Source organism: Ovis aries, chromosome 11 (genome assembly GCF_016772045.2).
Source record: "Ovis aries strain OAR_USU_Benz2616 breed Rambouillet chromosome 11, ARS-UI_Ramb_v3.0, whole genome shotgun sequence".
Classification (NCBI taxonomy): domain Eukaryota; kingdom Metazoa; phylum Chordata; class Mammalia; order Artiodactyla; family Bovidae; genus Ovis; species Ovis aries.
In genome coordinates, this window is record NC_056064.1 from 10,738,460 (window position 1) to 10,882,638 (window position 144,179).

Sequence of the window (144,179 nt, forward strand, 5' to 3'; positions counted from 1 at the left end):
ACAATAACCACACGAGGTAATGATGACAGCAGTAATAGACAACTCTAAGCAGTGTTTATCTGTGCTGGGCACTGGGCTTACCTACGTGTTTTCTTTGTATTAACTCATTTACCACAACAACCCGTGAGGGAGACATGTCTTCCTCATTTCACAGATGAGTAAACTGGAACGCAGGTAAGTGATCTGCTCAAAGTTCGAACTCAGGCAGTGTCACTCTAACTCCCGGGCTGTGAACCACAAGGCTATACTGTTTCATTTATGTTTCCTTCATAATATTCCAACTTTCGAGCGGCCGAGTCCGGTCTCAGAGGATCTGACGCCCAAGCCCAGGGGTTTGTGCCGCACCCCAACGGCCTTGAGGAATAAGTGAGATTGGCTTGGAATTTTTGCAGTACTTTTCTCTTCCACAGAATCCAAACTGATTTCAACGTAATTCTCAGATTTGTGATTTGAACCCTCTGGTACTGTCAGTTGCCCGGTAAGGAGAGAGAGAGAGGGCCAGGGCCCGGGTCATCGCACACTGGCCGGGGCACCCAGCAGATGGCGCTGTCTCGGTGGCCAACAGCCGGCTGCCCCGTCCCCCGGGGCTCAGCGCCTCCGCTTGAAAGCTTCCCGGCCCTCTCTCACTCCCTTCTCGCTCCCCCTCCCCACGGAGCCTGGGCCCACGTGACCTCGAGGCGGCCAATGGGCGAGCAGAGAGGGCGAGCTGGTCCCTGTGGCCGCCATTAAAGCGAAGGGAAAACCCGTGAATTCGGATTAAAGGGGGAAAAACACCGCCCGCTGGGCCCACAAAATGGGGGAGACTACGGCGTCCCGGCGGTGAGGCCGCAGGAGAGCGGACGTTAGGCCGGTCTGGCTCAGGGACGACACGAAGACACAGCCAGAGAATGGTCTGAGCCCGCAGACGCCGCCACCAACCTCCGCCACTGAGGAGACTCTGGGCTTAAGGACATCGCCGCCGCCGGGCCGGGGGCCTGGGCTTCTCTCCCGGCTCTCGCCCTTCCCGCCCCTCTGCGGGCGCCTCTCCGCCCCGGGAGCAGCCTCCGGGGCTCGGGCTCTGCCCTCTCGGACTCGTTTTTAATTATTTATTCTGTAATTTATTATTTTTTTCTGGTGGCAGGGGCACACATCCCCTCCGTCCCCCGAAGAGGGACGAGCGTCCGCGGGCTCCGCGGCGGCCGCAGCCCGGCCGGCGGGGCGAGCGCGGCGCGGCCCTCCCGCCTCCGGCCCTCGGCCCCGGGCGGCTGGGTGCCGGCCGGGCGGCGGGGGCTGCTCGCGGCGGCGGGGGGGTGGGTGGGGAGGGCGGGCGGCCCGGCGGCCTCCTCTTCCACCGCCCCCCCAACCACCACCCCCCCGCCCTCCCCGGTGTCTGTTTCTCTCTCTGGTCGGAGGCGGCGGTAATGGCGGATGGTGGGTTGTGGCGCCGGCGGCGGCTGCTGTGAGGGACGATGAGTTCCTCCTTCGTGCCGAACGGGGCCAGCCTGGAAGATTGTCACTGTAACCTCTTCTGCCTGGTGAGTGCCGGGCGGGGGCCGCGGCGGGCGGGCGGTGGGGGAGGGGCCGCGAGGTGCGCCCTTGGGCCGTGGGGGAGGGGGTCCGGGTCGGATCCAGATGCCCGAGTCCCCGGGCGAGGCCCGGCCCGAGCCGGCGCCGCGGGAGCCCCGCGCCGGCCCGGAGCCGCCGGCCCGGGCTGCCCTAGGAGCGTCGGCCTTTTCTCCCGTTTCCGACACTTTTCTCGCCCGCGGTCCTGTCTCCCAACTTGGGCTCCTTTCCTGGCAGGACAGCGGCATTTCCCTCCTGTGTTGCTGGCTTAACTGTTGCTTGTCTCCTTATTGACCGTGTATCCCTTTTCTGCCACTTTCTATTATTGCCCATTCTCTCCCACTGCCTGGCTCTGCTCCTCTTATTTTCCCCCGATAAACGAGACCCCGGAACTTAGCACTCTTTTAATTTTACGTGCTTGTTCTTTATAAAGATGAGCCAAACTGTAGGGGGTTCGTTTGTTCCTTGGGTGACTTCAGACTCTTAAAAAAACAGTGAATGCCATTCCGTAGTTTTTCTTTTAAACTTTGAAAGCAGTTGGAGATTTTGACAGTCTCTAGCCGACTTGCTTTTATTAGAACATTAGGTTTGTGAGAGTGGAGCGAACTTATGGAAGAGATGCTATGGTTCTGGACTAAATATTTTTATACAGAAGGCTGCTCCTCTTATTGAAAAGTCAAGGGGAAGCTGGCTCTACGGATGGCAGTTGTGTTGGTTGGCCCCGGTCTGGGAACATCTGAATAAAGACTTTAAAAAGTACCAACTGTTGCAAATACTCAGTCTGCAGTTGGATAGGAGCTTAGCTTCATCAATGATTTGAAGTTTCGGTAACTTTCTTTTTTTCATTTTCCCTGTCCTATGAGGAATATTAAGAGTGTGTGATAGGTAAGTGAATTGAGTGGGCGGAGCACAACTAGTTGGCAAGTGTAAACTGCCAGTCATGTATCAGCAGTTTCATTTTTGGCACCTTAAGCTTGCACTTTTAAGTTAGATTAAAAAATTACTGAATTCATGCTGATAATTTCTTTTACGATACTAAATTGAGATCTTGAATGCCTTTCCCCCTTATAAAATGTTTCTTGTACAATATCCATTAATCAGCATCTCTTCAGATATAGTAGACAAACAGCAGGTTTTACATTTCTGTCTTCTCCAACTCAGTCTATTTTTGGTACTTTTAGGATCGGGTTCTTTGAAGATAAGACTAGCACAAATCTGACAGTTCTTTGTGAGCAGCTATTTGACTTTTCCTTAAAGAGATATATATGTAAAGATTTAACAAGAATGTTTTCATTTGTAGTTGAGATTTCTTTTCCTTAAAGCTGTGACGTCTGTAAACATGGAATGATGAATCTTTAAAAGTTAATTTTGTAGTAAGTTTGATACCAAGAAACAAATGTAACCAGTAAGAACAGAATTTAGGACTGAGAGCAAATGTTTACTCAGTGTGCAGTATTAAAGTCTGTGTTTATATTTAACATTATTAAAGCTTTTTAATTTATCCTTGGGACACATTTATTGACTTGTATTCAGTGACATGTCAGTATTAATTTTTTCAGTGTCTGTTCTTTTCCTTTAATTTTTGGTTGTTGAATTATCAGAATAAACTCCCCCCCCCCTTTCTTTTTTGGTCAGTTTGTTTTCAGTATCTCAAGGATATGTTGAAAAATTGTAATGTCTTAATGAAATAGGGGACTTTAATAGTGAGGACTTTCGATTTTGAGTGAATATGCAATAATAAAAAAATCATACTTTGTTTTCCTCAGGCTGACTTGACGGGAATTAAATGGAAGAGATACGTGTGGCAAGGCCCAACTTCTGCCCCTATTCTGTTTCCGGTGACAGAGGAAGACCCCATTTTGAGCAGTTTTAGTCGCTGCCTTAAGGCAGATGTACTTGGTGTTTGGCGGCGTGATCAGAGACCTGGAAGAAGAGAATTGTGGATATTTTGGTGGGGTGAAGACCCCAATTTTGCTGACCTAATTCACCATGACTTATCAGGTGAAAGCAGCTTATCATTTCTAACTTAAAGATATAGCAATGTTGTATACTTTTCCTAAAAACATTTGTATTACAAATGGAGATTTTTTTGGTGGAACATTTGTTTACTGTGAAACCAGACAAAAATTCAGCTTCATGTTTTATTTCACTGCGGTTATTTTATTTTACTGAAAATTATGCATTTTATGGCAGGTTTTTTGAGCCTCGAATAACTATTCTTTCTTCCACCTCCCAGCTTTCTCATGAATTTCTGGCAGACAGCCCAAGGAAGGCATGTTAGTAAATAAAATTAAGAAAAATGGAATTGGGGAGCATTTCCTAACAAAGTCAAAAAATACTTTTGAAACCATGTGTAACTCATCTTTGAGTCAATTCTGCTACTACTCTCTTCTGTGTAAATAAGCACACAGTTGTAGAAATATCTGGAAATATTGTAACTTTCTCATGTGCTTTTTTTCCCCCCTAGGCATATAGTTTTTTCAGTATTTTTATTTGTGGTTGTTACATTATTAACAAATCAAGGCTTATGTTAATTTTCTTATTCTTGGAATGTGATTCTTTTATTTTAGGTACTGTTCCATCAAAGACTGTCTTTGATATGAAACAGTGCCAACTTGTTTAGCTTTTACAGTGGGACATGTGTCATAATCTGAAAAGTTAGGGAAGTAATTTTATTATGAGCAAATTGATAAGATTACTTCTGTCTTATTTTCTTGATATTTAGGACCAAATGTTACTTTCAAAAGAGAAACTATAATTCTTCATGTAATACTGAAGCTTGTGTTTACTTTAGAGTCCATGTTAACCGAATCTTTGATGATAAGAATGTAAATGATTAGTTGTTTGCTGCAATGTACCAAAGATTTCAGTATGATGTAACATAATGAATCTTGACGAGAAAATTGAGGATTTTTAGATAACTGAAAAAGTTTTCTTATTGGAAATCAAGTACTCTGGAGTTTCTATTATTGTCTATTTGATCTATAGAACTTATTTTACTTTTGGACGTATGTAATCGAGGTGACTATCTCAAACAAGCACTTAAGGCCAGTGTTTGTGCAGGAATGTGTATGTCACATTTTTTATCTTCAAATTAACAAACCCTTCAGTCTTAATATTCATTTTTGAGAGTGGTTGCAATTCTCTTATCATCAGTGCTTTCTAGCTTTTCTAATAAGATCCTGCTGGAGAGTCTAGCCCTTATTTTTAAGTATGTAGTGTGGTTCTAAATATATTAAATGATGAGTTTATATATATGTATGTGTATATGATGTATGCATATACATCAGACTATAATATTCCTTTACAGCATCAGCAAGGTGATGCTTTGTAATTGTCATGCCAAAAACTAAGCCTGCCAGCTTCCTTTTTCTTTCATTGACTTTAGGTATGCTTGAGTTATTTTAATCTTGAAGTGATTGTAAATACCACCTTACTAAAATATTTGAAGACTGTTTTAATATTATTGATAATATAGATAAACTGTTATGCTGACTTGGAAGTTTCGGTCTTCTTAATAAAGTTAGAACATCTGAACAGACCATTTCCCTCTCCCCACCCCCTCTCTCCCAGATTCCATGAAATACATTTCGTGGAATCAAACATAATCTTAACAGTTATGTAGTATTAGTATTACATTAGTAGGACTAACATTTTGAAAATTAAAAGCCTATTAAAGTTAACTGTGAACTGGCGTGATGTGTATTAAAATACTATGTGGGGAGTTTTATTTTCTGTTTTAAATAGGTTTTCTCCTGAAAATTCACAGCTATTAAATTTTTTTCTCTATAGTTTGCCGGTAAGCGTAATTATTTAAAATAGTGCTGCCTGTACTTTAAAATATTTATTTGAACATAATGAAAGTAATTTTGGAAGTTTAGGCTTTACTTGTCAGATTTTGCTGAATGCCAATTAACTTAAGAATTTATCAGTGAAAGCAATTAAAATAGTAAACCTAAATATAGTAATGGTTATATGTAATCATATTTTCTGTTCCGAAGTCTGTCTGGTACTATCTTAAACAGTTTGTGTAGCCAGTGGTATTTTTATAATGTTTTAGCTTTTTTTTTTAACCTGTCATTTACTTTAGAATGTTTTTACTTAAATCAGACATATCTTAAAGAATAATAAGGTCTTTTCAGATGGAGTATATTTGTCTCGCCCTTTTCTTTGCTCCAGGGACACCGTCTGCCTCCCTTTTGGGGTAATTAGTCTGCCGCTGTCTCTCGAGCTAACCCCTTTTTCATTTCTTCCCATCTGTGGCACTCCATCCCCTTCTTTTAAGCTCCCCTGAGAAGAGAGCAGCTGGACAGTAGGGGTGGCATCAGCTGCTGGAGGCAGTCCTGAGTTCCAAGTGGAGGTGTGGTAGCAAGGAGAGGGGAACCGGAAGGACCCAGGTGGTAACTAAAGAGCTGGTTAATTTAGCTTGAGTGTGCTCTTTGCAGGCAGTGTCTTTCTGTTTGGTTCAGCAGCTACCACATCTTGTTACTGAAATATTTGTGATTGTGGCAGTAACACTGCCGTTCTTGGTGAGAGAAGGCAGAAGCCATTCCTTTTTGCAGATGAGAATTCTCAGTGTTTCATATTAAGTCAGTAATAAAAGTACAAAATTGCCTTTGCTTCCCCCTATGAATTTCATTTGTGTCATTCATAGTGTATTTTTTTTAAGTAACTTTTTGTTTGAAAATAGGTGTAGATTTCCATAAATTTAACAGAGACACTATGTAGAGTTCTCTGAGTTACATCTTCCATCAAAATGGTGCATTTTCCACAGCTAATGAAACAATACTGATATATTGATATTGGTATTACCTAAATCGATAGTTTCTTTGGTTACCCTTTATTTTTACTTATTGCCCTTTTTTATCCTATGATCTCATCAAGGATACTATATTACATTTAGTTGTCATGTTTCCTTTGACTGTTCTAGACTCTGACAGTTTCTCAGACTTGCTTTATTTTTAATGATCCTGATAGTTCTGAAGAGTCTAGTCAGGTTCCATTGCTAAGGTTCCATAGTACATTTTTAATTTCTGCCTGCCTCTTACATGTAGCACATGTCTGGGTCACCTTCCTCTCAAGTTTTGCTAATGTGTAGAAATAGAATGTAAACTAGTTTTACTGCTAATTGATAAAAGTCTTTTACAGCAAGCCAAATCTGATTTGATACTTTAACCCTCAGTTCGAAGTTTATTGTTGTCACTGTTGGCTTTTAGTTTTTCCCTTGAAACAAAAATAAAAACAGCTACCCGCTCTCTGAGGTTTGCATCTTAAAAAAATTTATAGTAGCTAGAATGTGATGAGACTCTGAGAAAACTGATACCCTGAGAATTGAAAAAACAGAGTCAGTCAGGGCTAAAAATATTTCTTTTTCCTGGCTCCTGTGGTAATAATGCAGGATTTTAGCGACATATACAAATACTTTTATTATAACAATTTCATCGTAGATACTGTCAAATAGGTCATTGTTTAGTCTTAGAATTTAATTTTGGATGCTTTTACTGAAGGATATTAATTACAGTGGAATTTAACCTTAAGTGACAGCTTTAACAAGATTGACAAATAGATAAATAGCAGCCGAGTATAGCAGTCCAGTGTTACTCAACTAAAAACTCATTCTGTGCCCCCGGTAGCCTGAAGAGTTAATTCATTTCTGTCTTCTGTTACACAATTTACTTGTGATCCAACTTTTTCTGTTTGCTGGTCTTCTAGGCACAACATTGCCATGCTTTTCTGTGTACTGTCAAGCAAGAAAACTGTATTTTTTAGATCTTCAAATCAAAGATAAACATAAGAGGCTGCTTTTAAACCAATGTTTTTCAGGTTTTGCTGATCAATAGTGCTGCCAATTTAAGGCTCTCAGCAATTTGTTGAAAGAACAGCTTATGAATGGGCAATTATTATTCAAGACAGGTGCTAAACTAGACACTTAAACATTTCTCTTTATTCCTTCAAGAAATACATAGTATTTTCAACAGTGATCGATTTTGACCCATTTATTATTTTTTAGTATATGCTGCATTTTAATAGCTTGGCAGACTTAGGTAGATTCCTTTTTTACTGGCTTACCACCATGAGGATATTTAACGATGTCCGTTTTGAGAAAACTGAGTACAAATGCTTAGGTATATCAAAAATTCTTTTTGTTTTTATTTTTTCCCCCTACTCATAGAGAATTATTTTGATGACCTATCACATCCTTTTGTATCACTATAATCTGTATCCTCAAAAAATTATGGAAATCAAATTTAGCATTTGAACTTATTGTTCAAATATCTTGTAAAAATTTTTCAAGTAACAATTAACAGTTAAGAGTTCTAATCCTAAGGGTAACAGAAAAGTACTAAAAAACACAGAATTGAAACTGTTTTCTCTGGGGATACAGATAGAAGAGGAGGGAAACATTTATTTAAATACATTAAGCAGACTTTTTCCATTAGGCTGGGGTTAATTAAGTTCAAAAAAGTTAGGTAAAGATTTGCCTATGTGTTCCCTCTCCCTTTTCTGTTAAGCTGGTGTTGAGATACAAGGGCTTATTTTAATTAATGTAAGGGGTGTATGCCACTATGTCTTTGGTGGCTTGGTTGTACCATTTCGTTTTTTATATCCATGAATACAAGATGTGGAGAAGTACGTCTGTTATGGTTACTATAATATCAAGATAGAAGCTTGGCTTAGTAGTCTGCTTTCTGAGTGACACTCCCCCCGGACCTCCAAAAAAAAAAACCATCTGACTTTTCATTGAATGTTATTAAGAATTATTCTTATTTCCTCAGCAATGAAAAATCAAATTGTTATTTAGTGTGATGGTTGCTTAGTTATCTACCGTATAGGTGAAGATGTGCTTAAGAGATTTGTTGGCCTTAGAAAATCCTAACAGGTGATCAGATCTTTGTTTTATGCATAACTCCCATTTAGTGTTAATAAGCTTTGTGGGCATTTGAGGGTTTAATGTAAAATGAGGATTAAGTTCACCTGAGTTTTTCTAGACACAGAATTAGAGCAATGAGAGAGAAATGCTTGAATACTGATTAATTTTCTAAACTATATTTAGTTTTCTTAAACTATTTAACTACATACAGGTTTAACTGAAATAGATTTTTAAAAATAAAATCTTAATATGTAAAATTAATAAAAATTATTGTATTACAGTTTTTACTGTTTTAAAGATTTTTAACTTTTGGGTAGGAAGGTGAATTCAGTCTCAAGTTTTAAGTGAATAATTTTCTGATATTTGAAGTTTATAGTGACTGTAGATGTTTGAAATGTAATGATATCTGTGTTTTGGTTCTTTGTTGCTTTAAAACTTAGAAGTAGTTTGAGAAAAGATTTTGGTAGGGGCTTCTTGTGTATGACATGTGACTCCATTGCATTTCCTTAGAAGGTAAGGATTTTTGAGGTAAAAGGCTATAAAAAGTACACTAGATAGTTTATAAAGAACTGAAGAATTCCAGCATAATTCTTTTGGAATTAAGAATATGTGTACTTTTAGTAATCATAAATCACATAATTTTAGATAAAACTTTTACTGTAACTTTGATTTGAAATGATAGAAGCTGATTAAACTAAAAACAGATTGAGAAAGCTTTGATTTTTTTTTTTTCTCTCAACAACTCAGATATGCTTGTGATCTAGACTTTTTAAATAAAGTGAAGCCACTATGTGCCACTTCCCTTTTCTTCTAGCCTCCTGTTTCCTTTAATAAAGTGAAACTTGTGAAATTTTGGCTTTAATTGGGAGTAGATAAGGATGTCGATAATACAGCAGAATGTGAAGAACTTTTTCTGTTTATTATTAATGATTTAAAAATTATTAAACTTTTCTCGTTTTTAAAAAGCTTATCTTTTGGAAAAAAGTTGATTTGAAAGATTTTGACTCTAATTTAGGAGACATTTTAGTGAACAACATAAAATCAACATTAACTTGTAGCACAAATTTCTAGTGAAGTTAAAGTCCATTGTCATTGTGCTATTGTGCTTTTGAGTTAATGTTTATTCTGCTCATTTGTTGTACAAGTTATGAATGTTTGCCATCTGTCACTCTTAATACATGTCTTTGCTTTTATTCTAAAGCATCATGGTTTATTATTTTTCTCTTGAGATAGTTATGCATTTTTAGTGTTGAATTAAGAAAGATTTTTTTTTTTACTTAAATTGAAAGAAGGTCCATACTTTAAAAATGTTTTATAAAGTTAAATAGACTATAGGAGTATGCCACACTATTTTATATTTGAAATAGCAAATTAAAATATTCCAAAAGTTAAAATGTTGATGGCAGTAGCTCCTATTTATAGTAGGATTCCTTGGATGCTTTCTTATAGGTATAGATGGATAGAGAGTAAAAAGCTTTTTTTCTGAACCACATCCATACTTATCTCAAAATGACTATGTTATTATTATTATTATTGTTTTTGTAACTTCGCTTGGAGTGGTTAATAGATTTGCTGGCAAAATTGAGGCTGTATAGTTAGCAAAGGTTGCAAAAACCAAGATCATGGCATCCAGTCCCATCACTTAATGGGAAATAGAACGGGAAAAAGTAGAAGCAGTGACAGGTCTTATTTTCTTGGGCTCCAGAATCACTGGATGGTGACTGCAGCCATGAAATTAAAAGACGCTTGCTCCTTGGAAGAAAAGATACGGCAAACCTAGACAGCGTATTAAAAAGCAAAGACATCATTTTGCCAACAAAGGTCCGTATAGTCGAAGCTACGGTTTTCCAGTAGTCATGTACAAATGTGCAAGTCGGACCATAAGGAAGACTGAGCACCGAAGAAATAGTGTATTTGAATTGTGGTGTTGGAGAAGACTCTTGAGAGTCCCTTGGACATCAAGATCAAACCAGTCCATCCTAAAGAAAATCAACCCTGAATATTCATTGGAGGGATTGATGCTGAAGCTAAAGCTCCAATACTTAGGTCACCTGATGTGAAGAGCTGACTCATTGGAGAAGACCCTGATGCTGGGGAAGATGGAAGGCAAAAGGAGAAGGGGGCGGCAGAGGATAAGATGGGTTGGTTGGCTTCACCGACTCAATGTACATGAATTTGAGCAAACTCCAGGAGATGGTGAGAAGGACAGGAAAGCCTGGCGTGCTGCAGTCCATGGGGTCACCAAGAGTTGGACATGACTTGGAGACTAAACTACCAACATAACTTTATATCAGAAGTGCCATTTAAAATTTGTCTTTAAAGTTTCAATCACCCCATGTAGAGAATCTTATTCTAAATAGTAAGCATGGGAATCATTTGGTTGAAATGAGACCTGAGGTGACTGATAATGCACTACTTGTTAGGCTCTGTGCCAGAAGCTTCCTTTTTATCCATCACTTATTTTTATAGTTGAGTTGTGGATTAGAATGCTGATGGACATAAGATGTTTTGAGTTTAATTATTAACTGTCCAGTTTTTTTTTTTTTTTGGCAGGGTGAATGACTGGAAGAGTTAGGACAAAGTAACAAGTGAGTCAACTTAGAAATTGGCACTTTAGGTATAGAGTGTGTGGTATTTGCCTTGGTTATACAGATGTCCTATTCATTTATACAGAAACCAAATCAGTATGTTTGTGATATATCATTGCCTTTTTATGTGGTGGGAAAATAATTTTCAGGTAATTTGATAGAGTACATGGCACTTTGGCCTTTTATTCTCTATGGATTAGCTTTGAAACTTGATGTTTTAGTGTCTAGAGAGATAGCAAAGTGGTCGTAGCTCAATATTCTGAGGTGAAGTAGGGTTTATGAATTTAGGGATTAAACTATAATACTTTCAGTTTAGCTCTGAGTAGATATAGTGCCTCTATGTTACTTTTTGTTTCTTTCATTTGTTTTATAGAAGAGGAAGATGGAGTGTGGGAGAATGGACTTTCCTATGAATGCCGAACTTTGCTCTTCAAAGCAGTTCACAATCTGTTGGAACGGTGTTTAATGAACCGGAACTTTGTACGTATTGGCAAGTGGTTTGTAAAGCCTTATGAAAAAGACGAAAAACCTATAAATAAAAGGTAAGCTATCTTTAAACTCTTACTTGATATTTCTTTAGGCTTGTTAATACTAATGACTTTATAGAATGTGTGATAAAACTAATATCTCACAGACATTTAGAAGGTTAACTTTGGCAAAGTATATAAGTATTCAGTTTTCTTTGACTCCTTCATTCTTTCTTTTACACATTTTAAGAATTTTCTTGTAGTACGGATGGGCTGTGTGTCAGTACAGTGGCTTCAGTTTTGATTTAGGATAATAGAAAAAATGTGAGATGAAAGCAGAGACTTACACATTGAAGTATATATATTTTTTAGTACTAGTGGAAATACATTCATGGTACTCTGTTAAAATTAAGTAGTAGTAATTTTTTTTTTAGATGGTTATCTGTAGTCATGTTTGGGTTGAGGTAATCCTCATTCTCAGATCTTTTTGCTTTAATTAAAGTTATTTAAATTTGTATGTTTCTGTGTAGGACATGTTTACTTTGGGGGTGCTTATGATTTTCTTCAGCTTTGAATTAAGCAAATTCATGATGCTAATGTGTAGGATAGTTGCAGATGGAGGCACAGAAGACTTTTAAGATGTATTCAGGTAAAAGCTTTAGGTTACTACAGTTCTCTGGTTTAAATAATATAAGGCATAATCTGTTAGAAGATTTAGTCTCAAGCAGTTGTTGAATTAGTGAGACTTGTAGAGAAATGAAACAGTGGTGTGTAAGATGGGATATGGGAAAAGAAAAAAATGAAGGAAATTTATTGGTTTTCCCTAAAAGATGTGATGGTTGTAATCATTGTTGATATGTCATTTTATGTCAGGTGCACATCTTTTTCCATGCACACACGAAATTTTTTGTAAACTCCCCTTTCTAGTTTCATTATAATCGATAGAAGGCAAGACATATCAAGGCTTTCATTTTTCCTCTCTGAAAATTAAAACAAACCTTTATTGTCAAAAGAATAATTGTACAAGGTAGTGCATTCAGTTGCAAATGACAAAAAAGTCCTAACTAGCTTATGTAGAGGAGAAGGCAGTGGCACCCGACTCCAGTGCTGTTGCCTGGAAAATCCCATGGACAGAGGAGCCTGGTGAGCTGCAGTCCATGGGGTCGCTAAGAGTCGGACACGACTGAGTGACTTCACTTTCACTTTTCACTTTTCACTTTCATGCATTGGAGAAGGAAATGGCAACCCACTCCAGTGTTCTTGCCTGGAGAATCCCAGGGATTGGGGAGCTTGGTGGGCTGCCATCTATGGGGTTGCACAGAGTCAGAAACGACTGGAGTGAATTAGCAGCAGCTTATGTAGAAATTGATTTTTCTTAATAACAGTCTGGAGGAAGATACGTTCAGTGATGTCATCAAAACTTGGGTTCCCTGGAGTTTTCTGCTCTTTTATCTCTGTCCTTTGGCTTTTATCTTCACGGTTCCAGTAAGTGTTGCATCTCCAGACTTCGGCAGGAAGAGGAAGGGAGGGAGGAGATGAGAAGGGGTGACTGTTGGATCAGAAATTAGATTATTTTCTGGAAATTTTAGCTGACATATCATTGGCTATCTTGAGGTAAATACTCTGTATATGGGAACATTGCCACTCTGAGCAAAATAAACCTTGGTTAGTAAGAGGAAATGGAGAATAGATAGTAGGTAGGCAGTTTGAAGAATTCAAGCTGATTACCAAGAATTAAAAAGAGAACCTGCAATCCTGAGCCCCAGCTACTAGATGTGCTCCTCAGAGGCAATCCCTTTAAATTCTTCTAACTTAACTTTAATTTACCCTTTTAAAAACTTACAAGCAAATGCTAATTATTGAGCTTTCTGTTATTTCAGTTATTCAGGATGTAATCTTCTATTAATTCAGCTATCTTACCATCCCCTCCACCCCAGCCATCTCCCAACTCCCATCCCTACCACTTGGACATTGGCATACTGAGATACTCTGTTCTCCTGTCCCTTCTTTTTTCCCCCTATCTTACCAATATAGTTATGAGATTTGGTTAAAAAAAAAAAAAAAAGTACCTATTGTTTCTATTATAATTTTATAAATATTTAGTGAGTCATATAGCATGTAGGATTACATTCTGTTTCCTGTATATAATTTTGTTTTTCCCAGTGTTAATGTGATTACCTCTTTTTTCCCTTAATTACCTATGTCAAGGGTTGGTAAACTACTTCCTCACAGGGCAAATATAGCCTGCCCCCTGTTTTTGTAAATTTCATTGTAACACAGCCTTGTTCCTTCATTTTTGGATTACTTTATGCCTGCTTTCACACTCTGGCAGAGTTGAATAGTTGTGATAAGAGACTGATGATCCCACAATGCCTAAAGTATTTCTCTGGCTTTTTACAGATAGTGTGCTGATCCCCAGCCTGTATACTTACTGGTAATTCACCCCAGGCTATCTGCAGGAAGTATAAGTCTCCCCTCTACCTTTAAGGAGTTTGTGTAATCTTTTAGTTTCTTCTTACTCTCTCTCAGTATCCCTATTTGAACCCGTCATTGTTTGGTTCTGTTTTGGACTTGTTGTTCTATTAGGCCTGTTTCACAGTAGTCATCTTGGGAATTTGCTTTGCTTTTTGTCTGTTGGGTCACTTATTTCCTGGATCTCATGTTTTGGTTTTTTGTCTTACTGTTTTGGTAATACCCATCACCTGTAGTTTCTTGAGAAGAGAGTACATAAGAAGTAATATTTTTGAGATCCTGGATGTCTGAATTTTCTCCTTTTCTACTCTTAAGACTTCTGGGCACTAAAATGCTGTTTGGAAGTTTTGTATATGTAAATAGCTATGAAGCAAGCTGCAGGCTTTAGTAAGGTGACTGGACCGAGATTTGGCCATTTTTGTTTAGAACTGTGCTGCTACAGTAGCCACCAATCAATTGTAGCTATTTAATTTGCAGTTAATTGAAAAAATAAAAATTCAGTTCCTCAGTTGTCTAAACCACATTTCGAATACTCTCATGAGTACTGGTTATTGTATTGCATAAGTTCTTTTGGATGATATTGCTTACACCAGAGCCTTTACACTTAAAATAATGCCTTAGCATCACTAAAGAAGTCAGTTAAGCTTTTTTTGTTTTTGTTTTTTTTGGAGGGGTTGGGCAGTAACTGAAAGAGTTACTTTAAACTTCACTCGTAAAGCTTTGTCATCTTTCATACACCTGTGGCTTTTACACAGTCCCTTCAACTCCATCTTATTTAAATATAAGCACCACAAGATTTAAGGTGGTATATTAATAGCCATTTTATATAGTTTTGGGATATCCTTTGGTTGGGTTCCTCAATACCTTTGAAAACTTAACTTCTAGGGAAGCTATTATGTTTTCTAAGGACTCAATTCTTTTCTTCTTGTCTTCTAAGATGGCACTGCCTAATAGAAATACGATATGAGTCAACATATGTATTTGAAAATCTTGCAGTAGGCACATTAAAGAAAGTTTTTTAAAAAGTGAAATTGATTTTCATATATTTAACCCAATATATCTAAAATATTTCAGTGTGTAATTGCATATGCAAATGATATTAATGAGGTAGTTTACTTTTTTAAAACTAGGTCTTTGAAGTCTAATATGCACTCTACTTTAGAGTCCATCTCAGTGTGATCTGTCCACGTTTACAGGTGCCTGATAGTCATGTGTATGTTGGTTTGCATCAGTGATGATGAACCCTCTTGGAATTGTATGCTAAATTGGGAGTGTACTTGAGACTCAAAAATAGGGGAAACTTCCAACTTCTGTCAAGATGTCCATTATTTGCTAAGTTGGACCTGGTTGCTGTCTTATTTTTCCTCCTTTTAGCTTAGTCTATCATTAATGTCCATCATCAAGATTATTCTGAAGTCCTCAGTGATGATATATAATAGTACTTATGACCTAATGAAATGTCTTTGTGATGTTTTAGTCATTAGGATTTGCATGGTCAGTTTTCCCCATTCTCATGCTTTCTAGAAACATTTTTGAGAAAAATTCAGGGCTAGGAAAGACTTTTTCCTCTCTTTTTTCCTTCCCATTAAGCTTTTCTTACTGTCATTTCTTACTGTGATTCTTAGAGATTCATACAAATCTGTCTTTTTGAACTGTTGGTTTTAGATATGAACAATAATAGAGAATCATTCTGAGGGCTACAGAAATATAGGTTAATGCAGTGGTTCCCAAACTTGTCGGGATATGGAATCACCTTGAGAGAATAAAAAAATAATCTGTGTATTAACCTGGGAATGTGGTATAGGCTTTGGAATTTATAAAAGATCTCTGTGTGATTCTAATGAAAGATAGACAGGTTTGAAAACTATTTAATCAATGGAATAAAAATCTTGAATTAGGATGACTAGGATTCTTTTTTGTGTGTGTTGTATAATATAAACAACACAACTTACCATTTTAGCCATTTTTTAAGTGTATGGTACAGTAACATTGATTACATTCATACTGTTGTGCAGCCATCACACTGTCTCCAGAAATTTTTCATCATTCCAGGCTGAAAATTTGCCCATTGATTAATGACTTCCTATTTTCTCCCCCTCACAGCCCCAGGTAACCACCATTCTACCTTTTGTCTCTATGAATTTGACTGTTCTAGATACCTTACATAAGTGAAATCAAAAGGTATTTGTCCTTTGCTGCTGCTAAGTCGCTTCAGTCGTGTCCGACTCTGTGCAGCCCCATAGACGGCAGCCCACCAGGCTCCCCCGTCCCTGGGATTCTCCAGGCAAGAACACTGGAATGGGTTGCCATCTCCTTCTCCAGTGCATGAAAGTGAAAAGTGAAAGTGAAGTTGCTCAGTTGTGTCCGACTCTTCGGGACCCCATGGACTGCAGCCCACCAGGCTCTTCTGTCCGTGGGATTTTCCAGGCAAGAGGACTGGAGTGGGGTGCCACTGCCTTCTCCACTTGTCTTATAGTGTCTGGCTTATTTCACTTAGCACCATGTTCTCAAGGTTCTTATCCAAGTTGTAGCACGTACTTTCATTTGTCTTTAGAAAGATATTTACATATTTCTTTATTTGACTGTTCTGGGTCTTAGTTACAGCATGCGAACTCTTAGTTGTGGTTTGTTGGATCTAGTTCCCAAACCAGGGATCGAACCTAGGCCCTGAATTGGGAGTGTGGAGTCAGCCACTGGACCATCAGGGAGGTCCCCATTTCTTTTTAAGACTGAATAATTTTCCATTGTATTTTTATACCACATCTTGTTTATCCACTCATCTGTCAGTTGACATTTGGGTTGTTTCTACTTTTTGTCTATTGTGAATAATGCTGCTATAAATATTAGTATACAAATATCTATGCAAGTCCCTGCTTTCAGTTCTTTTGGAAACATACAAGAAGTAGATTTGCTAGGGCATACAGTAATTCTATTTTAATTTATTTTTTGAGGAATTGCTGAAATCTTTTCCACTGTGGCTGGCCCATTTTATATTCCTGTGAGCAGTGTAGGAGGATTGCAGTTTCTACACATCCTCACCAACACTTCATTTTTTAAAAAATAACAGCCATCCTTATGGATGTGAAGTAGTTATCTCATTGTCATTTTAATTTGCATTTTCTAAATGACTAGTGATGTTGAGCATCTTTACACCTGTTGGGTGGCTGTGTATCTTCTTCAAATGTCTGTTCAAGTCCTTTGCCCATTTTTAATTGATTGTTAGGATGACTAGAACTCTAAGTCAACACTCCCTTTAAATAGGTTTATGATTTTAAGACAAGTCAGTTAACTTTTTTGTGTCTTGAATTCCCTACCAGCAAAATGGGATATCATTTTTCTGTACCTGCCTAACAGAAGTGCTAAAAATACAGCACTTCCTAAAGCAGTATACTTACCTGTTATAATATTAGAATAGCTGACTTTAATCTGTAAGCATATTTTCAATTTATGTCTTAGAAATAAAAAATCTTTTGTTTAATTTTAGTACCTAAGGAACATTTTTCTACAACAGAAGATTATCTGTCCAGGTTTCATCTGTAAAATTATGCTTTATTCTTACCTTTTTGCTTTGGTTATTATAGTAAAAGCTCCTGGAGAGCAGTTTTATTCTCCATAATACTTTATGGTAGCTTAACAGTACCTTGGATTCTTATTGTAGTTGCACATATTTGTTTTAAGTCCACTTTTCTAAGTGCTGAGTACTGAAAATGAAGTGGTGTTGTAAAATGATCTCTCCCCTCGAAAGACAAGCCATTGTGAATTTAGTATGGTGGTATTACCTAACATTCACTTTGGCCTATAATATTTTCTGACTGGACTTCCCTGGTGGCTCAGATGGTAAAGCATCTGCCTACAGTGTGTGAGACCCGGGTTCAATCCCTGGGTTGGGAAGATCTCCTGGAGAAGGAAATGGCAACCCACTCCAGTATTCTTGCCTGGAAAATCCCATTTTCTGACTAGATTACCTTTAATATAGGTATACTGTGGAGATAATTGCTTCCCTGGTAGCTCAGCTGGTAAAGAACCCGCCTGCAAAGCAGGAGACCCTGGTTCCATTCCTGGATTGGGAAGATGAAGATCTGTGGAGAAGGGATAGGCTACCCACTCCACTATTGTTGGGCTTCCCTGGTGGCTCAGATGGCAAAGAATCCTGGGTTGATCCATGGGTTGGGAAGATCCCCTGGAGGAGGGCATGGCAACCCATGCCAGTATTCTTGCCTGGAGAATCCCCATGGACAGAGGAGCCTGGTGGGCTACAGTCCATGGGGTCGCCAAGAGTCAGACACGACTAAGCTCAGCATAGCACATAAACCTTAGAGTCATTTTGTCAGTATCTGCAAAATAACTGCTCAATTTTTATTGTGATTGTGTTGAATCATCTTATTCTGTAGCACCACAGTAAAGCATGCATCATAATAAATTGGGTCACAGGAAATTATTTGGTTTCCAGTGCGTATAAAAGTTCGTTTACACTAACTGAAATCTATTAAGTGCACAGTAGCAGTATTTGTCGAAAACAGTGTATATAACTTACTTTATTACTAAAAAATGCTAACCATTCTCTGAATCTTCAGCAAGTCATAACCTTTTTGCAATAGTAACATCAAAGATCACTTACCATAGATCACCATACCAAGTATAATAATTATGAAAAAGTTTGAAATGTGAAAATTACCAAAATGTGACACACAGACACGAAGTGAACATACGCTGTTGAGAAAGTGGTGCCAGCAGACTTGCTCAGTGCCAGCTTGTCACACACCTTTGATTTGTAAAGCCCTCAGTTGTCTGTGAAGGACAGTAAAGCCAAGGTGTACTTGTGTAAGAATTTCAGAAAATTTATCCCATATTTAGAATGTTTAGTTTTTTTCTTCCTGTACATGCACAAACTTGGTTTATTTTAAACCATTTTCTATTACAACTAGATCAGTCTGTATAGGAAACATGCTAGTAGTATATGGTGTGATGTTTTTCCTTAAATAGGCAACTGGAATTGAGAGCTTGCTGTTAAGTAGGGTAGTACGGAGATTAGGAATGGAGAGTTTATTTTCTTTTAATATTTTATGTATGAAATGAAACAGTTGAAAGCTGTAGTTTTAACTACAGTTCACTAATTAAATATGAAGATATAAAATACAGGTCTCCAAGCCTCTTTATCTTTTAAAGATAAAGACTATGAACTTCCTTGGTGGTCCACTGATTAAGAATCTACCTTGCAGTGCAAGGGACACAGGTTTGAACTCTGGTCTGAAAGATTCCACATGCCACGGAACAACTGAGCCTGTGCCCCACAACTACTGAGCCCCATGTGCTATAACTAAGGATCCCAAATGATGTCAACGAAGATCCTGCGTGCTGTGACTGAGACCCCAGGCAGCCAAATAAAAATTAAAAATAAAGAACAATAGACTCTTCTAGGTTGTTGCTTAAACTTGCAGATGTTCTTGAAAGTTTTTGCCATTTAGATTTTGGAATCTGCTATTGAATTACTGATTAAGCACACAGCATTTGTGATGATTTGTATAGCATACTTACCTTAAACTTAATCAAATTGCAGTTTACCTATGTGTAGATTATTATTACTTCAGTTACTTCCTTAGTAAATGTTTCCCTTGACATAGAAAATTTTTAGTTATTCCCCTTTCTTTGTCAGCAAAATTTATCTTTTAATGTTTTCTGAAAAAACTGTAAAGAGTTATAATGTTAAAATATATATATATTCATTCTAACTAGTTTAATATGAAATATTCTTAATTTTTTTTAACCATGTCTTTTCTCTTACACACTCTGGAGAGAGATGCTTTGAAAACTGATTTCTGCTTGTTTTATGTCAGTACATATAATTGGGGTCCCAGATGGCTGAGTGGTAAAGAATCCACCTGCCATTCAGGAGAGGCGAGTTTGATCCCTGGGTTGGAAAGATCCCTTGGTGAAGGAAATGCAACCCAATCCAGTATTCTTGCCTGGGAAATCCCACAGACAGAGGAGCCTGGAGGGCTAAGGTCCACAGCTTTGCAAAAGAGTCAGACACGACTTAGTACTTAAACAACAAGCAATGTACAATGGGCATAACCCTCTCAGAACACTATTGGCTTGCTAAGATAAAAATACTATTTAGAAATGATGTTATGTATATATACTTTCTGTACCTTAGCCTTAACAGTTATAGAATAATTTTGTCAGAAAAGAGGTCACTCGAAAGAAAAGTGTAAATATGGGTTCGTAAGCATTCCCACATCTAGTAATGAGATTGGTTGCGTATATTTGTTTACTTTAGATACATTCTTTGAGGAAAATGTATGGCAGCTTGTGAGTAATTTTTTAAAAATCCTAATGTTCCTTGGAGAAGGACATGGCTACCCACTCCAGTATTGTTGCCTGGAGAATCCCATGGACAGGAATCTGGTGGGCTACAATCCCTGGGGTCACAGAGGATTGGACATGACTAAAGCAAATGAGCACGCACACATGCGCAAGCGCATTCCGCAGCTGTAAAGAAAGGGCCTAATTCTACCGAAACGCTTTTTGCTTTCACAACACCCTTTCTTCTCAATGTCTTCTTCTGACACTCAGGCTGTTCTTTCTTGGTCCCATCTGTGAGTGTCTTCTGTTATACTAAAGCTGCAGTTTTTAGAGCTCCCTAGGGACAGTTCCCTCTGTTTCTCAACATTCCCTCTCTAGGTGATCACATTCATTCACAAAGATGTAAATACTATCCACACCCTGATAATCCCCAGATTTATACTATAAACCCAAACCTCCACCACATCAGAAAAGCGTCCAAAAACTGATTCCTTGATCTTCACCCCAAACCTGCTCCTTCTCTAGACTTCTGTATGCTCTACCCTGAGGCTCATGTCATCAGATACTGCTTTAATTCTAGGGACCTCCTGGTTCCCGTATATAATCCATCACCAAATTCCCAAGCACATTCTAGATGCTCCCACTTACTGTCACTACCCTAGTCCAAGTCACCACTGTCTCTCACCTGGGCTATTATTGCTCTAGGTCCTGGTGGCTCAATGGTCAAGAATCTGCCTGCCAATGCAGGAGACACAAGAGAGACAGGTTTAACCCCTGGGTTGGGAAGATCCCTTAGAGGGGGAAATGGCAACACACTCCATTATTCTTGCCAGGAAAATTCTGTGGACAGAGGAGCCTCAAGGGTTACAGTTCATGGTGTTGTAAGGGGTCGGACTTAATGACTGAGCATGTACACATGCGCACACATCCTGTGGAGTCTCTTCTCTAGTAACTGGTGACATTTCCCAAGTAAAAATAAAAAAATATCAGGTACTATCATTCCTCTGATTAAAAATCCTTCAATAATTTCCCCTTGCACTTTAGAACAAAATTTGAACTGCCTTGTTGTATATTTTCTGACCTGCTTGTTCCTCTCCATCTTAATCCCAGTTTTTTGCTCCTGTCTGTACTCCAGTTGATACTGATCTTCCTTCAGTTCTTCCAGTAAGCCAAAATCCTTCCTGCCCCAGGGCTTTTGGACCTGCTGGTTGCTCTACCTGGAATGTTTTCCTCACATCTCGCCCTGTAAACTGATTCATCTTTCAAATTTCAGCACAAATATCACTCTCCCTAAACCGCCTTCCATCCAAATTAAATTAGTTCCATCTAATGAATTATCTCTTAACATCCTTTTCTTTTGTATCATTTATTACAGTCTTTTAAGTAAATAAATATGTATGTGTATGAGTGCGTGTATATGTATGTGTGTTTATGTGTGTGCACATAAAATGCCTGCCTCTTCCATTAGGTTGTGAAATTCATGAAGACAAAGACTCTGTCTATCTTGGTCACCTCTGCATCGCCTACACTTTGCATGGGGTCTAACACATAATGTGTGCTTTATAAATATTTGCTGAATTAGTTAATTAGTGAAAGTCTCCATTTCCACCAATACTCTGTTCCTGAAAGCAACCCTTCTAAGAGTTCTTTTATCTTTCCAGATATGGAAACATGATTAAAGAGAAAAGAGTACCAACATGATTGCATTTTAGTATGTTTTCCTAGTACAAATTTTTACATTTGAATTAAATCTAATAAAAATAGCTTTAGAAAGATAATTAAAGAGAAGTAGGGCCTAAATAATAATTAAAAGATAGTAAGAAAAAAAAGTTGAGATTTGACTACAACACACTACGTGTTACATAGAAAGAAGCCATTACCATGTAGACCTTCAACACAGTAAATTTTGCTGAGCATTTATTATTATACACCAGGTCATGTGGCTCATGTCCATAATGATTTGTCAGAACCTCTTTTATCACTTTTTAAAATTCTAAATTTATTTTTTAATTGAAGGATAATTGCTTTACAGATATCAATAAGTTTTAAAAGGAAGGTGGTAAAGATTTCTTCAGTAAAACTGTTAAAGTGGTTAATTGTGTTACAAAGAAATATTTTATTTAGGAGTAGGAAAAATAATTTTGTTATTTCACAAAGGTGTTGAATTTTTAACAAGTTGATTTTAGTAGTCCCGCTTTCAGAAGAAGAGATGCACATTTTGCTCAGTCCTTATTTATAGCAATGATAGTTAATCAAAAAAATCCAGAATTATTTTTTAGCAAGCCAGTAGTTTCATATTTATTCAAGTTAGCCTTGTCTCCATAGACATTCTAATGTATTTTTTTAAATTGAAGTATATTCTAATTGTGTTTCAATTAATTGCATTAAAAAAAATCTGTTTTAAAAAATGCCAGTGTTTCAGCTGGTATTAAGAGTAATGTTTGGTATTAATTAACAAGAGGGTCTGAGATTTTACACACTTTTTTTTTTTTTTTTTTAACTATGCTGGGTCTTTTTTGTGGCACAAGGGCTTCTCATGTGGCATAGGGACTCTCAAGTTGCAGTGCGCAGGATTAGTTGCCCTGTGGTATGGTATGTGGGATTTATTTCCCCGACCAGGGATTGAACCCTCATTCCCTGTGTTGGAAAACAGATTCTTAACCACTGGACTATCAGGGAAGTTCCTGAGATTCACACTCTTGATTTGGTATTTTTCTTGAACTGTGTTATAACACAGTCCACACTATTGCTTTGTTGGGAAACTTATTTTCCAGCCCTGGAGTAAGTTCACTTAGGCATGTTTTCTGCATTCCAGATTATTTCAGGCAACAGTAATGTGAAGTATTTGTATATTGTATTAACATAGGTTACCATTTTTCCTGACTGTGTTTCAGTGTTTGTATTCTTTGCTACCAATTCTCTGATCCCAAAACTGAATGCCACATGTTTAGGTTTTTCTTACAGTAGTGCCTCACCTTTGGTGCCAGTTCTTACATCAGCTATGGCTGTGTAATAAACCACCCCAAAACATAAGGATTTAAAACAGTTATGTAGTCTCACTTGTGTACCTACAGGTTAGCTAGGGATTAGTCAGTCTAGTCACTGTAAACTGTAGTGTGAGTAGAGGTATATTTTGTATGATTCTCATCCCTCTTTAGACCAGAGAACCAGTCAGGGCATATTCTTGTGATGACAGAAGCACCAAAGGGCAAGCTAAATTATATGTGAAATATAAGTATTCTTCAACCTTCTGCTTGGCCAAAGCAAGTCACAAAGCAAGCCTGATTCAAGGGTTGGAGAAGTATATTTCATCTCTAATAGGAAGAACTACAAAGTCTGGATAAAGGGAGGAATGAGCAAAACATTACAGAGCTACAGTAATCAAAACAGTATGGTACTGGCATAAAGACAAACATGTAAACCAATGGGAGAGAATGGAAAGTTCAGAGATAAATTCTTGTGTATATGTTCAAATGACCTTTGACAAGTGTGCCAGGACCACTCAGTGGGAAAATGACATTCTCTTCAAAAAATGGTGTTGGGAAAACAAGTATCCACACGTAAAAGAATGAACGTGGACCCTTATCTTATACTGTATACAAAAAGTAACTTAAAATTGAATAAAAACCTAAATGTAAGACCTAAAACTATAAAGCTCCTAGAAAAAAAATGTAGTGGAAAAGCTTCATGTCACTGGATTTGGCAGTGATTTTATGGTAATGGCACAAAAACATAAGCAACAAAAGCAAAAATAGACAAATGGGACTATATCCAACCTAAATTTCTTTGTGCATTATGGATTGGAGAGAATATTTGCAATCATGTATCTGCTAAGGTGTTAATACCCAGCATTATAAAGATTGGAAGGACTGATGCTGAAGCTGAAACTCCAATACTTTGGCCACCTCATGCAAAGAGTTGACTCATTGGAAAAGACCCTGATGCTGGGAGGGATTGGGGGCAGGAGGAGAAGGGGATGGCAGAGGATGAGATGGCTGGATGGCATCACCGACTCAATGGACATGAGTTTGGGTGAACTCCGGGAGTTGGTGATGAACAGGGAGGCCTGGCTTGCTGCGATTCATGGGGTCTCAAAGAGTCGGACACGACTGAGTAACTGAACTGAACTACAACTCTACAAAATATCAAATAACCCCATTAAAACATGGGGAAAATACTTCAATAGATATTTCTTCAAAGAATGCATACAAATTGTCAATAAGCATAAGACAAGATGTTCAGGACTTCCCTGGTGATCCAGAGTCCGCCTGCCAATGCAGAGGGCACGGTTCTATCCCTGCTCTGAGAGGAACCCACATGCTGTGAGGCAGCTAAGCCCGTGAGCTGCAACTACTGGAGTCTGCTCCGCAACAAGAGAAGCCCCTGCAATAAAAAGCATGTGCACCACAAGTAGAGAGTAGCCTCCTTTTGTGAAACTAGAAAAAACCCATGTGCAGCAACAAAGACCGAGCACAGCCAAAAATATAATAAATCTTAAAGTTACTTTGTATCACTAATCGGATAAATATAAATAAAAACGTGAAAGTAAAAGTCATTCAGTTGTGTCCGACTCTTTGTGACCCCATGGACTGCAGTCCATGGAATTCTCCAGGCTAGAATATTGGATTGGGTAGCCTTTCTCTTCTCCAGGGTATCTTCCCAACCTAGGGATTGAACCCAGGTCTCCCACATTGCAGGTGGATTCTTTATAAGCTGAGCCACAAGGAAAGCCCCCAAACATATTAGGGTGGCTACTATTGAAATAAAGAATAGTAGCTGTTGCTAAGGATAGAGAAATGGGAACCTTTATGTATGGTTAGTTAGACTGTAAAATAGTACAGTAACTGTGGAAAATGTTACGGGATTGCTCCAAAAATTGAAAACAAAATACCGTATGATCCATCAGACCTTCTTCGGAGTGTGTATCCAGAATAATTGAAAGCAGGATTTTGAAGACATTTTGCACATCCATGTTCATAGCAGCAGCATTCTTAATAGCCGAGAGGTAGAACCAACCCGAATATCCATTGATGGATGATGGCTAAGCAAAATGTGTTATAAACATACAATGAATTACTGTTCATCCTTTGAAAGGGAAGAAATCCTGTCATGTGCTACACTATGGATGAACCTTGAGGACATTAAGCTAAGTGAAAGAAGCCAGTCACCAAAAGGCACATATTGTGTGATTCTCTTTATGTGAGGTATCTAAACAAAGGGGTAATTCTTGGTGGATTAAGTGATCTCTGTCTGAAGAGTTTAGTGCAAGGGTCAGATTGTGGAAGATCTAAAGTGCTGTGATAAGGTTTTAGGGGTTTTTTGACTTAGTCCTGAAGGGATTGGGAAACTATTGATTTTGAGCCTCCCAGTTGCATGATTAGAATTAATTTTTAGATCGCTGGCATTGTTGTAAAGAAAGGTAAATTAGAGATTTTAACAACTACTCAGACCTTAAAAAGACAACAAAAAAATTAAGAACTGGAATCAGTAGGAATTAGTGATGGATTAGTTGAAGGTAGGAGGTTTGGGGAAAATGAAAAATTTGAGATGATTTATATATCTAGCTTTCACAGCTCTGCAGAGTTGAGAAGAAAAGAGTATGGTTAGGGGGAAAAAAGGTCAAATGTGGATTTTATTCTACAGTATTTAGTACTGTGTGCCAAGGACCTAATCTGTCAATATAGGGATACAACATTGTATGAAGGAAACAGATTCCTTCTCCAGCAGAGCTTACATTCTTGGTGACTATAAGAAATAAACTGTGTAATAAGTTAGATTTTGATTATTTCTTAAGCCAAAACAAATCCCAGAAGAACAATGTAAAGGAGGGTGATCAGTGAAGACCTCACTTAGAAGGTGTTTAAAAACCTGAGAAAGGTTGATGAAGGTGAGTATAGCTATCTAGAGTGTTCCAGATGGAAGAGCAGTAGGTACAAAGGCCTGATGTGTTTAAGGAACAGCAGAGGGGTCAATTGAGGGAAAAGGGGGAAGTATTAGAGAACGATAAATAAGAAATGAAATTGGAGCAGTAAGAGGTATGGGGGGGATAGGCTGATGAAAGGTATCATAGGACGTAATAACTTTTATGGCGTTACCCAAGTGTGATCCTTTTTCCCTTAGGAATTATATATCTATAATGTATGTATATAAGTTTATTTTCATTATTTAGGTCTTGTTAAGACAGTCTCTCAGTATCCTGTACATAATTTTTGTTATAGCACTTAGCATAGCTGTAATTAAATAATTGAGATTAATATAGTGTCATGTGCTTTGCTACAAAACACTTTTTTAATAAAAGGAGTAACACTTGTCTTCACTTGGTTGTTTAATATATAGTGCATTTATGTCTGAATATAAGCAGATGTCTATAGTCTTTGTAATTACTCAACCATAGTTATTCCAAAGGGCTTAGGTTTTTAATCAGAAGAAATGAGCTTAATTTATTTTTAAATAATATAAATAATTTTATTTCCTGTAGTTATCACTTAAATCTCAATACAGCTGAAGCAAAAAAATAATTGAGTAAATGCATTGTGATATCTTGGATTTGATTCTGAAACAGAAAAAGGATATTAGTGGAAAATTCTGGTGAACAAATAAAAAACTGGAGTTTGTTGTAGTAATGTGCCAGTGTTAATTACTTGTTTGACCAACAAAGCATGGTTATGTAAGAAGTTAGGGAAAACTGAGTGAAGGGTATATGGGGACTTGCTATGTTTGTAACTTTTCTGTAAATTCAAAATTATCCTGAAAATAATTTAACAACAAAAGCTACTGGGATGGGGAAAATACAGTAATTACTTTTACTGTAACTTAATTTATTACTCCCTTGTCTTGTCCAGAAAAAATTCAAGGGGTTTATAGATGTATACAATAGATTTCAAGCTTATTAATGGTTATAGCTTAAAGAATTGGTTCTTTAGGATGATTCTTAGGATAAGTGTTTGGAGGAGGAATAAGGTGAGTAAATTCTTCTTAGTGTATAATCTCATTCTCTTCTGGGCCACTCGACTTTTCTAAATTTTTCCTTAAGGATATATCTACTTTCCTCTTGGGAACTTTCATTTTCCAGTCTGTATACCCAGTCATATCTAAATTTCCTAAGATGGTGTGTTTTGCTTGTAACTTTGATTCTAGAATACCTTCAATTATAACACTCATCATTGCTTTAAAATAACTATTCATTGGGGATGGGGGAGGGCAGCACATTAGCTGCTTGATTAATTGCATTCAGCCCAGTTTCAGAAATAATATGAGAAAATATATTTGTATTTATTTTTTAATAGAGGGGAAGTAAAAAATTAGATCATTTTTAATTCTATTGTACACATAGATTTTTTTCATCAAAGTAACCTTTTTTTTTCTTTAAAAAAATTGAAACTATACTAAACTATACTATTATCTTTCCTATCAAACCCACTCCCCCTCCTTTATTTATTTTAGTGGCTGTATCATCATTATGTGTGGGTGTACCTAACTTGTTTAACTGGTTCCTTTCTTTGCAGCTTTTCCTATTATAAACAGTGCTGTGAAGAACATTTCTTATAGCTAAATCTTTGCTTATGTCTGTGGTTTCTTTTTTTTCCTTTAGATGGTAAGGTAGAATTTCTGGGTTAAAGAGAATGTGCATTTTTGTGGTGTAACTTCTTAAAAAAGAAAAGCAAATTGACTTTGTTTTTGGCTATAAATCATTATTAAAATACTATTTTTTCTTCTTTATTAGTGAACACTTGTCCTGCTCTTTCACCTTTTTCTTGCATGGAGACAGCAATGTTTGTACCAGTGTGGAAATTAATCAACATCAACCTGTATACCTTCTTAGTGAAGAACATATCACCCTTGCTCAACAGTCTAATAGCCCATTTCAAGGTAGATTATTTTATGGGTATAGTTACTTGATTTTTTTATTGTTGTTTCAAGAAAAAAATCTTAGTGGTAGAGATTAATGAGATTTCCCCCAATCTTTAGCCTAATGGTGATTCTGATGTAGTTTACTTCTTTCCCATTAGAGTATTAAGTCAATTAAATAAATTTTTAATGCAAATATTATTTTTTAAAGTCCTTGTACATGAATGTTAGCATATTTTAAAGTGTTCTTTTAAATAAGCTATAGATGGTATACATGTTATATATATTCAAGGTTATCTTTTGTATCAGTTCACATAAGCTATGTTTAACGTAGGTACATAGGACTTTTGATATAATTCATATCATGAAAGTAGTTGAACTTTAGAAGAAATAATTTTGTAAGATCGATGATTTTAAAGAAAAAAATATGTGTTTGCAAGGACTGTGAGTTCTTACAAGTGTGTTCTTTGTAAGGCAGTGTGTTCTTATTTTAGTTCTAAGCTTACTATTTGCTCTTTTAAAATTTATATGACAATATATAATAAGGACTTATATGTTTTTCCTTCAATTGCTTTTTCTTAGTGGAAAGTCAAGAGAAATCGAAGGATATACAAATATTCACAGTTTATGTTGAAACTATCCATCTGAGATTTTTGGGTAGACAGAATCTTAAGTTTTTGTAGTAAACTCAGTGTCTATACTTTATCTTCAATTAATGAAATACAGTAAATTCATTTTCTTTGGAATTGATCACTATGGGTTTCCTTTTCTTTGTTTGAATTGCGTAATTATTTCCCATACTATTCAGTGTCATCTTATTTGGTATAATTGTCTTTAGTTACTTACTTAATGTCTGTTTTGGGTTTCTAGTTATCTTAAGCCCATTTGGACTAAATGGCACTCTCACAGGACAGGCATTCAAGATGTCCGATTCAGCTACAAAAAAATTGATTGGTGAATGGAAACAGTTCTATCCTATCTCATCTTGTTTGAAGGAGATGTCTGAAGAAAAACAGGAAGATATGGATTGGGAAGATGATTCTTTAGCTGCAGTAGAAGTTCTTGTTGGTACGGATTCTGAGTGTTAATCCTAAGTGGGAAATGTGTGACTATATGTATTAGTTAGATTTTGCTGAATGATATAACTCTTTTAATATCTTAGTGGCTTTTAAAACATCAAACATTCGGTTTGGCTTTCTTGTATCTCTTCATTCTGCAACCTAGGTTCAAGGAATATCTAGTATCTGGGACATAATATTCTTGAAAGAACAGAGGAATAATAGGAACTGAGCCTAACCATATTAAGTATATTTAATCTTATGCTAGGATATGACATATGTGGCATGTGCTTACATTCCATTAGGTAAAAGCTAGTCATATGGCCAAGTCAGTCATTGGGGAAGGGAACTATAACCCCCCTAGAGGGAAGCATGCTAAAGGCGAGAAGAAAATAATTGCGAATGAGTAATATTTGGAGGTGAGAAAGTTGACAGCCTGTGTGATGCAGTGTCTTAATGTTTGGTAAAACTGTTGCCTCTGATGACTTGAAAGGCAGAAAATGTATACTTAAAGACCTTGTGGCTGATTAGCTCGGTCCAGGTCAGCTCTGCTAAGGTACGCTGTATTACATGCATCTTCCTCCTCAGGGACCTAAGTTAACAAGGTAAACGATATTTGAGACATGCTAATGTGAAGGCAGAGGACATGGAGTAGGAGAGGCTGCAGTGACCCTGCAGAGGCGTCTGAAGCTCTTGTTGCCTGGTGGCGCTTGTCACACGCATGTAGATTCCAGAGCACAGTGCACGTCCGGCCTAACAGAGCGCAGGTGTACACTCCCCCTCGAGAGCTGTGGGAAGTGTGGGGAATATGTGGCGGAGCAGATAATTGGGATTAAAGTTTGCAGCACTGTACTTAATGAATTCATACGGTAATGTTATATGAAGATTACCTTCTTTGTTTTTTTGAATCAAAGGAGTATCAGTATTCAGTTCCAGTAAATACATCACCAGAGTAGTTGCATCAGAATTAGGAACAAAACACAGTAACATATATTAGACTTTTCAGATAGAGATATATAAAGAAGAAAATAAAAAGGTCCATAATTCTAGTGCCAGTTACCTTTGTTAAAGTTTTAAAATAAATTTGATCAGATTTGCAAATACAGTGTTTTTTAAGTGATATACATTCATGGTTAGAAAATCCAAAAGTGAAACAAGAAAGCTGCTTTCTTCTAAGTCTCTCTCAAGAAAGGTAACCACTACCACCAGCTTCTTGTTTCTTTCAGAAAAACATTTTACCAGAAAGTGTATATTTATAAAAATACACTAAATGTATTTTTTATTTAATGTATTTTTAACAAATGTGATCATTTTGTATCTGCTTTTCCGTTATTGCACTTTTGAGTGAAACAAATCCCACTACAAACCCAAAGGTAATTGGTTTTTCCTCTTTTCCCCCCTTTTAGCTGGTGTCCGAATGATCTACCCAGCATGCTTTGTTCTAGTCCCTCAGTCAGACATTCCTACTCCTAGCTCTGTGGGATCCTCTCACTGTTCAGCTTCTTGCTTGGGTGTCCACCAAGTGCCTGCTTCCACAAGAGATCCTGCGATGTCTTCGGTTACTCTTACACCACCTACATCTCCTGAGGAAGTCCAAACAGGTGTTGTACTAATCTGTTTCATTAGCTCTAGTGGTAAATCTGTTCTCTTGAATATAATAAACACTTAAAAATAATTATTTTGAAATAATTTCACACTTACTGAAGTGTTTGTCAAGTACCATACAAAAAGCTCTACTCAAAGCTCCACTCATTCAGATTCCCAAATTGTTAGTATTTGCTCCATCACCCTCTCTCTATGCATATATTCCTTATCATGGGTCTTTTTCTGAACCATTTGAGAACAAGCTGCAGACATGATGCCTCAATACGCCTAAGCACTAAGTCTGTTTCCCAAAATTAAGGACTCTCTTCTGTATGACCACCATTTAATCTTCCAAGTCAGGAAATTAACATTAATATAATACTACCATCAGTTCCCATCTCCTGTTCAAATTTTTTTGCTTTCTCTATTTTAAGTGAAGTGACCTGCTTTTTTTCCTCAAAATATAAGTAGGCTTACCAGATAGCTGGAGCAAGTTGTATGAGAAATCAAAGAAACAGAAAACAAAGTAATACTCTTTTAAACCTGCCTTTATTCTCCTACAGTAAATTTTTTTTTTTTTGTTTTCAGTTGATCCTCAGTCTGCCCAGAAGTGGATCAAATTTTCTTCAGTATCTGATGGCTTCAGCTCAGATAGTACTAGCCATCATGGTGGGAAGATACCCAGAAAATTAGCAAATCATGTGGTGGATAGAGTTTGGCAAGAATGTAATATGAACAGAGCACAGAACAAGTATGTATTTTCATCTTCAAGTTTAAAAATTGCATGTTGGTAGTTACTTGCAGATAAGAGATTTGAAAGTATAAGTGGTCATTCATATGATTTTAATTCAAAAAAATTGATTAAAAAATAACTTAATGCTTAATTCAAGTTTACAAAAATTTTTATGAATTCTAAAGATTATATAATTTCAAATTTTAGGAGGAAGTATTCGGCTTCATCGGGTGGTCTATGTGAAGAAGAGACAGCTGATAAAGTAGCATCCTGGGATTTTGTTGAAGCCACACAAAGAACAAATTGCAGCTGTTTGAGGTAAGTACTTTTTTTCCCCCAGTTGAATGATGTTAGTTAGTACATATATGTGTGTGGTAGTTTTTTATGCCATTGCATACTTATGCCCCACTTTGAGGTAAAAATATATAAACACAGTGTCAGAATTTTTCCCAAAAGAAAACAATTTGAGGGAAATAAAAATTCATTAATATGGAGCTAATTATAGAAGTACATAAAAATGTATGTCATAGATTCTTACGCAGTTACCAGAGCTTGAATTCACAGCCTAAAAGAATTTTATACTGAATTATGGAATATATAGTATCTGTAAGGTAAGAGGAACACAAGTCTCTTGAGAAAATTGTTCGTAAATAGCACTGTGCTTGAGAAATTTCTCCCAAGGGTCCTCATAAAAAAGATGATGCATGATATACTAGATAAAATTTTTCTCAATTTTTTTTAATAGTAAATACAGTATTGGGTTTTGTGCAGCAGTTTCTTATAGCATCCCTTTGGTCAAGCTGTAGGTGAAATGCTGAACTAAAATTCAGAAAATAAGATTCGACAAGGGACCAAAGGTGTAAAAATACAGGCTTTCTAATAGAGTGTATTGATTGAAAGCTCAGTAGAAGAATGAATGTACATGGAATTCTTTAGGGACTTGGAAGAGGTTTGGTTATCAAGGGATGCAGATTGTATTGCCAAGAGTTTATTATTTTAGTCTACAAATTAAAGGTAGATCATATGCTTTTGCAGATGAGTAAACAGATAATGGCACTGACACCCCTAACCAAAGACTTGGGAATGAATAGTTGACCAGCCACCTCTTGTCATGGTTGTGAGCCAGAGGGAAGGAGGCATGCAGGTTAGGGGCAGGGTTTTTCTTATATTAGCTTTGAGTACAGTGACACCCCTTCAAGTGTTCTGATATGTTTTTACATAGATTAAATTTACATTTATATAGATTTCTTTGGGTTAAAGACTACACTTTTAAATATTTGTCAGCCTTGTTAAAAACTTGCCTCTGACCAGAATGGGGGGAGCTCTCACACTGTGTGTGACAATCATAGAGCACCACAGAAAGAAGAAACACTCCTCTCCTTTTCTAGCAGGATGAGGCCAATGAACAAGCATGGACTCTGTTTACTATAACCCTCCCATCTTCCTTTATTCCTCTGTCAAAGTGTTGGCCTGCCTTTGCCATACAGGGAACTCACTCTTTGCTCACCATGTTTGTAGACCCCATATTGCCATTCTTTGCTTATCCTGAATAAATCCATCTATGCTGGGGGTGGGATGGAGGTGGGCCATGTGCTCAGTCAAGTCTGACTCTTTTGTGACCCCGTGGACTATAAGTCTGCCAGGTTCCTCTATGAAATTTTCCAGGCAAGAATACTAGCCTGGGTTGCCATTTCCTCCTCCAGGGGATCTTTCTGACCCAGGGATGGTTGGAACCTGTGTCTCCTGCACTGCAGGTAGTAGATTCTTTACCCCCTGAGCCATCAGGGAAGCGCCAGGTTGGGAGTGCAGGTGGGGGTGGGGGTGAAAAACAAAAAAAATGCACCTGTGTTGTTGATAGGTTGGATTAAAAATATAGATAGATTAGTTCCTGTTTAACAGTTTAAAATAGTTAAAAGCTGTACTCACCTTAGAGGGAAAAATCAAACTTAGTTTTGAAATGTTTAGTGCATTATTTTGTCTGAGACCAGGAGTTGGCAAACTGATCTGTTGGCCAAATCTGGCTCACGTGTTTGGTATGGCCTGTGAGCTGAAATGATTTCAGTTTTAAATATTTGAAAAAAAAAATATTGTGTGAAAGTTATGTGAAATTCAAATTTTTGTGTCCATAAATAAGAATTTATTGGGACAGAGCCACATCTGTTCATCCATGTACTAACTGTGGCTGCTTTTACAGAGTTGATTAGTTACAGGAGAGACTATATAACTCCTAGAGCCTAAAATATTTACTGTCTGGTCCTTTACAGAAAAAGTTATCTAATCCCTGGTCTAAGACCAATAGAATGCATAAGTGAAATTAGGCTTTTCTTTCCCTGTATTGGTATGTTTTGATAGTAGCTCTTCTGTTTTAGTTTCTAACCTAGGCTTTGCTTTATTCTTTTTGAAAGATTTAGGTTTTAAGGCTATTTGCCTAGAATAGTTTTAGAGGAAGACACTCAAAGTTCACGTTCGTAAACATAAGTGTTAATTCTTGGTCTCTAAGCTAAACTTTTATTTTTAAAGACATACTTTGTTTCAGATTTCCAGAAATTCCTCTGGAATACAGAGATTTCATATGGTGAAATTTCATATAATCTATGTATGGTGACTAACTTTGGTAATTTTACCCCTCTAGTAAATAGTGTTTCTAATCATTTACTTTTTTACTGTTGCATTCTGTACTTTAGATTCCTGCTCTACCCCTGCCCCTCACGCCAAATCTGATTCTTTTTTACTTAAGTAAGGCTTGAAGCAGACTTTGAGCCACCATATGTGTGAGTCCTCTCCTGCCATAGAATACCGGAAGTAGGGCACACACTGATAACGGAATGTGCCAGCCAACCAGCTTATTATCAGATCTGTCCGTGTCTTTGCCCTGCCCTATTCTGTATTGCAGGGAATTACATTTCATAGGCTTCCTTGCTTTCAGTATGTTTTGTTGGTTTCCCCTCCTATTTTATTATGATATAATTGACAGTGATGCTGTATGACTTTGAGATGTACAGCATGATGATTGATTGGGCTCACTTGTTTTTCGGAGTTGACTAATTGGAGGCACTAACAGAAGATTAGTTATAATTTTAAGATTGGAAGAAACCAAGGTATTTCCCCACCCCTTTTTTGAACCAGCTCCAGCAACAGCTGTGTCCCTTTATCAGCTGGTTCTTCCCTGGTCCCAGTTACCGTTAGGTAGTTCCTGCTGTGGTTCTAGCATCGTCTCAGGCTTTTGTGATCTGATGGGACTACATCATCTTACTGTCCTTTCAGTCATAGAAGTGATTGAAGCTCCCTGCTGTTACTACTTTCTCTGTTACTTCATTTTCCTAAGTGGTTTTTTTTTTGTAAATGATTCTGTGTAGTAAGTTAACTCTTTGTGAAAGATAGGACTGGACCTTTCTCTTGGAAATTGATTTTTTTTTTTTTTAAAGTTGCATAGTTATATAAGCAGTTTGCATGAGTATATGTAATTTTAAAAAATTTAAATTATACAAATAAAGCTGAAGTACCCCTTGACTGCTCTCTTTTTCCAAATCCTACTCTCTTCTCACTAGAAGTAATTACTTGCCAGTTAGATATTATTCTTTTGTGTGTATGTGTAATTTTGTGTGTATATATGTTTTTCCTGCCAACATGGAAGCATAATACAGATGTATTTAGCAACTTATTTTTTCACTTAATGTGCCTTCAATCTCTTCATTCTAGTTACTTGTGACTCTGCTTTGTTTTAAAAAACTTCTTTATATTCTACTGAATACAGGTATCATAGTGTTTTTAATCATTCTGGGATTGATGGGCAAATAGGTTGTTTCCAAAAGTTTTTAGCTTGTGTTTAACTTTTTAAAAATAAAATAACAATTTTATGACTATCAATTACTTGCTAGGTTTTTTTTTTTTTGAAACACTCATTTAATGATAGATGATGTCCAAGGTTCAGGATACATTAGTGAACAGGGCTTCTCCTCTTATGACGCCTGCATGCTAAGGAGAGTGGGGCAGATAATTAATTTGTTTTCAAAAAGAATTCTTAATCTTTTAAAATTAATGAGTGATGAGTGCTAAGAAGGAAATAAAATTAGGTGGGTGATGTGATAGACAATTGTGGGTGAGGGGACCTTTTAAATCTTTTATTTTGACTTCAGAAGGACTACCAGTTTTACTTCCACTTTTTACATACAAAGGTATTGGTTTTTCTTGTGCTTTCACTGATCTGAGAACTGTCCTTAAAATTATTTTTTTCCTAATATAATAAAACATAAAACATGAAAAACATAAGATTATTTTAATTGGCATTTTTTTCGGTTATTAGTGAGATTAAAAATTGCACATTTATGGTTATTAGGCTTTAGTCTGGTGAAATGTTCATAAGAAAATTAGACTTTAGCAAGCTATATAAGTAGCCAGTTATTTTAGATATTAACACTGAAATACTAGGAACTTCAGTCAGCAGGAAACATAATCTAAAGGAGTAGTTTTGTTGGATTGTACTTTCAAGACAGCTTCTTTTTTAGAAAGATTTCCTCTTTGTTGACTTCTAGTGTGAAATTCACTTGTCTCTAAACATTAGACTTTTTAGGCAAAAGTCTATACTGAAGAAAGAGACTATGATTTGATGTTACCAAATTTTTGGAGAGCCACTGCTGTTCTTATATAGCTCAGATTAATAATTCTTAGCCTTACAGAAGGATACTTTTCATATACCTTGTATACTTGGAACACCTTAGATTATTAGAGATGGTTTCTCTCCTTAGTGCCTTGCATAACTTGATGAATTCTTTAATTTTTGGTTTCAGAACTCATTTATTCTCTTAAAAGTTACAGAGGCTCTGAATGTGCTTTTATTTATATGGGTTATGTCTGTTTATGGGGCTTCCCTGGTGGTTTAGTGGTAAAGAATCCACCTCCCAATACAGGAGATGAGAGTTCAGTCCCTGAATTGGGAAGATCCCCTGGAGAAGGAAGTGGCAACCCATTCCAGGACTCTTGCCTGGGAAATTCCATGAACAGAGGAACCTAGTTGGTTATTCAGTTTATGGGTCGCAAAAGAATGAACATGTCTGTTTATATAATTTTAGAGAAATTTTAAACCACTGCTTAGTTTATTAAAAAAAAAAATAAGCCCAGTACAAATTAACATGAGTAAAATACTTTTATAGAAATCAGCTGTATTTTGGAAAGCAAAAAAAAAAGTTGACATTCTTTCATAACTGTCTTTAATAATTAAAGTATGTTTTACATTATAAGCCACGTGTGACTTTGGATACCATTCTTGGGCAGGACAGCTTTAGAGATAGAGTTCAATATAAGACTAATACCTGGGTATAGGAAAAATGCATATATATATATATATATATATATATACACACACACACACACACACGCATATGAATGTCTGACATAGAAAAGACAAGTTTATATTTCAGTATAATTTTCTAACAACTAGAGCTATTTGATGATGGAATGCATTTCCTCATAAGGTAATGTGGTCCTTGATGAAAATATTCAAAGAGGGGATGGGTGGAGAAGGGATTATTCTTAACATTGGGTAGGAACTACTGTTTATTTTTTTAATAGCCAGTAATTTTATTAAAAATTTTAAATGCTATTAAATAATATGCATGAATATAAAAATTAAAATGACAAGTTCTCCCTCTTATGTATATATGTAGATCTGCCTGTGTGCTTTCATTTCCACAAAAGGGATCATGCTATGTATACTGTTGTCTAACTTGCTTTTTAGAAAAACAGTTATCCTAGTATCTTTCCTTGTCAGCACATATAGTTTCCACTGTTTTTTCAAGTTCATGGTACTCTATAATACTATTGATTTAATGCTTTATTTGGCTAGTCCTCAAAGCTGCAGTCTTGCTGAAGGTTTATAAAGCAGATCTTAAGTATCTTCATTTCACTCCTACTTCAGCCTGCAACTTTTTAAAAAAGTCAGTATTTTCTTACATAATTCCATTATATCTGATAAACCACATTTTATTGGTGTCATCTGATACTTTATACAGATTTGTCTCAGAAATATCTTTTTGTGTTTGGTTTGACTTCAAGGATTCAAACAAGGAACGTAGAATTGATTATTAAGTTTTCCAGGTCTCTCTTTTAGTCCTCTTCCCCCTTTTATGACATGGACTTGGTTGGAGAAACTAGATAAGTTGTTCTCTAGAATGTCCCACATTACAAATTTTCTCAGTTTGTCATATAGTTTAACTTATTCTTTATTCCTTGTATTTCTGAAAATGGAAGGTAGCTCTAGAGCCATACCCTCCAATACTAGCTAGCTATGTTTGTAACCATGAGTGGCTATTTAAAGTAACTGGTTTTAAATAAAATTAAAAATTTAGTTCCTCCGTTGCATAAATATTATTTTAAATCTGCAGCAGCCACATAACATTGCTGTCATCACTGAAAATTCTTTTGGGCACTACTGATTGAGAGGCTTAGTTAGATTCAGGTTTAATATTTTTGGTGAAAATATTTCATAGGTAGTATTGTGTTGCTTTGTATGGTGTCACATCAAAAGAGACATGTGCCTGGTTTTCCCACTGTTAATAATGTTAAGATTGAGAAGGTGGTGATCAGCCTAATGCATTCATTGTAAAGTTCTAATCATGTATTCTGTGAATAAAGACAGTTTTTCTTCTACTAGTTGTAGTTTAGTCGCTAAGTCATGTCTGACTCTAGCGACCTCATGGCTCCTCTGTCTGTGGGATTCTCCAGGCAAGAATACTGGAGTGAGTTGCCATTTTCTTCTCCAGGAGTTTTTTAATAGATGTTTTTATTGGATTAGAGAGTTCTGACAAAATATGGTCCACTGGAGAAGGGAATGGCAAACCACTTCAGTATTCTTGCCTTGAGAACTCCATGAACAGTATGAAAAGTCAAAAAGATAGGACACTGAAAGATAGGACACTGAAAGATGAACTCCCCAGGTCAGTAGGTGCCCAATATACTACTGGAGATCTGTGGAGAAATAACTCCAGAAAGAATGAAGAGACGGAGCCAAAGCAAAAACAACACCCAGTTGCGGATGTGACTGGCGATGAAAGTCAAGTCTAGTGCTGTAAAGGGCAGTTATTGCATAGGAACCTGGAATGTTAGGTCCATGAATCAAAGCAAACTGAAAGTGGTCAAATAGGAGATGACAAGAGTGAACGTCAACATTTTAGGAATCAGCAAACTAAAATGGGCTGGAATGAGGGAATTTAACTCAGATGACCATTTTATCTACTACTGGGGGCAAGAATCCCTTAGAAGAAATGGAGTAGCCATCATAGTCAACAAGAGTCCAAAATGTAGTACTTGGATACAGTCTCAAAAATGACAGGATGATCTCTGTTCGTTTCCAAGGCAAACCATTCAATATCATGGTAATCCAAGTCTGTGCCCCAACCAGTAATGCTGAAGAAGCTGAAGTTGAACTGTTCCATGGAGACCTACAAGATCTTCTAGAACTAATAGCCAAAAGAGATGTCCTTTTCATTATAGGGGACTGGAATGGAAAAGTAGGAAGTCAAGAAACACCTGGAGTAACAGGCAAATTTGGCCTTGGAATATGGAATGAAGCAGGGCAAAGGCTAATAGAGTTTTGCCAAGAGAACACACTGGTCATAGCAAACACCCTCTTCCAACAACACAAGAGAAGACTCTACATGGACATCACCATATGGTCAATACTGAAATTAGATTGATTGTATTCTTTGTAGCCAATGATGGAGAAGCTCTATATAGTCAACAAAAACAAGACCGGGAGCTGACTGTGGCTCAGATCATGATCTCCTTATTGGCAAATTAGACTTAAAATGAAGAAAGTAGAGAAAACCACTAGACTATTCAGGTATAACCTAAATCACTTTCCTTATGATTATACAGTAGAAGTGAGAAGTAGATTCAAGGGATTAGCTCTGATAGACAGGGTGCCTGAAAAACTATGGACAGAAGTTCATGACATTGTATAGAAGGCAGGGATCAAGATCATCCCTAAGAAAAAAATACAAAAAGGCAAAATGATTGTTTGAGGAGGCCTTACAAATAGCTGTGAAAAGAAGAGAAGTGAAAGGCAAAGGCAAAAAGGAAAGATATACCCATTTGAATGCACAGGTCCAAAGGATAGCAAGGAGGGATAAGAAAGCCTTCCTCAGTGATTAATGCCACGAAATAGAGGAAAACAATAGAATGGGAAAGACTAGAGATCTTTTCAAGAAAATTCAAGGGAACATTTCATTCAAAAATGGGCACAATAAAGGACAGAAATGGTACGAACTTAAAAGAAGCAGAAGATATTAAGAAGAGGTGGCAAGAATACACAGAAGAACTATACAAAAAAGAGCTTCATGACCCAGATAATCATGATGGTGTGATCACTCACCTAGAGCCAGACATCCTGGAATGTGAAGTCAAGTGGGCCTAGGAAGCATCACTATGAACAAAGCTGATGGAGGTGATGAATTTCAGTTGAGCTGTTTCAAATCCTCAAAGATAATGCTGTGAAAGTGCTGTACTCAATATGTCAGCAAATTTAGAAAACTCAGCAGTGGCCACAGGACTGGAAAAGGTTAGTTTTCATTCCAATCCCAAAGAAAGGCAATGCCAAAGAATGCTCAAACTCCTCATAATTGCACTCATCTCACATGCTACTAAAGTAATACTCAGTTTTCTCCAAGCCAGGCTTCAACAGTACATGAACCGTGAACTTCCAGATGTTCAAGCTGGTTTTAGGAAAGGCAGAGGAACCAGAGATCAAATTGCCAACATCGGTTGGATCATAGAAAAAGCAAGAGAGTTCCAGAAAAACATCTATTTCTGCTTTATTGACTATGCCAAGGCCTTTGACTGTGTGGATCACAATAAACTGTGGAAGATTCTGAAAGAGATGGGAATACCAGACCACCTGACCTGCCTCTTGAGAAATCTATATGCAGGTCAAGAAGCAAAGTTAGAACTGGACATGGAACAACAGACTGATTCCAAATAGGAAAAGGAGTACATCAAGTCTGTATATTGTTACCCTGCTTATTTAACTTATATGCTGAGTGCATCATGCGAGACGCTGGGCTGGATGAAGCACAAGCTGGAATGAAGATTGCTGGGAGAAATATCATATGCAGATGACACCACCCTTATGGCAGAAAGTGAAGAACAACTAGAGAGCCTCTTGATGAAAGTGTAAGAGTAGAAAAAGTTGGCTTAAAACTCAACATTCAGAAAACTAAGATCATGGCATCTGGTCCCATCATTTCCTGGCAGATAGATGGGGAAACTGGAAATAGTGACAGACTTTATTTTGGGGGGCTTCAAAATCACTGCAGATGGTGACTGTAGCCATGAAATTAAAAGACGCTTGGTCCTTGGAAGAAAAGTTGTGACCAACCTAGACAACATATTAAAAAGCAGAGACGTTACTTGGCTAACAAAGGTCCATCTAGTCAAGGCTATGGTTTTTCCTGTGGTCATGTATGGATGTGAGAGTTGGACCATAAAGAAAGCTGAGCACCAAAGAATTGATGCTTTTGAACTGTTTTGTTGGAGAAGACTCATGAGAGTCCCTTGGACTGCACTGAGATCCAGCCAGACCCTCCTAAGGGCAGTCAGTCCTGAATTTATTTGGAAAGACTGATCCTGAAGCTGAAACTCCAGTACCTTGGCCACCTGATGTGAAGAACTCATTCATTTGAAAAGACCCTGATGATGGGAAAGATGGAAGGTGGAAGGAGAAGGGGATGACAGAGGATGAGATGGTTGGATGGCATCACTGACTCACTGGACATGAGTTTGAGTAAACTGGGAGTTGGTGATGGACAGGGAGGCCTGGCGTGCTGCAGTCCATGGGGTTGCAAAGTGTTGGACACACCTGAGAAACTGAATTGAACTGAACTTTATTGGATTAAGTTCTAGTACTTGCTAGCTGAATCTTTTTATATGAATAAGTATTGAATTTTGTCATGTTTTTTCTGTATTAGAATCATAATAGTTTTATTAATATGAAGAACAATACTGTTTTTTTTCTTATGAATGTTACACCTTACATTCATGGTACAAATCCAATTTGATTATGTTTGATGTGTTCTTAATTTATGCATTTCTCAATTGCTTATCTTTTGTTACTGATTTACTTTTTTTTTTCAAGTGAAATTTATTGAGGTATAATTTTAATAGAGTAACACTCATCCTTCTCAGGTGGGCAGTTGTGAGTTCTGACAAATATATACAACCATGTAATCACTAAGTACATCTGTTTTCTTAAGGAATTTTGTTCTGTGATTTCCTTTTCTTACAGTGTCTTTGATTTTGGTGTCATGGTAATAATGGGTTTCTCTTGTGTCGTTTCAGCATAACTGCAGTTTTAACTTCATGCTTTTTTCCCCTCCTGTACAATAAGAGGTCCCAGGCTCTGCACAGAAGGGTATCTCAGTATGTTCCCTCAGTGGAGAGGGTTAAATGGATAAATTTGAGTCCATTTTATACCTTTTTATCTTAACTAGAATCTTATCTCTATATTCAAATACTAAGATACTTAAATTATGTAAGGAAAATCACCTTTGCCTGTCTGACCACATATTAAGTGAGCATGAGAATTCACTTTTATAAAGTTTTCTACATGGTCTTAGTTTTAGGCTACCAAAGGGAATTTTCCTATGTAAATTTAAATAATTGTTAGGATTATGTGTGAAAAATGACATCTGAAATTTCTAATACTGTTAACTTATATGCTTTGATACAATAGTTATACCATAAATACACCTTTTTTTTAACTTTTCAGACACAAAAATCTCAAACCTAGAAATCCTGGACAGCAAGGACAGGCACCATCTTTAAGTCAGCAACAGCAAGTACTTCCGAAGCACAAGACCAATGAAAAGCAAGAAAAGAGTGAAAAACCACAAAAACGCCCCTTGACTCCTTTTCACCATCGTGTATCTGTTAGCGATGATGTTGGCATGGACACAGATTCAGCCAGCCAAAGACTTGTGATCTCAGCTCCAGACAGTCAAGTGAGATTTACAAATATCCGAACTAATGATGTAGCAAAGACTCCTCAAATGCATGGCACTGAAATGGCAAATTCACCTCAACCACCCCCACTTAGTCCTCACCCCTGTGATGTGGTTGATGAAGGAGTGACTAAAACACCCTCAACTCCGCAAAGTCAACACTTTTATCAAATGCCAACACCGGATCCCTTGATTCCTTCTAAACCAGTGGAAGATGGGATAGACAGTTTATCCCAGTCTTTCCCAGCTCAATTCCAGGAAGCTGTAGAACCTACAATATATGTTGGTACAGCAGTAAACTTGGAAGAAGATGAAGCTAATATAGCCTGGAAGTATTACAAGGTCCCAAAGAAAAAAGATTTAGAGTTTTTACCACCTCAACTTCCAAGTGATAAATTCAAGGATGATCCAGTTGGACCTTTTGGACAGGAAAGTGTAACATCAGTTACAGAGTATGTATTTTTTTTAATAGTCAATTAAAATTTAAGGGTGGAAATGATGTATGTTCTTAATAGATGCCAGAATGGTTTCAGGGTTGGATTTACAATAATAAATCCTTTCAGTAGTTGAGTATTAATTTTGGATAATTTATCTACTGTATTTTTTCCTCAGGGGACCTCTTTATTATGAAATATTTTAGTCACAAAAAAAGAGAAAATAATAACATTTATCCATCAACTAAGTTGGTCCATCAGCCAACTTAAGGATTTTACATACAATTAGCACTTCGGTATACTATTATTTTTCCTCTATTCTTCCTTCCACTATCCTGAATTTGATATTTATCACTTCTCTACATGTTTTTTTTCTACATGTGGCTCTAGTTAACTAATTTCACTTGCTTTCAAGTATTTTCTTTGTTATGAATATATTAGCCAAAATTTACACAATTTATCTACTCTCTTGAGATGGCATGTTGATTATTTTCAGTTTTTCACAAGATGTAGCAGTGAATTTTTTTGGACACATTTCCTTGTACACTTGTATGTAAGAATTCCTCTAGGGCATATAGCAAAAAGTGGAATTGCTGCCCCGTGGCGTATATTGATATTCAGCATTAAAGGTTGTTGCCAAATTACCTTCTAAACTATACTAGTTTACACCCTCATCAAACAGCAGAGTATGAGAATAGCTATTCTACATTTCCTCAGTACTTGGTATTAAGAGGCTTTTAATTTTCTAGTCTGCTGCATGCAGAATGGCATATTATTATCTTACTATATGTTTTACAGTTTCCTAGTAAGGTTAAGCAGCACTTAAGGTGTTTATGCGCCTCTACTATAGATCATATTTTAGTCTATTTTCTTTTTCACCCCTAATTTATTCTTTTCATATTCTGGTTGTTAATCTTATATTAGTTATATATGCTTTGGATATAATTTTTAGTCCATTTTTGGCCTTTCACCTCCCTCCCACCCCGATTTATTCTTCGTATCTTCTGGCTGTTAATCTTGTGTTAGTTATACGTACTACAGATACCTTCCTCTGTTCTGTGGTCTGCTTTCTTTGTCCTCAAAGTATGTCATGCGTACACATTATGTATGACATACTTTGGGGCAAAATGGTCTTATTTTCAGTTCTCCCTTTACTTTCTCTGTTGTTCTGATTATCATCTGTCCCATAAGCTTTTTGCATTCTTATCTATGTAAGAATAAGTGGGGTTTTTTCCCCTGATTTTTTGTTGGAGTGTAGTTGATTTACAGTGTCGTGTTAGTTTCAGGTGTACAGCAAAGTGAATCAGTTGGTGTTTTTTTAAAGGTGAAAACCAACCATTATATTCATTTACTATTATAGTCATTAAAACTACCTATTTATCAGTACAAGGCCAAGTAGCGTGCAGAGGTTAATTACATTTTCTTCTCTGTTGTCAGTGAAGTTTTTTAGGATCTTTTGCTTAGAATGTTAAAATTTCACAAGAGTATGTGTATGTATATATACACACACACGCGTGCATGCACACGCACATATGAATGTAGTGATATTTTATTCATTCATTCCTTGTGCTGAACTTTTCAGGAGGGCTGGTTTAATTTGAAGTCTTGGTTTTTTTTTTCCCATCACTGGAAGTTACTTTTTTCTTGGATAATGTCTTTGTTTCTTTCTCCATTCTCTGTGGAATTTCTAGAATTCAGATGTTGAACTTTTATATTTTCTCTTTTTTTTTTTCCTGAGGGGATTCCTCAACTTCTAGCTCTTTTCTTACAGTTTTAATATTTATTATTCATGTGTTTCTAATTTCTAAACTAAAAAAAAATAGCACCCCCTTGTTAAATGTCCTGTAACTTTTTTTTCCCCTTTAGAAGTACTTTGTTTTGGTCTTTTTCTTTACTGTACTGATTCTCATCATATTATTGTTTAATCTTACACATTTTATTTGTTCGTTTTGGCTGCAGCATATGGGATGCTAGTTCCCTGACCAGGGATCAAACCCATGCCCCCTGCATTGGAAGTGCAGAGTCTTAGCCTCTGGATCACCAGGGAAGCTCCTCATCTTACACAGTTTAGAATGAGGGAATAGAGGAGCTGAGTGGAAATTAGTGTGTAAAGATAGAACCTTGTCAATTGGCAGGACTTACTCATTCAATAAATATTTCAGTATCAATTGTGTATCAGTTCCAAACACTTCGCTTTATGGTAATGGGGTAGGGGATGTTTTGGAGGGGAGGCCTTATACCTAAACTTTCAGGATAAAAAGAATGACAAATCTTGTGCCTTCAGCAGGTTATTTATTCATTTTTCTTAGAAAAGGAACCCTTTCAGGACTGGGGCGGGGGTAGAGGAGGGGGATAAACTAGGAGTTTGAGATTAACATATCCATACTAGCATATATAAAATAGATAAACAACAAAGATCTGCTGTACAGCACAGAGAACTATATCACAGTGTCTTGTAATAACCTGTAATAGAAAAGAATCTGAAAAATTAATGTATACACACACACACAAAACAGAATCACTGTACACCTGAACGTAATAGAATATTGTAAATTAACTGCTTCAATTTAAAAAATGGTTATTTTTAGAAAGGAACACTCTGTTTCTCCATTTTCAGCTTTTTCATTTCTTTCTAGAGATTTTTAGGCAGTTTGGCTCTCCTGTTGTTAATGTAGTTTGCCTTTAGCCCCCTTTTGCATATTCTAAGCTATGAACTTTCTCTACAGTTTTTGTTGATTTTTTTTTTTATTTTGCTTGTGTTTCATTGATTTTTGAGCTTCCCTGAGATAAAGTAAAATGCCCGATCCATTTATAGCCTCTCATCCCTACAGAGATGTATTTTCTTTTAAAGTTCCTTGATTATTATTTTAATAGATGTATCTGTGTGCTTTGTCTAGCACTTTGAACTGTAAAAGCATACTAGTATGACTTTTTTAAAAATTAAAATTAATTTAAAATTGAGGGACTTTAGGATATCCTTATGATCATGGAAGACGACTAACTTAGTTACTAAATTAGTCAACAGATCTCTTGAAAACAACTGATGTCTTGGAAACAAGTAGTTAGTTCCCCTTTACATCAGAATAAAATCCATAGTCTTTTCCTCATCTGTAATCTCCTGCATACCTGGTTCTTCACTCCTGTTTCCTACTCTCCTGTTTGCTTCCTGACTTAACCATATCAGCTTTCTTGCTGTTCTGTCAGAAAGTTAAGGTCACTCCTCAGGACCTTTAGAACTGCATTATGGGGCAGCGGGGGAGAGGGGACAGCTCACTCCTTTTTGTTCAGTCGAACTCAAAATTTACCTTGTCAGGAAGTATTTCCTTGACCACTGTAACTAAACTGTGGCTTCTCTTTAATCCCTAAGTGACTGCCTATCCTGTGAACTGGTTTCCTGTTTTCCATATATGTGTGTATATATATGTGTGTGTGTGTGTGTGTGTGTATATAAAATTGCCTGAAACTGCATATTTGTTAATGGTCTCTTCCCCCATTAGAATGTAAACTCTGTGAGGGTAAGAATTTTGTCTTGTGTACTACTGTGTTCTTCCAGCATAAACACATACACAGGTTGTTTGTCAAGACTGGAAGTGTACTACTGACATCTGATACACACACACCACACACACCCCTCCCAGGTGACATTTGGCAATGTCTAGAGATAGATTGTTTGTCATGACCAGAAGTGTCCTGTTGACATCTGATAGACACCACACACACACAGGTGACATTTGGCAGTGTCTACTGACATCTGATACACAGACACCACACACACACGTGACATTTGGCAGTGTACTGACATCTGAGATACACAGACAGCACACACATACACACACACACCCCTCCCAGGTGACATTTGGCAATGTCTGCTGACATCTGATACACACTCTCCGAGGTGACATTTGGCAGTGTCTAGAGATATATTGTTTGTCATGACCAGGAGTGTGCTACTGCCATCTGATAGGTAGAGGCCAGGGATGCTGCTAAATATCTTACAATGTATAGGATTATCCCGTACAACAAGGAATTCTCCAGCCTGAAGTGTTAATCATGTTGAGATCCTTTAATGTCACGAATAACTTTTAACAGAAATAGAAATATAGAATAAGTTATTATATTAGATATGCTAAACATGTTTAATGATTAGTTTCACACGAGAGCTCTCCCGTACTCTGTCTCTCCAAACCACAGTAAAATACCTGGCATGGTCTTCTTTGTATTGTGCTGAAACAAAAGTTATTTTTTCTCACAGTTAAAGAGATCTTGTTGAAATAACTTATTAATTCAAGTGCCTACTCTTAATATTACTTGAGATGGGAAATCATGAGGACTGGTCATCACCTTACAGTAAATGGCAAAGCCAGCTGACAGAGTCAGATGATGTCCCTTATCATTAAAAATGAATTCTCTAAAAAGAATTATAAATACCCTAAATTACTGTTAAACTTCCTTAATGGCATTTAAACAATCTTCTTAAATTCTTTGTAGAAGTATTCTATATTTTTAAGGATGTAATATGTCAAACACATTTCTGGCCATATAGTAATCCATTCAAAAGCCTAGTTTGTTTTATATTTTAAAAATTTGTGAATTCCTATTACCCAGTCACTGTAAATTTCTATCATCCTTTTCCATACTTTGAGTTTTGAAAGTCTTAAAATGTATAACACTTAATTTTAATGAGGTTAATTAAGTAGAAGGTTGTTGCAACTCCTACATTATTCTTTCTCCTTTTGTAGGAAGAATATCTTTTTTAAATTCATGTTCCTCAAAGATGCATTATCAATTTGAATAAAACTGAAGTTTCTGTAGCATACAAGATGCTGTAAGATGTTGGAATATAAGATAAATTTGATCCTGGCCCTAAATGAAATTCTAATCTAATGGAAAATAATATTAAATTCTCTGATACAGATATATATACAATATAGTAGGAACACAGAGCCAGAGTGGAAAATAGTTCCATTCATAGAGATGAGAAGCTTTAAGTAGCTTAGTATGGAAAGATTATAGAGTGCTGCCCAGTGATTTGGTATGACACGATGAGAAATGAAATCTCAAGAGGACGGTGAGGCTGTATAATAGAGTAGCAAAATATTGTTTATAAGGTGATACAGGGACCTTCCTAGGAAGTTAGAAGGATGCAGTAGGGATGGATGGATTTTATAGATGTGGAGTAGACTAAAGAACCTTATGGCCAATTAGAATAGATCTATCATACAAAGAGTGGCAAGAATGCATCAGTAGAAATAAAAAATAGTTTCTTTATACTAGTTGACTTTTACAAATGTATGCCTTTTTAGGAAATAATGAAGGAGAAATTTAGACCTTTATTTTTGTTAAGTGGCAACTCAGTTTACATTTGGCATAAATAAATTAAGTTTTCCACTGATTGGTATTAAAGGGTTGTCAGTTCAGTTCAGTTCAGTCTCGTATGAGTCTTTGAGACCCCAAGAATCGCAGCACGCCAGGCCTCCCTGTCCATCACCAACTCCCGGAGTTCACTCAGACTCACGTCCATCGAGTCAGCGACGCCATCCAGCCATCTCATCCTCTGTCATCCCCTTCTCCTGCCCCCAATCCCTCCCAGCTTCAGAGTCTTTTCCAATGAGTCAACTCTTCGCATGAGGTGGCCAAAGTACTGGAGTTTCAGCTTTAGCATCATTCCTTCCAAAGAACACCCAGGGCTGATCTCCTTCAGAATGGACTGGTTGGATCTCCTTGTAGTCCAAGGGACTCTAAAGAGTCTTCATCAACACCACAGTTCAAAGCATCAATTCTTCAGCACTCAGCCTTCTTCACAGTCCATACGTGACCAGTGGAAAAACCATAGCCTTGACTAGACGGACCTTGGTCGGCAAAGTAATGTCTCTGCTTTTGAATATGCTATCTAGGTTGGTCATAACTTTTCTTCCAAGGAGTAAGTGTCTTTTAATTTCATGGCTGCAGTCACCATGTGCAGTGATTTTGGAGCCCAAAAAATAAAGTCTGACACTGTTTCCACTGTTCCCCATCTATTTCCCATGAAGTGATGGGATCAGATGCCATGATCTTCATTTTCTGAATGTTGAGCTTTAAGCCAATTTTTTCACTCTCCACTTGCACTTTCATCAAGAGGTTTTTTAGCTCCTCTTCACTTTCTGCCATAAGGGTGGTGTCATCTGCATATCTGAGGTTATTGATATTTCTCCCAGCAATCTTGATTCCAGCTTGTGTTTCTTCCAGTCCAGCATTTCTCATGATGTGCTCTGCATAGAAGTTAAATAAGCAGGGTGACAATATTCAGCCTTGACGTACTCCTTTTCCTATTTGAAACCAGTCTGTTGTTCCATGTCCAGTTCTAACTGCTGCTTCCTGACCTGCATACAGATTTCTCAAGAGGCAGGTCAGGTGGTCTGGTATTCCCATCTCTTTCAGAATTTTCCACAGTTTCTTGTGATCCACACAGTCAAAGGCTTTGGCATAGTCAATAAAGCAGAAATAGATGTTTTTCTGGAAACCTCTTGCTTTTTCCATGATCCAGTGGATGTTGGCAATTTGATCTCTGGTTCCTCTGCCTTTTCTAAAACCAGCTTGAACATCTGGAAGTTCACGGTTCACGTATTGCTGAAGCCTGGCTTGGAGAATTTTGAGCATTACTTCACTAGCGTGTGAGATGAGTGCAATTGTGCGGTAGTTTGAGTGTTCTTTGGCATTGCCTTTCTTTGGGATTGGAATGAAAACTGACCTTTTCCAATCCTGTGTCTACTGCTGAGTTTTCCAAATTTGCTGGCATATTGAGTACAGCACTTTCTCACAACATCATCTTTGAGGATTCGAAATAGCTCCACTGGAATTCCATCACCTCCACTAGCTTTGTTGTAGTGATGCTTTCTAAGGCCCACTTGACTTCACATTCCGGGATGTCTGGCTCTAGATGAATGATCACACCATCGTGATTATCTTGGTCATGAAGATCTTTTTTGTACAGTTCTTCTGTGTATTCCTGCCACCTCCTCTTAATATCTTCTGCTTCCATTAGGTCCATACTATTTGTCCTTTATTGAGCCCATCTTTGCATGAAATGTTCCCTTGGTATCTCTAATTTTCTTGAAGAGATCTCTCATCTTTCCCATTCTGTTGTTTTCCTCTATTTCTTTGCACTGATCACTGAAGAAGGCTTTCTTATCTCTTCTTGCTATTCTTTTGGAACTCTGCATTCAGATGCTTATATCTTTCCTTTTCTCCTTTGTTTTTTGCCTCTCTTCTTTTCACAGCTATTTGTAAGGCCTCCCCAGACAGCCATTTTGCTTTTTTGCGTTTCTTTTTCATGGGGATGGTCTTGATTCCTGTCTCCTGTACGACATCACAAACCTCATTCCATAGTTCATCAGGTACTCTATCTGTCAGCTCTAGGCCCTTAAATCTATTTCTCACTTCCACTGTATAATCATAAGGGATTTGATTTAGGTCGTACCTGAATGGTGTAGTGGTTTTCCCTACTTTCTTCAATTTGAGTCTGAATTTGGTAATAAGGAGTTCATGATCTAACCCACAGTCAGCTCCTGGTCTTGTTTTTGTTGACTGTATAGAGCTTCTCCATTTTTGGCTGCAAAGAATATAATCAATCTGATTTTGATGTTGACCATCTGGTGATGTCCATGTGTAGTCTTCTCTTGTGTTGTTGGAAGAGGGTTGTAATAGGTATTAATAATAAGTAGATAAAAGATATACTCTTTATTTTGCTAATCAATTTTAGTTGGTGATGGCCACTTGACTTCTGAAGAGCAATTACTTCATCATTTCTAAGCATTTCCTTAATTCTTAGGCTTCATGTGCAGGAGTTGATGCCAGATTCTTTAGTAGCTCGGTTCAGTTTAGTTGCTCAGTTGTGTCCAAGTCTTTGTGACCCCACTGACTGCAGCATGACAAGCCTCCCTGTCCATCACCAACTCCCAGAGCTTGCTCAAACTCATGTCCATCGAGTCAGTGATGCCATCCAACCGTCTCATCCTCTGTCATCCCCTTCTCCTGCCTTCAATCTTTCCTAGCATCAGGGTCTTTTCCAATGCGTCAGCTCTTCACATCAGGTGGCCAAAGTACTGGAGTTTCAGCTTCAGCAGCAGTCCTTCCAATGAATATTCAGGACTGATTCCCTTTAGGATTGACTGGTTGGATCTCCTTGTAGTCCACAGGACTCAAGAATCTTCTCCAACACCACAGTTCAGAAGCATCAATTCTTAGACGCTCAGCTTTCTTTACGATCCAACTCTCACATCCATACATGACTACTGGAAAAACCATAGCTTTGACTAGATGGACCTTTGTTGGCAAAGAAACATCTCTGCTTTTTAATATGCTGTTTAGGTTGTTCATAGCTTTTCTTCCACGATGCAAGCATCTTTTAATTTCATGGCTTGCAGTCACCATCTGCAGTGATTTTGGCGCCCAGAAAAATAAAGTCTGTCACTGTTTCCATTGTTTTCCTGTCTATCTACCATGAAGTATTGGGACGGGATGCCATAATCTTAGTTTTTTGAATGTTGACTTTTAAGCCACCTTTTTTCACTCCCTTTTACCTTTATCACCTTTTTTCACTCCCTTTTACCTTTATCACCTTTTTTCACTCCCTTTTACCTTCATCAATAGGCTCTTTAGATCCTCTTCACTTTCTGCCATGAGGGTAGTATCATCTGCATATCTGAGGTTGCTGATTTTTCTCCTGGCAAACTTGATTCCAGCTTGTGCTTCATTCAGCGCGGAATTTTTTAGTAGCCACTTTAAAGCAAAATTCCTTTTCTGATTTGTTAGAATTTAATTGGAGGAGAGAGAGGTTGGGTGAAGCTTAGAGTATCGCACATACAAGATATACACATCTGTGACAAATATCTTTATTTTCTTTTTGTGTCTAATTAATTTTAGTTTCTTTGTTAATGATAACATCTATTTTAGAATAGTGGCTTAAGACCTTGTAAATATTTTTTAAAAGCAAAATTTCTGCCAAGAAACATTACAGTTGCTCTTTGACATATTTTTTCAAGAGTTTAGTTTTAGTAGAATTTGTGACAGCTTAAAATAATCTGCTATTCTAATTCACAAGGAATCTTTCTAAACCCTGAACAAAGAGGGGTATTTGAGCATAGTTCTTATCATGATATCTTGGTCAGTATAAGGATACATCAGGATATCTTAACCATAATGTCCATTAGTAGAATTAGCTTTTATGTTGTTTCAGTGGTATATCAGATTTTTATTGTATGTGTATACTTATTATTATGCATTATTTGATCTCCAAAAGATTTTACTTTGCTTCATAGAGGTCTATGATGAAGTAAACCTGCTTTGATTTACTATATTCTAAGAGCTTTTAAGTTTTTTTCTTTTTAAGGTTTTTTTCTTCCTTATTTGATATCTTACTTTAATGCAATACAGCTATACTTTTGACAGCTAGTTTGACTCAGTTTAAGGTTTGGTTCTGAATTTTGGAGATGGTATTAGAAAAGGTACCATTAACTTTTTGAGATTTATTAAATTTATTTCTTCATTAACAATTCTTGAATTATAGCTTACCTCTTTTTATAGTTGCTAGTTCTAAAATATTGTTACATCTTGTCTGAAAGAATTTCTTTTGAATAAAGACATAAAACCATAAGCTGTAAGCCATGTTAAATTCTCTACAAATACTTGTTAGGGTAGTTTGCTGCTTTGTCATAGTGAAAAGAAGGAGATGCATTTAATTAATAAAAGTAATTTTGGTTTGCTTTGGGCATTACAAAGCTTCCTGTTCATGGTTGTACCTAATCATTCTTTCCCAGTTTGTCTGTATTTGCGTTTATATCTGACTGAAATTATCTCTGTGGTTAACAATTTGGCTTTATGTGAAAGTTCCTTTTAGAAAAGGTGAGGTGTGTTTTTCCTGTTCACAAAAGTGTCTGTATACTTTATAATTGGATAGTGATGAAATGCTAACTTCAGTTTTTAATCTGGCATATCTTTAAAAAAATCAGTTTTTATTTCTTTTATCAGTTTTAAAGATAGAAGGATGTATAATGTAAATAATTTACATTTTTCATTTATTGTGACTTGATACTCTTGATATCATTGACTTCATTTCAGTTCTTTGCTGTGAGAACCATTCAATAAAATAACAAAAAGTTGTCTTTAGGTATTGCATTTGGTTTACTCATTTTTATTCCTAAAAGAGCCCTGTGCAGTAGGATTTTTCGTTTTAATGTTACTGCCCACTAGCTTAACAACTACTTACGTGAACAGTGTGGCAGTTTTTATGCTTCTGCCAGAGGATAACTTAATATGAAAATAGTTGTTTTATTCACCTCAACACAGACTAGTCTTTCAGGTTAGTGACTGGGGATGGAGGGGTAGGTTCTCATACTTTCCCCCTATGAATAGTTACGTGTATTTGCATATTTAAAATCTTCCCTGCCCTAACCCTGCCACTATTGGACCATTTCTTCCAACATAATTTTCACATCCAAGTTAGCACACCCTCTGGTTCCTGTTTCATGACTTTAAGTATTAAATAAGAAAATACATGTCAAAGTAGATAGGAATACTATTTTAATGATTTATGTTGGTATCTGATAGACATTTCAGGAAACATTTAGCATCTAATATGGTGAGATAGAAAAGTTCTCTTAAGAAATAAATGCTTATTTATAGAACAGAAGCATTCTAACGGATAACTGTAAAGCATACACCCCATTGACAGTTGGGTTAGCACTATGTTCCTATGGAAAAAGGTTTTGTATATTTGAGATTTCAGTTTGAGGATAAATCTGAGGCACATTGAGATAGTAGTGACATATATCATATTTGATAGCATTGTGAGAAAATGTCAGTTATTCTTTTGATTATTTCAAACCTTAGTTTATAGGGTATAGAGTGCTTCTAGTGCTGGACATTAGTGAATAGATTAGCTAGCTATGATAGCTCTGTCATTCAGATAGTTTATAAACTAGCAAATACCTCATTGATTCCAAACCTTATTTCTCTTATGTTTTTTTTTTTTTTTGTCTTAATATCCAGGACAGACAAATAGCAGCAGTATTATCACTTTCTGACAAATAAAGGTGATTTACTTCAAAGTACAACATACTGTATCTTAGAATTATTAATGCAAACACAGTATCTCAATCCTCTGTGGCTTTTAGGTTTCATGTATTAATTTAGCAAGTATTTATTGAGCACTTATTATGTCCCAGGCACTCCTCTAGGCATTTGGGATAGTTCAGTAAACAGAGACAAAATCCCTGACATTTAGAGGCTTATAGTCTAGTGGAGTGACAGACAACCGTGAGCATAAGCAAATTACATAGTATATTAAGAGATAAATGCTGTGGAGGGAAAAGTAAACCCAGATAAGGGGGATCAATGTTGAGACAGTGGATTTATTTTAAATAAAGTCTCATAAATAGGTGACATGACTTGAAGGAAGTGAGGGAGTTGATCATGCAGATATTTGGAGGAAGAATGTTCCAGATAAAAAGAACAGTCAAGAGTGTGTTGACCTGTTGAGGAACATCAAGGAAGCCCTTGAAAGAACAGTGAGAGAGGGAGGAATAGAACAGTAGAAGATGAAGTTGAAGGGAAAAGGGAAGACAGGTCATGGAGAGCTTTGATAGGATATTATGAGGACTTTGTTTTTTACTCAGGGTAAAATAGTTATGGCAGGGTTTTAAGCATTATCTGACTAGAAGCCGGGCTGCCATTGTAATGGTAGTGTGGGAATCTCAACTTTGCAAGCCGTAGAGAAAATGAATTCAGGAGTCTAAAAGTGTCATACAAACCAAAAATGAGTCATTTCTCTATTCACACCAAGCACCTTGGTCTTCAGACATGTAAAAGTCCTAATGATTTCCAGGGTTTTGTGATGCGATCAGCTTGTGACTTCCTTTGCTAAGCCTTAGATTTCACTTTTTTCTCGTCTCTATTTCTAGTAGTTCATCTTTCTAACTTCAGTGTTGTCTTCTTGCCTATTCTGTTGTCTTTGTCATTTTATTGGATATTTTAGGAGAGTATAGAGAATACTTTTATCATTCATGAAGTGGAACCAGAAGACTAATAACTTATTTTCCAATGTGTTTAGTAAAAACCTCTGAGATAACTTGTGCTGAAACTCCACTTGACATTATAAAAGTTTTGCTATAATTATTTACAGTTGACAAATAATACAGTAGAAAATTGTTGATTTCATGAAATACAAATCAGCCTTTTAAACTTTTTAAACTTAAAGTATATCCATTCATGGCAATAGGAAAAGGATAATCACTTTCACTGTATAAAAGTGTAAAGGTATAAACTGTATAGAATTAGACAAATTATATAAAGGTATTATATAAAGATATAAATTGTATAAAAGTTCAGTAATCTCACTGTTGAGTGCAAATTTTGAGAGTTCCTGTGCGGAAGTAGTTTAGATATGAATCCCTTTCAAGTGATTGAATTTGTACAGGTTAGTGCACTTGAGTATTTGGGAATGGAGTGGATTACCAAAAGACAACACATTTGGGTGAAAGACTGTGAGACCAGGATTTTAACTCCATTTCTTTGTTGCTGAATTTGAGACTTTAGTAAATCACAAAACCTTTCTATGCCTGTTTCTTCATTTGTAAAATGGAGGATTGCAAGTTAGATTGTCTCTAAATAATTCTTTTTTTTTTTTTAAGAAAACAATTCTGAAAACTTTGATACTTAGTCACTTTAGAAATTTTTATGCTTTTATGGAGAATATAATTAATTTTTCTAATTTTATTTTTTAATGCAGGTTAATGGTGCAATGTAAGAAACCTTTAAAAGTTTCTGATGAATTAGTGCAGCAATATCAAATTAAAAATCAGTATCTTTCAGCAATAGCATCTGATTCAGAACAGGAACCTAAAATTGATCCGTATGCATTCGTTGAAGGAGATGAGGAATTCCTTTTTCCTGATAAGAAAGATAGACAAAATAATGAAAGAGAAGCTGGAAAAAAACACAAGGTGAGTAAGAGAAAGTACACCAAAGCGTCACTAATGTTTTGTAGCTCTGCATATGGTACCACAATTCTCATTTTAAAAAAAGAGTCATCATTTTAACTTACAAAAACATTTCTTAAAAATAGGTTAATCAGGCACATTGTACAAAATTTAAGAGCTTATATGGATTTGAAATTATCACTAGATCTGATGATAATGAATAGATCTTTATTACAAAAGTTTTGAGATTAGAGAAAAAGGACATTAATTTCTGTTATATTGAAATCAGAACACTTAGGTTGATAAACTGCTTTGATTCTGAGTAAAACTATGCTGTAAGTGAATTAACAGTTTTCAAAAATGCAGTAAAATACACATGACTGTGTTTATAAAATACATGATATTTTGAATATGTGACCCAAGAAGTAAAGTCTTAAGTTAATAAAGTGTTTTTAAAATTTTTTTAATCAAATATTAAGCACAAGATAACTCTGCTAGAGAAGAGTTTTGCCTTAAACACAGAATTGGAAATTGAAGGCTATAAAATTACAAAAAGGACCCAGTAATGTGTTTAATTCAAAGAATTCATTTCACAAAGTTTTGCTTAGCCTTTTTGTGTGCCAGGTACTTGACATTTTGCTTTTTTGTAAATATGAAAACAAATAGCTGGGAAGGTAATAGATTTTGTCGAAAGAACATGGACTTTGAAATTTGACAGATTTAGTTTGAAATCCCATCTCCACTACTTATCAGTTGTATTTCCTGTGTTATCTATAGAAGTATTTTTCGTCTGTAAGGTGAACATACTTACTTATCCTGTAGGTTAGTTGTGAGAGTTATTGATAATGTCTGTAGAACACCCAGCAGAATGATGAGTACAGCAGGTCAGTTCAGTTGCTCAGTTGTGTCCAACTCTTTGCGACCCCATGGACTGCAGCATGCCAGGCCTCCCTGTCCATCACCAACTCCTGGAGTTTACTCAAACTCACGTCCATCGAGTCGCTGATGCCATTCAACCATCTCATCCTCTGTTGTCCCCTTCTCCTCCCACCTTCAATCTTTCCTGGCATCAGGGTCTGTTTAAATGAGTCAGTTCTTTGCATAAGGTGGCCAAAGTATTGGAGTTTCAGCTTCAGCATCAGTCCTTCCTGTGAGTATTCAGAACTGATTTCCTTTAGGATGGACTGTTTGGATCAATACATAGCTACTCAAGAATTGGGATATTTTATCATTGGTAAAATATGTATTTCAGTCTAATGTGTGATATTGTATGCAGGTAGAAGACGGGCCATCTAGTGTTACAGTGTTATCACATGAAGAAGATGCTATGTCGTTATTTAGTCCCTCTATCAAGCAAGGTAAAACTTTTATTTTCCCATCAAAATGCTGCATTCCAGGATTGTTGCTTTAAAGTATATCTGATATTCTTGGACTTTTAGTATTCCTTTTTGCATAATTCATGTTTCATATAAAAGGACTAATCTTTTAAATGATGGATTTTAAGGAGAAGGAGGCTTAGGTGATAGAAATTCTGTTTTGAATTGTAGAGCTTCTTTCCTGTGTTTAACAAATAAAAATAACTCCCTGTAAAAGAAGGAGATAGGATAAGATCATTTCCTAAGATCCCTCTCAGTTATGAAAACTCAGTTTATGAATTAGACTTTACTGTAATTTGGTTGTCCTTTTCTCCCCCTTCGCCCAAGTTAGAACAGTTATTGCTGAGGTCCTTATATTGACATAGTTTTCTAGCCCTGTTCTCAGCACTGGAGGTACACTGAAGACTCCACTTTGAAAGCGTCTGTTTTGTCCTTCTTGTAAGTAGAAAAGAGAGACGGGTTGTATTTTACAAGATCTGTTTAACTTTTGATGGAGGCAAAATAAATTGTTCTTTGGTATGTGTCTATGAGGGACAGTTTTGTTTTAGCATTTGGAATAAATAAGGGAGGATCCATCAGACTTTTTGTAGCCAAAAACGAAATAAGAAAAAATGTCCGTCTAAATAAAGAAGAGATGATGGTCTTTCATGAAATAAATTTAATGGTCAGTGGTTCTAAGTATCTTGGTGAGTTAACTGTTTAGGTTTTTTCGTCTTATTTACCTGCCTTAGGATAAAGGGACTGTGTGATTATGCCTATGGTGTGGCTTTTTCAAAATGTGGACCATCTGCCACGGAGCATCTTTTGAAGTGAAACTTAGGAATCTTGGTGTTTAATAAGTATTCCAGATGACTTTTACACACTAAAATTTCAGAACTACTGCTTTAGTTGGAGAGTGACTTTAATCTTTCTGAAAGGGAGGGTTGTTTCAAGTCGTTTAACCATCCTGAGGATGCTTTGGAAGGTTTATACACCAACTGCTTCTTTTTTTTCCTTGTGTGGGAATGCAAGTGGAATATAACTTTTCCTTTGTATGTTTATTTTCTCTAATATTTTTTCACTAAAACTGGGGAGAAAAGCAAAAAGGAAAATAAAATTTTAAAACTGAAATGAAACTTAACTAAGAGGTACTTAAGTGAGTACTTAAGTTCCTGTCACTGGGCAAAAGTGATTTATCCATTAATGCATTCTCTCACGTTTAATTCTTGTCATACTGTTAGTTCTGGAATTGGAATTCAAATTAAAATAGTCTCTCTGACATAACTAGAGAACTTAGTTATTCTGTGCTTCCTTTATGTTTCAGAAAGAGAAACTAAAAATGTCTGTGTAATTCTGCTGTCCTTACAGTTTTATTTGATGCGTTATTAGTGTAGGTTGCTTAGCTATGGTATCGGTTATATAACCTGAGCTTCCTGTGTATGGTGAGCTTCCTTGGGAAGGTATCACCATATATTTACAATTTTTATTTCTATGAAAAAAATCTATGGATTTTAAGCAAATCAGAATTTCTTATTGCATAATACCCTTATAAATGTAAATGTACATGTCTAGGTTAAATAAATAGAATAATACTTATTTGGTCAGTAGTAGAATTTTTTATTTTGTTTTTCTAATTGCCATATGTAGATGCTCCCCGCCCTGCTGGTCATGCCCGACCTCCATCAACCAGTTTGATTTATGACTCAGACCTGGCTGTCTCTTATACTGACCTTGATAATCTTTTTAATTCTGATGAAGATGAACTGACAGTAAGTATCCTTATTAATGATTACAATTAAAATTTATTTTCCTCAATTTTATAAAAGTTTTTCTTTAGAAGTGATATGTGACTTGAATACTATGTTTTAGCCCTGAACGATAGGAAATGTTTTGAAATACAATTTCTCTAATTGGTATTCTTTTTTTAACCTCGTCTTTGAGGTGGTGGTTGTTTTTTTTTTTTTTTTGGCTCCACTGTGCTGCTTGCGGGATCTTTGTTCCTCAACCAGGGATTGAACCCAGGCCCTTGGCAGTGAAAATGCAGAGTCCTAACCACTAGACCACCAGAGAGTTCCCTAAGCATTCCATATATAATGTCACCTATAAACTTTAAGGGTTTTTTTTTTCCCCGTTATTTTTTATGTTTGAAGGACATGTATAATTAAGCTTAATTTGATCTCGGCCATATGTTCCTTTTCTGCAGTCCTTAGCAGAATTAGTTACCTAATCTTTGATCCTGTAATTTTAGAAATGACCCAAGAATTGACTCAATCAGAGAATAAATAATTAACATTAAAGTTATATGCATTGTCAATTTATTCAGGAATTTGTTTGGTACCACAGTTATTATTATAAGACATCTATATACTATAGTAGTGAAAGAGGAAGAAAAAGTAATATTTAATCTTTAACACCCATTTGCAGAGAAAGGTAAAGATAAAAGAAATTAAAGCTTAAAATGAGAGTCCCTAGAATGTGAAATGGCAACCCATGCCAGTATTCTTGCCTGGAGAATTCCATGGACAAAGGAGCCTGGCAGGCTATAGTCCATGGTGTCACCAAGAGTCAGACATGACTGAGCGACTATCACTCAGAATTGAAATCTCTGGGAAATTAATAAATTGAGCATTACATTATAAAAGGGAATTCCTTTTTCATCTGTATAAAAGTAGCTTGGAAACATCTACTGTACATTTGGTCTCTTCAAATAAGTGATACAATGCAGATATCACTATATATAAACTTCTACTCCACATCCCATAATATAGTGTATTTTAGGTAAATATATATAGGGAAGCCCTGGTGGCTCAGCAGTAAAGAATCTGCCTGCCAATTCAGGAGACACATGGGTTTGATCCCTGGGTCGGGAAGGTCCCCTAGAGAAGGAAATGACAGCCCCCTCCAGTATTCTTGCCTGGGAAACCCTGTGAATAGAGAGCCGGCAGGCTACAGTGCATGGAGTCACAAAGAGTCGGACAAGACTTGGAGACTAACGGCAGTCCCCGAGCACTCTGATACTTCTGTGCTTTCTCCCTGCTGCTGCTGCTCATTTGTCAGTGTTGCTAGCGCTGATAGCTTAGTTCCTGGTATCCTGTTAGGCACTTGGTTTTAGGAACCAAATTGTCAGCCCTAACAACACTGATGACAGATTGGAGATTTTAAGACTTGTTTTGTTCAATGTATTAAAACTTGCCTTTAGTCAGGGATCCTATTGCTTTGTCGTACAAGATCTTTCTGAAGTTTTGCTTAGTTTAACCTTTTATAGCATATTTGTAGGGGCAAGATTATCAGGAAAGATAAAAATGTAAAAGGAATTTGGAGAGGTTATTGATTATATAGGAATCTTTAATGTCTTTTATTTAAAGAGACAAATGCTTTATAAGTATCTTTTACTAAGAGGCAGTTCCCAAATTCTGTAAATTTTCTTACTATTTTTTTGTTATTTTAATAGGTTTTAATGTATTTTGAAAGTAATGGTTGTTTTCATGAAGGAACTTTTTCCTCTCTCTGTTAATTTGGAGTATTATTATTATCATTAGAGAAACTAATCTGGTTTATTGATACCTAAAATTTTTTTATGTCGTTAAAATGCATCTAGTAGATATTTGGCTATGACACAAATGGGCTCTACTTTCAAGTTACATACAAATGATTACTATCTTGATCACACTGGATTTAAATTTCAGAGAAATATGTATGTATGTGTGTGTGTGTTTTTTTAATAGCCTGGATCTAAAAAATCAGCGAATGGATCAGATGATAAATCCAGCTGCAAGGAATCAAAGACAGGAAATCTGGACCCATTATCTTGCATAAGTAAGCTTACCAAATATATATTCCAGATAAATCTGTAAACTTTTAATCTCAATAATGTTTCCCATCCCTTTGTTTTATACACAAAATAACTTTTTAGTCTTATGTTAAAATGTGTATTTTATTAAATATAGGCACTGCAGATCTTCATAAAATGTATCCTACACCACCATCATTGGAACAACATATTATGGGATTTTCCCCAATGAATATGAATAATAAAGAATATGGTAGTATGGATACAACACCTGGAGGAACTGTTCTAGAAGGAAATAGTTCTAGTATTGGAGCACAGTTCAAAATTGAGGTTGATGAAGGATTCTGTAGCCCAAAACCTTCTGAAATTAAAGTAAGTATTTTATTTTTCTAGAAAAATAATTCACTTCTACATTTTATATAGAATTGGTTTATTGCTATATTCAAAAATCCTTTCATAATGAAAGAGTAGAATTATATTTACATTTTATTATTCTGTTTAAAAAAGGAAAAAAAGGTTAGAGTTACTTTGTTTTGTTTTGTTTTTTCCCTTGAAAGACAAGATGCTGAAAATCATGTTCTTTATATTATAGGATTTTTCTTACGTGTATAAGCCTGAAAATTGTCAGGTTCTAGTGGGATGTTCCATGTTTGCACCTCTAAAAACTCTACCAAGCCAGTGTCTGCCTCCTATCAAATTGCCAGAAGAGTGTATTTACCGTCAGAGCTGGACTGTTGGAAAGTTAGAATTGCTTTCTTCAGGGCCTACAATGCCATTCATCAAAGAAGGGTATGATTTAAATTTATGTTATTGGTATAGTATATGAACACTTGTGTAGCTTCAATTTTTTTTAATAATTAACACCTAATATATTGGTATCTGGAAAAAGATACTGGTTTTTGAAAATTTTTAAAAATTATTTTCTGATTAATAGCTTATAATGGTGTTTGGTACTGTTAAAGTATTGAAACACAAAAGATGAGAAAACTTAGTATTTGGAAGCATCTTTTGTTTTGGTCTAAAATTCTAATCACACTTATTTGCATATTTGCCATATTTCACTTTTTATATTTAAGTATCTCTAAAATTGGGTTGTCTTATAATTGGTAACATCTTAAAATTGCCACTGTCCTTTTCTACCCATAAACATCTCTAAAATCAGGGTTTTTTTTTTTTTAAACAAATTAGTGGCATCTTAGAATCAATGAAGTATGAGTATTTCTAGTACAAGAACTGTAGAGATAGTAATCATGGATATATAGATGTGGAACAGTGTATACAAATTTTATTTATAATAGAACTAATTAGTTGGATTTCACCACACAACAATCACCTGGGGTGGATATATTAACCAAACATATATTTTAATTGTACTTAACAATTTTTGTGTTTTCATAATTTTCAGTGTTACTGAAAAATACTTGGGACATTTTTAGTTGTATTTCACATTACTAATATGTTCCTTTATATATGTTTTTTTATTTTCTTTTCCCCTGATGATGCTAGTGATGGAAGTACTATGGATCAAGAATATGGCCCTGCTTATACACCTCAAACTCATACTTCCTTTGGGATGCCTCCTAGCAGTGCACCTCCTAGCAACAGCGGAGCAGGAATTCTTCCTTCTCCGTCTACCCCTAGGTTTCCAACTCCAAGGACCCCAAGGACTCCAAGGACTCCTCGTGGAGCTGGTGGACCGGCTAGTGCTCAAGGTTCAGTCAAATATGAAAATTCAGACTTATATTCACCAGCCTCCACCCCATCCACCTGCAGACCCCTTAATTCTGTTGAACCTGCAACTGTTCCTTCCATCCCTGAAGCACACAGTCTTTATGTAAACCTCATTCTTTCAGAATCAGTTATGAATTTGTTTAAAGACTGTAACTTTGATAGTTGCTGTATCTGTGTTTGCAACATGAATATCAAGGGTGCCGATGTTGGAGTTTACATTCCAGATCCAACACAGGAAGCACAGTATCGGTGTACTTGTGGCTTCAGTGCTGTCATGAACAGGAAGTTTGGAAACAATTCAGGATTATTTCTAGAAGATGAACTAGACATCATAGGACGCAACACAGAATGTGGCAAAGAAGCAGAAAAACGTTTTGAAGCTCTCAGGGCTACTTCTGCTGAACATGTTAATGGAGGACTAAAGGAATCCGAAAAATTGCCTGATGAATTGATACTATTGCTACAAGATCAGTGCACTAATTTATTTTCGCCTTTTGGAGCTGCAGACCAAGATCCCTTTCCCAAAATTGGTGTAGCTAACAATTGGGTACGTGTTGAAGAGCGGGACTGTTGCAATGACTGCTACCTTGCATTAGAACATGGGCGTCAGTTCATGGATAACATGTCAGGAGGCAAAGTTGATGAAGCACTTGTGAGAAGTTCATGCTTACACCCCTGGTCCAAAAGAAATGGTAAGTATGCTAATGAAGTAATTTTTCCTCTCTATTTTGTTTCAGTTGTATGACTTTTCTTTCTTAGAAAAAGGTAATAAAGACAGTTTCCCATTTAGCTAATAGAGACACTTAAATTTGCACTTAAAACTCCTTCAAGAATGACACTTTTAAAGAAAGAACTTCCGAGTAGTTTAGTTTAATTTCAGCAACAAAAGTATGGTTATTACAAGTCTGTAATTATGTGCTTGTGTAGGAGTATAAAAGGTACTTTGCACATGTTAATTAACAGAAAAATGTTGGTTGTCTGCTTTGTTCAGAATTCTTTCACTCATTACATATTTATTGAGCAACTAGTATGTGCCAGGGACTGTTCTTTTATAAACTGCAATATTAAAGCAAGCATAGTTCCTACTCTTTCTGAGCCTATAAGACTCAAAATAACAAATTTAAGTGAAAGTATTATATGGTATCAGATAGTGACAACTGCTTTGAAGGAAAAGCAGGGAAAGAAGTGGAAAAAGACAGGACAGAAATGTGTTACTTTAGAGGTATGTTTAGAAAAGATACTACTGAGGGACAGCATTTGAGCAAAGACCTACATAGAATGGGGGAATGTAAGCTGTGTGGCTAAACGAGAGAAGTGTTTTCAGACGGTGCAAAGACCGTAGTAGTGTGCTTAATGTTTGAGAAACAGGAAAGAGGCACTGTTGTTGGAATGAGCTGGGTGATGGGAGGACTGGTAGCACCAATGTCATGTGGAGTCTTATGGCCCATGTTTAACTGTGGCCTTCATGATTTATTCCAAGATGACTAGGACAGTTTTGAGCAAAAAAGTAAGACGATCCTTACTTACCCAAATGCGTATTTGGAAATACAAGTTTTAAATTGAGAGGAGTGGTTGGGGCTAGAGATTTAAAAATTTTGTGTGTGTGTATTAGTAGTGTTTTGGGGTTTCCCAGTGATAGCTCAGTGGGTAAAGAATCCACCTACAGTGCAGGAGACATAAGAGATGTGAGTTCAGTCCCTGGATTGGGAAGATCCCTTGGAGGAGGAAATTGCAAGCCACTCTGGTATTTTCCAGGCATGGACAGTGGAGCCTGTTAGGGGGTCGCAACCCTTCCTCCATGGGGTCTCAAAGGGTCAGACATGACTGAGCATGTGACGCCTACATGGCCCCTGTCAGTGTTTTAGACTGTGGAGCTGCATGGAACAGCCTGGAGAGTGACTGCAGGTAGAGAAGTCTAAGGGTAGGACTCACGTTTAGAGAGGGGGAAGAAGAGGAGGGCCCAGGGTAGGAAATTAAGGAGGTATGAAGAAGACCAAGGAAGTATGGTATACTGGTGGATTTAATGTATCTATAGATACAGATTTAATACATAGATTTTTAAAGTAGTAATTAAGAACATAGGCCATGGAACTGACTACTTGGGTTTGAAACGTGGCTCCATCACTATAATTTATGCCCTTGGGCAAATTATTTCATCTCTGTCTCAGTTTTTGGAAATAGTCAGTGATAGTATTTACCTCTTACAATGTTGAGAGAATCAAATGAGCTAATACAAATAAACAGAGACCATATAAAACAGAGTGCCTGGCACAAAATAAGAATTCAGATACTTGCAGTAGTAACAGTAGTAGTAATAAGAGTAGCATTAGTGGTATTCTGTTTTATTATTTGTTTTTAAGAACCAACTCATCTTCTTGTGATGAAAGGTCTCTTCACAAGAAAATAGAATTTATAACAGTATTTGTTGGTGGATGTTAGCTGGACTTACTGTGGTGATCATTTTGCAATACATATGCATCATCATTTTGTACACCTGAAACTAATATTATGTCAATTATACCTCAAAAAAAGAAAAAAGCACGTATTTGCCAAGCAATAGAAAATGCACGATAATGCTCAAAATCCTTTAAGCTAGGCTTCAACAGTACGTGAACTGAGAACTTCCAGATGTACAAGCTGGATTTAGAAAAGGCAGAGGAACCAGAGATCAAATTACCAACATCTGCAGGATCATATAAAAAGCAAGAGAATTCCAGAAAAACATCTGCTTGATTGACTACGCTAAAGCCTTTGACTGTGTGGATCACAACAAACTGGAAAATTCTTCAAGAGATGGGAATACCAGACCACCTTACCTGCCTCCAGAGAAACCTGTGTTCAAGTCAAGAAGCAACAGTTTAGAGTTGGACATGGAACAACAGACTGGTTCCAAATTGGGAAAGGAGTACATCAAGGCTGTATATTGTAACCCTGCTTATTTAACTTATATGCAGAGTTCAGTTCAATTGCTCAGTCATGTCTGACTCTTTGCGACCCCATGAACTGCACCATGCCAGGCCTCCCTGTCCATCACCAACCCCCAGAGTTCACCCAAACCCATATCCATTGAGTTGGTGATGCCATCCGACCATCTCATCCTCTGTCGTCGCCTTCTCCTCCTGCCCTCAATCTTTCCCAGCATCAGGGTCTTTTCCAGTGAGTCAGCTCTTCGCATCAGGTGGCCAAAGTATTGGAGTTTCAGCTTCAGCATCAGTCCTTCCAATGAATGTTCAGGACTGATTTCCTTTAGGATGGACTGATTGGATCTCCTTGCAGTCCAAGGGACTCTCAAGTTCAAAAGCACCACAGTTCAAAAGCATCAATTCTTCGGTGCTCAGCTTTCTTTATAGTCCAACTCTCACATCCATACATGACCACTGGAAAAACCATAGCCTTGACTAGATAGACCTTTGTTGGCAAAGTAATGTCTCTGCTTTTCAATATGCTGTCTAGGTTGGTCATAACTTTGCTTCCAAGGAGCAAGCGTCTTTTAATTTCATGGCTGCAGTCACCATCTGCAGTGGTTTTGGGGCCCCCCAAAATAAAGTCAGCCACTGTTTCCACTGTTTCCCATCTATTTGCCATGAAGTGATGGGACCAGATGCCATGATCTTCATTTTGTGAATGTTGAGCTTTAAGCCAACTTTTTCACTCTCCTCTTCACCTTCATCAAGAAGCTCTTTACTTCTTCACTTTCTACCACAAAGGTGTTGTCATCTGCATATCTGAGGTATTATTTCTCCCGGCAATCTTGATTCCAGCCTGTGCTTCCTCCAGCCCAGCGTTTCTCATGCTGTACTCTGCATATAAGTTAAATAAGCGGGGTGACAATATACAGCCTTGACGTACTCCTTTTCCTATTTGAATCCAGTCTGTTGTTCCATGTCCAGTTCTCACTGTTGCTTCCTGACCTACATATAGGTTTCTCAAGAGGCAGGACAGGTGGTCTGGTATTCCCATCTCTTTCAGAATTTTCTACAGTTTGTTGTGATCCACACAGTCAAAGGCTTTGGCATAGTCAATAAAGCAGAAACAAATATATGCAGAGTAGTACATCATGCAAAATCCCAGGCTGGATGAAACACAAGCTGAAATCAAGATTGCTGAGAGAAATATCAATAATCTCAGATAAGCAGATGACACCACCCTTATGGCAGAAAGTGAAGAGGAACTAAAGAGCCTCTTGATGAAGGTGATAGAGGAGTTTGCTGGCTTAAAACTCAACATTCAAAAAATGAAGATCATGGCATTCGGTCCCATCACTTCATGGCAAATAGATGGGGAAACAGTGACAGACTATTTTCTTGGGCTCCAAAATCGCTGTAGAAGATGACTGCAGCCATGGAATTAAAAGACACTTGCTCCTTGGAAGACAAGCTATGACCTACCTAGACAGCATATTAAAAAGCAGAATACCACTTTGCTGACAAAAGTCCATATAGTCAAAGGTATAGTTTTTTCCACTAGTCATGTATAGATGTGAAAGTTTGACCGTAAAGAAGGCTGAGTGCTGAAGAGCTGATGCTTTTGAATTGTGGTGCTGGAGAAGACTGTTCAGAGTCTCTTGAATAGCAAGGAGATCTCATCAGTCAGTCTTGAAGGAAATTAACCCTAAGTATTGATTGGACTTCTCTGGTGGCTCAGACGGTAAAGCGTCTGTCTACAATGCGGGAGACCTGGCTTCGATCCCTGGGTTGGGAAGATCCCCTGGAGAAGGAAATGGCAATCCACTCCAGGACTATTGCCTGGAAAATCCCGTGGACAGAGGAGCCTGGTAGTCTACAGCCCATGGGGTCGCAAAGAGTCAGACACGATTGAGCGACTTCACTTCACTTCATTGATTAGAAAGACTGATGCTGAAGCTGAAGCTCCAGTACTTTTGCCACCTGATACAAAGAGCTGACTCATTTGAAAAGACCCTGATGCTGAGAAAGATTGAAGGCAGGAGGTGAAGGGGGTGACAGAGGATGAGATGGTTGGATGACATCACTGAATCAATGGACATGAGTTTGAGCAAACTCTGGGAGATTGTGAAGGACAGGGAAGCCTGGCATGCTACAGTCTGTGGGGCTACACAGAGTTAGACATGACTGAGTGATTGAACAACAGCAACAAATGGCAAATACTGGGTTATTTACCTAATGAGCACTTTTTTTATAACAATAAAGATTGATATAAACAGATAACTCTGCAGCCATAAATAGTAGCAAGCTCTGATTTAATACATTAGTACCTTTGCCCCAATTGTTTCTCCTCTGCTTGGGACACTTCTTCCAGGTGTTCACATGAGTAACTCTCTTTTCTCTTTACTTTTGTCAGAAGTCATCTTAGTGTAAAATTGCAAACCACTCTTCATCTTCCCCATCCTGCTGCTTTTGATTTCTCCCTCTAGTGTTTGCTTATTACCTTCTAAACATGTTGTATAATGTATTAACTATTATCTCTCACTCCATTAAGTTCACTCTGTGTGAGTTCTGTGTACAAGAAATGATTTTTGTCTGTTTTGTTTGTTATGTCCAAAAACCTAAAATAGTACCTGGCATGTAGTAGATGTCCAGAAGTCCAAGGTGTTGAAATATTTGTTAGAAGGAATTAAGAGTCTATAATTTAATGGTAATGTTTATTTTTTTCAAAGTAGGAAAAGCTTTGTTCTAATTATAAAAAATACATACTTTCTGAAAAGAAAGTTAATCTAAATAATATAGATAAATAGAAGTAAAAATTGCCCCAGCCCCATCATTACACCACTGCATGATCACTCATTTTTAAGCAACTTAGGCATATCATACAATTCATCCCTTTGAAGTGAACAACTGAATGGTTTTTAGTTAGCACAGACTTGTGTAGCCATCACCAAAATCAATTTTAGGACATTTTCATCATCCCCAAAATCTATAGTTATGAGCGCTGACTCCTGTTTTCCTCCAACCACCCGCTCCTTGCACTGGCCGATGACCAGTCTATTTTCTGTCTTTGTAGATTTGCCTCTTAAATACTCCATATAAATAATATTATACACTCTATAGTCTTTTGTGATTGACTTCTTTTTCTTAGCATAGTTTTTCAGAGTTCATCCAGGTTGTAGCATGTGTTAGTACTTAATTCATTTTTATTGCCAAATAATATTCTATTTCTGCATATACCACATTTTATTTACCTGTTCATCTGTTGATGGGCATTTGGATTGTTTACCCTCTTTGGCTGATGTGAATAACGATACACTGAACATTTGTGTACAAGTTTTTGTGTAAACATGTACTTTTATTAGTCTTGAGTGAACTTGATAACTCTTGTTTTACTTTCTGAGAAATTGCCAGACTCTTTTCTAAAGCAGCTGCTCCATTTTACATTCCCATCGCAGTGTGTGAGGGTTCCACTTTTTCCACATTCTCATTAACACTTGTCGTCATGTGTTTGTAATTATTGCCATCATCATCATCATACTGGATTGTGAAATATTATCTCATTATTGTTTTGATTTGCATTTCCCTAATGACTAATGATGCTGAATGTCTTTTCATGTGTTTATTGCCTGTTTCTATTTTTTCTTTGGAGAAATGTCTTTTCAGATCCTTTGCCCATTTTTAAATTAGATTGTTTTGTTTTTTCATTGTTGAGTTGTGAGTGTTCTTTATATCTTCTGGATATAAGTTTCTTAACATCTGCACGTATTTTCTCCTTTTCTCTGGTTTGTCTTTTCCCTTTCTTGATGCTATCATTTGAAGGAGAAGAGTTTTTAATTTTGATGAAGTTCAGTGTATTACTCTCTTGTGTACTTTTTGGTTTGTACTTTTGGTCCATACTTTTGGTGCCATATCTACAAAGACTTTAATCCTAAGTCATGAAAATTTACTTCTGTTTTTTTTCTGTGAGTTTTATTGTTTCATCACATATTTACATCTGTGATCCATTCTGAATTAACTTTGGTATGTCATGTAAGGAAGAGGTTCAGTTTTTTTCTTTTGCACATGAATATCCAGTTGCCTTAGAACCATTTGTTGAGAAGATTATCTTTTCACATTGAATTGTGTTGGCATCTTTGTCAAAAATCAATTGACTGTAAATATGAAGTTTTATTTCTGGATGCTTATTTCTGTTTTACTCAACAGAATATCTGTTCTTCATGATCACTCTTAAAAATACGTATTCTAAAACCATTGCTTTCCAACCAGATTTCAGCTTTGAGACCTGGCAGTTATATTCTTTTTCATGCATTCCTTCCCACAAGATTATAAGATCCCTGAAGACATGAATAAGAATGTATTTCACAGTATTCCCAGCAGCTAGCATAATTCCTGAACTATAGTAGGTCTTTGTTATATGTTTTTAATAATGAAAGATTGTGAATGAGAATCTCTCTGAATTAAAATCAAACTGTAAATTCCTGAACTTTACTCAGATCAGAATTTCTCAGGGTAAGCTCTGTATATGTGTTTTATAAAAGTTCCCTTTTTGGTTATGATAAACAACCTTAGCCAGTGAAAGCTTCTAGATTTTATGTAAACACATATCAATACACAGTTCTATTTGTGTAAAATATCTTCCAGTTTTAAAACCTGTTTTTTATTTACTAGTGTATTATCAGTCCACTTCAAATAGCTCTTATCACTTTAAGTAGTATTTTTGCTATGTATATACTAGTTTATTAAGTGTAATAGTTATTCAGCAATATATCTGAAATTTAGTTATTTCTGATTCTGTATACTATTTATTGGAGAAGGCAATGGCAACCCACTCCAGTACTCTTGTCTGGAAAATCCCATGGACGGAGGAGCCTGGTAGGCTGCAGTCCATGGGGTCACACAGAGTCGGACATGACTGAAGCGACTTAGCAACAGCAGCAGCATACTATTTATAGATATAGGGAATTAGAGTAGGAAATAATAGGTTAGGCAATAATAATAATAATGAATTAAAGTTAAATGATTTAATGTAACAGAGTGCTCAGACAAGATTTAATGATAGAACTGAACCATTCTCAAGGGACAGATTAATTATATTAGGAAATTTCATGGTTTTTTTAGAAAGCTATTTGATGTTTAAGAGCATCACCTTTCATATCCATTCTGATAGTTGGTCAGAAATGTAGATCATAATAATTTGATAATCTTTAAATCTATTCAAGTCTAGGTTTATAAAAATTATGTGGGTATTTAAGTCTAGGTTTATAAAGTATTTATGTACATTAAGACAATATCTAGCAGTGTGAACAAGTTTATCTGTTACTATGCAAATTGTGTACTTTACAATTGTTACAGTTTACTATTTTTCACAAATTAAACTCTAATCATAGTAACCAGTGTTATCTATCTGATCTTTTTACCAAACTAGAGGTATTTAAAGTGGATAATTAATAATACCATTTAATAATACCAATTAATGGTACCATTTGTGTATGAGGTAGTGTTCTGTCTATTAAGGTACCATGGAAAAGAAATGCAAAAAAGCAAAATGGCTGTCTGGGGAGGCCTTACAGCTGTACAAAGAAGAGAAGCGAAAAGCAAAGGACAAAGGAAAGATATAAGCATCTGAATGCAGAGTTCCAAAGAATAGGAAGAAGAGATAAGAAAGCCTTCCTCAGCAATCAATGCAAAGAAATCGAGAAAAATAACAGAATGGGAAAGACTAGAGATCTCTTCAAGAAAATTAGAGATACCAAGGGAACATTTCACGTGAAGATGGGCTCGATAAAGGACAGAAATGGTATGGACCTAACAGAAGCAGAAGATATTAAGAAGAGGTGGCAAGAATACACAGAAGAACTATACAGAAAAGATCTTCAAGACCAAGATAATCACGATGGTGTGATCAGTCACCTAGAGCCAGACATCCTGGAATGTGAAGTCAAGTGGGCCTTAGAAAGCATCACTATGAACAAAGCTAATGGAGGTGATGGAATTCCAGTTGAGCTATTTCAAATCCTGGAAGATGATGCTATGAAAATGCTGCCCTCGAGCTGCCATCTTGCGTCCCCGCGTGTGTGCGCCTAACCTCAGCTGGTCTGCCCGAGACCACCTGAGCGCCAACCCTAGTCCCCCGCGCGGCCCCATTTCCGCTCCAACAAGATGAAAGAAACTATCATGAACCAGGAGAAACTCGCCAAACTGCAGGCACAAGTGCGCATTGGCGGGAAAGGAACTGCTCGCAGAAAGAAGAAGGTGGTTCATAGAACAGCCACAGCAGATGACAAAAAACTTCAGTTCTCTTTAAAGAAGTTAGGGGTAAACAATATCTCTGGTATTGAAGAGGTGAATATGTTCACAAATCAAGGAACAGTGATCCACTTTAACAACCCTAAAGTTCAGGCATCTCTGGCAGCAAACACTTTCACCATTACGGGCCACGCTGAGACAAAGCAACTGACAGAAATGCTCCCCAGCATCTTAAACCAGCTTGGTGCCGACAGTCTCACCAGTTTAAGGAGACTGGCTGAAGCTCTGCCCAAACAATCTGTGGATGGAAAAGCACCACTTGCCACTGGAGAGGAGGATGATGATGAAGTTCCAGATCTTGTGGAGAATTTTGATGAGGCTTCCAAGAATGAAGCAAACTGAATTGAGTTAACTTCTGAAGAAGATAAATCTTGAAGAAGTTACTGGGAGCTGCTATTTTATATTATGACTGCTTTTTAAAATTTTGTTTATGGATCTGATAAAATCTAGATCTCTAATATTTTTAAGCCTAAGCCCCTGGACACTGCAGCTCTTTTCAGTTTTTGCTTATATACAATTTATTCTTTGCAGCTAATGAAGCTGAAGAAGCCTAAGAATAAAGTTTGAGACAAAGATAAATAAAATTCTTTGCCTAGTATATGGTTTTATTTTTTATTTCATTGATACCAATTTGTACACAGAAGGCAAAATTGTTTATAGAAAGCTAATCATGGCATGTAATATGACTGATAATCATGAATGGAATCTGATTAAAGATTTAAAATGACAGTATAAGTAAAAAAAAAAAAAAAAAAAGAAAATGCTGCCCTCAATATGCCAGCAAATTTGGAAAACTCAGCAGTGGCCACAGGACTGGAAAAGGTCAGTTTTCATTCCAATCCCAAAGAAAGGCAATGCCAAAGAATGCTCAAACTACCCCACAATTGCACTCATCTCACACGCTAGTGAAGTAATGCTCAAAATTCTCCAAGCCAGGCTTCAGCAATACGTGAACCGTGAACTCCCTGATGTCCAAGCTGGTTTTAGAAAAGGCAGAGGAACCAGAGATCAAATTGCCAACATCCACTGGATCATGGAAAAAGCAAGAGGTTTCCAGAAAAACATCTATTTCTGCTTTATTGACTATGCCAAAGCCTTTGACTGTGTGGATCACAAGAAACTGTGGAAAATTCTGAAAGAGATGGGAATACCAGACCACCTGACCTGCCTCTTGAGAAATCTGTATGCAGGTCAGGAAGCAGCAGTTAGAACTGGACATGGAACAACAGACTGGTTCCAAATAGGAAAAGGAGTACGTCAAGGCTCTATACTGTCACCCTGCTTATTTAACTTCTATGCAGAGTACATCATGAGAAACGCTGGGCTGGAAGAAGCAGAAGCTGGAATCAAGATTGCCGGGAGAAATATAAATTACCTCAGATATGCAGATGACACCACCCTTATGGCAGAAAGTGAAGAGGAACTAAAAGCCTCTTGATGAAAGTGGAGAGTGGAAAAGTTGGCTTAAAGCTCAACATTCAGAAAACGAAGATCATGGCATCTGGTCCTATCACTTCATGGGAAATAGATGGGGAAACAGTGTCAGACTTTATTATTTTGGGCTCCAGAATCACTGCAGATGGTGACTGCAGCCATGAAATTAAAAGGCACTTACTCGTTGGAGGAAAAGTTGTGACCAACCTAGATAGCATATTCAAAAGCAGAGACATTACTTTGCCGACTAAGGTCCGTCTAGTCAAGGCTAAGGTTTTTCCAGGAGTCATGTATGGATGTGAGAGTTGGACTGTGAAGAAAGCTGAGCGCTGAAGAATTGATGCTTTTGAACTGTGGTGCTGGAGAAGACTCTTGAGAGTCCCTTGGACTGCAAGGAGATCAGCCCTGGGATTTCTTTGAAAGGAATGATGCTAAAGCTGAAACTCCAGTACTTTGGCCACCTCATGCGAAGAGTTGACTCATTGGAAAAGACTCTGATGCTGGGAGGGATTGGGGGCAGGAGGAGAAGGGGACGACAGAGGAGGAGATGGCTGGATGGCATCGCTGACTCGATGGACGTGAGTCTGAGTGAACTCCGGGAGTTGGTGATGGACAGGGAGGCCTGGCATGCTGCGATTGATGGGGTCACAAAGAGTCGGACACGACTGAAGTGACTTAGCTTGCACGCACAGATCATTTTAGATAGAACTCAATATAGTTCTCTCTACAAGCAGATGCTTAATATTGGTGATGTAGAGCTGAATTTACTTTCCTAGATGGATTTGTTATCTTAAAATTTTTTGTTTGTTGACAATAACAATTCTTTTTTTAATGGTTGTAGATGTGAGTGTGCAGTGCTCACAAGATATACTTCGAATGCTCCTATCGCTTCAGCCAGTTCTTCAGGATGCTATTCAGAAAAAAAGAACAGTAAGGCCTTGGGGGGTTCAAGGTCCTCTCACTTGGCAACAATTTCATAAAATGGCTGGCCGAGGCTCTTATGGTAAGTAATTTATAATCACATGTATTGACTTATTTCATATCAGTTCTCAGTATCTTTACCCAACTGTAATAAGCACATTTATCTTCCTTAAATATTTCTGTGGCATATGCTTGACTTAAGGCCATTGTGGTCAATCTCAGCCTTCCTTATTTTAAACATTTTCAGCATTCAGTTTACTGAATTTTCCAATCTCACTTCAGAAAGAACACCTTGTTTTTACATGTTACATTGACCAGTAAGATTCTATGCTAAGAAAGAATCATACTGCCAAATTTTTTAAAAGGATTGATACACTACTTTTTTTGTAAGTTACCAATTTACATACAAAATTGAATGAAAAATGATATAAAAAAGATAATCCTAGTGATAAGAGGCCCAAAGGTCTTCCTTTTTTAAAAAAACAAAAACATGAAATTTGCCAGTTGTGACAAGAATAACTCCCACATAGTACACAGTAGATTTGTAATCAACTGTAATGGAAGGAACATTCATAATACTTGAACTATCTGTTGAACATTGTCTCTAGAGGGGAAAAAATTGTCTCTGAAAGGTGAGATGTAATTGGAACTTTAAAATATATTTGGAATCACAGTCCTTAGCATTGAAATCCTTGACTTTTTTGCATGGTTTTAGAATGCATCATGTACAGAAGTAGTAGATTTGCTCATATTTTCCTTTTCCTCTTATTAATGGGTAAATAAATTTCATTTTAAAAAAAAAAAAGATATTCGGGGCTTCCCTGGTGACTCAGTGGTTAAGAATCTGCCTGCCAATGCAGATAGGTTCTATCCCTGGTCCCTGAAGATCCCACAAGCTGCAGAGCAGCTAAGCCCATAAGCTAGCACTCTAGAGCCTGTGACCTGCAACTCTTGAAGTCCAGGTGTCTAGAGTCCATGCTCTGCAACAAGAGAAACCATTGCAATGAGAATCCTATGCACTACAACTAGAGAGCAACTCCTGCTCGCTGCAACTAGAGAAAGCCTGTGTGCAACAACAAAGATGCAACTCAGTCATTAAAAAAAAAAAAAACACCTTGATACTCAGTGAAAACTGCAGTTTAATTATAGTATTTTTAGTTTCTTTTTTTTCTATTATTTAAATAGATTTACAATGATTTTAAAAGATTTAAAATGATTTACAATGTTAGTTTCAGGTGTGCAACAAAATGATTCAGTTATACATATATTTATTCTTTTTTAGATTCTTTTCTCATATAGGTCATCACAGAACCTTGAGTTAGGGTTGTACAGTAGGTCTTTGTTGATTATGTATAGTAGTGTGTATATCACAGGCTCCCAATTTATCCCTTCCCCCTACATTTCCCCTTTAGTAACAAACGGTAAGTTTGTTTTCAATATATGTAAGTATGTTTCTGTGTTTACTAATAAGTTGATTTGTATCTTTTTTTTGTAAGTAGATTCCACAGCTGAATAATCTATGATATTTGTCTTTGTCTGACTTATTTAGTATAATAATTTCTAGGTCCATGCATGTTGCTGCAAATGGCATTTTTTCGTTCTTTTTTATTGCTGAGTAATATTCCATTATAGGGTTCCCAGGTGGTGCTGCAGGTAAAGAACCTGCTGGCCAATGCAGGAGACATAAGAGATCTGGGTTCGATCCCTGGATCGGGAAGGTCTCTTGGAGAAGGGCATGGCAACCTACTCCAGTATTCTTACCTGGAGAATCCTGTGGACAGAGGAGCCTGGAGGGCTATGGTCCATAGGGTCGCACAGAATCAGACACGACTGAAGTGACTTAGCACACAGCACAGGCACACATTCCATTGTATATATGTACTGAACTTCCCAGGTAGGGCAGTGGTAGAGAATCTGCCTGCCACACAGGAGACCCAGGTTTGATCACTGGTCAGTCAGGAAGATCCTCTGGAGAAGAAAATGACAATCCACTCCAATATTCTTTTTTTTCTTCTTCTTCTTCTTAATGCCAGTATTTTTGCCTGAGAATCTCATGGACAGAAGAGCCTGGTGGGCTACAGTCCCTAGGGATGCAAAGAGTCAGACACAACTTAGCAGCTAAACAACAATATTTGTACCATGTCTTCTTTATCCATTTCTTTTTCAGTGGACCTTTAGATTACTTCCATGCCTCGGCTGTTGTAAATAGTGCTGCAATGAACATTGGGGTGCATGTATCCTTCGGGATTATGATTTTCTCCAGATACATGCCCAGGAGTGGGATTGCTGGATCATGTGGTATTTCTAAGTTTTTTAAGGAACTTCCATATTGTTCTCCATGATGGTTATACCAATTTGCATTCCCACATACAGTATAGCAGGGTTCCCTTTTTTCCACACCCTCTCCAGCATTTGTTGTTATCATATTTTTACATTCTTTTTAACAGTCAGATGGCTGCATATATTCCATTATTCTTTACACATGGTGTAATTTTTACCAGTCTACTGTTTATGGATGTGTATTGTTTGCATCATTATCATTACAGCTGTTTTTCTATAATGTACACAATCCCTGGCTTAAAGCACGTGTGTAATTTTTTTTAAAAAAGTATTGCCAAATTGCTCCCTACCATAGCAGTTTAAACTCCCATCAATAAAATGCCTGTTTCCCCAAACCTTTGCCAGTGAGGTGCTGAGTAGATGGGAGAAAATGGTGTGTTTCTTTATAGTTTGAATGGTAGAATAATACAGACTGTAAGGGTAGATTTCCTGAATCCTAATCCCATTTGTGCCACTTCTTGTGTGACACTGGACAAGTTATTAACTCCTCTATTCCTGCTTTCTCACCTCTAAAATCAAGTTAATATTAGTGTCTGCCTCATGGTTTTCATGGGGTTAGATGACTTAATGTATGTAAAGATCTTTGAACATTACCTGGCATGTAGCACTTGCTATTAATTATTTTAAATTCTTTGCTCTTAATGAGATCAAGCATCTTTTTATGTATAAGAGGTATTTCTGGGTTTTGTGAACTTTGTCCATATCCTTTGCCCATTTTTCTGTTATGATGTTGATCATTTTCTTATGGATTTATAGGTTCCCTTTCTATGGTAAGGGAATTAACCTTTTGTTGTATGTGTTGCAAATCTTTTCTTCTGATTTGTTTTTAATTGTTTGCCTTTGTTAGTAGTATTTTTTCATGCCGCAATTTAAAATTTATATTGTCAGGTTAATCATTTTTATTTTTTTTTTAGTTTTAAATTTTATTTTTATGATTAATTTTGGCCTTGCTGTTTCTTCATTGCTGCTTGTGGACTTTAATCTAGTTGCAGTGAGTGGGGCTACTCCCTAGTTGTGGTGTGCCGGCTTCTCATTGCTATGGTTTCTCTTGTTACAGAGCATGGGCTCTAGGTACGTGGGCTTCAGTAGTTGTAACACATGGGCTTGTTGCCCCATGGCATGTGGAATCTTCTCAGACCAGGGATTAAACCCATGTCCCCTGCACTGGGAGGTGGATTCTTAACTGCTGGACCACCAGAGAAGTCCAGGTCAATCAATTTGTATATGTACAGATTTTACATTATGCCTGCGAAGATTTTTTCTAGTCTAAATTTATTCAAAGTAAAATGATGATGATATAGGTGAAAGGGATTAACAGGTACAAACTTCCAACTATAAAATAAATAAATCATGGTGACGTAATGTACACATGGGCAATGCAGTTCGTAAAATTATAACAACTTTGTGTGGTGAATAATAGTAACAGATCTGATTTTGGTGATTATTTTATAATGTATAAATATGTCAAATCACTGTGTTGTACACCTGAAACTAATATTTTTAAAAACTCTCCCTCCCATATTTTCTTTTGTACTGATAAGTTTTTCACCCAAATTAATTTTTTTCATTTAAGTGAAGGTATAAGTCACATGTTTCATACAGATTTTTAGTAAATTCCTAACTGTAAAAGTCTCAGTCACTGACTTTTAGGCATTTTTGTCTTTAAATATTTTTACTACTAATAATAACTTCACTAACTCTTGACATTTAAATGTTCCTCTTTTAGATCTTTTCTTAAAATATGTCTTTTCTTATTTAGGAACTGATGAATCTCCAGAACCACTGCCAATTCCCACGTTTTTGTTGGGTTATGATTTTGATTTTCTGGTGCTTTCTCCATTTGCTCTCCCTTACTGGGAGAGACTTATGCTGGAACCCTATGGATCTCAAAGAGATATAGCCTATGTTGTACTCTGTCCAGAAAATGAAGCCTTGTTAAATGGAGCTAAAAGCTTTTTTAGAGATCTTACTGCAATATATGAGGTAGGTACTTTAAAAGATCGTTTTAAAACACCTTATGATTTGTATGTTTATATATAAAATATACTGAACATTTCAGTTGATTGGTAAAGAATAATAATGATGTCAGGCTAGATGTTTAGTTCTTGTACCAGCCAGTTACATTCTTTACCGCTTTGACCCGGATCCCTTGTTAGATGTGTATGCCATGACTCACAGTGGAAGTTGCCATACTGAGGGAAAACATTGTATGCGTATACAGCCCATTTAAGATAATCTTTTTCTGAAAGAAAGGGTAATGTTGTTAAATGGCTAGGAAAAAAATTACATTTTTAAAAATTCTAGTCTTAAAAAAAATTCTTAATTCTGCAGGACCTCAGGTAGTGACTCTAGTCCTTATTTTGCTCATAGTAAGTATATAGCTATGATAGGCCTCTCTAAGACTCATTTTATTTCTGAAATTTTTGGCTGGTCTTTTAAGTTATAATTCTTAGGTTGTATCAATCATTGAGTGCAATGATTATAAGTTTTAAGTACTCTGGAACATAAAGTCTTCATTTTATAGTCATTCCTGAGTATCCTGAGGGTATTGATTTTAGGACCCCTTGCAGATATCCAAATCTATGGATGCCCAATCTCTTATATAAAATGTCGTAGTATTTGCATATAATCTACACATATCCTCACTTATACTTTAAACCATCTCTAGAGTACTTCCAATATCAAATACTATGTAAGTAGTTGCAGATGTGGGAAATTCAAGTTTTGCTTTTTGAAACTTTTTTTTTTTTTTTTTTTTTTTTGTTTCATGGTTGGTTGGTTGAATCTATGGTTGCAAAACCTAAGGATATGAAGGACCGATGGTATTTTCCTTTTCCTACAAATACTTGGAAGTCTAGTCTTTAAAATTTCTTCTACAGTCTGAATCATTATTTTGTGCCAGTTTAGTTCCTCATTAATATTCTGCTTAATAATTGCAAGATATCTGTAGTGTGTTTTATAAAAGAAAATATTTCCAAAGAGTGTTACTTAGAACACTAGTCCTACAAAATCTTCTGAGAAAAAAATTCCATAGTTAGATAGTTTTGGGGAGACATTGTGTATTTATTTACCTTTTAGAGATTCATTATATACGTTAGATTATTAAAGCCTTTGAAATTCTTACAGTAAAGAAATTCTTTGTCATAAGTTTTTGTAACCCAGTGTTGCAAACCTATTTGAAATTAGACTTCGTATAACAAACCATAGTGGCCAGCAGAATTGGAGGCAGAGCTGAATATTTGTATTTATATACATGGTTTGAAATAGTTATATGACTTAAAATGGCTGCAGATCTATACTCAGTTACTTCTGTATTCTGCAAGTTTTTGTTATTCAAAGTACGTGGTTTTAGTGCTATTATTATCTAGGTGTTTTATTTCATTGGAGATAACTTTGATAGAAATTTAATGGATTTCTAATGTAAAAAGCATGAAGACCTATGGCACTGTTTCACACTTGATAGTTTTATTCCAAATGTTAATTATAAATTATAAAGCTTATTCTTTAAATAGCTTCAATGCTTTATTTTATGACATGTACTAAAAACAACTGTAGCAAATTCACTAATTCTGATTTCTGTATGTATATTTATAGTGTTGTCGATTGGGTCAACATAGACCTATTTCTCGATTATTGACGGATGGAATCATGAGAGTTGGATCTACTGCATCAAAGAAATTATCAGAAAAGTTGGTAGCAGAATGGTTTTCTCAGGCAGCTGATGGTAACAGTGAAGCATTTTCTAAACTCAAGCTTTATGCACAAGTCTGCAGATACGACCTAGGTATTGAAATTATATTTATTGTATAAGGCCAATTTTAGCAAAGTATGACCCAGTCCACCAACTTTTTATAAATAATATTTTAATGAAACACAGCCATTCATTTATTTACAGGTTGCCTGGGCCTCCTTTTGTGCTATTAAAATCAGAGCTAAGTAGTTGTGACAGAGACTGTGTAACTTGCAAAGCCAAAAATATTTACTATCTGATCCTTTACAGAAAAAACTTTGATCACTACAATAGGGCTCCTATCAAGTAGGAAGATATGTGTTTTTTGTTTAAGTTTATTAACATTGAGATTCTTGATTTGTTAATGGTTTAGAGATAAAAACAACTTGTAGTTCCCTCTATAATATCAAGAGAGAGTTCTTTGTTAGAATTAAGAAAATGACAATTATTAAGACTTGTTTTTAAAACCCTTAACTGAATATCAGTGGATTTACTTTAGACTTAATCCAAAGAGACACAGAACCAAAACGCTGAACCTCATTAGACATTCCTATCATTTGAACTCCATAATTTGAACCCCTCTGTTTTATATTGAATTAGTCCCCAGTATAGTCAGTTTTCAACTTGTGACCAGGGAACTCTTTGAATGGTTTAATGAAAACTTGCTGGATATTTCATGGAAATCATTTTTTTTTATTTTGTATCTGTTGGTTTTTCAATTGAAAGTGGTTTCCAATTCCACTCAGAATTCATTTGTTTCACTTTCTAGGGGAAACAGTAAGCTAGTGTGTGCTACACTGTTACCAGGCAACTTAGGGAGAGGGTAATTACTGAAAAAGTATCCACTAATTATTATTCACATAGTAACTAAAGAACCAATTAGTGAAATAAAGAATTAACTATCCTGCTTGTTTTTATTTTCTTTAGGTCCTTATCTTGCGTCCCAGCCATTAGACAGCTCTTTACTTTCCCAGCCAAATTTAGTTGCCCCTACAAGTCAGTCTTTGATTACACCACCTCAGATGACAAGTACTGGAAATGCTGGTACCCCATCTGCCACCCTGGCCTCTACAGTGAGCAGCACTATGACAATGACTTCAGGTGTTGCCATGTCTTCTTCAGTTGCCACAGCTAACTCAACCTTGACTACAACTTCAACTTCATCTTCGTTGTCCTCCAACTTGAATAGTGGAATGTCATCAAATAAACTACCTTCATTTCCACCTTTTGGCACTATGAACAGTAGCGCTACGGGATCCATGTCTACACAAGCAAGTACAGTTCCGAATAGCCAGCTAGGAGGGCAACCTCCATCAGCTCTACAAACTGCTGGCATTTCTGGAGAGTCGTCTTCAGTTCCCACTCAGCCACATCCTGATGTGTCTGAAAGGTATCTTTAAATATACTAATTTTGCAGAAATATAAATATATGCCGCTTCTGTCTGAATAAGAATATAGAAAAGCCTTTGATCTTACCCTTGAAATTTTAGTTTTTAATGTTGAATATTTTACCTATAAAATTATGATGAAGACTCTTTGTAAAGTCTTTTATCATAGAATCTCAGAGTGGAAATGAAGACCCTGAAAACCATCTAGTCCAGTTGTCCTGTGATGTTTGAGTCTATTCTGTGACATAATTGTCAAGTTGAGTCGCCTGTGCAAATCACTCCAGTAATCTATAAGTCTCTATTGAATGACCCTGTTCAGAGGCATAAGAGTTGTACCAGGGTTTGAATCTTGCTCTGTCACTTACTGGCTATATCACTTTAGGAAAGTTACCTAACCTTTTTGAGCCAGTGTTTTCTTATCTGGAAAGTGGGAGCAGAAGGATATAATGTACATTGTGTGCCTCAGAAAATGCTTCCAATCTCATTACTTATTTATAACAACAACGATGATGACAGCTCTGTTCCTTTTATGAAGAAGGTATTCCCTTTTGATTTATAGGTTAGGTTAGCCTGAGCCTGGTTATGTTTTTCAGCTCTCAGGTGCAGTTTTCCCCAAAGTTATAAATGTGATTAAAAACAAACTCTTAATTACCCAACTAGATCCTTCTATCTTTAATATCTATAGATTTGGAGTTTTAAAAACTCATACCGCCATCAAAGAATGAAGCTTAATCACCAGTGAAGTTATGAAGTATGAAATGAATGTGTGTTTTCTAAAAATGTAGTAGACCACTGACTAAGTCTGGAAAACTGGTTTCTTTTTAGTCTAGCTCTGCCTCTAGATAGCCTTGTGATCTTGGGCAGCTCATTTAACTTGTATCTCAGTTTTAACAAAAGCACTATGCTGTCTGACATTTCTTATACTCTGTGGTTTTAAGAATTCTGTTTGTTTTAATTGCAAACCTCTTAATGTCAAGGGTCTTTGTATACCATGAAATTGTGAACATTTATGATTCTCTTTGGAATGGTGTCCCTCATTTTTAGAGAAGCTCTCGATAGCACCCCACCCCCAAAGTGGGGAGAGGATAAGAAACTCCTTTGATGCTATTTTAAGAAGGTAGAGTACAGATTTTTCCCTGACTGTCTTATTTCTACTTCAAATTTTAGCACAATGGATCGGGACAAAGTGGGCGTCCCCACAGATGGTGATTCACATGCAATCACTTATCCACCTGCAATTGTTGTTTATATAATTGACCCTTTTACATATGAAAATAAAGATGAGAGCACTAATTCTTCTAATGTATGGACTTTGGGGTTACTTCGATGTTTTCTGGAAATGGTCCAGACTCTTCCTCCTCATATTAAGAATACTGTTTCTGTACAGGTAAGAATGATAAATGTTACAAGTTTATTTAAAACAATTTGGTCCTGATAGACATTTCACAGCTACTATTCTATATCTAGATTGATTTTCTAAAAGCCAGATTCTATTTTATTGACTTCATTTTAAATGATATTAGAAATCTTAGAGAGTTTATAAAAGATAAACTTGCAGTCATACCACAGTAATAATGGAGAATAAAAAGATTGCATTAAGTAGGGTAAATGTTTCTCCTGTGTTACTTTTATGTAATATAATTTTTAAATTCATTGGATTAAATAAGAAAATCAAGAATGGACTGATATAAGCTAGAGTTCTAAATAAGACTGATTATAAAGTAAAAGTAGAGAAAAACTAACCACATTAAGTTGTATGCAGAGAATTTGAATTAATTCTTTATATACTACAATAGGACTATGGCAGTCAGTGGCAGTATTAATCAGTATGGCTGCTATGTAGAAATGTTTAAAGATTTTCACATAACTCATCAGTATAATTGAGTATTAAAATCTATATACCAGATAAGAAAGTATAATTCTTTATTATTTTACTTAGGTTCTGTTTAAATTTTCTAAAAACTTTTTTAGAGTTTTAAACCTACTATTCTTTTTTTATCTCTTGTTAAGAGTTTAACATTTGTACTATTTGCCTTTAATTCTTAGATTGTTCCCTGTCAGTACCTGTTGCAACCTGTGAAGCATGAAGATAGACAAATCTATACCCAGCATTTAAAATCTCTGGCTTTTTCGGCCTTTACCCAGTGTCGGAGACCACTTCCAACATCAACCAATGTGAAAACATTGACTGGTTTTGGTCCAGGTTTAGCCATGGAAACAGCTCTTAAAAGTCCTGATGTAAGTATGTTTTCCATAACCAAAGTTATTAAATGACTACTTTGTATAATTTTATGCAAAACTAAGTGCAGGTTTCTTTTTAGTTCTTATTTTCCAGTTACCTTGTAATGGGTTTTTATTTTCAATAAAAAGTTTTTCTGCACTTGTATGGTGCCATAGTAACTTAACGTTTTATTCTACAGAGACCAGAGTGTATTCGACTTTACACACCTCCTTTTATCCTGGCTCCAGTGAAGGATAAACAAACAGAGCTAGGAGAAACCTTTGGGGAAGCTGGACAGAAATATAATGTTCTTTTCGTGGGCTACTGTTTATCGCATGATCAAAGATGGATTCTTGCATCTTGCACAGATCTATATGGAGAACTTTTAGAAACTTGTATCATTAACATTGATGTCCCAAACAGGTATTTTTATTTTCTTAAATGTGTCATTATATTAAGTCTTGGGATTATGGGTACTTTTCATTTCTTTTATAATGAATATTTATATTGTACTATGTAAGAGAATTCATAATTTTGATTAATCTATTAAATAGACAGAAGAGATTAAAGCCCTTAAATTGTATATAATAAACCTTGAGTTAATGATTTTAGCCTAACAAATTTTGAAACATGGGACTAGAAGGTCATTTGCAATTTAAAATCCAGTAAAGCATCCTAGAACATCTATTTTTCTCATGTACCATCTAAGATACAGTCCCTAATAAACTGAATTAACTTTATTCACTGAAAATTTTGGGCTACTCTGGTGGCTCAGTGGTAAAGAAGCCACCTGTCAATGTAGGAGATGTAGGTTTGATCCCTGGGTGAGGAAGATCCCTGGGAAATGAAATGGCAACCAACACCAGTATTATTGCCTGGGAAATCCCTGGAATGGAGGAACCTGGCAGGCTACAGTCCAGAGGGTCACAAAAGAGTCAGATATGACTTAGTGACTAAACACCAATTAAAAATTTTACTATTTAAATATTGGAGTGTCTTCTGAAAATGGTGGCCCTCTTTAGAATTCTTGCTGATAGTAGTTAGGTATCATGACTAGTTATTCATGAAGACTGTGACTAATAGTTTACAACAGATGAACCTTGTATTGAGTTATCACTTAATAGACACACTGATACCATATTTCAAAGCTAGTGAACATTGCTTAAGAGAACGTGAAAAGTCCATGAAATAACTTTCAATCTTTCACTTTTGGTTCTCTCCTTTATTTTCTTCTTTGTTTTATAAACATGCTGTAGTTTTAAGGTCAGAAATTGGTTATATGCAAAAAAAAATATTGATTATTTGGGTATAGTGGCACTGAAGAAACGGATATAGAAACATTGATCTGTGAAGGATGAGAATGAGAATAGAGAAAGAATAATACTACCTTCCCAATATAGAGATAGTATATTGCCATTTTACTGAAAGTAAAAGTGAGATGATGGTTAAGAAGTCTAGTGCTAGAGTCATAGAGATCTGGATTCAGATCCCCATCCTGGCTTATTGGCTGTGTGATCTTGAGAAGATTACTTTACCCAACTGAGCTATAGCTTACTTTTCTGTAAAATCAGGAGGATAATTTTATCTGCCTTATAAGGGTTCTTAGGATGAAATGAGGTGTTACATATAAGTTAATTGGGCATGCTACTTGGTACATAGTAAGTACTCAACAATGATAGCCACTGTTTCTCTCCAGAGAGTGCTTATGTACTTGCCTAATAAAGGACATGAAAACAGCATTGTTTGTTGTGAGAAGTATGGGGGGATTTGTTCCATATCTTTCAATTTAACGTATGAAGCAGAGGTTGGCAAACTCCGGTTTTGGGGCCGTATCTGGCCACACTTATTTGTGTAACTGTTGTCTGTTTCATGCTGCAGCAGCAGAGTTGAGTTGTTGCAGAAGAGTTTTGATGGCCTGCAAAGCTTAAAGTATTGGCCTTTTAAAGAAAAAGCTTGCCAGTCTCTGGTGTAGAGCACTGTTTCTGATGAATTTTGATAATTTGTGAATGCTTTTTAATTTTAAGTATATGTTTTAGCATGTATTAAACAAAATGTAAACTAGCATACCAAACCTGTAATTTTATATGTATTCTTATTTAGGAGTTGTGGAAAAATGTCAAGCATTAAAATGAAGGAACCAATTTTGCACAAATTTGAGCTCTTTTGAAATGTCATCATAGGAATTTTAGAAATATTTACGACTGTCTCTATTCCATACAACAGAGCTCGTCGGAAAAAAGGATCTGCTAGAAGATTTGGTCTACAGAAACTTTGGGAGTGGTGCTTAGGACTTGTACAGATGAGTTCATTGCCATGGAGAGTTGTAATTGGCCGTTTAGGAAGGATTGGTCATGGAGAATTAAAAGGTAAATTTGCTATTCTTGTCATCTTCCAGTTTTATCCTCTTTCTGCTTATTAGTCAACTCATCCTATGTTCAGTAGGTACTGTTATCAGCATGTATTGAAGTTAGGGGGGTAAAAGATGCTGAGACATACCAGTAATAGATTTTTGACTTGACTCTTGTGAAATACATTAATTTCAAAACCATTATGTTTTAACTTTTGTTCTCTAGGTTGGTAACAGAGTGCTTTTACTTTGGATATTGTTATTATTATTAATATTTACTGTTGATACCCACAGATTGGAGCTGTTTGCTGAGTCGTCGAAACCTGCAGTCTCTAAGTAAAAGGCTGAAAGACATGTGTAGAATGTGTGGTATATCTGCTGCAGACTCTCCTAGCATTCTCAGTGCTTGCTTGGTAGCAATGGAACCCCAAGGCTCTTTTGTTATTATGCCAGGTTAGCTATCTTTAGTTTATGTCAGATTTAATTCTTTATGTGCTTAAGTTTCTAAGTATTATATAAAATTAATTCTTCATTCATTAAAAGAAAAAAATACCTTTCATTTTCTTTTCAGATTCTGTGTCAACTGGTTCTGTATTCGGAAGAAGCTCCACTCTAAACATGCAGACATCTCAGCTTAATACCCCACAGGATACATCATGTACTCATATACTTGTGTTTCCAACTTCTGCTTCTGTGCAAGTAGCTTCAGCTACTTACACCACTGAAAATTTAGACTTAGCTTTCAATCCCAACAATGGTAAGTGAATTGTTCTCTGAAAAGTGAAAGTGAAGTCGCTCAGTCGTGTCCGACTCTTTGCGACCCCATGGACTATATTCCACCAGGCTCCTCCATCCATGGGATTCTCCAGGCAAGAGTACTGGAATGGGTTGTCATTTCCTTCTCCAGGGGATCTTCCCGACCCAGGAATTGAACCTGGGTCTCCTGCATTGTAGGCAGACGCTTTACCATCTGAGCCACCAGGGAAGTCAAATTGTTCTCTAGAGGTTTGCAAGTATAAAATAAATCTGGGTGATTCTGACTGATTATAGACTGGATAATGCCTCCCAAAACATCTGTGTCCTGTGTATGTTCCTGAAGCCTGTGACTGTTAATGTTATGTGTTATGTGCATGCATTTGCAGATCTGAGTAAAGGTCTAAGATGGAGAGATTACTCTGGCTTATGCAGGTGGGCCCAAAACGCAGTCTTATAGATCCATAGAAGAGGGAGACAAAGAGAAATTTGACTGTACACAAAAGAGGAGAGGACTGTGTAGTGGGAACAGAGGAAAGCAGAGTCAGAGAGAAATGACTGCTGCTGACTTTGAAGATGGAGGAAAGAGCCTGAACCAAGGAAAATAGGAATAGATGTTGGAAAAGAAGGAAACAGATTTTTCCCCTGGCACCTTGAGGGAAAGCATACCCCTGCCTGTACCTAGATTTCTGGCCTAATGACTAGCATTTTGATTTCAACCCAGTAAAACTGATTTTAGACTTCTGACCTCCAGAACTGGAAGAAAATAATGTTCATTGTTTAAACAAGTTTGTGGAAATTTGTTAAACTGCTACAGGAGACTAATACCATTCTTCTGCTTTATTGATATCAGAACTAATGCTGTGAATTATCCCATAAATGTTTACTTATTTTTTGAGTTGATTAATTAATTTGGCTATACTCAGTCTTGCTTATGGCATACAGACTCTTAGTTGTGGCATGTGGGATCTAGTTTCCTAGGAATCAGTCTCAGACTCCCTGCATTGGGAGTTCAGTCTTAGTCACTGGACCACCAGGGAAGTCCCTGATGTTTACCTTCATTAAAAGGCAACATTGGTTGTAAAATATTTGTACAGTTTATGTACATACTGTTGAGTTACCTGTATGTAAACTTTGCAGGTCATTTTATATTCTTTTCTGTTTTGATTTACCAAAATAATATAGTAATTAATAACTTTTCTAGATGTACTTGTATAGATTGCATTTTAGTACAAGAGAAAATAAGTGATATTCCATTGTTGCTCTGAGTTACCTTAGAAAATGGCACATCTCTAAAGTCAAAAGTATGGGTAATAATTATTCTCCTCTTTTAATGTGTATACAGTAACTTGAATATTTTAATAATAAAGAATTAAGGAATTTGTTCTGACTAGTCTCATTTTAAATACATTTTCATTCCCAGCATTTGTGTTAGTTTCCTGTTGCTATTTGTAACAAGTTACCACATTCTTATTGGCCTAAAACAACACACATTTCTTTTCCTACAGTTCAGGAAGTCAGAAGTCCAAAATTATTCTTACTGGGCTATAAATATAAAGTCAGGGTATCTACAGGGTTGGTTCTTTCTAGAGGCTCTAAGGGAGAATCTGTTTCCTTGTCTTTGACAACTTCTAGAGACCATGTACGAGAGCAATGGCACCCCACTCCAGTACTCTTGCCTAGAAAATCCCATGGATGGAGGAGCCTGGTGGGCTGCAGTCCATGGGGTCACTGAGAGTTGGGCACAACTCAGTGACTTCACTTTCACTTTTTACTTTCATGCATTGGAGAAGGAAATGGCAACCCACTCCAATGTTCTTGCCTGGAGAATCCCAGGGATGGCGGAGCCTGGTGGGCTGCCATCTATGGGGTCGCACAGAGTCGGACACAACTGAAGAGACTTAGTTGCAGCAGCAGCAGCAGCAGAGACCATGTACATCTCTTGCTCATGGTCCCTTTTTTCATCTTCACTGCCAGCAAGTTAATACAGTCACATCTTTAGTGACTAAGCATACTTTAACCCTCTTATTAGGACCTGTTTGGTTACATTGGACCCACTTGGATAATCCAGAAAAATCTCCCCATCTTAAGACCTTTAGTTTGATCACATCTGCAAAGTTCTTCATCGTAACATATTCATAGGTTTCTGGAATTAGGATGTGGGCATTTTGGGGAGGGACCATTATTCAAAGCAGTCTCATGTTTATTTATGCCTAGTTGATTATTTGGCTCTTATCACAATATTTGGCACATGGTAGACATTCAATAAATGTTGATTAAATTAACTCATTTTGGTTAAGATCCATTGTTTTAACCCTTTCTTGTAAATGACTGTGGGATATGAAAAAGGGAGTATTTAATTTTTTCTTCCTTCTTCATAGATGGAGCAGATGGAATGGGTATCTTTGATTTATTAGACACAGGAGATGATCTTGACCCTGATATCATTAATATCCTTCCTGCATCTCCAACGGGTTCTCCTGTTCATTCTCCAGGATCTCATTACCCCCATGGCGGTGATGCTGGCAAGGTAACCCTGTTATAAAAGTCCCGTTTATCTAAATATCATTCATTAACTTAGTAATGGATTATATCAATGAGAGAGAACACTTTTTTCCCTTGAAAATTAGCAAGAAAATTAAAACAGTCCATTCATGTACTTCTACCACAGAGAGTTGTACATTATTAAGAGGGTCTCTAAGGTTCTGCTTTCTCTGACTTTGTATTTTCTAGACTATTTGGCATTAATCCTTCTTTTAGTTTTCCTGCCACTTCACCATAGCTTCTATGTAGAAATAGGATTAGACTATCTGAGAAACAGGATATGACTCTAAGAGCTGCCATTCATCTCAGAGCTGTGGACAAGGAACATAAGGGAAATAGTGATTTTCCCATAAAAATAGAAAAAACACCACCCTTTTTATTTTTACCACTTACAGAAACATTCTGTCTTGTCCTTCTGTTTGAACTCAAAACTATTTGAGCTTCATTTGAGTAACATCATTATTTGAATGAAATTATATATAGTGGTTATTTGATTATTGTAATATGCATATGTTTACATAATGTTTAAAGAAGGATCTTCGTTTGACCTTACTTTGCATCCTTTCGTTTTTCTTTTTTAACTGGAAAGAAATGAAATGATGGGAAAAAAGAAACAAATAAGGAAAGGCACCAATAATCATACCACTTTAATAGAACCAATTTTGTGGGATCTTAGTTCCCAGATCAGGACTGAAACTGCATCCTTAGCAGAGAAAGCATTGAGTCCTAGCCACTGGACCATCAGGGAATTCCCTTAGCAGCTTTTTAATTACACTGTTCCTTTACCATAATTTGTTTTCATTGCTGTTCAGTTCCTAAGTCATGTCCAATTCTTTGCAACCCCATGGACTGCAGCATGCCAGGCTCCTGTGTCCTTCACTATCTCCTGAGTTTGTTCAAATTTATGTCCATTGAGTCAGCAATACTATCTAGTTTGTTACATCATTCTGCAAATATTAGACACTTAAATCTTTTATTTTTTTTTTCTGTTGTAGGTAATAATTGCAGTGAATGTTTCCTGTTGATATATCAGTTTTCTTTTTATCTATTTCCTTAAAATAAATAGCAAAGAATGTGTTAACTAGTCTAAAGGATATGAGCATTGCTATAATGCCTTCCAAATCTCTTAATTGCATTTTATAGATAGTGCTACATGAGCAAAGATAAATTCAGTCCACCTTTTGGGTCGGGATACGATCATGAATTAGTTGAGAGGGTATTAGGAAATAAGTTAGAAAGTTCATTGAATGTTTTGTACTTTTGAGTCAGCTACAAAGATTTATACACACACTCACACGCTGAACATGGGCTTCACATAATAATACAAACTTGTTAAAATAGTATATTTTCTTAAAACTCTTAAAATTCATCTATTTAATGCTATTACTAATTATGATACATAGCAAATTGACTTTTTAAAATATCCTTCAGTATTTTTTAAATTAAAGTAATTAGATAATGAGACTGATAATAAAAAACCATTCTGTATTTATAGCTATTGTAGTAAATGAATTAACACATTTTTAATTTTGTCTTTTTAAGGGTCAAGGTACTGATCGACTACTTTCAACAGAATCTCATGATGAAGTAACTAATATTCTTCAGCAACCATTGGCCCTTGGTTACTTTGTATCAACTGCCAAAGCGGGTCCCTTACCTGACTGGTTCTGGTCAGCATGTCCTCAAGCACAATATCAGTGTCCCCTTTTTCTTAAGGTATTGCTCTTATTTTTTTTTCTGCCAGTTCCTGAGTGATGCTGATTGACCACTTAAGTCCTAAGAAGTTTAGCTTTTGTCTGAGGTCTTAAATGCATTGTCATATATAACTCTCTAGATAAAATAACAAAGAGAATAATTATGAAACAACTCTAATTCTTAAATTTATATTAAGTTTAAACTTTTAAATAACTTTAAATGGACTGTCTGAGACCCTTGCTCTTAATTATTTGTAGCTGCACATTTAGAGTTTAGAGCTAGAAGAAACCTTATATTAAAATACCTTTAATCTAACCTTTTCATTTTCTTAGTGAGCATATTAAAAGTTCAGAAAAAATTGTTTGTCCACAGTCATAAATTAGTAGTAGACTTGATTAAAATCTGGATCTTCTAATGATTATGTAATGTTATTCTTTGAATTATATCATAGTATACTCCTATTATGCATCATTATTTTGAGAACTAAAGGAGTCAATCTTTGTAAAAATGTTTACTATTTAGGTGCACTTCCCTACCTCCTTAAAAAAGCTTACTAGCTTTGTGTAAATTCCTGTGTTAAAACTATTCAGTGGTTTTCAAGTAATGGTGTTCTTAGACCCATAGTGACTTATTTTATCAAAACAAATTAATTATCAAGTGATATAACAAGGTGTGGAGATAAATCATAAAATGGTAAAATGAAATGTGAAAGCTCTCTCTAGAGTTTGTTCCTGCTGCTACTACTACTTTTCCAAAATAACAAATGTAGATCTGATTTCACTTATTCTTATATAAACCCATCAGAAGTTGACTGGTTTATTCCATAAATTATGCTAACTTAACTACTTGCCAACTGATTTTTATTTGTAGGGTAAAAGTTGAATGGTATATACTTTAATTTTTTAGGATTATATTTAGTGGGTACTTGAACCAATAAGCTTGTTGCTGTCTTTTAAGCCTGTTACTATTAAATCTGATTCCCTTGGCTTACGTATCATTGAGTTAGTGACATTTTGATTAAACAGTGAATTTCTGTAGCACATTCATGAAGAATACAAGAGCTGTTGATCTGAATTGACTGTTAGTGAGATAATATATTTAGAGAGTGTTGGCCAAGGTAATAGTTTTAGCATAAGACTTTTCTGCCCCTTCCAGTGTATGTGTAGTAGTCTTGTGTCTCACTACAAGAACGTATTCCCAGGGGGATTTCTGCACTTCTGTAGTAATCCTTGGAGTTTCTACAAAACAAAGGGTTCTTTGCTCCTGTAGGAAGTGCTCCATGTGCTTTCTGCTCTCTCTTTTGTTATTACCATACACATTAAAAGCTCTGAAAAACAGCAGCAAATAATAGTGTTTCACAGAACATGTTTTTAAGAAACACCACTTTATAAGAAGTCCAAGGGACTATCCAGATTCTTTTCTACTCAATATTTATTTGCAGAGAGGATAGTGTAAAGTGGGCATTCACCCTCAGATACAGTGTAACAAGATTAGGACTTCTGGTCTGAATTACCAGGTAAGGCATAACTTACCATAATTTTGTTCACCCTTTTTTTTCATACATTCCATTTTATTTCTATACCATAGGCAATAAAATCATTTGGTATGTTTCTCTTGTCTTGGGAAAAAAAGGTTGTTACCTAGATGATTAAAAAAAGTTTTTATCATTGAAATTAGAGCACTACTACTAATTACATTCATTTATTTGTTGTAATCTGCCATATGAGAGACTTTTGCTTATAACTTGTAAATCAAGGGCCCGTGGGCAGTTGAAACATATTTTTGGTTATATTTCTAAATACACAACACAAAATTTTATACATATGATTGCAATTGTAGAGGAGAGCGCATCTCAGTATGAAATAGTACCTTTTATAGGCGTACACAGAAGAATACCATATTCCTTTCTTTTACTCTTCATTGCCATACCTAAGTGAGTGTATGAGTTGTTACTAAGCCTCCACTATGAAATTGAATGGGCAAAAGAATGCTTCTGTGCACTGTATTACCTAAGGTGCTCAGTCAGTCAGTCAGCTCAGTCGCTCAATCTTGTCCGACTCTTTGCCACCCCGTGGACTGCAGCACGCCCAGGCCTCCTGTCCATTACCAACTCCCGGAGCTTGCTCAAACTCACGTCCATCGAGTTGAGAGATGCCATCCAACCATCTCATCCTCTGTCGTCATCTTCTCCTATGCCTTTAATCTTTCCCAGCCTCAAAGTCTTTTCCAGTGAGTCAGTTCTTCACATCAGTTGGCCAAAGTACTGGAGCTTCTGCTTCAGCATCAGTCCTTCCAATGAATATTCAGGACTGATTTCCTTTAGGATGGACTGGCTTGATCTCCTTGCAGTCCAAGGGACTCTCCAGAGTCTTCCCCAACACCACAGCTCAAAAGCATCAATTATTCAGCGCTCAGCTTTCTTTATGGTCCAACTCTCACATCCATACATGACTACTAGAAAAACCATAGCTTTGATTAGATGGACCTTTGTTAGCAAAGTAATGTCTCTGCTTTTTAATATGCTGTCTAGGTTGGTCATAACTTTTCTTCCAAGGACCAAGTGTCTTAATTTCATGGTTGCAGTCACCATCTACAGTGATTTTGGAGCCCAAGAAAGTAAAGTCTGTCATTGTTTCCATTGTTTTCCTGTCTGTTTGCCATGAGGTGATGGGACGGGATGCCATGAACTTCATTTTCTGAGTGTTGAGTTTTAAGCCAACTTTTTGACTCTTCTCTTTTTAATCAAGAGGTTCTTCAGTTCCTTTTCGCTTTCTCCCATAAGGGTGGTGTCATCTGCATATCTGAGGTTATTGATATTTCTCCTGGCAATCTTGATTTCCTGCTTGTGCTTCATCCAGCCACTGAAAGTAGCTCTGCTTAAGATTTATAGCTTTATAGGTAAAATATTTGCATATGCTTACTCCTGGTACTTTTTTCAGGCTTCCCAGGTGGCTCTAGTTGTAAAGAACCCACCTGCCAGTGCAGGAGACATAAGAGATGTGGGTTCGTTCCTTGAATTGGGAAGATCCCCTGAAGGAGGCCATGGCAATCCACTCCAGTATTCTTGCCTGGAAAATTTGCTGTGGACGGAGGAGCCTGGCGGGCTATGGTCTGCAGGGTCGCAAGGAGTCACACACACACTGAAGCTACTTAACACAGTACTTTTTTCAGCGCTAGACCTAGGTTAATTTACATAGTCTGTGTTACATAGAGACTGTACTCAGGTTTATCAGTTTTGTGCTTTCTTAAATGTTTACACATCTAGGCAGGTACACATAGAAAATAATTAGAAATCGTTTTTATAGGATTATTATGTGGCCTCAAAAGCAATGAAAGTGAAAAAATTTTGTTATGCGCTTAAAAATTGTATAATGAATTAAACAAGAAGAATAGCCATGTTTATAGTGGCTCCCATTCATTACATAAGTCTAAAATATATTTCATCAAGGAAGAGACCTTGGGAAAATAAGGTAAAACCAACAGATTTTTTCCATTTGGCTGACCGATTACCTGTTACTTTTTAGGCCTCTTTGCACCTCCACGTGCCTTCAGTGCAATCTGACGAGCTGCTTCACAGTAAACACTCCCACCCACTGGACTCAAATCAGACTTCAGATGTCCTCAGGTACGATTCTTTTTACCATTAAGCTTGGAAAGAATATCATGTTGATCCTTTCATATTTTTCTCATTTGGGGCAGTAGTTTACAGTTGTGTTACCTTTGGATCCCTAGTTGAATTATTTATCATTCAGAATGAGTGCTTTCCTTTCTAATACATGTTATCTACCTCTGAGAACAATTTTAATGAAAATCAGTTTTCTTTAACCTCCATAAGACCCTCTATTTCATTTCATACTTTAACTTTTTGTTTGTGTGACTTTTAATCTTATATGCCATCTTCTAATTTGCTTCAAAAATTTACAATGCAGGTACATACATGACTTACTTAGTTTACTTGCTTTTCAGGTTTGTTTTGGAACAGTACAATGCACTCTCCTGGCTAACCTGTGACCCTGCAATCCAGGACAGACGCTCATGTCTCCCAATTCATTTTGTGGTGCTGAATCAGTTATATAACTTTATCATGAATATGCTGTGATCTTCATTTGATGGAACTGTGCAAGAAAAGAACAAGGAAAAAGATTTCGCTGCAAGATTAAGTTACAGTTATCTTCTCAGTGAAAGTCATTTGTGATGGGGTCTAATTCTTATTACTTCAACAAATATTGTTTTGACTTACGGGGAGGGGGCGATAACCCTGTTATTTTTCATTGACTATACTGAACTCTTTAGGATGATGACTGATCATACACAACGTATTATAACATTTTCGTAGCAAAATTAACCTTTTTTTTTCCAGTCACAGTATTTGTGAAAAGTAATGAGCCATAGTACCCAGTCATGTTAAATGAATATTAAAAGCATGGAGAAGGAAACATGAGGAACAATGAATTTCAACATATGGCTTCAGAACATCAAGATGTTCTTGTATTGGATTATAGTATCTAGTATTCAAAAATGCCTGCATCTCTTATTTATTGTAAGTTTTTAAATGTATAAATTGTCTTATATTTCTTAACCTCTTTTATAAAAATTTTCCTAGAAGGTTTATACTGCCTTCTTGCTTTAAAGCAATTGGTCTAAAATACATGTAATCGTCTTAATTAAAAAGTTGCAGTAGGGTCGCTTTTAGAGTATTATTTTTTTGTAAGGGGGTGGGTGGGACAGTAAATTTGTATTGTCTTGATGTACAGTTTAATGGGGATAGAGGGGAAATAATGCCCATACCATTGTGTGTGGAGGATTTACAGCTAAGCTGTAGTTGCAGAGTACATGTACAGTAATGAAGTTCACTGTGTTTATAAATTGAAAAGGTACCGGGTCTTACAACATTTTATATCGATCACACCTTTACAGAATAACATGATGGCAATATACAAGTGATATTGTTAGGTGGTTTAACTTAGAATAAAAATGAGAATTCTTCAGTTATATTTTGTACTATGGTTTAGGGCTATGACTAATATTTCAGGCCATTTCCAGTGAAAGAAACTTAGTTTTACAAGAAAAACATTTGCTACTGAATGCTTAAACTAATTTTGGTGTTTAATGTTACATGCTTAAAATTTTTTGTTTAACAGTGGCACATCTAGGCATGGGAGTATTATTAATTATGAAAATTATCTTCAGGATCTGCTATAGGTTGAAATTTAGCCCAGCTCTAGGCATTTTACAAATTATTTTAAGAGCAGTCACTCTTGATTGTTTGACTTTTTTTTTTAATTAAAGATTGGGAATGTGTGTGAGAGTATGCATATGTATGGGTGTGTGTGTGCAATCAAACTGTGGTGTAAATAGATCTCAGTGAATTCTGGTATTCAGACTATTCCACTAGTTAAAGAACCATTTTCTAAACTTAGCCTGTTTCCTTTTGCCTTTTTTATTTATTTAATTTTCTTGGTTTGGAGATGGCAGTCCCAAACACCAGAGTCTGTACTTTTCTATAACACAGCTCAGAAAAGGCAGGGCATATGCCAAGGAGGTTCTCACCTCCCTAAAGAAGGGACTTGAATTTTAGGGACTTTAATTCACCCCTTCCTTCAATACAGCTTTCCCTTTTCTTGTTTGCACATGCCAAGATAACTGCTTTTATGCAGCCTTTATCCCCTTAAAAAAATCCTTTCTACAGTGCTGCTCACAAGAGAGTCCAAGTTAGCCTCCTACCTGTGTAGCTGACTTGAATTCACAGTCGCCAAGTCTACCTGTCTTTCTTGGAAGCAGTCTAGCTAAATTCTGAATTTGTATGTTCACTAATTCTCTACAAGGACAAAATGGATTGTATTTACAAAACTGTAATTTGGTATGTTTTGTTATTTTTTTTTTAAACTGAAACTTGTTTTGTAAATACTATATGCTTAGCTTAAATATCACTTTCTTATGAAAAATATAACTTCTTCAAATTGTGTATATTAAAACATTAGCAAGTCTTGTTTTTCCTATAGAGAAAACACAATTGGTAACAAAGGTTTTCAATCATTTGTTCAAAATTATAATGCAATCCCAGTGGTCAGCCTATTTTGAAGTGAAAATTTAAAGGTCACATCTGTGCATTTGTTCTTAAATTATGCTAACACACTACAGATTATGTTGGCATGTTTTGTTCTGTACTTAAAAAAATACTTGTCTGAGATTTGAGGGGAAAGATGCTTATTTGAAATTTGTATTAAAATGGTATTCTTTTTTATATATTTTATTATCTCAGTAGTGACTCTTTAAAAAATATACTCTCAGTTGTTTAAAATCACTAATCTATAGTAACCACACCTCAGTTTGAAAACATATTTTTAAAAAATTATTCCCTGACAGTTTCTTTTATATGGAGCCATAAGAAAGGAACCCGTTACATGATTCCTTTTTATCTGGGAATCGAGGAATAGTTCCCAAATATATAAGATTTACTGATAAGATTTTTTTCTTCCCTTCATATATAAATTTACACTCAAATGGAAAGTTATTAAATAGCCATTCGAAAAGGTCAGGAAACTTGTTTCAGAAAAAAAAAAAAATTAAGCCCTTCGTTCAGGATGATGGATCTGACTTACTAATGTAGTTACAGACAAGTTTTGTTTAAATAGGTAAGCAAAGTAATATACTTTATACCAGTTGATCACCAACACCATGACTTCTTTGTTACAATGCTAATGTCTGTTTTTTGTGCAGTTATCCATTACAAAGCAGGGTGGGAGTTGAGTATTTTGGCATTTTAAAGGATTAGTTATATAATGTCTGCTTCCAGCCAGTGAGAAACATCTAGCCATACCTTTCTTATGCAAGCCATTCAGTTATCAGGACTGTGAATTAACACTGTATGAATAAATTTCTGTACACCTTATTGTTTGGCCAGAAGGCCACCAAGTGTACTTATATGTAATCCTTAAATTTTAAAAGTAGCTGTAATTTTTAAATCTTTCTAACTTTTCTTAAACCACTAAAAATTAAGCTCTTACTACTTAGTCAACTATCCTCAGCTGTATTCGTACTCAATTGTCAGTATGGCACAGATTACTGTATTAAAATATTCTCCTTTCGTCTTCATATTTACCTTCTGAGGTAATTTTTTAACTTAATGTGTTACTACAAAGATTTGCAGATCTTTAATCAAGCACTATGTTAATACTGTAATATCAAAATACTATGTTGCGTTATTTAAAATGTTCAAATTGAAGACATTAAAACGAAGTTTTTAAATGCTGTTGCATCATATAATTTGCTGCTCATCCACTGTGGCATCACATATCAGTCTATTAATACATTTAACGTTGCATGAGTGATGTTTTGGTCTGGGTTTCCTCTTAAGACTTTAGTTTGTCTAAATTAAGGAAAAATGTTTTTGACATAAAATTCTTTTGCTTCCCTGCACCCCTCAAAAAAGTCTGCTAGAAAATCTTAACCATTCAGTTTTTCTTGATGTTTTAATGGGCCCAGAACTGTGGTTTAAATTTATATATATATGTTTTCTTTTTTGTGGAGTATTAATTTAAAACTGGATTTGGGACCTAAAATACTCCTCAGGTTGATGTATTCATGAAGTTTTAAAATAGCTTTAGTTTTCAGAGTAAACTGGATTTGTGGACCTTAAAGTTACTGAGTTTAAACTATAAATTGTAATGTCATTACTGGACATGTCAGCATCAACTCTCTCAAAATAGCTTGGTCACTTTACGAAGGGGCGTTTTAAAGTTGTTTAGCAGTGACATTTAATATGGTCCAATTGCTTTTTTTTTTTTTTTTAACGTGATAAAAAAAGAATAAGGAACAAACACTATTGCTGCCGAATGCCATAACACTGAGTTGTACAAATTGTGATTGAGGAAATGAAAAGGTTTATACTTTTTAAAAAAAAAACAAAAACAAAAAAAACTTCAAATGGAATAAATTATTCATGAAGCCTTCATTGTGGTGTCTCATTCTCTTGAAAATATTTCCATCTTAAATTCATGTAAAAAGTAGTAGTGATATTTTTATGCCACTTATAAATGAAAAGGGGCAATCTAAAAACTGATGAGCTTTTAATTTCTTTGAAGTATTTTACTTTGTAAAAGATTTTAATCATACATCAGTGTATAATATACAGGGAAATTATATTTATACATATAAATTCCTTTTAGGCTGATCAGTTTCATATCAGTTTCCTAGTCTAAACAAGCTACCTTGAAATTGAAAGCTTACTTCTGTACTATAAAAAATCGCATAAGTGTTATTGAAACATAAACAGAGTAGGTGAGTGGGAGGTCTGTTGGTTTGTTTTTGTTTTTTTCGCAGCACAAAATGGCTGGTGGGATCTTAGTTCCCAGACCAGGGATTGAACATTTCAGTAGTGAAAACGTGGCGTCCCAACCACAGGACTACCAGAGAATTTCCAGAGAAGTGTTCACGTATAAACAACCAGTTGAAAAATAGTTCTGCCGATTTTGTTTAAGCAACTGTTCAAAATATTTTTGTCCAAACTTAAACTGAGTAAGGACAAATCCCAAAATTGTTGTGCTCATTTTAAAATTGGTGGTCATTTCTGACAGCAAAAGTTAAAAGGTGTGAATATCATTGGAATTTCTAATTTTTTTTTTTCTGTCAAGAGAAGACAAAGAAATTATAAATATGTATTTTTATTACATCTGGTCATTCTCTGCCTTTTAAAACAATTAGCAATCAGTTCAGTTCAGTCACTTAACATGTCTGACTCTGCAACCCTATAGACTGTGGCACACCAGGCTTCCCTGTCCTTCACCAACTCCCAGAGCTTGCTCAAACTCATACCATCGAGTTGGAGATGTCATCAGACCATCTCATCCTCTTGTCATCCCCTCTTCTTCCTGCCTTTAATCTTTCCCAGCATCAGGATCTTTTCCAGTGAGTCAGTTCTTCAAATCAGGTGGCCAGAGTATTGGAGTTTCAGCTTCTGCATCAGTCCTTCCAATGAATATTTAAGACTGATTTCCTTTAGGATGGACTAGTTTGATCTTGCAGTCCAAGGGATTCTGAAGAGTCCTCTCCAACACCACAGTTCAAAAACATAAATTCTTCAGTGCACAGCTTAGTTTTCTGAATGTTGAGTTTTAAGCCAGCTTTTTCTCGCTCCTTTTTCACTTTCATCAAGAGGTACTTTAGTTGTTCTTCACATTCTGCCTAAGAGTGGTGCCATCTGTGTATCTGAGGTTATTGATATTTCTCCTGGCAATGTTGATTTCAGCTTGTGCTTCATCCAGCCCAGCATTTCACATAATGTACTCTGCATATAAGTTAAATAAGCAGGGTGACAATATATAGCCTTGATAGACTCCTTTCCCGATTTGGAACCAGTCTGTTGATCCTTCTCCAGTTCTAACTGTTGCTTCCTGACCTGCATACAGATTTCTCAGAGGCAGGTAAGGTGGTCTGATATTCCTATCTCTTTCAGAATTTTCCACAGTTTTGTGATCCACACAGTTAAAAACTTGAGCATAGCCAATAAAGCAAAAGTAGATGTTTTCTGGAACTCTCTCCGTTTTTCCATGATCCAGCAGATGTTGGCAGTTTGATCCCTGGGTCCTCTGCCTTTTCTAAGTCCAGCTTGAACATCTGGAAGTTAACGGTTCATGAACTGCTGAAGCCTGGCTTGGAGAATTTTGAGCATTACTTTGCTAGCATGTGAGATGAGTACAATTGTGCGGTAGTTTGAGCATTCTTTGGCATTGCCTTTCTTTGGGATTGGAATGAAAACTGACCTTTTCCAGTCCTGTGGCCACTGCTGAGTTTTCCAAATTTGCTGGCATATTGAGTGCAGCACTTTCACAGCATCATCTTTGAGGATTTGAAATAGCTCAACTGGAATCCCATCACCTCCAGAAGCTTTATTCCAAGTGATGCTAATTAAGGCCCACTTGACTTTACATTCCAGTATTTCTGGCTCTAGGTGAGTGATCACACCATCGTCATTATCTGGGCCATGAAGATCTATTTTGTATAGTTCTGTGTATTCTTGCCACCTCTTAATATCTTCTGTTTCTGTTAGGTCCATACCATTCCTGTCCTTTACTGTACCCATCTTTGCATGAAATGTTCCCTTGGTATCTCGGATTGTTTTGAAGCGATCTCTCTAGTTTTTCTCCTTCCATTGTTTTCCTCTATTTCTTTGCATTGATCACTGAGGAAGGCTTTCTTATCTCTCCTTGCTATTCTTTGAAACTGCATTCAGATGGGTATATCTTTCATTTTCTCCTTTGCCTTTCGCTTCGCTTCTTTTCACAGCTATTTGAAAGGCCTCCTCTTGCATTTCTTTTTCTTGGGGATAGTATTGATCCCTGCCTCCTGTACAATGCACAAACTTCCATCCATAGTTTTTCAGGTAGTCTGTCTGTCAGATCTAATCCCTTGAATCTATTTTCTCACTTCCACTGTATAATCGTAAGGGATTTGATTTAGGTCATACCTACATGGCCTAGTGGTTTTCCCTACTTTCTAAAATTTAAGTCTGAATCTTGTGATAAGGAGTTCATGATCTGAGCCAGGCAACTCCCCGTCTTGTTTTTGCTGACTGTATAGAGCTTCTCCATCTTTGGCTGAAAAGAATATAATCAATCTGATTTCTGTATTGACCATGTAGTGATTTCCTTTTGTAGAGTCATTTTAGTGTTGTTGGAAGAGGGTATTTGCTATGACCAGTGTGTTCTCTTGGCAAAACTCTTAGCCTTTGCCCTGCTTCATTCTGTACTCCAAGGCCAAATTTCCCTGTTACTCCAGCTATCTCTTAACTGCCTACTTTTGCATTTCAGTCCCCTATACGAAAAGGACATCTTTTTTGGATGTTAGTTCTAGAAGGTCATTGTAGGTCTTCATAGAACTGTTCAGCTTCTTCAGCATTACTGGTTGGGACATATACTTGGATTACTGTGATATTGAATGTTTTGCCTTAGAAACGATCAGATATCGTTCTGTTACTTTTGAGACTGCATCCAAGTAATGCATTTCAGATGCTTTTGTTGACTGTGAGGGCTATACCATTTCTTCTAAGGGATTCTTGTCCACAGTAGTAGATATAATGGTCTTCTCAATTAAATTCACCCATTTCAGTCCCTTTGAGTTCACTGATTCCTAAAATGTCAATCTTCACTCTTGCCATATCTTGCTTGATGCTTCCAATTTACCTTGATTCATGGACCTACCATTTCAGGTTCCTATGCAATACTGTTCTTTACAGCATCGGACTTTACTTCCATCCCCAGTCACATCCACATTTGGGTGTTGCTTTCATTTTGGCTCTGTCTCTTCATTCTTTCCTATTTTGAGTGGCTTACTGAAGGAAATTATTCTTTTCTTCAGTATTTGTGAAAAATTCAAGCTGCTTAGAAACAGATATGTTCCTTACCTTAGGCAAATGTACTGTTTTACATTGTTTTACACTGTTTACTGTTTTACACTACATCATGGCGAATTCCAAGTCTTGAAAGCTCAAGATGCTGGTTAATCCCTGGGAGTCTTTTCTTGTAAAACTTACTGCCACATTCTCCATATGAATTAAGAGCTACAGGTTGAGAGGTAAAATTGTGGAATATGGTGAGCATTTTGAGATGTTCTGCAAGGAATATATTGCACATGCAAACAAACGATCTTGAAATGTTAGTTTCTAGGGAAACGGGCGTTTAATGGAAGACTTATATCTCAAGTATGTTGAATATCCAGGCTTTGCTTAACAAGATATCCAGGGTGTATTGCTCTACTAACAACTAGTTCAGATAAGTCAATTCCCCTTGCCCCCAAGAACATATAATTAAAAGTACCAAAGTCCAAAGGGCACACTGAGTTATTTGAAAGGTCCACAGAAGTAAAGAGTGGTAAAGGATGGTAAAGAATCTGCCTGCAATGCAGGAGACCTTGGTTCAATTCCTGGGTTGAGAAGATCTGCCGGAGAAGGAAATGGCAACCCATTCTAGCAGTCTTGCATGGAGAATCCCATGGACAGAGAAGCCTTGCGGGCTACAGTCCACAGAGTCACAAAGAGTCAGACAGGATTGAACAACTAACACTTTTCACAGAAGCAAAACAGTAGAGAATCTTTGGTTTCAGCCCATGGTAAAAGATAAATTTAACTCTTGTGGAAGTATTCCTGAGTCATCTATACTGATCAGTGTCTTCTGTGTATACTCTCAGAGATGTCACACCTGGGTTGGAAAATAAGGAACCCTCATTCTCAGAGTAGTATAGCTATAAGCAGAAATTCTGTTTAAAATTGTATGAAGTGTTTCTTGTTTTTTCTTTCAGAGCTATCCACCAGACTGTTTCAGGAGTGGCCTTTTGTGGAATTAAAGTTTGATGTTTCAAAAACTTTACTCTGTCAGCCCCAACTACAGGGGAAAAAATTCTTCCTGAATGATACATTTCAATAGTCCCCAGTCCATGTAGTGTCTTATAGGCTTGCATTCAGAATGCTAGAGTTTGTCTTGTTTCTGTTTTGTTTTTCTTGAGTAAATTATTTGTAACTAAAACCAACAATCTTCCTCCACAGAAACCAGCTGGTTCTTAATAGTGTTCCTGGTCACTGTGAATTGCACTGTCATCCTTGCAAGGGCAAACCATAAACTCTTGTAACCAGTCACCAAAAACTGTTGGTCTTATCTTTTCACTATCAAATATGTCCATTCCTATCTCTGTTGGTCTGACTTCAGTCTAAATTAGCACTGTGCCACTCCATACAGGTATTAGGTAAAAGGATCTCATCTGGGTGGGCCTCTGCAGTTGCCTCCCAACTTGGTCTCTGTACTTTCCGTGTGTTTTAAATTTTTATTTGGGTGTTTATTTTTGGCTTCCCTGGATCTTTGTTGCTTCTCGAAGCCTTTCTCTAGTTGTAGTGAGCAGGGGCCACACTCTAGTTGCAGTGTGACGGCCATCGCAGCGGCCTCTGCTGTTGCAGAGTATGGGCTCTAGGGCTCGCAGGCTTCAGTCAGTTGTGACTTGCAGGCTCCCGAGCGTGGCTCAGTAGGTACAGCACACGGGCTTAGTTGCCCTGCAGCATGTGGAATCGTTCTAGGCCAGAGATCAAACCCATGTCCCCTGCATTGGCAGGTGGATTCTCAACCACTGGACCACCAAGGTAGTCCTCAGTATATTCCTTGCGTGGTAGCTTAAAACCCTTTATGGCTGCTGCTTGCTCAAAAGCTAGATATCACAAGTCTTAGATGATCTGTCCTCTGCCTCCTCCTCTACAAGCTTCAAAATGGGCCTTTCTCTTGTGTTCTCCTCCTAGCTTCCTAGGCATTTGAGTTCTCTGAAAGCCCCATGGTTATTCTCATCTTAAAGCCTCACCCTAGTTAGCACATATACCCTCGCCTCAGATCAGGGTCCCTTGTTACATACTCTTACTGTAACACCCTATGTTTTCTGGTGTTTCATGGTGTTTTGCAGTTTACGATTTGTCTCTGCTACCAAACAACTTCATGAGGGTAGAAACTTCGTCTGTTTTACACATGGTTTGAATGCAACACCTGGCATGTAGTAAGGCACCAAAATATTTTTTGAATAGATTTCTTGTAACAAATACCAGAAACTACAGAACTTAGTATTAGTGTGAGTTTTACACACAATTAAAATGAATTTATACAATTTTAATTACTTGGAACATTTACTTTCACATTAGTAGAAATAATTTAGAGTCATTGCATTAGCGGAGAAGGCAATGGCACCCCGCTCTGGTACTCTTGCCTGGAAAATCCCATGGATGGAGGAGCCTGGTGGGCTGCAGTCCATGGAGTCACTAAGAGTCGGACATGACTGAGTGACTTCACTTTCACTTTCATGCATTGGAGAAGGGAATGGCAGCCCACTCCAGTGTTCTTGCCTGGAGAATCCCAGGGATGGGGGTGCCTAGTGGGCCGCCGTCTGTGGGGTTGCACCGAGTCAGACATGACTGAACCGACTTAGCAGCAGCAGCAGCAACACTGGATTAGGATTTTTGCCTAGTTTATCACTTTCTTTCTTGTAACTTCAGGCAAATCGTTGAAACACTTGAAGTCTCAATTTGCTCATTTGTACACGAACTCAACAGTAACCATGTCTTCCTAACCAACTTTGTGAACCTCAAAGGAAAATTGCAAAAAACACTGAACTTTGTAAAATACAAATACAAGGGATGATTAATATAATACCTATGTTCTCTAGAAGAGTTAAGTCCAGAATGAGCTAAAGCTTGCAAGAGAAAAATGTTTAATGGCAAACACAAATATATTTCTAGCAAGAGCAAGGATGGAAAAGATGCGGAGTACTTAGTACTCAAGCTTTAGCTCCCTTCTGTCCCAAACTACTATGACTGAAAAGAAATCAGTTTGAAGTGTCTTCATGCTCTAAAATGTAACGTGATGGAGTTAAAATCTGATACAATTAACTGCTTTAAAGGAGTTGCTCAGTTCACCACACCCAAAGGAATTACATCCTCGGTTCTGAAAAAACTTGCAGATGTGAGTTCAGAAACACTGGGGGAAAATGAAGGGTTCTGAAAGAGAAAATGTACGACTTTCCCAGTTTTTAAAGTTAAAAAAAAAACTTATGTAACCGTATGTTATTGCTAGAAACCAGTAATAAATGTACTTGACTCTATGAACGAGATCAATAGAAGCCAGGATAAAGCGCTATTCACTAAAGCACTATTTATTTCAATAAACTGATGATTATACTAGTAATGAGATATAAATCTTTGACCTTAAGCCCTCGTCTACTGAGAAACATACTTGTATAAACATAGTTTGATAAGCCCTTTAAAGTGATATGAATGACATTGCAGTGCATAGATGAGGGAATAGCTGAAATCAAGCTCATTACACTTTATTCTCATAGCACTGATAAGCTATGGAAGTACACATTCAGCAGCTTATTTAATAAGGTTTCATAATTCATATTTGAATTAATTTTAAAAAACCAATAGTAATTATACTGTATGTCAAAGGCAAAGAGATTGAATCCTACCCTCAAAGGACTTACTTTCCGGTGAGAAGGACAAACAAAATCCTAATGATGAGTGTAATATGTGAAGTCCTATGATGAAAAGAAGCAAAGGGTGGCTTGGGAGCCCTAAAGAAGGATACTTAAATCTAATGAAGAGAGAAATGATTTGTCAGGAAAGGTTTCTTGCAAGATGAGAAAAGGATTTCTTACTAGAGGTGAGATCTAAAGGATACTTGGGAGTTACTATATAAAACAAATGAAAAGACTAAGAGGTGTTACAGATAGAAGAATAGTAGGGGAGAACATGAAGGATTTGGGAAACGAGCAGTTCAGACTGACTAAAATGGAGGCACAATTGTGGGTTATGGCAGGAGTCCAGGCTAGAGAGAAGTCAGACCATGAAAAACTCTTTTAAGTGCCACCTTAAAGTGAGCTTTATCCCTAGGCAGGAAAGTGCATTAGTAGTTGGGATGATTCATCATTGGTTGAACAATCATACCCAAAAAGGCTTGATTGGTGGAGCTATGGTCAACCTGGAGGGATGTCGCTAATGTTACACTATAGAACCTTGGCTAGACTCAATTCTACTCAACATTTTACTTATAAAATTAATGTAGATGTGTTCAGCCGAAGCAGATGTGTGCTAAGTCACTTCAGTCTGACCCTTTGCAACCCTATGGAGTATAGCCCTCCAGGCTCCTCTGTCCATGGGATTTTCCAGGCAAGAATGCTGGAGTGGATTGCTATGCCCTCCTCCAGGGGATCGTCTCAACCCATGGATCTATGTGCATTGGCAAGTGGATTCTTTACCACTGGTGCCACCTGGGAGCAGCTAAAGGAGATAGCCAGTATAATAGAAGAGTCCAAAAGATCCCAACAGGCAGAAACAATTGAAGAAACCTTATAAAATAGACACACTGTTTAGGATAATTATTTTAAAATTCCAGGTGGAAAAAACGAGCTAGATGTCTCCTAAGATCCCTTTATTTTTGAAATTCTGTGATTCTATTTCCAAAGAACATTGGTGCCCTTTTAAATATTTACCTAAGTATTCTAATTTCTTGAAGCTCATTTACAGGGCAGTAATTTATAAAAGTACCTTGTATGGAGTAGGTTGCTATTTCCTCCTCCAGGGGGTCAGGAAGATCCCAGGAGGAGGAAATGACAACCCACTTGAGTATTCTTGCTGGGATAACCCAATGGACAGAAAAGCCTGATGGGCTTTTCCGTGGGGTCACAGAGGTGGACACAACTGAGCACTCACACATAGTTAGTACGCTTAGAGAAAGCAGATCTAAAACTTGAAAGCTCATGAATAAGTATTTTTTCACTAGGATGTCTGAGTTCTATATAATGATTACAAAAATTATTTCAATGGCAAACATTACAATATTTTCCCCCATTATCTTCATTACCTCCACCATAGTTTGAAAGTGAAAGTGAATTCTCTCAGTTGTGTCCGACTATTTGAGACCTGTGGACTGTAGCCCACCAAGCTCCTCCATCCATGGGATTCTCCAGGCAAGAATACTGGAGTGGGTTGCTATTTCCTTCTCCAGGGGATCTTCCCGACCCAGGGGTCAAACCCAGGTCTCCCACATTGCAGGCAGATGCTTTAACCTCTGCACCACCAGGGAAGCCCTTAAGTACAAGAATACAGTCTCTCAGAAAACCTCCTATAGAGACACAGAACTTCAGATCCAAGTACTAACATCAAAGATTTCAAGGGAGGAAAGGAAGCCAGGTCGAAAGAAGCAGAGGGAGGAGGCAGGAGGCGGGGGCGAAAGGGGTGGCCTTACGGACGTCTCCTGCCACCTGCAGATACCCAGGCATTATGGGACTTTTCCCTGGGCCTCCAGAGAACAGAGGACTGGAACTCGGCCCTACCAGAAATCAGACCAGACCAGAACCAGAATTTGAGTTCTCTGCCAAAAGGAGGTGATCAGTCTCCAATCCTCAGCTCAGGCTGAGGGCCCTTCGACCAGATTCCTGCGTCCAGGACCAGGGGACTAGAAAAACAAGGAAGGATAGGAAGGGTTAAGGAGAGGAAAGGGAGAGGGAAGCAGAGAGAGGTCAATAAAGTCTCTTGTTCCTTACCGGTGGGGGCACTCTGGCCAGTTGTCCTCATCAGGAGGAGACCAGGGACAAAAGGGTCCTAGTTGTGACTGCTGGGTCTGGTCCATTGGCAGGCAAGGTGGCCCCTGAGTACCCCGAATGGTCAGGATGTCAGTCTCAGTGAAGAGGAGTCCCCACCAGAGTCACCATTTGTTGCAGGGAGGTGGACCCCTTCCAGGGCCTGAAACTGGGCTCTTGTCTAACATTTGGAAATGAATTGTCCGAAGAGACACGTGCTGACAAAGCAAGAGATTTTATTGGTCAGGGCACCTGGGTGGAGAGCAGTAGGGTAAGAGAACCCAGGAGAACTGCTCCAGGGTTTGGCCCCAGCCACCCCGTTTCCGAGGCCAGGGGCGGAGGCCGGGAGGAGCCACACCACATCCAAGGAGCAGTGGCTGCGCGGGCACAGGAGGGCCTAGAGGAGCTATCCCACGTTGAAGGTCAGGAAGGGCGGCGGTGAGGAGATACCCCTCATCCAAGGTAAGGAGCAGCGGCTGCACTTTGCTGGAGCAGCCGTGAAGAGATACCCCACGCCCAAGTTAAGAGAAACCCAAGTAAGATGGTAGATGTTGCAAGAGGGCGTCAGAGGGCAGACACACTGAAACCATATTCACAAAAAACTAGTCAATCTAATTACACTAGGACCGCAGCCTTGTCTAACTCAAAGAAACTAAGCCATGCCCTCAGGGCAACCCAAGACGGGCGGGTCATGGTGGAGAGGTCTGACAGAATGTGGTCCACTGGAGGAGGGAATGGCAAGCCACTTCAGTATTCTTGCTTTGAGAACCCCATGAACAGTATGAAAAGGCAAAATGATAGGATAACAAAAGAGGAACTCCCCAGGTCAGTAGGTGCCCAATAAGCTACTGGAGATCAGTGGAGAAATAACTCCAGAAAGAATGAAGGCATGGAGCCAAAGCAAAAACGATGCCCAGCTGTGGATGTGACTGGTGATAGAAGCAAGGTCCAATGCTGCAAAGAGCAATATTGCATAGGAACCTGGAATGTCAGGTCAAAGGCAAGGCAAATTGCCTTGAATCAAGGCAAATTGGAAGTGGTCAAACAAGAGATGGCAAGAGTGAATGTTGACATTCTAGGAATCAGCGAACTAAAATGGACTGGAATAGGTGAATTTAACTCAGGTGACCATTATATCTACTACTGTGGGCAGGAATCCCTCAGAAGAAATGGAGTAGCCATCATGGTCAACAAAAGAGTCTGAAATGCAGTACTTGGATGCAATCTCAAAAACGCCAGAATGATCTCTGTTCATTTCAAAGGCAAACCATTCAATATCAGAGTAATCCAAGTCTATGCCCCAACCAGTAACGCTGAAGAAGCTGATGTTGAATGGTTCTATGAAGACCTATAAGACCTTTTAGAACTAACACCCCCCAAAAATGTCCTTTTCATTATAGGGGACTGGAATGCAAAAGTAGGAAGTCAAGAAACACCTGGATAGGCAAATTTGGCCTTGGAATGCGGAATGAAGCAGGGCAAAGACTAATAGAGTTTTGCCAAGAAAATGCACTGGTCATAGCAAACACCCTCTTCCAACAACACAAGAGAAGACTCTACACATGGACATCACCAGATGGTCAACATGGAAATCAGATTGATTATATTCTTTGCAGCCAAAGATGGAGAAGCTCTATACAGTCAACAAAAACAAGACCAGGAGCTGACTGTGGCTCAGATCATGAACTCCTTATTACCAAAATCAGACTCAAATTGAAGAAAGTAGGGAATACCGCTAGACCATTCAGGTATGACCTAAATCAAATCCTTTATGATTATACAGTGGAAGTGAGAAATAGATTAAAGGGACTAGATCCGATAGATAGAGTGCCTGATGAACTATGGAATGAGGTTCGTGACATTGTACAGGAGACAATGATCAAGACCATCCCCATGGAAAAGAAATGCAAAAAAGCAAAATGGCTGTCTGGGGAGGCCTTACAAATAGCTGTGAAAAGAAGAGAGGTGAAAAACAATGGAGAGAAGGAAAGATATAAGCATCTGAATGCAGAGTTCCAGAGAATAGCAAGAAGAGATAAGAAAGCCTTCTTCAGTGATCAATGCAAAGAAATAGAGGAAAAGAACAGAATGGGAAAGACTAGAGATCTCTTCAAGAAAATTAGAGATACCAAGGGAATATTTCACGCAAAGATGGGCTCGATAAAGGACAGAAATGGTATGGACCTAACAGAAGCAGAAGATATTAAGAAGAGGTGGCAAGAATACACAGAACCGTACAAAAAAGATCTTCACTACCCGGATAATCATGATGGTGTGATCACTCATCTAGAGCCAGACATCCTGGAATGTGAAGTCAAGTGGGCCTTAGAAAACATCACTAAGAACAAAGCTAGTGGAGGTGATGGAATTCCAGTTGAGCTATTTCAAATCCTGATGCTGTAAGAAAGTGCTGCACTCAATATGCCAGCAAATTTGGAAAACTCAGCAGTGGCCACAGGACTGGAAAAGGTCAGTTTTCATTCCAATCCCAAAGAAAGGCAATGCCAAAGAATGCTCAAACTACTGCACAATTGCACTCATCTCACACGCTAGTGAAGTAATGCTCAAAATTCTCCAAGCCAGGCTTCAGCAATACGTGAACTGTGAACTTCCTGATGTTCAAGCTGGTTTTAGAAAAGGCAGAGGAACCAGAGATCAAATTGCCAACATCTGCTGGATCATGAAAAAAGCAAGAGACTTGCAGAAAAACATCTATTTCTGCTTTATTGACTATGCCAAAGCCTTTGACTGTGTGGATCACAATAAACTGTGGAAAATTCTGAAAGAAATGGGAGTACCAGACCACCTGACCTGCCTCTTGAGAAATCTGTATGCAGGTCAGGAAGCAACAGTTAGAACTGGACATGGAACAACAGACTGGTTCCAAATAGGAAAAGGAGTATGTCAAGGCTCTATACTGTCACCCTGCTTATTTAACTTCTATGCAGAGTACATCATGAGAAACGCTGGACTGGAAGAAACACAAGCTGGAATCAAGATTGCTGGGAGAAATATCAATAACCTCAGATATGCAGATGACACCACCCTTATGGCAGAAAGTGGAGAGGAACTAAGAAGCCTCTTGATGAAAGTGAAAGTGGAGAGTGAAAAATTTGGCTTAAAGCTCAACATTCAGAAAACGAAGATCATGGCATTCAGTCCCCTCACTTCATGGGAAATAGATGGGAAACAGTGGAAATGGTGTCAGACTATTATTTTGGGCTCCAGAATCACTGCAGATGGTGACTGCAGCCATGAAATTAAAAGACACTTACTCCTTGGAAGAAAAGTTATGACCAACCTAGATAGCATATTCAAAAGCAGAGACATTACTTTGCCGACTAAGGTCCGTCTAGTCAAGGCTATGGTTTTCCCAGTAGTCAGGTATGGATGTGAGAGTTGGACTGTGAAGAAGGCTGGGCACTGAAGAATTGATGATTTTGAACTGTGGTGTTTGAGAAAACTCTTGAGAGTCCCTTGGACTACAAGGAAGTCCAACCAGTCCATTCTGAAGGAGATCAGTCCTGGAATTTCTTTGGAAGGAATGATGCTAAAGCTGAAACTCCAGTGCTTTGGCCACCTCATGCGAAGAATTGACTCACTGGAAAAGATTTTCATGCTGGGGGGGATTGGGGGCAAGAGGAGAAGGGGACGACAGAGAATGAGATGGCTTGATGGCATCACTGACTCGATGGACGTGAGTCTGAGTGAACTCCAGGAGTTGGTGATGGACAGGGAGGCCTGGCGTGCTGCGATTCATGGGGTCGCAAAGAGTCAGAGACGACTGAGCGACTGAACTGAACTGAACTGAAATAACATGGGGGAACACAGCCCACCCATCAACAGAAAATTGGATTAAAGATTTACTGAGCCTGGCCCCACCCATCAGAACAAGACCCAGCTTTCCCCTCAGTCTCTCCCATCAGGAAGCTTCTGTAAGCCTCTTATCCTTCTCCATCAGAGGGCAGACAGACTAAAAACCACAATCACAGAAAAGTAACCAATCTGATCACATGGACCACTTGTCATGATCTCATGGACCATGAGCCTTGTCTAATTCAATGAAACTGTGAGGCATGTCGTGTAGGGCCACCCAAGATGGAGAGGTCATGGTGGAGAGTTCTGACAAAACGCGGTCCACTGGAGAAGGGAATGGCAAACCACTTCAGTATTCTTGCCTTGAGAACCCATGAACAGTTTGAAAAGGCAAAAAGATAGGACACTGAAAGATGAACTCCCCAGGTCAGTAGGTGCCCAATATGTTACTGGAGATCAGTGGAAAAATAACTCCAGAAAGACTGAAGAGATGGAGCCAAAGCAAAAACACACCCAGTTGTGGGTATAACTGGTGATGGGAGTAAAGTCTGATGCTGTAAAGAGAAATATTGCATAGGAACATGGAATGTTAGGTCCATGAATCGGGCAAATTGGAAGTGGTCAAACAGGAGATGGCAAGAGTGAATGTCGAGATTTTAGGAATCAGTGAACTAAAATGGACTGGAATGGGTGAATTTAACTCAGATGACCACTATATCTACAAGATATCCCTTGGGCAAGAATCCCTTAGAAGAAATGGAGTAGCCATCATAGTCAACAAAGAGTCTGAAATGCAGTACTTGGATGCAATCTCAAAAATGACAGAGTAATCTCTGTTCATTTCCAAGGTAAACCAGTATCACAGCAATCCAAGTCTATGCCCCAACCAGTAATACTGAAGAAGCTGAAGTTGAATGGTTCTATGAAAACCTACAAGACCTTCTAGAACTAACACCCAAAAAAGATGTCTTTTTCATTATAGGGGACTGGAATGCAAAAGTAGGAAATCAGGAGATACCTGGAATAACAGGCAAATTTGGCCTTGGAATGCAGAATGAAGCAGGGTAAAAGCTAATAGAGTTTTGCCAAGGGAACACACATCATAAACACCCTCTTCCAACAAAACGAGAGAAGACTCTACATATGAACATCACCAGATGGTCAACACCAAAATCAGATTGATTATATTCTTTGCAGCCAACGATGGAGAAGCTCTATACAGTCAGCAAAAACAAGATCGGGAGCTGACTGTGGCTCAGGTCATGAACTCCTTATTACAAATTCAGACTTAAATTGAAGAAAGTGGGGAAAACCACTAGACCATGCAGGTATGACCTAAATCACATCCCTTATGATTATACAGTGGAGGAGAAGGGGACAACAGAGGATGAGATGGTTGGATGGCATTGCTGACTCAATGGACATGAGTTTGAGTAAACTTTGGGAGCTGGTGATGTACAGGGAGGCCTGGCATGCTGCAGTCCATGGGGGTCTCAAAGAGTCAGACATGACTGAGCGACTGAACTGAAACATTGTAATGTAGATTTAAAAGACTTTTGCTGATTAAGTGGATATGAGGGGGAGAGGTTGGAGGCTAGGATGGCTTCCAAGTTTCTGGTCTGAGCACTTTTGGGTTTTGGTGATATTCACTGAGATAAAAATTGGAAAAGAAGGTACTTGGAGGAAAATAAGTATCAATATTCATAACTGTTGTCTCTCATTCAGGTTGGATGTGATTTGCTGGTCTCTGTATATCAAGATGGATCTACATATTGTGCCTCCATTTGTGATTACAGGATCATAAACAGAATTGGAAGAGATCCTGAAAATCACTTAGTTCAGAGGCTTCCCTGGTGGGCCCAATGGTTAGGAATCTGCCTCCCAATGCACAGGACCCGGGTTTGACCCCTGGTTAGGGAGCTAGGATCCCACATGTGGTGGGGCAACTAAGCCTGAGTTCCAACTGCTGAGCCTGCCTGCCACAAAGTACTGAGCCTAGGTGCCTCAACTAGAGAACCTGCATGCCACAATCTACAAAGCCCCTGTGTTGCAACTAGAAAGAGGTCTCTGTATCACAAGGAAAGATACGTGCAACATAGCCAACACAAAAAAGAAAGAAAGTACTTAGTTCACATCTACCTCCTCCTCACATTCAACCACCAAAGCCATGTTTGAATTCCCTTCACTCTTCTTATAAATGATCATCCAGGATGATGAAATTGCTTAATGTCTCATTTTCAATTTCCATAATTGTAAAATGGAGAATAATATTACACATCAGAAAATTAAATCAGATAATAGATATAAAGCACTAGTACCTAGGAAGTGTTCAGTAAATGTCTTTTAATAGATATCAACTTAAAAAAAATGATAGTGTTGTACAGTTTGTAACCCATTAGTAGATTGTGAAAGCAATTTTAGTGTTCAGTGACCATCAGTTTAAAGATAGAATATATAACATTCCAATTCCAAAGAAAGGCAATGCCAAAGAATGCTCAAACTACCCCACAATTGCACTCATCTCACACGCTAGTAAAGTAATGCTCAAAACTCTCCAAGCCAGGCTTCAGCAATATGTGAACCGTGAACTTCCTGACGTTCAAGCTGGTTTTAGAAAAGGCAGAGGAACCAGAGATCAAATTGCCAACATCCGCTGGATCATGAAAAAAGCAAGAGACTTGCAGAAAAACATCTATTTCTGCTTTATTGACTATGCCAAAGCCTTTGACTGTGTGGATCACAATAAACTGTGGAAAATTCTGAAAGAGATGGGAATACCAGACCACCTGACCTGCCTCTTGAGAAATCTGTATGCAGGTCAGGAAGCAACAGTTAGAACTGGACATGGAACAACAGACTGGTTCCAAATAGGAAAAGGAGTACGTCAAGGCTGTATATTGTCATTCTGCTTATTTAACTTCTATGCAGAGTACATCATGAGAAACGCTGGACTGGAAGAAACACAAGCTGGAATCAAGATTGCTGGGAGAAACATCAATAACCCCAGATATGCAGATGATACCACCCTTATGGCAGAAAGTGAAGAGGAGCTAAAAGCCTCTTGATGAAAGTGAAAGAGGAGAGTGAAAAAGTTGGCTTAAAGCTCAACATTCAGAAAATGAAGATCATGGCATCCGGTCCCATCACTTCATGGGAAATAGATGGGGAAACAGTGGAAACAGTGTCAGACTTTATTATTTTGGCCCCCAAAATCACTGCATATTGTGATTGCAGCCATGAAATTAAAAGACGCTTACTCCTTGGAAGAAAAGTTATGACCAACCTAGATAGTATATTCAAAAGCAGAGACATTACTTTGCCGACTAAGGTCTGTCTAGTCGAGGCTATGGTTTTTCCTGTGGTCATGTATGGATGTGAGAGTTGGACTGTGAAGAAGGCTGAGCGCCGAAGAATTGATGCTTTTGAACTGTGGTGTTGGAGAAGACTCTTGAGAGTCCCTTGGACTGCAAGGAGATCCAACCAGTCCATTCTGCAGGAGATCAACCCTGGGATTTCTTTGGAAGGAATGATGCTAAAGCTGAAATTCCAGTACTTTGGCCACCTCATGAGAAGAGTTGACTCATTGGAAAAAATTCTGATGCTGTGAGGGATTGGGGGCAGGAGGAGAAGGGGATGACCGAGGATGAGATGGCTGGATGGCATCGCTGACTCGATGGACGTGAGTCTGAGTGAACTCCAGGAGTTGGTGATGGACAGGGAGGCCTGGCGTGCTGCGATTCATGGGGTCACAAAGAGTCGGACACGACTGAGAGACTGAAGTGAACTGAATGTGTATTATTTCATAAGATGTTTGTTTACATATAAATGTGAATATATATATATATATATATATATATATATATATATATATATATATATCTGTGTCTTGGGTCACAGTGTGAAATGTATTATTGTGGGCCAGATGGAAAAATGTTTGAAAAACACTGCAACACACATTAGTTCTTTTGTTCCTTTGCTTATTGTTCATGTTGAAGGCAAGAACTTATTTTTAAATAGATTATCTGTTTGTCAAAGTTTTGGAAACTATTAGGTTGGTGCAAACATAATTTTGGTTTTTGCACTGTTGAAATTTGCCATTTGATTAGTTCAGTTCAGTTCAGTTGCTCAGTCGTGTTCGACTCTTTGCGACCCCAGCACGCCAGGCCTCCCTGTTCATCACCATCTCCCGGAGTTCACTCAGACTCACGTGCATCGAGTCCGTGATGCCATCCAGCCATCTCATCCTCTGTCGTCCCCTTCTCCTCCTGCCCCCATCCCTCCCAGCATCAGAGTTTTTCCCAATGAGTCAACTCTTCGCATGAGGTGGCCAAAGTACTGGAGTTTCAGCTTTAGCATCATTCCTTCCAAAGAAATCCCAGGGTTGATCTCCTGCAGAATGGACTTGGTCCTTGCAGTCCAAGGGACTCTCAAGAGTCTTCTCCAACACCACAGTTCAAAAGCATCAATTCTTCGGCACTCAGCCTTCTTCACAGTCCAACTCTCACATCCATACATGACCACAGGAAAAACCATAGCCTTGACTAGACGGACCTTAGTCGGCAAAGTAATGTCTCTGCTTTTGAATATGCTATCTAGGTTGGTCATAACTTTTCTTCCAAGGAGTAAGTGTCTTTTAATTTCATGGCTGCAGTCACCATCTGCAGTGATTCTGGAGCCCAGAAAAATAAAGTCTGACACTGTTTCCACTGTTTCCCGATCTATTTCCCATGAAGTGAGGGGACCGGATGCCACAATCTTCGTTTTCTGAATGTTGAGCTTTAGGCCAGCTTTTTCGCTCTCCTCTTTCACTTTTATCAAGAGGCTTTTTAGCTCCTCTTCACTTTCTGCCATAAGGGTGGTGTCATCTGCCTATCTGAGGTTATTGATATTTCTCCCCACAATCTTGATTCCAGCTTGTGTTTCTTCCAGTCCAGCGTTTCTCATGATGTACTCTGCATAGAAGTTAAATAAGCAGGATGACAATATACAGCCTTGATGTACTCCTTTTCCTATTTGGAACCAGTCTGTTGTTCCATGTCCAGTTCTAACTGTTGCTTCCTGACCTGCATACAGATTTCTCAAGAGGCAGGTCAGGTGGTCTGTATTCCCATTTCTTTCAGAATTTTCCACAGTTTATTGTGATCCACACAGTCAAAGGCTTTGGCATAGTCAATAAAGCAGAAATAGATGTTTTTCTGCAAGTCTCTTGCTTTTTTCATGATCCAGCGGATGTTGGCAATTTGATCTTTGGTTCCTCTGCCTTTTCTAAAACCAGCTTGAAGGTCAGGGAGTTCATGGTTCACATATTGCTGAAGCCTGGCTTGGAGAATTTTGAGCATTTCTTTACTAGCGTGTGAGATGAGTGCAATTGTGTGGTAGTTTGAGCATTCTTTGGCATTGCCTTTCTTTGGGATTGGAATGAAAACTGACCTTTTCCAGTCCTGTGGCCACTGCTGAGTTTTCCACTTTGCTGACATATTAAGTGCAGCACTTTCACAGCATCATCTTTCAGGATTTGAAACAGCTCAACTGGAATTCCATCACCTCCACTAGCTTTGTTCGTAGTGATGCTTTCTAAGGCCCACTTGACTTCACATTCCATGATGTCTGGTCCTAGATTAGTGATCACATCATCATGACTATCTGGGTCGTGAAGATCTTTTTTGTGCAGTTCTTCCATGTATTCTTGCCACTTCTTCTCCATACCTTTTCTGTCCTTTATCGAGCCCATCCTTGCAGGAAACGTTCCCTTGTAATAGAATACAATCTTTAAAAAATGTGATTATGTTTACATCATTTTAATGCCCATTTCTCACTTTTTTTTTGCTCATCATTTATTACTTGCTGTTTATATTTATTTTGGACTAGGGAAATGATATCAGACAAAAAGCAAATTTGAGTGATTTTCTTATCTAAATTCAACATGGGTCGTAAAGCAGCAGAGACAACTTGCAACATCAACAGCGCATTTGGCCCAGGAACTGCTAATGAATGTATCAGGCAGTGGTGGGTCAAGAAGTTTGCAAAGGAGATGAGAGCCTTTAGTGTGTTAGTCTTTCAGTTTTGTCCGACTCTTTGCAACCCCATGGACTGTAGCCCAACAGGCTCTTCTGTCCATGGGATTCTCCAGGCAAGAGTATGCTGACTGTAAATTAAAAAAATTAAAAACTGTCGTTTGGAAGCTTCATCTTCTCTTATTCTATGCAACAACAACAAACCATTTCTCAATTGGATTGTAGATTAACACAACAACTGGTGACAACCAGCTCAGTGCCTGGACAGAGAAGAAGCTCCAGAGCACTTCCCCAATCCAAACTTGCGCCCAAAAAAAAAAAAAAAAAAAAAAGGGTCATGGTCACTGTTTGGTGGTTTGCTGCCAGTCTGCGCCACTACAGCTTTCTGAATCCTGATGAAACCATAACATCTGTGAAGTACGCTCAGCAAATTGATGAGATGCACGAAAAACTGCAATGCCTGCAGCCAGCATTGGTCAACAGAAAGGTCCCAATTCTTCTCCACAACAACCCTTGACCACATGTAGCGCAACCAATACTTCAAAAGTGGAAAGAATTGGGCCACAAAGTTTTGCTTCATCCGCCACATTGACCTGACCTCTTGTCATCAGACTACCACTTCTTCAAGCATTTTTGACAACTCTTTTTGCAGGGAAAACCCTTCCACAATCAGCAGGAGGCAGAAAATGCTTTCCAAGAGTTCCTCGAATCCTAAGGCACAGGTTTTTATTCTACAGGAATAAACAAATTTATTTCTCTTTGGCAATAATGTTTATTGTAATGATTCCTATCTTGATTAATAAAAATGTTTCTGAGCCTAGTTATAATGACTTAATATTCATGGTCAGATACCTTTACTTTTGCACCAACCTAATATAAAGTACTGTATCTCTGTAAAATATTTTTGTTTCAGTACCTCGCATAATATCTGGTGAATAGGTTTTAAATACATATGGATTGAACCAGAAACCAGAAATAATATGCAAATATATAAAGGTTAGAAGTTCTTGGTCTTCTAGGTGGTCCAAAGTCCTTTGAGAAGTTGTTGAAAGTTTTGGACCCTCTTTCCAGAAGAAGCTCAAGCATTCACAATTCGGCAGGGATTCTAGAGAACTCCTGTAATGCCATCCATCTCCCACGAAGGATCTATGCTTCCTGAGGACTCCAAATGACCATGTTTAACTCATGACTGTGTTTTGAGATCAAGAGCAGAATAATGCTTCAGGGTTAGATTACTTTTTAAATTCTCCTGCAAATCCCAGGATTCTAGAACTGCGGTGCTGGAAAGGCAGAAGCAGAGATGGAAAGGTGTAACTGTCTGGTTTCCATTTAGCGTTCTGGTCAACTGAACAGTGGGGCAATTTGAACATTTTACATAACGCTGTCATTTGAATGCTACAGTAATCTGGTGAAGATGACACGGCAGCGCGGAGTGGCTTAATGATTTAGCTGAAAGGATTCAGCCCGCATGCTCTGCAAATGAGACTGGAAACAGCCTTCCAGGGTGAAGTAGCGCGAATGGAGGCGGAGGAAAGGGCGGGGCCGCGCACGCGCGCCTCTGCGTCACCGCCGACGCCTCCGGGTGTCCTCTCGCAGCGAGCCTTCCTCTCAGTCCATACGGTGGCCGACCGGAGCCAGACGCTGGGGATGAATGAAGGTGCTGCGTGCGGGTGGAAGCAGTCTCCTCAGCTTTCCCGTCCCTGCAGTCCAGGCTCTGCCTTTGCGCGGTGTCCCCATCCAGCCCCCGTCGCACCGCCGGCCTGACTGATCCCGACGTCTGGGGTTTTTGGTGCCCAAGTCGACTCAGGGCAGAGCTGTAGGGCTGGGGAAGCCGGGTTCTCGCCTAGGCCCAACCTCGGACCGCGCTCTCGATTTCTACCGCGCCCCGCCCGTAGGGCGCGGAATCCGGGTGGGGTCCCGGGAGGCCGGAGGGTAGACCTGAAGGTATGAGGCTCCCGCTTCTAAGGCCTCGGAGCGTTTCGGGGTCCGTGTCCGCCACCGGCCCGACTTTTCTCCAGCGGAGGGACTGGTTGGTTCACGTTACGCCCGGGGGCGAGACCTATGAGCGCTCAGGTCTCCTCGCCTGTGCTCTCTCAGCCCGCCCCTCTGTTAAAAGGCCAGCTCCTCTTGCTGAAGAGCAGAACGTTTCTGCCCACGGCTCTTGTTACGCATGATTCTGCTAGTCTATGGGTCTCTGAGGGGATGGCTTTGGCTACCAGTTTTTTTGTTTCTGATTGCTCTTGAGAAGTGTTCAAGTGGGATTCAGCTTTCTCCTCTCTGCTAGGAGCTAATTGCACCTCCGCAGCTGTTTTCTTTTCTCTTTTTTTTAACCTAGTAACAGGGGATATAGGATAGAGTTCTGGTCTCCAGAGCTTTGAAGCTGGCATAGCTTCTGGCTGGTGAGGCAGTTTACCAGTGCATCTGCCAACCCGTGGAGGGTGGGAAAGAGAACCTAACAGTCCTTTACATGTTCTGGGTAGGCATGCGAAGCTAAAGAGGTATTGAAGATGAGCATTCTTAGTGATGCTGTTGTTTTACTTTGGATTGTGGCCCTCAGATGACTGCTATAGTGGAGAAGGTGTTGCACTGGAATTTAGTAGAGGAGGGTTCAGCTTTAGATTTTGCCGCCGACTAGTAATACTCCTCTGGGCCTGTTACTTAATCTCTCTGGCTTTCCTATTCTTTCTCTGCAAAATGAGAGTATTAGAACAAGATCCCTGAGGCTGAAAGACGTTAGTATACTGTTTTCTTTCTCATTTTCCAGATGGCAGTAGAAACACAGGGAGTCGGTAATTGTGCCAGGAATATTGCCAACATATAAGATAAACCACATTTTTCAGAGTTTTTAAAAAGAGGGGCATTCGTATATGTGCAGTTATACCCCTACTTTCTTTGCTTTTTTAAAAAAAATATTTTTAATTGAAGGATTTAAAAGTATTGCATTTACTTAAGACTTTACAATATTGCATTGGTTTCTACCAGACATCGTTTTTTCTTTTTCTTTTTTTAACCACTAGGATCAACAGTGATAATGACCGAGTGTACAAGCCTTCAGTTTGTCAGTCCTTTTGCTTTTGAGGCAATGCAGAAGGTGGATGTTGTTCGTTTGGCATCTTTAAGTGATCCGGAGTTGAGACTTCTCCTGCCCTGCTTGGTGCGGATGGCGCTTTGTGCACCTGCTGACCAGAGCCAAAGCTGGGCTCAGGATAAAAAACTCATCCTTCGTCTTCTCTCTGGAGTGGAAGCTGTCAATTCTATTGTTGCATTGCTGTCTGTGGACTTTCATGCTTTAGAACAGGATGCCAGCAAAGAGCAACAGCTTAGGTAATGAATATTGTATAATATGTGGATTGGTATTTACTTGGATATGCTAAAAAAAAAAAGGAAATCAAAATTTTTTGGAGCTTTTTAGGACTTCTTATTGCAGTGCATTCTTCCAAAAAAGAGAAGATTGGGACTCTAAACTTTGGAGAGCATTTTTTTAAAGTTATTTTTTATTTATAATTAAAATTCTAGGATCATTTGAATTGTGTATTGTGAAATGTGCTGAGAACCTTGGCTGTATATACATTTGTATTCAGGCCTTCCCTGATGACTCAGATGGTAGAGTCTGCCTGCCAGTGGAGGAGACGCCAGTTCAACCCCTGGGTGGAGAAAGTCCCCTGGAGACAGGTGGCAACCCACTCCAGTATTCTTGCCTGGGAAATCCCATGGACAGAGAAGCTTGGTGGGCTACAGTCCATGATGTTGCAAAAATAGCCTGAGCTGACTTATGTATATATGCAGGCTTAAATGATTAGGCCAGTTGCTCTCAGTGGGAAGTGGACAGAGTAAGTTTCCCTAGAGCAAAAGGATTTACTGGAGTCTCCTAGGAGGCTTGTTAAGCTTACATTGAGTTCCCTAAATTCGAGGCATGGTTTGTCCTTCCTTGCCCATTGTGAATCCAGTTGTGAGCCACTGTTATTAATGGAAGTGGGTGTTAACCTGTCAGTTGTGATTGGAGTCTTTACACAGTTGTGATTGTCTCTGAAATAGACAATATAGTATTCAGAAGTAATATTCATGAAATATATCAAAAGAATTCATACATTCTTTTGTAGATTATTTCTATAAAAGATAGTTTTTATGCTTTTATTTCTGTGCCAGTGTTCTCATAATTGTTTTACACGTGTGCACTTTATTAGGCATAAACTTGGAGGAGGCAGTGGAGAGAGCATCCTGGTATCACAGCTTCAGCATGGACTGACTTTAGAGTTTGAACACAGTGATTCACCTCGTCGATTGCGTCTTGTGCTTAGTGAACTGTTGGCGATTATGAACAAGGTGCATTTATTTAAATCACAGCTGAAAATGTGCATGATTTGATGTCTACACATAAAAGATAGAAACAGGCTGTACTTCGCTGGTGGTCCAGTGGTTAAGAATCTGCCTTCCAGTGCAGGGGAAGTTTGATTCCAGGTCAGGGAACTAAGATCCCAAATGGCAGGGGCAACTAAGCCCCTGTACTGCAACTGTGACCTGATGCAGGCAAAAAAGAAAAGAAAAGGAAAGGTAGAAACAGGCAGAAAGGCAGGCAACTTGCATCCTCTTGGACACATATCCTATTTGTTAATCAAGTGGCTTCCTTTCAAAGGCTTGAACGGATATTAAGTGCCTCTTTTTCAAGGCTGTTTTATAATTGCTGTTTTCTCTCATTATGTCTACTCTGCATTCTGTATCATAAGGTTTTTTTTTTTTTCCTATATGGAGTCCATATGATGACTTCTTAATAGAATACATAGCTCAAGACTTGTAAATCACCAAAGTTGATAATATAGATAGATAAATAGGATTTCCCACAGTAAATATGTGCAGTATGTACGCGATTCTTCAAAATATGTGTGACTCCTTTAGATACTGAGTGAATTACATACATCCTACATAACAGTGAGTGGGGAATATTGAGGCTGAATTGGATGTGGGATATTTGGCTAGCCTCACTCACTAGATGACTGAATTGTTTCTGTGTACTAATGAAGGTTATTCAGCCTCTTGTCTCAGCAAAAAGATAAGTTGCTTTATTTGTTTTTATTGAAGATTTTCAGTATTTTATTTCAGGTGTACATAGATTAGGTCATGGACTTTGGGTGATGATGGTTAACTGAAAATCTGAATATTAAATTTGTGAATGTCAGGTGTTATCATGCAAATTGGATCTTGATATTAAGACATCTTATATGAGATGAGGCTCAGAATTTGAGAAACAGATGTTTTTTACTTTGAGAATCTCAAGGTCAGTTACTTTATAATAAAGTTTAATTTTATAAACTGTGGACCAATAAAAACCTAAATTCTGTTTCCAAAGAAAATACTGATACGGGAGAGATTTGTTTAGTTCTAGATAGTTTTTAAGAGATGTTATAAATCTTAATTTTTTTCCCTATTACAAAGTTATTTACCTCAACTCTTTTCCTCTGTACTCATACTCTTTAATTTTTTCTTTTTCATTTTCTTTTTCTTATTCTTTTTATTGTGCCATGTGGCTTGTGTGATCTTAGTTCCCCGAATAGGGGTTGAACCTGGGCCCTTGATAATGAAAGAATGAAATCCTTACCACTGGACTTCCAGGGAATTCCTGATAATCTTTAATTCTGACTAATATTTTCCTATATCTTTTTATTAATGGCTGTAATGAAATAAGTGACCTAGGTAGCATTCCTAGATCACATCTTTGGCTTGTCTTTAACTCCAGATGTCTCCAAATATTTATATAGAAATAAATTAATAAGACTCATATATTGCATGTCTGGAATAGTAATGTGACTGACTAATTGTGGTTAAATTGGTACAAATTCATCCACTCCTGCATATTCTTCTACAGTATATTAATGGCTATTAAGAGACATAGTCTATAAGCTCAACAAAGAATTGCAAGCATAGTAAGGGATCCAGTTCATTACCTAAAATTAAGAGAGCTCATCATTTTTCTTTCTTTCTTTTTAAGGTATCTGAGTCCAGTGGAGAATTTTTTTTTAAATCATCTGAGCTATTTGAGAGTCCAGTCTACTTGGAGGAAGCTGCAGATGTACTTTGTATTTTACAAGCAGGTACTGTAATGAATGCTAAGACATATTTCAGATGCACTTAAATGTTCCTGTTAAGTGATAACTGTGTAACTTCTTAACCTGGAATATTGTGTTATTTGAAAGTTCACCTAATTAAGAATATACCTTAAAAGTTTAGGTCAAAAGGACTAATAGTAGCACAATGATTAAATAAATTATATTATTTCCATAGTAGAGTGTACTCTGCTGCTATTAAAATGGTGTATATTTGAAGAACTTTAATCATTTTGGAAAATGTTCACAATATATCTTAAATGAAAAAAGCAGGTGGCAAAAGGGTAAGTAGAATAAAATCCTAGTTTTGTTAAAAGTACAGTGATACTCATAGGGGAATTAAAATCAGATCTTGCAGATTACTAACTTTGAGTGATGGGATTAGATCTGATTTTATTTTTATTCTTTGTGCTTTTTGTATTTTCTGGGTTCTTTATAACAAGTGTGCATGATCAGAATGAAAAGATAGAAGACACAGAAATGCAGAGAAACTTTTCATGAAAGTAACTTTTTAAACTAACACCGTCCACCACAGCAGTGATGACAGTGTTCTGTGTAGTGTGTTCAGTACAGTGGCCACTAGCCACATGTAGTTTTGGAATACTTGAAATGTGGCAAGTGTGACTGAGGAGCGGAACTATCTTTAGCTTAATTTAAATAATCACATGTGGCTAGTGGCTGCCCTACTGGACAAGTCAGCTTGAGACTGTGAAAAGAAAGTACCTTAATTTAACTGCCTTTAAATATCATTGGTGAAATGTCAAAGATGTTTGATGTATAATACAAGGAAATGTCACTCCTTAGTAATAACACTGATTTTGTTTTCTTATAGAGCTCCCTTCCCTGCTTCCTATAGTTGATGTAGCTGAAGCCTTGCTCCATGTTAGAAACGGTGCCTGGTTCTTGTGTCTGCTGGTGGCCAATGTTCCTGATAGTTTTAATGAAGGTAAATGCAATTTTAAAGTGGAATGTTGGGGACTTCCCTGGTGGTCCAGTGGTTAAGACTCCATGCTTCCAGTAGAGAGGGTGTGGGTTCGATCCCTGGTCAGGGAACCACAATCTCACTTGCTGGGCAGCATGGCCAAAAACAAAAGAAATAAAAATAAAACAACAGCAATAACAAAAAGGGATATTGAAGAGATTTGCTTGGGCCTGTGTGGGACCTATTTTTTGAGCTAAGAAGAAATATTTATAAGGTTTTATCTGAAATTTTATTTTTTGAAAATTTATTAGTGAATGCTGTAGAAATGGGCTTTCCAGGTGGATCAGTGGTAAAGAATCTGCCTGCCAGTGCAGGAGATGCAGGTTTGATCCCTGGGTTGGGAAGGTCCCCTGGAGAATGAAATGGCAACCCACTCCAGTATTCTTGCCTGGAAAATCCCATGGACAGAGGAGCCTGGCAGTACACGGGGTTGCAAAGAGTTAGACACAACTTAGTCACTAAACAGTAAATAATTGTAGAAATACTGAGTTTAGAGAATTCAAAATTGTTTGGAAATTACAAATGTAAATACAGTGAGGATGCAGCATTTTTTGTTTGCATTTGTCACCAGTGCTATAATAGGGAAGTAAAAAATATTACAGACATAGAAGCTATAATTTCTGTACTCATTGAACAAAGGGGAGAGGACATTTATCTGTGAAATAGCCAGAGGGCAACATGAGATATATGGATCAGAAATACCAGCAATCAGACTTTCATATTTTAGCCTTATTGCTGTCAGCTTGCAGAAAAGTATAGGGTAGAAATTGCGAAAAATCAACTAAAATTTTCACCTGTGTTTCAAACTGCTAGTGGCTGAAGATTGTGGTTTGGGTCTGAGTGATATAAAAATTACATTTATTGAGCAAGATGCTTTGTGAATTGAGAGTCAAGGAGAAAAAAGCGCTAGATCTGGGGTTCATAATTTCTGGCTTTGTGACTCATTCTTTGTGTGATCTCCATCAAGGTACTTAACTTCTTACTTGTAAAATGGAAGTATTAATATTATTTTCTTTTTGTTTCTAAGAAATTTACTGACTATTCCATGAAGGTTTAGGTTGACATTTTCTGTTAGCTCTTTGAAGATGTTAAGCCTCTTGGCTGTGGTCATTTTTATCTCTGTTCCTCTGTATATTTCTTTTTTCTCTCTGGCTACTTTTATTTATTCATTTTTTTAACCCTCTCTGGCTACTTTTAAGATTTTTTCTTCATCACTGGTTTTCAGAGATTGGATTATTATATATCTTGTTACGATTTTGTGTTTCTCCTGCTTGGGTTTCACCGATTTTCTAGGTTTATAGTTTTCATCAAATTTGGAAAAATGTCTTTAAATGTATGTTTGTCTTTCATTCCCTTTCTCTTTCTGAGACTCTAATTACAAGAATGTTGAACTACTTGATGTTCCATGGATCACTTCATTTTTGAGACTCTCTTCACTGTGCTGGATTTTAACCAGTTTCTGTTGCTATGCTTTCAAGTTTCCTGATCCTTTTCTTCTGTAATATCTAGTTTGTGTAAATGAATGATTCTCAAGGCTGAAAACATTGATTCTGACATCTTACTTAAAAAGCTTAAAGTAACAGAGGCTACTAAATGTTCAGTTTGTAGGGGCCTGATCAAAAATGGAGAACGACAAGATGAAGAGAGTCTTGGAGGAAGGCGGAGGACGGATGCTTTACGCTTCTTATGTAAAATGAATCCTTCTCAGGCCCTGAAGGTCCGAGGCATGGTGGTAAGAGATCTTGCTATTTTTATGAGACCAAAGGCTTTATATTAGGACCAGGAACTTTTTTTTTGAATCTTGCAGAGATTTGGAATTATATACCAGATATATTACCTTTTTCTCTAGACTTTTGTGCTTTGTGCTGTGTCTTTCCCTAAACTTTAGATGCTTCAGATTCTGGATAATCCTGGCCCTTCTCCTTATGATACTGAGTGCAGTTTGTTTTCTTTGCTTTGTTAGGTGGAAGAATGTCACTTGCCAGGTCTCGGAGTGGCTTTGACATTGGATCATACTAAAAACGAAGCTAGTGAAGATGGAGTGAGTGACTTGGTTTGTTTCGTTAGTGGTTTGCTTCTTGGAACAAATGCGAAAGTCCGGACCTGGTTTGGAACTTTTATCCGAAATGGACAGCAGGTGAGGGAGAAATATGTGTTTAGGCCAAGGATCAAGCTATGTTAGTAGTTAGTAAAGGAGAAAGAAACACTTTTAGAATGATGCCATTAGGCCAGTGGCTCTCAGACTTCTTAGTCTCAGGACTTCCTGAGAGTTTACAATAAATCAATGAGGACACAAAGCGCTTTTGTGTTGGCCGTTATCTGTTATTTACCATACTAGAATTGAAAACTGAAATTTTTGAAATATTTATTTAATTCACTTAAAAATAAGCCTAATCTTATTAAATGTGACAACCTTTTTTAATAGAAAATTAATTTTTTTGCAAAAGAAAAGTTTACCGAGAAGAGTGATATCATTGTACTTTTTTGCAAATCTCTTTAACATCTGGCTTAATAGAAGCCTTCAGAAAAGCTGCGCTATATACTTGTGGGAAAATAAGCAAAAAAAGGTCTATAATGTTGAGATATTCTGACTTTCTGGACCCCCTGGAAGTATTGGTCATCTCCAGGTTTCTGGGTCAGACACACAAGAACTGCTATATTAGATCATCACCATAAGTTGTTATTGTAGTCTATGGTTCATATATATGTACACACACGTGTAAATTGTTGTGGTAAAATATATATAACATAAAACTTACCATTTGAATCCTTGTCTGAGTGCACAGTTCAGTGGCATTAATTACATTTACTGTATTCTGCAGCCATCACCACTGTTGATTTTCAGAACTCTTTCATCATCTAAAGAAACTCTCTACCAATTAAGCAATAATTTCCCATTGCCCCTTCCTCCCAGTGTTGGGTAATCTCTCTCCTACTTTCTGTGTCTATGAATTTGCCCATTCTAGATGCCTCGTGAACGTGGAATCATACAGTATTTCTCATTTTGCGTTTGGCTTCTTTTTACTTGGCACAGGGTTTTCAGGGTTCATGCGTGTTATGGCAAGTGTCAGAATTTCCCTCCTTTCTAAGCCTAATATTGTATTGTGTGTATCTGCTACATGTATCCCTTTGTTATGAATATATATTATATTTTACAAGAGGTTTTAACTTGCAAAACATTGTACTTTTTTGAAAACATCTCATGATGACTGAATAGAGTTCTGTCCCTACACAGGAACTAATGCAGAATCACAGTAGCAGGTGTACTGCTTAGATCCTTCGGCAGTCTGTTTCTTTATGCCGTTAATTCACCATACTTTTCTTTATCCAAGTTCTTCTTTACTTAGAATCCATTTGAAAACTGATTTTAAATTTTGCAAGAGGTGGACATCTTTTGTGTACCTTGTATATTTCAGGCACTGTGCTAAGCTCTTGGTATAAGCCTCTCGTTTGTAATTGTTCTTTGTGTCTAATATTGTTATTAAAACAAATTTTACCATATTTTACTCTGAAACTCTCTAAAAATAACAACTTTTCCTGAGCCCTTTGTGGTTTAGAAATGCTTTCATATTTATCATCTTTGTTAGTTCATTTATCTCACAGATATTGAGTGCTTGCTGTATGTCAGCCATGAGAAGTCAGGCCCTCCTGAGTACGAGATGACTAGATATTGTCCCTGCCTGAAGAGCTGTGGGGGTGACAGGCTTGTAAACTCCTAACTCCAGCAGTCCTGGGAATTAAATATTATTAATAAAACATTAGTTTCCTTCTCATTTAAGGAAATTGGGGCTCAGAGAGGTTAACTTATGTATCTAAACACACATAGTTGGATAATAGCAGGGCTGTTGTTTAAATCCAAGCCCTTCTGTCTGGATTTAAATCCAAGCCCCAGATCTGAGCACTTTGTACTTAAGACTCCACTAGTCTTTATGTGTTTGAAAGCATCATTTACATGATATTTTACATTTCAAATCATCATTTATTTAGTGTGTTCTGTACAACCTGTCCAAATTAGGGTGAATAGTGTTAGTGTTAGTTGATGAGTTGTGTCTGACTTTTTGCAACTCCATGGACTGTAGCCTGCCAGGCCTCTGTTCAAGGGTTTCCCAGGCAAGAATACTGGAGTGGGAAGCCATTCTCTTCTCCACAGAATCTTCCTGACCCAGGGATTGAATCTGGGTCTCTTGCATTGCAGGCAGATTCTTTATTGTCTAAGCCACCAGGGGAGCCAAGGGTGAGTAGAGTATTCGTCAAATGAACCAGTGAGTTTGCGCGATGGATTAAAATTATATTCTGCAGTTATGACAGCCTCCTTAAATGGATCAGGGCTTCCCTGATAGCTCAGTTGGTAAAGAATCCATCTGCAATGCAAGAGACACTGGTTCAGTTCATGGGTTGGGAATATCCACTGGAGAAGGGATAGGCTACCCACTCCAGGATTCTTGGGCTTCCCTTGTGGCTCAGCTGATAAAGAATCTGCATGCAGTATGGGAGACCTGGGTTCGGTCCCTGGGTTGGGAAGATCCCCTGGAGAAGGGAAAAGCTATCCATTCCAATATTCTGGGCTGGAGAATTCCATGGACTGTATAGTCTATGGGGTCGCAAAGAATCGGACATGACTGAGCTACTTTCACTTTCAAATGGATCATTTACAGGTGTCTAACTGTAGAGTTTTGTTTGAACTTCCTTTTGACTTAGTAAGTTCTCCTTGCTCTCTTCCTTTTGTGGTCCATATTTCCTACAGAGAAAAAGAGAGACCAGTAGTTCTGTCCTTTGGCAAATGAGAAGGCAGCTTCTTCTGGAGTTGATGGGCATTCTTCCCACAGTAAGAAGTACCCGCATTGCGGAAGAAGCTGATGTGGAGATGGAGCCCAATGTGTCTGTGTATTCGGGGCTGAAAGAAGAGCATGTTGTGAAAGCCAGTGCACTCTTACGTCTGTACTGTGCTTTGATGGGGATCGCTGGACTCAAGTATTCAATAATTTGATCTTTTACCTTTTTGTCATTTTACTTTCTTGTTTCTAATCCCAAGAAAGTGAGCCATAGGCCCTTTATTCAGAGGATTTGGGTTTTCTGTCGGGCTCAGGTAGTAAGTTGACCTATGTCAAGAAGAAAGTCCCAAGGCAGAACTTTCCTAGTTGGGATGTATGCATCTGTTTTTGTCTGATTGTAAATAGAATTATATAAATATGGGAGGAGGCAGAGCAGTTTAAGAAACCTATGACTTGCCCACAGCTTGACATGACGGTATGAATGATCTGAGAGGGATCCTTCATGTAAGCCATACAGCTAGCTGAAGTACATCTGTCCTGTTTCCTTTTGCAACTGAGATCTTAGATTGTTCAAAGTTGATCTGTAATTACTTAGCACAAGATTTCTTAGACACAGTACTATTTCTTGATTAATGTCCTCAACTGTTATACATATAGTCCTCACTTTTCATGACCCCGACACATATGAGTTTCAGTTAACATACTTTAGTCAAATAACACTGCTCCCTCAACAAGTAATGTATCAGTTGCCGTGAGTCATTTGCCATGTTCTTATTTATTATCATTAACCAAAGTACAAAGTTTACTGAAAACTTTTAAGCCACATGTCACTATATGGAGGCGCATTGTGATTAGTGACCAGCCATAGGATTTCTTTTAAAATCTGTTGGCAACTGGTCCATAGACAACAAACAGACAGCAGACAGACAGCAAAGTTGGGTAGTAGTGCCGCCCCCTCGTCTCTCTGAATAAACCCATGTGGTATTTTGCAAAATCGAATAATTGAAAGAGGGAATTGGCCAATAACAATGAACGTGTAGCAAAGAAAAAGTGGTTAACAGCAGAAGTGACATTTGAACCAAACATAAATAGAAGCAATAGTTGACTGAAAATGTTGACGTTTGAGAGACCCTAGGCATGATAGCCAGATGGATTTCGTGAAGGGGAACTTGAGGGAAGTCATCGGGACCAAAAGGATGAAGACCTCCAGAAGACTGATGCTGGCAAAAATGTTTGCATTATAGGAACTCAGATATTTCATGATTGAGAGTACACAGGATGAAATGTTGGAAGCTGATCCAAACTTAGAAGGGAAGGGTATGATAATTCATCAAGGCCTAGAGAAGATGCTCACTCTATAATTTATACAATGAGAAAATGGCAAGGGCTGTTTAAAACTACCCTTGATAAATCTTATAAAGACAACACTGGAGAATTCCTGATGTTTCTAATATATTCAATTATAGAATGCTATATAAATATTAGTTTAACTGTTTTAAAAAGTTTCCTTAGGCATTATAACCAACAGAGTTTGTAATGTCTTGACAGAAATTTTAAAGGTAATGGAACGATTGTAATTCTCCCCACTGATGATTAAGACCGTGATGCAGTTTCAGCTTGCATGGTTATTTTTGTGGTCGCACACTACCATGCAAAGTGAGGACTACCTGTATTTGTGTCTGAGGAAGAGCACTGGTTGCAAACTCAGCAGTTTTGCTTTTGACATCTTAAGATATTAAAGATTTTATAAATAGTGAGGTATCATTCCAAACCTTAGGATTTGTATCTGAAAGGTTGAACTGTTGAGAAGTCCCCTCTTCTTCCTTCTCTCCACTGAAAAAAACTAAAACCTAATAGTGGATTCCTTTTTTAGACCAACTGAGGAAGAAGCTGAGCAATTACTGCAGTTGATGACCAGCCGTCCTCCTGCGACACCGGCTGGGGTTCGCTTCGTTTCACTCTCCTTTTGTATGCTGCTGGCCTTTTCTACTCTTGTCAGGTACCCAACTGTATACTTGTTCTATTTTCCCAAGGTCTGCTTTTGTTTATTTATTAAAACAATATGCAGAATTAACTAACTTACTGCAAAAGTGATCTAGGTATGGACATTGCTTTATCATTTAATAGAAAGGTATTAATAGCATCTCCTGTATGCCGGTTCTTTTGTTTGTCTTTATCAAAGTTTCATATACAAATATTTAAGGGATTCAAAGTAGCTCGTCAAGATTTGAGACAAATGGTAGTCCTGATTCCCTTTTGCCCTGTTTTTCACTTCCCTAGAGGCGGCAGCTTTCAGTTCTTTTAGGTGATTCTTTCGGTTTTGACTCCCACATCTTTATTACTGTTTATATTTGCTACATCCTGATTTTTTTGTTTTAGGAGTATTTGTTAATGTCCCACTATGAGAATGAGAAATTAGTTCTCCTTCTCTCTGTCCTCAACCTTCTCTGTGTCCTTCGTATCTCTCCATTCTCCCTGTACATAAGTTATTATTATTTTGCTTTGATCAGTACATTATTGTTTAAGTTACACTCTTGGGAGCTCAGCCAAGTAGAGGATTACTTTTCTTTTGCAAAACTGGTTTTTCCATTAAGAATTGTCCTGTTTGCTTTTGTTCTTTGTTTTTCATTTGCTTGGTGTTTTATGTACTTAGGTTAATGCAGTTTCAAACTCTCTGCCAGTCTAACCCTCCTCTCAAGATGTTCAGGCTCATTAGTTATTCCATTGGTTTCATTTTCTTGAGGCAGTCTGTCCTGAAGCGTTTTGACCCCCTTGCATCTGAACTGGTTGCCTCTGCCCGGATATACAGCTCTCATCCTGGAATTGCGTTTCACTCTTATCCTGGGGACTCGCTTTAACTCTTCTTTTTTGGGTCTCCTATTTCCCGCATCTTGTCTCCATCTTTTTTCATTTGCTCCCTCATTTTGCTTCTTTAGAGTGGATGTGTAGGAGGTAAATTATTTAGATTAATTAAATTATTTAGATTATTAAATTATTTAGGCTATTTCTGAAAATGTCTTTATTCTACTTTAACACTTGGTTGATAGTTTGATGGGGTATAGCGTTCTAAGTTGGAAATAATTTCCTTTGAGAATTTTGGAAGTCTTGCTGTATTGTCTTCTAACTTCCAGTGTTACCATTGAGGAATCTGGTAACATTCTGATTCCTGGTCCTTATTGGTGGCTTGTTTTTTTAAAATATGGGAACATGAAGGATTAACTTTTTGTTCCTAGGGTTTTGAAATTTTTTGGTGATGTGCTTTTGTATGGGTCTGTTTTTGTCCTTTCTCCTAGGTATTTCTACCTTTTCAACCTGGGAACTCACATTGTTCAGTTCTAGGAAATTTCTGTGAACGGATTTGCCTTTCACATTGGTTTCTCTGAAACCTCCTCTTGTTTTGATATTGGGCTTCCTGTAGTGATTATCTTATTATCTTATTCTTTCTTACTTTCCTTATCTTTGTTTTGTTCTGCTTTTTAAAAAAACAGCATTATTGAGACACAGTTTCAGTTCAGTTCAGTTGCTCAGTCGTGTCCAACTCTTTGCAACCCCTTGAGCGCCAGGCCTCCCTGTCCAATACCAACTCCTGGAGCCCACCCAAACTCATGTCCATTGAGTCGGTGATGCCATCCAACCATCTCATCCTCTGTCATCCCCTTCTCCTGCCCTCAGTCTTTCCCAGCATCAGGGTCTTTTCAAATGAGTCAGCTCTTTGCATCAGGTGGCCAAAGTATTGGAGTTTCAGCTTTGACATCAGACCTTCCAATGAACACCCAGTACTGATCTCCTTTAGGAGACAGTTTACATACCATAAAATCCACCCAGTTTAAAGTGTACAATTTAATAGTTTTTAGTATATTTACAAGGTAGTACAGCCATTACCACAGTACAATTTTAGAACATTTCAATCACTTCACAAAGATACTGCTCATATTACCTTTTAGGATTTTTTTCTCAACCTTGTCTTCTATTTAGTTTTTAACTTCTAAGAGCTCATTTTTATTCTTATTTCTTCTTTATAGAGTCTGATGCTTCATGGTGGCATGGTTTCTCTGATATTACCCATAATGATTGAAGGGGTCTTATTTGTACTGTTTCTTTTCTCTAAGTTTCTTTTTTTCTGCCTTTTTCTTTTTTTGGTGTCTGTTTTTCTCAGAGGTTTAATAATGCTTGATAATTCATATTTAAGATTAGACTAAAAGGCAAATTAGAACTTCTGAACGCATAGATGAGAAGCACTTGGGCTTTTCAGAGTCTTGGAGAAGACCATTTTCTTGCCTGAGAGCGAAGGCCTAAGAAGAAATCCATAAGTGAAGTTAAAAAGTGAGGGTTAAGGACTGGGAGATCTCAGCCTGCACTGTGGTTGTTCACTTAATTCTTCTACTTTCCAGAAGGCGCTGCAGAAAGCCCTGGTTGTCCTTCAGTTCAGAAACACCCTCTTTTCCCTTATCCAGAGAATCAATCTTGTTTCCTCTCTGCTGGGGGGATGGCAGAGTGGAGGGTTGGTCTGGAAGTCCACTGCTCATCCAAACTGTCTATGTTTGGTCTCCGTCTTCTTTCGCACTCCCCAGACCGCCTGGAGGTGCCGGTTCCTGAGCCCTTTGGGGATTCTGTGGTGTAAGTGGTAGACTGGCTCTCCTTCCTGCCAGTGTAGTGTGCTGCTTCCTTGGTCTGCTGAGTCAGTTACTCCTCTTGCTCCTCACTGGCGCCAGCTTTCCAGTGTCTTGTGGTGTTGTCCTTTATTATCATCCTGTGCGTTTATGTGTTTTAAGAAAATCCCTTTAATGTAATTTGAATGGTGTGTTTTAGGAATGTGTGAAACTAAGTTCATTTATGTGTTTTAAGAAAATCCCTTTAATGTAATTTGAATGGTGTGTTTTAGGAATGTGTGAAACTAAGTACATGAAATGAAGTGTTTTCTCTTTACCTGGAGTAATTTCTTGTTTTAAAAAGTTTATTTTGGGGACTTCCCTGGTGGTCCAGTGGCTAAGACTCTGTGCTCCTAATGCAGGGGGCCCAGGTTCGATCCCTGGTCGGGGAACTAGATCCCACATGCCACAACTAAGATCCTCAGTGGCCAAAGAAATAAATAAAATTTTTAAAAAGTTTGTTTTAATGAAGTATAGTCAGTTTACCGTGTTGTGTTAGTTGCTGGTATACAGCAGAGTGATTCAGTTATACACATATATTACCTAAAGTTATATACTTATATATATAAAGTTATATACTTTATATATAAAGTTATATTCACTTATATATTACCTAAGTTATATACTTTATATATAAAGTTATACACTTATTTATTACCTAAAATATAAATATTTACTTTATATTTTATAGGTAGGACAGCTAAAGTACAAGAAGATTATTTAAATTTCTTATTCAAGGTCACACTAACAGTAATTGGCAGAGATGAGATTCCCACTCAGGTCTGGCAGACTCTAAAGGCTGTAATCTTTCTATTACATAACATTGTCTTGTATAAGTGGAGTAATTTATGTATGGTTGAGCATGACCTTTTAAATTTTCTTAGTTTTGGGTATCAGGCTTTGTGGTTGTTTTTTTTTTTTTTTTTTTTGTGGTTGGTTTTTATTTTTGCTGCTTATACTGCAGTGAAGTAGAAGAGTGAAGTCACTCAGTCGTGTCCAACTCTTTGCGACCCCATAGACTGTAGCCTACCAGGCTCCTCTGTCCATGGGATTTTCGAGGCAGTAGTACTGGAGTGGATTGCCATTTCCTTCTCCAGGGGATCTTCCCAACCCAGGGCTCGAACCCGGGTCTCCCGCATTGTAGACAGACGCTTTACTGTCTGAGCCACCAGGGAAAAGGATCAATGGACATTACTATTACAGATCAAAATCAACTTGTACATTTCAACCTAAACCTAGGAATTTGCTTTAAACAAGTCAGTGTTCATGTATTTCTAAAACCATTTGTCATATATGGTTAGCCCCTGGCTGTCTCTTTTTACTGTTTCGAATAGTGATCACTTATTTCCCTCTAATATTGAGTTCTGCTCAAAATGCCTCTACAAACTAAATTTCATTTGGTCTGATTTCTGTCCTCATACTCAGTTTGTGAGTTTTTAATGATTAAGTTTCAACACTATAGATTTTTTTCTATAGGAAATAAGTATTGGCTGTTAGTATATACGTTCTTCTAACATTTTAATCCCAAGGAACCTTTGTTTTTCTAAGGAATGTGAGGAAGTTTATTCTGTCCAACCTGCAATACTAGTAACTGAGACTTTGAGAGGGTTTGGCTATTCATATAAATGGAGAAAATTTATGTTTCTCTGTTCTTCTCTAGAACTACTACATATCTCAATGATAATTAATGGCCAATTCAACAAGCAATTAATTTGAGGAAAAAATAATTTGAGGAAAAAATAATTTGCACCAAAGATAATTCCAGAATGCTTTTTTATTCTTATGCTAGTATATCTGATTTAGACCAGTGACTTCTGATATTTTTTCTATATTACCAGTACTCCTGAACAGGAGCAGCTCATGGTAGTGTGGCTAAGCTGGATGATCAAAGAAGAAGCTTACTTTGAAAGGTAAGATGACTTCATTTGTATCAGATAACTGAGTAAGTTTGCTTATCCTTCCTTTGGAAATTCACATTTTCTTTTCTGTTTCAACAGTACTTCAGGTGTCTCTGCTTCTTTCGGAGAGATGTTATTATTGGTTGCTATGTACTTTCATAGCAACCAGCTCAGTGCTATCATTGACTTGGTCTGTTCCACTTTGGGAATGAAGGTAATTTCCTCTTATTTTCTTTCTAAAGAAGATGTTTCTAAGCTGGACATTTTCTTATAATGTTAAGTAAATAGGTTCTTTTCATTTTGAAGTAATTTTAGTTGTATAATAGTTTGAAACTTTATCAGGAGCTCTCTAAAAAAAGTACATTATGTAAACATTATTTATGAGAATAATAGATGTTCTATGTAGAAAACTTAGAAAACACAGTAAAGAAGGGAAAGCTATAATTCCCTGTTCAGAGATATCAAGTACTATTAATAGTCTGGTATCTGTTCTTTCTTTAAATTGATATATAGATAGATAGATAGATAGTGGTTTTAATGAACTTACCAATATACAATGAGAACTTCCTCATATCAATAAATATTCTAATACAACATAATTTTCAGTGGCTGCATTGTAGTTATTGTGTGGACTGATCGTGACATTTTTAATGGTTCCTTTATTTGCCATGTAGATTTTTCTAATTTCTGAATAATGCTTAGATGAATATCCTATATATGTAAATATACATACAGACATCCATACATGTATATTTTTAAACACTTTTTGGATTTCTTCCTTAGGATAAAGTTATAGAAAGCAGTACTAAGTAAAAGTATGGTGATGTGAAGATATTTAATGAATATTGTCAGATTATTTTCCAGAAAGATTATACCAGTTTAACTATTCTCATTAGTGAATGAGAGTGGATATTTTCCTAACTTCGTGATCACTGGGCATCACCCATCACCCATCACTGGGCATTACCATTCTTTTTAATCTTTGCAAATTTGATGAAAAATGGTCTTACTTATTTTGCATTTCTTTGATTACTAGTTATTATTATTTTTTATTGTTATAGTTTATATAGAGTTTTTTTGGTTACTTTTAAACAATCTATGTGTTTTAGTTGGTTTATTTCATTTATAAAAGGCTTATTGATGTCCCAGTTTTTCTATAGGGATTTTTATTGATTTATTTTTCCTTTTACTGATTAAGAAGTACTCTTTATATATAAATGATATGCTGTTATGCCTTGTATATCATATTTCATTGATTCAAGACACACACTTTACCATATATTGAAACTTGGATTCATTTTATAGTTGATGCATAATGTTAGTGTGATAGTGTTTGCCCTCTTTATTTACTTGAAAAGCTACTATTAAATCAGTGGTGCATATTATAATCCTTATTGTCTTAAAGATGGAGAAGTATAATATGTTGCAGATGGTTTTTCCCAGTCTTTTCTGCCATGTGAAAATTATTATTTTCTATGTGTGTAATATATTAAGTATTTCTTTTGTACTTCTTATTTTGTTATTATGCTTAGAAGTGCTTTTCTTTCCTCAGTTTAATAGAAATGGTCACCTATATTTTCTTCTAGTGTTTTTGTGGCCTTGTGTTTTACATTTAAATCTTTAATACCTTTGGAGTTAATATGGGGTATGATGTCATATGCAAATCTTTATTTGTATTATCCAGAAAGAGAGCTATCCCACCTCCATTTATTAAATAATCCACTTCTTCCCACTGACTTAAAATGCAATAATAATATGTTTACTGAGTACTTAAAAATTTTTTTTATTTATTTGACTGTACCATATCTTGTGGTATGTGAGATCTAGTTTCCTGATCGAACCTAGGCCCCTTGCATTGGGAGCTCAGAGTCTAGCCACTGGATCATAAGGGAAGTCCCACTAAGTACTTTCATATTTGGTTCCTGAGGAAAAACACATTTTAGTGTTAGGTTTGAGAAGCTACTTCTGAAACAGAGTATTTGAACATTAATTTTATATATTAAGTAAAATTGTGCTTCATATATTTTATTTTCACCTGCTGTTGAAATCTTTTGGTTGCTTTATTTTGTATTTTTTTTTTGTAGAAAAGAGCCTTTCTTTTCTTTGTTTTTTATTGAAATATAATCGCTTTACAGTGTTGTGTTTTGGTTGTTTTAGATTGTAATTAAGCCAAGCTCCTTGAGCAGGATGAAGACTGTCTTCACACAGGAAATTTTTACTGAGCAGGTACTTCTTTTAACTATTATCTTAGGTATTTCTTTAACTTTATTTATAACATTCCTTGTGAGAAAACTTGTATATGTTTCAGTTTAAGAGAATAATATAGTCTTTGTGTTCCTTTTTAGTTTCCAGTGATGATTTATGTAATCTTTGAAACTTCTATAAAGAAAAATCCTATTTCAAATTTGTTTTCAAAGCTATTTACTACATAGAAAAGCATGTGCTAAGTAAATTTGCTTATTTTGGAGACTTTGAATAGATACCTAAGAATGTAGTCTTGGATACTGTTGACAGGGGTCTCACATGGGGTGAAAGTGTTAGGGGCTCAGTTGTGTCTGACTCTTTGCCAACCCATGCGCTGTAGCCTATCAGGCTTCTCTGTCCATGGAATTCTCCAGGCAAGAATATGAGAATGAGTAGCCATTCTCTTCTCCAGAGGAATCTTCCTGATCCAGGGATCAAACCTGATCTCCTGCACTGCAGGCAGATTCTTTACCATAACCTACCAGGGAAGTTTACTGACAATTGGGATTGTTAGGAGAAAAATAATAGATCTGTTTAAACCTTTCAGCTATAAGGTGCCGTGTCTAACTAGGTTATAAGCTAGAGTCTAAATTCCTTATTCTTGTATTAATTTGTTCTTATTTGGTCTCAGCACTTTTGTCCATGGATAATCCTAATGATATTTTATTTTTTCAATGATGGAAACCATTTTTTTTCCTTTTTTTAAAAAAATTAAACTATAGATAATCTACAATATTATGTTAGTTTCAGATATACAACAAAGTGATTTGGTTATGCATATATATGTATATATTTGTATTCTTATTTATTTTTTAATTGAAGGATAGTTACAGAATTGTGTTGGTTTCTGCCAAACATCAACATGAATCAGCCATGTGTATACATATGTCCCCTCTCTCTTTTAAGATTCTTTTCTATTACAGTTTATTATAATATAGTAAATGTAGTTCTCTGTGCTATATGGTAAATCCTTGTTGTTTGTCTGTTTTATATATTATAGTCATTGAGCCCAGATTTTATGATTCCAAATTTTACATATTTTTTAACTTTAACCCTTGGCAATGTATCTGTGTTTAGAAGTAAATTTTTTAAAATTAGAGAACTTTACAAATTCCCAGATGTGTGATGCCACCTCATCACTCAAAATAATGAAATCATGTCATGATTGGTTTTTGTCACTCCTGCCAAAGGACCACATTAGTGCTGACAGTGCACCTGGCTACATCTCCCTCTTTCAGAGTAATTTTGTATCTGGCTCTGTCACATGGATTGCTGTTATGTTTCCCTTTTAGGTTGTCACAGCTCATGCAGTTCGAGTCCCTGTCACCAGCAACCTGAGTGCCAACATTACTGGGTTTTTGCCTATTCATTGCATTTACCAGCTGCTGAGGAGTCGTTCCTTCACCAAACACAAAGTATCAATAAAAGTATGATCTTACATTTATTCTTCAAGCTAAAATCTGAGTTAATGCTTTTTTCCCAGTTCTATTTGAGCTTGTAGACCTTTATTGTGGATTTTGTATGTGAAATGTTTTTAGTTACTCGTCACTTATATAGTTATAGTAATTAGACTCTTAATTTCAGATTTTTAAAACAGTATAACTGTTCAGTTATTTACAAAATGTACAATAGTACTAATTCCTTTAAAATTCTCAATGATATTTAGCAATTTCATTAAACTTTAGTAAGAAACTGCCATTCTTTATACTTGGTTTTGTTTACCAAACTGAGAAGGTTGCTGGTTAGCCATGACCAGTATTTGTAATCCATTTGTCACACGGACTTCTAACATTAAGCTTGCACATATTTTGATATGTTTTCAATTTGTTATATGGTTGGCTATAGCACACAGGTCCTCTAAAGAAAAGGCTTAACCCACAGGAGGTTAAAACAGAAAAAAGTTTGTTTGAACCCTTTCTAAGAGGCTATTTTATTTGTAAAGAACCCTGAACAATATATGCATTGCTATATCACATTTGATTGTCTTTGTTTTTATGATGTAGTGAAGTTATTTTCCATCTTGATTGTATCTTCTGCTTTTTATATTTTTTGCAAGTGAAGTAGAGAAGAATTAAGAGTCCAAATGCACCCCCAGTGTTTTCTTGGCCTGTATTTGTGCAGATAGTTAATCTCCCATATGTGGTTGTCAAAGCCACCTTCTTAATATGTCTGAGGCTTGTTGTGAGAAACTATTCCTCTCCCTAAATGCCTTTCTGCTGTGGGGTCTTTTACAGCAGCATATATGGTGCTCTAAACATAGATACAAAAAGGGACTTGACAGTGTTTTTCCCACTACTTAAAAACCATTAGATTAAAAACCTGAAGTCCAAACTCTAAACTCAAGCTGTCATTTTTAGGTTTATCTTCCATGGAACAATATTCTCAATTTTAGGAAAGAAAAACTGTTTCCATTTTTAAATCAAAGGCAATTATGAAATTGGATGATATTATTTAGCAACTGCTAAAAGTTAATAGTGAGTTTTACTTTTTCATAAATCATGTAAAATTGTATGTGCTTGTAAAATTTTGATTGGTTTTTCTTATTGCCATAATTTAGTGCCTGTCACCTTCTTTTCTAGGATTGGATTTATAGACAGCTCTGTGAAACCTCCATTCCACTCCATCCTCAATTACTTCCTCTGATTGATGTGTACATAAATTCTATACTTACTCCTGCATCTAAATCTAATCCAGAAGCCACAAATCAGCCAGTTACAGAACAGGAGATACTCAATATTTTCCAAGGAGTCATTGGGGTAAAATAGTGTTGGTTTTTTTTTAAAACATGTATTAATTCATTTTTCTTTTATTCTTTACACTTACTCCACATTTTTTCCCCAGATTATTAGAGGAGAACCACTTCTAGGTGGTTCTGAATTTAAAATGGTATTCAGTTTTTTAGATCACTTATGAATATTAAAAGAATGGTATTCCATGTAGTTTGTTGATTAGACACTTTTTGAAGAATTCTTTCAAAAGCTCCATTTTAAAGTTTAAGAAATGTCCTGGAGGTTGTGTGTTTAACAAAGGATTATGTGACATTTCAACACATTAAACCAGCTTCCTGAGAATTTAAGATATACCTAGATTATTTATGGAAAATTTGGAGTAAATCTTTTTTTCTCCAAATATACTGAAGTGTACAGTATCTTTTTTTTAGGAATTATTTTCTTCATGGTAATTTCAGATAATACTTGAGATTCCTGTAAATGTTAACTTTTTTCAGAAGCAGCCCTATCTTAAAAACTATGAGGTCGCTCAGTCGTGTCTGACTCTTTGTGACCCCATGGACTGTAGCCTACAAGGCTTCTCCATTCATGGGATTTTTCAGGCAAGAGTGATGGAGTAGGTTGCCATTTCCTTTTCCAGGGGATCTTCCCGACCCAGGAATCGAAACCAGGTCTCCCGCATTGTAGGCAGACACTTTACAGTCTGAGCCACCAGGGAAGTTTTAAAGACTATTAAGCATGTTGCTTTTATCTCTCAAGCCATCTCAAATTTAACTTAAACTTCACATTGTCACTTTGAGTTTAATGTGAAGACAGCAACATTTCTCCCAATTTCTTTAAGCTTGGGAGTAGCAACACCGAATAATCTATTTTTACTATCTTTTTTACTATCCAAAAGTACTCATTGGAACTTCCCTGGTGGTCCAGTGGTTTAGACTCTGTGCTGCCAATGCAGGGGACAGGGTTCTCCTGGTTGGAGAACTAAGATCCCACATACTGCCTGTTGTGGCCGGGGTGGGGGCGGGGAAAGCACTCATGAAATTTAACAGTATTTTAAAGTGTTTATAATATTACCTCCAGGGTGACAACATCCGCCTTAATCAGCGTTTCAGTATCACAGCGCAGCTCTTGGTGCTTTATTATATTCTGTCTTATGAAGAAGCTCTCCTAGCAAATGCCAAGGCTTTAGGTAAGTTGTGCAGAGGACAGTGTTTCTAGTGACAGTTCACCCTATCTGCTCATATTCTGTTGCTTTCCAGGCTGGTATTGGAGAGAATAAGGTCAGATATTCCAACAAGCTCCAGCATCTTTCTGCAGTCTTTGCAGTGTTAGCTTTTCATACTCTGGTGCATAAGTACATGCATGTGTGGACATATGATCACTCCGGAAGGCTCAGCGCTCCTTTTAGCAGGCTGAATTAATGATTAACTGAATTGTGTGTATTTTAACAATTTTAGTGACCTTATTGACTAAAGGTAAGTTAAGACATAAACCTGTTGGTACTGAAATAGATTTTTTTGCTTGATTTCAACCTTTTTCCTATTTTTCCTTCCATGAATATGAAGAGTAACAGTCTAATCAAAGCAGTAGGAAAAAAAACCAACAGGAGGGTTTCCTTTGCCATTAATGTTATCATTGAACTTAGGTACTTTGTATAATATCAGAAGGTCAGATTTAGTATAGATAATATTAGTACAAAGTAGTATGTTTTCCTCTGTGTGAAAAAGAAAATTCACCTGTATTTTGGCTTCCTAAATGTAAGGCTGAAGGCAGACAGAGAAGGGGGTGGTAGAGGATGAGATGGTTAGATAGCATCACCATCTCAATGGACGTGAAATTGAGCAAACTCCGGGAGGTAGTAGAGAACAGAGGAGCCTGGTGTTCTGCAGTCCACGGAGTTGTGAAGAGTCAGACATGATTAGTGACTGAACAGCAACAACAGCAAATGTATGTAGTTCCATATTCAAAGCAAAAAGTGTCCTTAAAACGTAATAGGCGTGGTAAAGATGATCTTATTTGCAAAACAGAAACAGAGACGCACAGACGTCGAGAACAAACATATGGACACCAAGGGGGTAAAGAAGGGTGCTGGGAAGAACTGGGAGATTGGGATTGACACGTTCACACTACTGACACTGTGTATAAGACAGATGACTGTGAGAACCTGCTGTACAGCACAGGGAACTCGACTCAGTGCTCTGTGGTGACCTAAACGGGAGAGAAATCCAGAAAAGAGGAGATACACGTGTACCAACAGTTGATTCACTTTGAATAGTAGAAACTAACACGACATTGTAAGGCAACTATACTCCAAGAAAAATGAAATTTAAAAAATGTTGCAGGCATTGAGTATTATAATGCCGGGAGAATTCTTTTAAGGGATTGTATTTTGTCATGGCTGAGTGATTTTACTTTTCAAAAGCTATAAATTAAAGTTAGTTTTCAGTGTGTGGCCGATGAGTTTCTTTCATTTATATGGAGTATTGTGTTTTAAATATACTGTGAATTTCTCAGCAGCTTTTTTTTCCTGACAACATTTGTTAGGGATATACAGATGATATCCCACAACTAT

The 144,179-nt window shown here is 37.4% G+C and overlaps 3 protein-coding genes and 2 non-coding genes across 8 annotated transcripts in view; 4 read left to right on the forward strand and 1 right to left on the reverse strand.

The window, feature by feature from the left end:
• The first annotated feature begins 715 nt into the window (after positions 1 to 715).
• On the forward strand, positions 716 to 99,259 carry MED13 (mediator complex subunit 13). 2 transcript variants are annotated; one of them, XM_027975331.3, is made up of 30 exons: positions 716 to 1,514; positions 3,309 to 3,543; positions 11,375 to 11,543; positions 27,967 to 28,112; positions 28,962 to 29,159; positions 30,556 to 30,750; positions 31,322 to 31,484; positions 31,674 to 31,784; positions 42,226 to 42,909; positions 55,655 to 55,868; positions 57,121 to 57,202; positions 58,847 to 58,968; positions 60,925 to 61,015; positions 61,147 to 61,361; positions 61,582 to 61,778; positions 62,496 to 63,412; positions 74,208 to 74,369; positions 78,387 to 78,610; positions 80,222 to 80,411; positions 81,285 to 81,747; positions 82,913 to 83,132; positions 83,792 to 83,983; positions 84,166 to 84,389; positions 86,190 to 86,332; positions 86,608 to 86,766; positions 86,885 to 87,070; positions 89,448 to 89,596; positions 91,153 to 91,326; positions 94,830 to 94,930; positions 95,272 to 99,259. In XM_027975331.3, the coding sequence occupies exons 1-30, from the start codon at positions 1,449 to 1,451 to the stop codon at positions 95,402 to 95,404; spliced, it is 6,525 nt and encodes a 2,174-aa protein (XP_027831132.2). In that variant the 5' UTR covers positions 716 to 1,448; the 3' UTR covers positions 95,405 to 99,259. The 2 variants fall into 2 exon arrangements, with proteins under 2 accessions (XP_027831132.2, XP_012040622.3); XM_012185232.5 differs by lacking the exon at positions 716 to 1,514 and adding an exon at positions 10,967 to 11,001 and having other exon boundaries at positions 3,388 to 3,543.
• LOC114110093 (transcription factor BTF3) lies at positions 71,674 to 72,530 on the forward strand. Its single transcript, XM_042255332.1, has one exon. It carries the CDS (start codon positions 71,786 to 71,788, stop codon positions 72,272 to 72,274), a length of 489 nt encoding a protein of 162 aa, XP_042111266.1. The 5' UTR covers positions 71,674 to 71,785; the 3' UTR covers positions 72,275 to 72,530.
• TRNAC-ACA (transfer RNA cysteine (anticodon ACA)) lies at positions 87,227 to 87,298 on the reverse strand. The gene has a single exon. It is a non-coding gene; the product is annotated as a tRNA-Cys (tRNA).
• A 20,586-nt stretch (positions 99,260 to 119,845) lies between the features above and the next one.
• INTS2 (integrator complex subunit 2) overlaps positions 119,846 to 144,179 on the forward strand; it is a 54,490-nt gene continuing 30,156 nt past the window's right edge. For 2 of the 3 annotated variants that reach the window (XM_004012421.6, XM_042255334.2), the window contains exons 1-15: positions 119,846 to 119,892; positions 121,253 to 121,559; positions 122,420 to 122,558; positions 124,219 to 124,321; positions 125,166 to 125,279; positions 126,917 to 127,047; positions 127,279 to 127,452; positions 130,060 to 130,286; positions 131,961 to 132,086; positions 136,575 to 136,646; positions 136,734 to 136,848; positions 138,792 to 138,860; positions 140,171 to 140,305; positions 141,458 to 141,634; positions 142,688 to 142,796. In XM_004012421.6, coding sequence (XP_004012470.3) covers positions 119,883 to 119,892; positions 121,253 to 121,559; positions 122,420 to 122,558; positions 124,219 to 124,321; positions 125,166 to 125,279; positions 126,917 to 127,047; positions 127,279 to 127,452; positions 130,060 to 130,286; positions 131,961 to 132,086; positions 136,575 to 136,646; positions 136,734 to 136,848; positions 138,792 to 138,860; positions 140,171 to 140,305; positions 141,458 to 141,634; positions 142,688 to 142,796 — 2,008 coding nt within the window. In that variant the 5' untranslated portion in view covers positions 119,846 to 119,882. Of the gene's footprint in view, positions 120,180 to 121,252; positions 121,560 to 122,419; positions 122,559 to 124,218; positions 124,322 to 125,165; positions 125,280 to 126,916; positions 127,048 to 127,278; positions 127,453 to 130,059; positions 130,287 to 131,960; positions 132,087 to 136,574; positions 136,647 to 136,733; positions 136,849 to 138,791; positions 138,861 to 140,170; positions 140,306 to 141,457; positions 141,635 to 142,687; positions 142,797 to 144,179 lie in introns of all 3 variants that reach the window. The other variant, XM_042255333.2, reaches the window with a different exon arrangement.
• On the forward strand, positions 135,056 to 135,128 carry TRNAR-CCU (transfer RNA arginine (anticodon CCU)). The gene has a single exon. It is a non-coding gene; the product is annotated as a tRNA-Arg (tRNA).

What these genes read in the sequence shown, in the direction of transcription:
- LOC114110093 (XM_042255332.1), top strand. Translation starts at nt 71,786, where the DNA reads ATGAAAGAAACTATCATGAACCAGGAGAAACTCGCCAAACTGCAGGCA.
- MED13 (XM_027975331.3), top strand. Translation starts at nt 1,449, where the DNA reads ATGAGTTCCTCCTTCGTGCCGAACGGGGCCAGCCTGGAAGATTGTCAC. An exon ending in AATTCACCATGACTTATCAG is followed by an intron (nt 3,544 to 11,374) that starts GTGAAAGCAGCT and finishes TTTGTTTTATAG; the next exon opens with AAGAGGAAGATGGAGTGTGG. An exon ending in ATGGCGGTGATGCTGGCAAG is followed by an intron (nt 89,597 to 91,152) that starts GTAACCCTGTTA and finishes TGTCTTTTTAAG; the next exon opens with GGTCAAGGTACTGATCGACT.